Raw genomic sequence first — 142,208 nt, 5'->3', positions numbered from 1 at the left:
GTGTGTATGTGGCTATGTCTCACTAGTGTGTATGTGGCTGTCTCACTTGTGTGTATGTGGCTGTCTCACTTGTGTGTATGTGGCTATGTCTCACTAGTGTGTATGTGGCTATGTCTCACTAGTGTGTATGTGGCTGTCTCACTTGTGTGTATGTGGCTGTGTCTCACTAGTGTGTATGTGGCTGTCTCACTAGTGTGTATGTGGCTATGTCTCACTAGTGTGTATGTGGCTGTCTCACTAGTGTGTATGTGGCTATGTCTCACTTGTGTGTATGTGGCTATGTCTCACTTGTGTGTATGTGGCTATGTCTCACTAGTGTGTATGTGGCTATGTCTCACTTGTGTGTATGTGTCTGTGTCTGGAGGTTATGCAGGGAATGCAACAAACCAGCAGCATAATGTGTCCTGTGTTCACCCATGAAGACAGCTGGCTGTGGGACCCGAGTCCCTCTGACACAGCCTGAGTTAACCGGCCTGTCCCAACTCAGCACTGTCCCAACCCAGGAGACACAGCCTGAGTTAACCGGCCTGTCCCAACTCAGCACTGTCCCAACCCAGGAGACACAGCCTGAGTTAACCGGCCTGTCCCAACTCAGCGCTGTCCCAACCCAGGAGACATGCAGAAGTTGGCCAAGATAAGCCTATTTCACAACATTCCAGCTATTCCAGAAGATGCCAGTGTCTGTGTTGGGTAAGGGGGGTGGCTGGATGTGTGGACACATGGGTATTTAGAACCAATTGGATCTCGAAACTTTAATAGGAAACATGCAGACATGAGGCTTTTGCTAAATAAAATAAAATAATAAAATAAAATACAAAAATGATGTGACTATCTTCATTTCTATTCCACTTTGCCTTCTTATCCATAGCATGAAACAAAATATGAATTTAGGTTGACGACTGGGTTATGAGTAATACTTGTAATACTGGACAGGAGTGGTCAAGTACTAAATTAATTAATTGATGTCTCTAGACAGGACAGACGCATTTTGGCTGAGGACGGGGTGTCTGTCTGTCTGTCTGTCTATCTAGCTAGCGTCTCTCCTCCCTGCAGCTCTAGCTGTTGTTCTGAGCTTCAGTTCTGTGGAACCATAATAAGGATTTTGTCTCAGGTTTGTTTTCTCTCTGCAGTCTCTGGAAGCTCCTGGAGGATCCGCCTGTGGTGGTCTGATGTTTGATGTGTTGGAGACTAACAGAGACTCACACAGACACATACAAACATGCACACACACACACACACACACACACACACACACACACACACACACACACACACACACACACACACACACACACACACACACACACACACACACACACACACAGAGATACACACATACATACAAACATGCACACACACACACACACACACACACACAGACACACACACACACACACACACACACACACACACACACATGCATACATATAAACATGCACGCACACAATCACACACAGGTGTGTTTATGCGCAGGGGCGTACCATCAAATGCATGTACATGCAACATGAGCCTCAGTGTCCCTGCTGTGATGTCTCACATTCACCTGGCCAGAGACCTTCAGAGACCCTGAAACAATCACAGCGATATGAAACACTGCATCAGACCTCAAGCTAGCTGTGTGATATGAAACACTGCATCAGATCTCAGGCTAGCTGTGTGATATGAAACACTGCATCAGATCTCAGGCTAGCTGTGTGATATGAAACACTGTATCAGATCTCAGGCTAGCTGTGTGATATGAAACACTGCATCAGATCTCAGGCTAGCTGTGTGATATGAAACACTGCATCAGATCTCAGGCTAGCTGTGTGATATGAAACACTGCATCAGATCTCAGGCTAGCTGTGTGATATGAAACACTGCATCAGATCTCAGGCTAGCTGTGTGATATGAAACACTGTATCAGATCTCAGGCTAGCTGTGTGATATGAAACACTGCATCAGATCTCAGGCTAACTGTGTGATATGAAACACTGCATCAGATCTCAGGCTAGCTGTGTGATATGAAACACTGCATCAGATCTCAGGCTAGCTGTGTGATATGAAACACTGCATCAGATCTCAGGCTAGCTGTGTGATATGAAACACTGCATCAGACCTCAGGCTGCCAGCTGTGTGATATGAAACACTGCATCAGATCTCAGGCTAGCTGTGTGATATGAAACACTGCATCAGACCTCAAGCTAGCTGTGTGATATGAAACACTGCATCAGATCTCAAGCTAGCTGTGTGATATGAAACACTGTATCAGATCTCAGGCTAGCTGTGTGATATGAAACACTGTATCAGATCTCAAGCTAGCTGTGTGATATGAAACACTGTATCAGATCTCAGGCTAGCTGTGTGATATGAAACACTGTATCAGATCTCAAGCTAGCTGTGTGATATGAAACACTGCATCAGATCTCAGGCTGCCAGCTGTGTGATATGAAACACTGCATCAGATCTCAGGCTGCCAGCTGTGTGATATGAAACACTGCATCAGATCTCAAGCTAGCTGTGTGATATGAAACACTGCATCAGACCTCAGGCTGCCAGCTGTGTGATATGAAACACTGCATCAGATCTCAAGCTAGCTGTGTGATATGAAACACTGCATCAGATCTCAGGCTAGCTGTGTGATATGAAACACTGCATCAGATCTCAGGCTAGCTGTGTGATATGAAACACTGCATCAGATCTCAGGCTAGCTGTGTGATATGAAACACTGCATCAGATCTCAGGCTAGCTGTGTGATATGAAACACTGCATCAGATCTCAGGCTAGTTGTGTGATATGAAACACTGCATCAGATCTCAGGCTAGTTGTGTGATATGAAACACTGTATCAGATCTCAGGCTAGTTGTGTGATATGAAACACTGCATCAGATCTCAGGCTAGCTGTGTGATATGAAACACTGCATCAGACCTCAGGCTGCCAGCTGTGTGATATGAAACACTGCATCAGATCTCAGGCTAGCTGTGTGATATGAAACACTGCATCAGACCTCAAGCTAGCTGTGTGATATGAAACACTGCATCAGATCTCAAGCTAGCTGTGTGATATGAAACACTGTATCAGATCTCAGGCTAGCTGTGTGATATGAAACACTGCATCAGATCTCAAGCTAGCTGTGTGATATGAAACACTGCATCAGATCTCAGGCTAGCTGTGTGATATGAAACACTGCATCAGATCTCAGGCTAGCTGTGTGATATGAAACACTGTATCAGATCTCAGGCTAGTTGTGTGATATGAAACACTGTATCAGATCTCAGGCTAGTTGTGTGATATGAAACACTGCATCAGATCTCAGGCTAGCTGTGTGATATGAAACACTGCATCAGATCTCAGGCTAGCTGTGTGATATGAAACACTGCATCAGATCTCAGGCTAGTTGTGTGATATGAAACACTGTATCAGATCTCAGGCTAGCTGTGTGATATGAAACACTGCATCAGACCTCAGGCTGCCAGCTGTGTGATATGAAACACTGCATCAGATCTCAAGCTAGCTGTGTGATATGAAACACTGCATCAGATCTCAAGCTAGCTGTGTGATATGAAACACTGCATCAGATCTCAAGCTAGCTGTGTGATATGAAACACTGCATCAGATCTCAGGCTAGCTGTGTGATATGAAACACTGCATCAGATCTCAAGCTAGCTGTGTGATATGAAACACTGCATCAGACCTCAGGCTGCCAGCTGTGTGATATGAAACACTGCATCAGATCTCAGGCTAGCTGTGTGATATGAAACACTGCATCAGATCTCAAGCTAGCTGTGTGATATGAAACACTGCATCAGATCTCAGGCTAGCTGTGTGATATGAAACACTGTATCAGATCTCAGGCTAGTTGTGTGATATGAAACACTGTATCAGATCTCAGGCTAGTTGTGTGATATGAAACACTGTATCAGATCTCAGGCTAGCTGTGTGATATGAAACACTGCATCAGATCTCAGGCTAGCTGTGTGATATGAAACACTGCATCAGATCTCAGGCTGCCAGCTGTGTGATATGAAACACTACATCAGATCTCAGACTAGCTGTGTGATATGAAACACTACATCAGATCTCAGGCTAGCTGTGTGATATGAAACACTGCATCAGATCTCAGGCTAGCTGTGTGATATGAAACACTGCATCAGATCTCAGGCTAGCTGTGTGATATGAAACACTGCATCAGATCTCAGGCTAGCTGTGTGATATGAAACACTGCATCAGATCTCAGGCTAGCTGTGTGATATGAAACACTGCATCAGATCTCAGGCTAGCTGTGTGATATGAAACACTGCATCAGATCTCAGGCTAGCTGTGTGATATGAAACACTGCATCAGATCTCAGGCTAGCTGTGTGATATGAAACACTGCATCAGATCTCAGGCTAGCTGTGTGATATGAAACACTGCATCAGATCTCAGGCTAGCTGTGTGATATGAAACACTGCATCAGATCTCAGGCTAGCTGTGTGATATGAAACACTGCATCAGATCTCAGGCTAGCTGTGTGATATGAAACACTGCATCAGATCTCAGGCCAGCTGTGTGATATGAAACACTGCATCAGATCTCAGGCTGCAGCTGTGTGATATGAAACACTGCATCAGATCTCAGGCTAGCTGTGTGATATGAAACACTACATCAGATCTCAGGCTAGCTGTGTGATATGAAACACTGCATCAGATCTCAGGCTAGCTGTGTGATATGAAACACTGCATCAGATCTCAGGCTAGCTGTGTGATATGAAACACTGCATCAGATCTCAGGCTAGCTGTGTGATATGAAACACTGTATCAGATCTCAGGCTAGCTGTGTGATATGAAACACTGCATCAGATCTCAGGCTAGCTGTGTGATATGAAACACTGCATCAGATCTCAGGCTAGCTGTGTGATATGAAACACTGCATCAGATCTCAGGCTAGCTGTGTGATATGAAACACTGCATCAGATCTCAGGCTAGCTGTGTGATATGAAACACTGCATCAGACCTCAGGCTGCCAGCTGTGTGATATGAAACACTGCATCAGATCTCAGGCTAGCTGTGTGATATGAAACACTGCATCAGACCTCAAGCTAGCTGTGTGATATGAAACACTGCATCAGATCTCAAGCTAGCTGTGTGATATGAAACACTGTATCAGATCTCAAGCTAGCTGTGTGATATGAAACACTGCATCAGATCTCAGGCTGCCAGCTGTGTGATATGAAACACTGCATCAGATCTCAGGCTGCCAGCTGTGTGATATGAAACACTGCATCAGATCTCAAGCTAGCTGTGTGATATGAAACACTGCATCAGACCTCAGGCTGCCAGCTGTGTGATATGAAACACTGCATCAGATCTCAAGCTAGCTGTGTGATATGAAACACTGCATCAGATCTCAAGCTAGCTGTGTGATATGAAACACTGCATCAGATCTCAGGCTAGCTGTGTGATATGAAACACTGCATCAGATCTCAGGCTAGCTGTGTGATATGAAACACTGCATCAGATCTCAGGCTAGCTGTGTGATATGAAACACTGCATCAGACCTCAAGCTAGCTGTGTGATATGAAACACTGCATCAGATCTCAAGCTAGCTGTGTGATATGAAACACTGTATCAGATCTCAGGCTAGCTGTGTGATATGAAACACTGTATCAGATCTCAAGCTAGCTGTGTGATATGAAACACTGCATCAGATCTCAAGCTAGCTGTGTGATATGAAACACTGCATCAGATCTCAAGCTAGCTGTGTGATATGAAACACTGCATCAGACCTCAGGCTGCCAGCTGTGTGATATGAAACACTGCATCAGATCTCAGGCTAGCTGTGTGATATGAAACACTGCATCAGATCTCAAGCTAGCTGTGTGATATGAAACACTGCATCAGATCTCAGGCTAGCTGTGTGATATGAAACACTGCATCAGATCTCAGGCTAGCTGTGTGATATGAAACACTGTATCAGATCTCAGGCTAGTTGTGTGATATGAAACACTGCATCAGATCTCAGGCTAGCTGTGTGATATGAAACACTGCATCAGATCTCAGGCTAGCTGTGTGATATGAAACACTGCATCAGATCTCAGGCTAGTTGTGTGATATGAAACACTGTATCAGATCTCAGGCTAGCTGTGTGATATGAAACACTGCATCAGACCTCAGGCTGCCAGCTGTGTGATATGAAACACTGCATCAGATCTCAAGCTAGCTGTGTGATATGAAACACTGCATCAGATCTCAAGCTAGCTGTGTGATATGAAACACTGCATCAGATCTCAAGCTAGCTGTGTGATATGAAACACTGCATCAGATCTCAGGCTAGCTGTGTGATATGAAACACTGCATCAGATCTCAAGCTAGCTGTGTGATATGAAACACTGCATCAGACCTCAGGCTGCCAGCTGTGTGATATGAAACACTGCATCAGATCTCAGGCTAGCTGTGTGATATGAAACACTACATCAGATCTCAGGCTAGCTGTGTGATATGAAACACTGCATCAGATCTCAGGCTAGCTGTGTGATATGAAACACTGCATCAGATCTCAGGCTAGCTGTGTGATATGAAACACTGCATCAGATCTCAGGCTGCCAGCTGTGTGATATGAAACACTGCATCAGATCTCAAGCTAGCTGTGTGATATGAAACACTGCATCAGATCTCAGGCTAGCTGTGTGATATGAAACACTGCATCAGATCTCAAGCTAGCTGTGTGATATGAAACACTGCATCAGATCTCAGGCTAGCTGTGTGATATGAAACACTGTATCAGATCTCAAGCTAGCTGTGTGATATGAAACACTGCATCAGACCTCAAGCTAGCTGTGTGATATGAAACACTGCATCAGATCTCAGGCTAGCTGTGTGATATGAAACACTGTATCAGATCTCAAGCTAGCTGTGTGATATGAAACACTGCATCAGATCTCAGGCTAGCTGTGTGATATGAAACACTGCATCAGATCTCAGGCTAGCTGTGTGATATGAAACACTGCATCAGATCTCAAGCTAGCTGTGTGATATGAAACACTGCATCAGATCTCAGGCTGCAGCTGTGTGATATGAAACACTGCATCAGATCTCAGGCTGCAGCTGTGTGATATGAAACACTGCATCAGATCTCAGGCTGCAGCTGTGTGATATGATGTGAATTCCATCATGTCTGCCCGCCTCTCACATGCAGGACTGAGGTGAAGCTCTAGGAACCTGCGGCCGTCATAATATTATCTTCCTCCACATACGAGGGGAGAGAGAAAATGCAGGATAATAGCAGGAGAATTCAGAACAGCTTGAGACAGCTGAACGGTCGATACTAGCATTGCTTCCATTGATGTCTCTTTGAGTCAATCATTGCTCTGGCAATGTACATTACACATGCAATATAATTTAATCATGCCCAAACCTTTTGAACTGAATTTAAGTGAGTGAGACACAGACAGACAGACAGACAGACACACAAGGCCTAAATATCAGCTGCAACTGTAGGGAAATTACCTCATGAAGAAGCACATACGGTTCACAAAGGAATGGACCGCAGTGAAAACACTTTAATGCCTAAGGGCACTCTCTGAATTGAGCTCAACCTAATAACAATTAACCAAATAATGAATAATTAACCTAATAAAAGGCGTGGTTAAGTCCATCATTAACTCACGGGGCGGCTTTAGCTCAGGAGGTAGAGCGGGTCGGCCAATGACGCAAGGGTTGGCGGTTCGATCCCCGCTCCCTCCCAGCTGCTGTCGTTGTGTCCTTGGGCAAGACACTTAACCCTCCTTGCTCCCGATGGTGTGTAGGCACCCTGCGTGGCAGCCTGCCGCCATTGGTGTATGAATGGGTGAATGTAGACTACCTACTGATTGTAAAGCGCTTTGGATAAAAGCGCTATATAAATGCATATACGTGAGTGTGGTTTACGGAACCATTTGCTATAATATATGGGCAGCAAGGCCAACTGGGTTTGCTTGAGTATATGTTTGTGTGTGAAAGAGAGAAGATATAGTTCAGTCACAAAGTCCTCGTCAGAACAGACGTCCAAAAAGAAAATAAACAACATTTTCCAAAGGCCAGGAATCTGTGTAAATGATGTTGCACAGTATGGGGGTGACACCGAGGACTGATGGTCACAGTGCGTGTGCGTGTGGGACTCTCCCTAGGCCAGACCCTGTGCGCTCCTCTCCATGTTGACTTAAGTTATATGTGTCCTGTCCTACATCTGGCCGAGCAGGTCGAGAGGTGAGAGGGATGCTGGTACACGGCCTGGCGGAGCGGAAATGATCGGTCTCCATTTTGGTTTACGATACATATTCCTACCTTTATTTTCTCAGGATTTCTTATTTCTTTACTTGGCACTTCTCTATCATTCACTCACATGCATTCTGGTGACACAGGAATATATCTAATGCAGTGGTACCCAACCTTGACCTACTCAGGAGCCACATTGACCCCCAAAAAAACTTTGCAAGAGCCACAATAAAGAAAAGGCCCTTTCCTCTCTTTATTTTTATTTATTTATTAATTTTAAGGACTTACAAGAGCCACAACTACCCATAAAGGAGCTGCATGTGGCTCTAGAGCCTTGGGTTGAGTAACACTACATTTTAGTGTATGGATATGGTGAATTTGACCCTCACAATTGGCTGCTTGTAATGTTGGAAATGTAGAGATTTAGGCTGATTTCTGCACTCATTGCTCATTGTCCTGTGTAATTGCATCAACTAAATGGTTAAAATTTAAATACACACTTTCAGCTTCTATTTATGATTCTATTACGTCCTCTGGTGGACAAAAATAGAATGACTAAAGGCAGGCAGATTGTGGGATATTCACTGTAGTCCAGCAACTATTGTTATTAAATCATGATAATCTGATTGAATGTATTTACATAGTGTAGTGTACAGTAGATGCACCATTGTCATAAATGTCAAGGCTGGCTGTATAGGTTAAACTTGCAAGGCAGCTGTACACAGAAGCATTCTGCAGTAAGGGAAAGTTTCTGGTTCAAACTGTATAGGCCTACTGATGGTTCATATGGCTCATAAAAGCCAAATAATCTTGAGCCCTGTTCGAAACCGTTCCATATTACAGAAATAGTGGACTATAGCGTGTCAGTGTCCGAATTCTGGGGTCCTTGAGGGAGTTCCAGGGGGTCCTCAGCAAAAAGAGTAATTTATTTTCGCTAGAATTCCAACCAAATAACACAATGACAAGCTATGAATATTTTGGTCGTGGGTTTCACACACTTTCTGTAATAAAACATCTCAAAGTGTGACGACCCTCTCACTCTCCTGGCTCTGTCTTGCAGGAGCCTTGATTTGATCATCCACCATATAATAAACACTGGTTCTCAACATGGGGTTCATGGACCCCGCTATGTCAGTCCAAATTGTGTATCTTGAACCTATCACAGATTAGCACGTTCACCCTCTGGACTTCAGCTATGAGACGTTTGTTCATGTTCACAGATAGCCTCACCTTTCTAAATCCATAGGAATAATGTGGGGACTTCTGATTTGGGGGGTTTCCGCCAGTAATGTAGCCATCACTCTTTATTCTGAATGACGCACACCCAGAGCACGACCTGCAGACCCTGTCAGCCAAGGGAGTGTCACCGCAGAGAGGGGAATTTCCAGAAAAGGAACTTGGGTCCAGTAATAGAACAGATCAGGGAAGTGAAGAGTTTCCTTTCCTTTCTTAGAATCACATAGGAAAGAGCTACAAGGTACATTTATAGAGCAACTACTCAGAGTGGGTGAGTGACCTCATGACCTAACAGTTTGCTAAGGTCAAAATCAGTTTGCAAAAAAGTACGGTCAGTTGAGTGAAAACCTTACATCTCCAAAATGTCAACTATACGAGGGATCAGCCGAGCAGCATTTTGGTAAACAAACCGCATCACTGGGTGGAAACAGCAATGGAACCATATGGAGCCTGAGTTTGAGCGTCTGACTCTAGCCGGCTGACTGTGTTTATAATTTAAAAACTGCGATAGTTCACACGTTAACACAACATGCATAATATTATACATCAAACTCTTGAGCTAATTCTGCTCACTCAGAATGTCAAAATATAAGCGATGTGATGTATACTTTTTGAGATATTAACGTTTGTTTGACACAACTCATACTAGCTAACTGCCACGGGGTTAAGCATTTTTGGGTGGCAGTGATGTCATGCTGATTCGTCCTATTCTGCAAACTATGGATTTTGGAGGTTGTCCAACCGCGGTTGAATTGAATCACCAAAAATAAAAATAAACTCACCAAAATTGGAGTTACAAGGTTTTCACATGAAAATGCAATATGCAACTTTGGACAACCTAATAAAATCAGACATTTGTTGAGGGATTATGACACTGTATGGAGAAACCTGACACTTCTCCTAGCTTGACCCATTGAGCCAACATTGCAGCCACAGCTTCTCACCTCATTTCTTCAGTCTAGACTGGAGGCCTACAGCACAGTACAGGCCGTGTGTAATACAGACATCCTCATGGGCATTCTAGTTGGCGAACACTCCCGCTGCGTATTGGGAAGGATTTGGGGCACAAAGACCACATAGACAGAAGTTTTGATACAAAGTAGCTAAGTTATGTGGCAAGTAGTAGCTATAGCTGGAACTGTTACCAATCATATAGTCTGGCTGTTTGCGTTATTCGGACACACCTTCCAGTTTTAATTTGTGGCCAGATGTAATATGGTAGTCAACAGTTTACTTCCTTAGTTTTTCAGTAGTTTCCATTAATTTAGAACATGTTTGTAGTACCCATTTGTGTACAGTAAGGACATGAAATTGCCTTTCCATAGTGGATCTAGAACCATTTAGTCTAAGAGGATTCTTTACTTAACTGAAAAAATAAAAAAAATAAACCAGTTTTAGTTTTCAAAGCAGATATTAATTTTTTGTCTTCTGAAAGGCAAGATTTGCCATGTCAGCTCATATATGCTGCGTCTTGATGAAGTGACCTTTCAAGATGGCCATTTAAGATGATACAGCGAGGCTGAGTTTCAGTAGCACCACTACAAAATAAGATCAAAAAATCTTTTATTTAATTACATCCAATGACTTAAGTAAGCTCAAGTAGACATCAGGACTTGGTATGCCTCTCTGACAGGCATGACGTTTGAATGAAACAAATAATGCCAATAGGACGAAAAAAAAAAAAAAAAAGGCGATTCCGGTAGTTACAGAAAATTTAGGCCGAAACTTTCAATTTACGACAGTCTACAGTTTTTGAACACACACTGGGGCATTTATCAGCATATTCAACATTCACACAAAATAAGTACAGAAAATGAGAAAAAATAAGATTTATGAAAATCAAAAAATGGATTACTTACAGGCATTGATAAACAGGGTGTGATGTGTTTCTCTGCTGTGCACTGAAGATTCACTGCCCACTTTGTCTTAAAAAGGAAAATGTCAAAGGGACACTAAAACCATAAGCTTCTGTGAGCAAATTACAAGCAGCAGAAAAAGGTTCACTGCTCCACTGAACATGACAAGCTCATTTCAGAGTGGAAGCTTTCCTAAATGTTTTGGACAGAAATTGGGGTAAAGCAGGGGGGGGCTGGTGTGGCTTTAGGTCCATGATCCCGGGTTTCTACAAAACATTTCCAATTGACAGAACACAAAACTCTGACATGACTTTTCCACAGGTCCAACTTGTCAGAGGCAGGACAGTCGTGTTGAACAAACGAGGCATTTAGATACCTGATAAATACCAAGGATGAGATCACTACAAAACAAAAATGGGGGGGGGGGGGGGGGGGGGGGATCCATTAAAAATGGATTAGAATCATGTCCAAAAGAAAACAAAGGGATTCCTATTTAAAAATCAGATCTCTGGTATGGCCTCCTGGAAGAGTCCCGGCGCCTGTCATCAGACAGACAGAACAGTTAAACAGACAGGCGGACGTCAGTAGCGACGACCGAAGGCTCCGCTCAGGCCGCTGCCCTGCATCAGCTGGTTCTGTCGGTTCAGAGCTCCAGAGAGAGACTGGGACGTTCCTGTGTTCGCGAAGCCTCGGCTGCTGAATGATGATGATCTGTACAGTGGTAATAAGTACAGCTTCAATTGCAAAGTATGAGTTTGCAGCTACAGTTGAAGATTTCACATCAGACCGTAAACAGTACAGAGGCCAAATAATGTTAACGATAAAAGGAGCTGTCCATCAGCACCACACAGAAATCAGAAACTAAAAGTGAGGGGCTCTCTGCAATATGCTAATTAAATAATAATTGATTACAAATTAAATAACTATCATTTACATAATTAAAAAATCTACAAAGATGGTAATGTTTTGCAAATGATTTGGCGGCCCATATTATTGGCTTGTTTGCTGTAGTTCACAACATTATGTTCTCATTCCAAACAAACCCCACTGCGCGGCGCTGTAAAGAGGACCAACATCAATTTCAGGCATCTTAGTGCAGTCATGTGGTGGTGCCACCTGACTTTGAACAGCACTGCTCTCGTCTGGCTAAATGAACCAAACGAGCAAACGCTCCAGAGTTCAACTGAACTGCTCCAAACACACTTGTTGTGAACGTGCCCTTAGTGTTGCAGTAGCTGTATTCCACCACACCTGTGAAACCAGCCTAACATCCTCCATCACTCACCTTGCCATTCCTCCACGTGCCATGTTGCTCTGGCCTGCTGGGATAGCACCGTCTCTACCTGGAATAGACGAGCAAGACATCAGACGCAGACCAAGACCACTGGATTCATATCTCTACAAGACTTGACATACACAGGCAGTGCAGATTTTAATTTTTTGCAAATATTTACACAGGCATATCGCCATTTTCCTGACAGCCTACTGTCATCTACATCATTTGTACAATTTGACACTTTCCATGCCTGTAGACGGCACCATTGTACCATGTACATTCACCATGTACTGTGACTCAAAATAGATATAGTTTCAACAGAGCAGTCTCAGTAGCAGCAACAATACAGTTTAATTTAACACAGAATAGAGCAGAACTATTCCTACTTTGCCACGTTCTGTCTCCATCCGTCTTCCGTCCATCAAAGTCCCTACAAGACGACAGAGACAAAAAGAATGACTCCTCTGACCTCTGGCCAAGTGTATTTCAGATCAGCTGTAACTGTGGCCAGTGGAAGCCCATTGGCCAGGGACTGACCTGGGGTTAATGCGCTTGTCGTAGCCTCCGCTAAACGAGTCTCGGCCGTGTCTCTCTGACCTGTCTGAGAAGTGCTGCAGGGAGAGACACACAAGCAGCCAGGGTTAAAGAGAGATCATGACAGTAAACAGACTGTAGCCCTCAGAGCAGTTGCTACACATTTTCCACTTCAACAAATCTGCACTTTTTCCAAACTAAAGATTTCCTCCATTTCTTCTCTATGTACACCACCACCACCACCACAAGACAATTACAACTGTTAGATAAAATGTGAAAATGACTACATTTAAAAGGCTAAGCTAAGAAATGATCATTATGACTACCGTAAATTCCGGACTATAAGCCGCGGCTTTTTTCCCGTTTTTTGGCCCTGCGGCTTATATAACGGTGCGGCTTATCTATGGATTTTTTCAGAAAAAAAAAAAAAAATACAAATAAAATCTCTCTTTTTTAGCACTCTTTCTAACTATAAATCCACTTCTGTTTTAATTTCCTCTCTTGCCCTCTTTTCACCACACCGCGGACACTGTGTGCACTGTAAAAATAAACAAAGGTGGTGTTGTGTTATGTTGTTTTGTTGAAATGTTACGGTAATACGGTAAATGGGAGCTTCCTCAAACAGCCATCTCTTTCCCGACAATCCCCTCTGTGCGTGACCCCTTACATATGGTAATTACGGTAAGCAAACGGCCACTCGGCCAACAACTCCCTCCCCCGACTACCAGGAGAAAATCACAAACTTCGGCGAATTCACACAAAGGAAGATCAAGGAATATTCACAACAAGACGAGCAGTAGAAGCAACACTCTCTCACTTACCATGGGGAAGGTACGCAGAAATTCACACGACGCAGCTTTCAAGTTGAAAGCAGTCAATCTCGCATTAAAAGAGGGAAACAGAGCAGCAGCGCGTAACCTGGGCATCGACGAGTCAATGGTGAGGCGTTGGAAGGTGCAGCAGGAGGAACTGTCTCAGTGCAAGAAGACCAAAAAGTCCTTCAGAGGTCATAAAAGCAGATGGCCCGAACTTGAAGATTCCCTTGAAGATTGGGTGTTGACCCAGAGAGCAGACGGCCGAGGCGTTTCCACGGTGCAGATCCGACTGAAGGCCAAAACAGTCGCCACCGAAATGAAAATTGAACATTTCATAGGTGGCCCATCTTGGTGCTTCCGATTCATGAGACGAAAGGGACTGTCCGTCCGGGCGAGAACTACTGAACAACTCCCTCCCGACTACCAGGAGAAAATCACAAACTTCGGCGAATTCACACAAAGGAAGATCACGGAATATTATAGGAGTGTGAAAACATCCACAATCACCAACGGGTTCCAAAACGCTGGACTGCTGCGGGATGAAGAGGATGACGCCGCCACAGCTGGCGCTGAGGGCCGTCAGAGGCTTCAGAGGCTGTTCGATGCCGACAGTGACGAAGAGGAGTTCGTTGGTTTTGAGTGACAATGAAGGAGAGAGGAGAGTGGTTGACGAAGCCACCCTGAACCTGTTCGTTTCCGACACTGAAGATGAGGACTTTGGTGGTTTCAGTACGCAGGAAGAAGAGGAAGACGAGGATTAGTGACTTGACTTCTCTGGTTACAGCCGTTTGCTGCACATATAGCCTATTGTTGTGTGATTTTGTCTGGGGATTAGTGACCTGACTTTTGTTTTGTTTTGTTGAAATGTTAATAAATGGGAGCTTCCCCAAACAGCCATCTCTTTCCCGACATTCCTCTCTGTGCACGAACCCTTACATATGGTAATTAAACATCAAAACACCCGCGGCTTATAGTCCGGTGCGGCTTATATATGTAAAAAACAGTCAATTTTGGTGCTGCGGCTTATATACCGGTGCGCCTTATAGTCCGGAATTTACGGTATGTACAAATTAAAAAACCGTTAGCACCACACCCTGCACAATAATCATCACTGGTCAAATGATGTCACACTTCTTACTTTTCTATTCGTTAACACTCTACAGTAGGACAAAAGTCAAGGCCTCTTACTTGATTGTCTCTGTCTCCAGCTAGGCCACGGGAGTTGTCTCGTCTGTCCGCGTCTTGGTAACGGCTACGGTCCCCCGCGTCTTGGAAGCGATCCTGGCGATTCAAGTCTGAGCGGCTGTACCGGTCGTCCATGGCCATGCGCTTATCAGACCAGTCGTCTTTCCTGAACAACGGCAAGCAAAACATCCAAACGGAGACATCCAGAGGTCAGGTCATCCTTTCAGCACTTGCATATCCAATTGATAGAATCATACAGAATATTTTTTACTTCTTATCTGGGTCACATTTATCACTTGTAATGCTGGTGCTGTAGGCATTTATGCTTATTCTAGTGTTGTACTAGATGCTGCACTACATGACAGGATCAGCTAAATGGCAATAATGTAAATGTATATTATGATGATGTGGTTGGTCTTTTCGAGTACTACATCAGGGCAATTATTTGCTGACCCAGTACGCAGCAGGGATCATTGCGGTGGACTATCTTAAATTGGGTTCCCAGTTTAGTCATTTTGAACCCCAGCGGCAGGGCTGAACGATCACGATGATGTAAAGAGCTGTTGAGCTGGTTGCGGCTTGCAGCTAAAGCTAACGTTACCAAGCCTACATGTATTTACCTGCCGTCCATGCTGTCGTAAGGCCTCTTGATGGGACGGCGATCCTGTTCGAAACGCAGCTGCTCCTGCTGCCGCCGCAGCTCCTCGCGCTCCCGGAGGATCCGTTCCTGCTCGCGCCGACGCTCAAACTCGATCCGGAGCCTCTCCCGCTCCAGGAACTGACGCTCCATGCGGTCCTCCTCTAGCCGCTGCTTCTCAGCCTGGGAATTTATTCATATGAAGTGAAATGCAAGGATAGGGTCAGGAAGAGTGAAACAAATACATCTCTATACTCACTATATACACAATCACTGTTTTTCCAACTTTCCCAGAGTCAGAAACAAATAAATGCCTTCAGACAGACCCTTTTCTATGTATTTGGTGCAGTCTGAAGTATGTCAAAAAGCAATTTCAGGCTATATTTGCTCAATTGTTGAGTGTCTGGGATCAAATAATCATGATCCCATAGGCATCCGGGAATTGAGCGAAACTAAGCAAGTAAACTAAAAGGGGGGGGGCTTTTCCAAGCTTAGTGTGAGGGGAGGCCCACAGTCTCAGCCTTTGAAAACCCCTGGCTTCAGTGAAATGCAAGGATAGGGGTCAGGAAATATACTCACTATATACTCATTTTGGAAATAGCTTATGAACTGATCACAATCCATATTATCCATAACTAGAACGACCGCACCGCAGATATACATATACCTCCGCCAACAAGTGAGCAGTCGACATCCATGTCTGGCCAGACTTTGACGTTTGCGCAAAATGTGAGATATGGCGTTACGGAGCTTGAAAATGGCATTTGTGAGGTCACAGTGACCTTGAACTTTGACCACCAAAATGTAATCAGTTCATCCTGGAGTCCAACTGGACGTTTGAGGCCAATTTAATTAAATTCCGTCAAGGTGTTCCAGAGATATAGCATTAACGAGCAAGAAATGAGCGGTCGTGAGGTCAGTGATCTTGAACTTTGACCACCAAAATCTAATCAGTTCATCCTTGAGTCAAAGTGTACGTTTGAGGCGAATTCGAAGTAATTCCGTCAATGCGTTCCTAAGATATCGCGTTAACGAACATCGGACGGATGGACGTACAACCCGAAACCATAACCCAAACCCCAAACCATAAAATGCCTCCGGCCTGGCTATTGCCGGCGGAGGCATACAAATTGATATGAAATGTATGTGAAATGTACATGAAAAACATATGGCACAATATGCTTTAACTAACTCGAGCAAAAAGGATTGTACGGTACCTCCAGCCAGCTCCTGTTCCGGACCAAGCTCTTCTGCTCCTCCGCATCCCGGAACTGACGGATGCGTTCACGTTCACGATCTGGACGTCCGTCACGCTCTGGGCGGGAGTGTGGACGGTCCCCCCGGTCGCTGAGAGAAGATCATGATAAATCTATTCAGTCATATAAAAATAACTATAATGGTACTTTTCTTTAAGCGACAAAACGCTGGGATATATGTTTAAAAAAGTAGGTTATATCCTACAGAAATATGTAATTGAAATAAAGAAAAGTAACAAGATTTAAACTCAGGCACAGAGTGGTTTGAGAGTGGTTTTTCAAGCTCCCTCTTCCACTCCTTACCCAGTGTACCTACCTGCGTCTCTCCACCTCTCTGATCTCCCTCTCCCGCTGCCTCTGCCTCTCTCTCTCCCTCTGCTCCTTGATCTGGTCAAATGACAGGATGTCTTTCTTCTCCTTACTGGCTGACTTGCGTTCCTGACTCTTGGTGCTCTAGATAAAGGAAGAGGAAGAAAAGAAAACGTTAAGAGATGGACATGGAAGAGATAATGCCATTATGGGCTGCAGACTATTCCAGACCTGCCAACCTTGGAGAGAAATAGTTTGAGTACCACACATTGGCGCTGCGGCGTCACACCACATCATATGGCGCGGTACTGCAGCGTCCGCGCGCACGTGTGTGTGTATACGGTATATATATATATATATACATATATATATATATATATACATACACATATACATATTTATACTGTACATATATATTTTTTCTTTTGACAATGTCAATGCTTATTTTAATCAGCCACTTTCCCTCTTTTGCATGAATTCAGGTTTCTTAAATGCCTTGTGGTTGAATTCAAGGGATCCTCTTTCACTTGACCAAGCTGATCCTGCCCTGCTTTTGAGCACTGACCTAAATAATATGGACAGAGCTATCCCATTGATCTTGGTCTCCCATTTGGAGTTGAAACGTTGGCCGTCACCATCTTGATTTTTCGTCAGCAGAGTGGGAGGGAATGGGTTGAGTCCTTGTGAGATGGGAGCTTCCCAGAGCCGCAGCTCCGCCTGCTCTTGGTCCGTGATCAGCAAGCTACGCGATGACTGGACAGGCGATCTGTCAATCACCCCCTTTTCCATCATCTATTTTAACTCCAAACGGGTGAGTTATATAAAAAATTACCCCCCCCCCCTACAGTTGTTATGAAAAAGTGAAATTAGCTATATAGACCAAAACCCTGTTTTGCCCCTCAAAAAGAAGATGTGTGAGAGGCTGTAGCATGACTAGGGGTGAATGTTTCACTTACTCGTTCCTTGCTTTTGGCTTTCAGGCTGATGACGGGCTCTCCCTTGGACTTGTCCATCACTACAGTCCTCTCATTACGGCCTGTAGAAACAGCAACAGTACACTCTAGAACACTAGTCAAGGTTTTAGAGGGGCCACTACTATCCAGTGTTAACCCCATACACACAAGCAGGGAATAGTCTTTCTCTCACCTTTGCCATCTTTTCCGTCACCCTCAGACTTCTCATCCTTGCCATCGGCCCTGCAGAATTTATAACAGCGTATTGATGTCTGAGCACTATGTTCAAGCATTAACCCCCAACGGTTCTGTCTCGCTTATTTTCCTGCTGTTTAGTGAATGGCTTCTTATCCTAAACTTGACACAAAAACTTTGGAAACTTGTGTTTGGATGATCTATGATGTATCTCTGCTGTTACTGTATCTCCTCAGTATTGTATCTTATCTTATAATGAGATAAGATACAATACTGATGATACAGTAACAGCTAGGGATGGGACCGTTCCAATATCGGTATTGAGTGCCTACGCACCTATTTCACATCCCGCCATTTTGTGGCGAACATGCAGGAAGTAACAAGATATAAAAACTAAAGCCCATGCACTGACATAAATTGTATATACAATTTATTTCAGTGTGTGGGCTTTAGTTTTCCTGCATTTTCGACACAAAATAGCTGCTTGAGGTTGGATGTGAAATAGGCGTATACCGACGTAATTCACGGATGGGATAAGAATAGTGTAAGGTGAAGCGGATAAAAGTGCCTGCCAAATGGCATACGTTATCATACGTGAGGCTGTGTATTTATTTTCTAATATGTTTCTAAGCCTGCAGGTAGGTCTTACTTGGCGTCTGTGGATTGTCTCCTGTCGTCAGACTTCTTAGAGTCATTCTTCTCAGCTGGCTTCTTCCCCGCAGGCTCGTTTTTGGCCTACAACATCGAAGCTTTGGATTAGCGATGCATTCATGAGCGCAAAACGAACAGAACCAAGTTCACGTTGATCAGTTCTACAAAATGGCTAAAACAACGGAAATCCACCCACCCGCTCCACAGAGATCATCCTGCCGTGCAGTTCAGTTCGATGAAGGTGGCTGATGCACTTGGTGGCCTCGTCTGTGGCAGACATGGTGACAAAGCCGTAGCAGCGAGCGCCGGGGCTCTTGGCGTTCGTCACAACCTTCGCTCCAACAACCTGAGGAGGTGAAGAGGTGAGCAGGGAAGAGAACAAAAGCTCACGTATTATATTATTTCTAGGCCCATTTACAAACTCAAACCTCATCTGTCTTCCAGTGAAGGACACTTCGCCACAGGCTAAACTTGGAAAGAAGGTGAGCAAGAGCCAATGTAGGATCAAAACACCGTCTGTTTTCATTGAACTATGAATCCATGGAATAAGTGTGTAGGTTCTACAATCTTTCTTTGATACAGCATTTGCTGCTAGCATCTAAGTTCCACCCCTTCAACAATCACAGACTAACCGGGTCTTCAGATCAAAGCCCATTTATTATTATTTCTGGGATCATTTAGAAACTCAAAACTCATCTGTCTTGCAGTGAAGGACACTTGGCCACAGACTAACCTTGCCATATTTGCTGAAGAGGGTCTTCAGATCAGTCGCTCTGGTCGTGGAAGAAAGACCGCTGACCCACAGATTCCTGCCACCGCTCGCTGCTGCAGCACCACCTCCAGCGGCGGCTGCACACACACACACACACAAACTACAGAGTGAGCAATCATCCGTTGACTTCCAGGGAAGAGACTGAGGAGGAAATCATTCCATACACTCACCCTTTTCATCTTTTGACTCGGTCTTGTCATCTTTTTCCTCAGAACTAGAGACAAAGAAAACAAACCATAAACATACAACGGTGAGGATCCCTGGGATCTCTACTCAAACAGTTTATACTTACGTGTTTTATGGTATAGTTTGTGTTTTATGGTATAGTACAAAACTGACAAGTGAGCAACCTTTCACGTACCATAGTGCAGTGATTTAACAGTGAATGGATGGAACTATGCCCCAAGACAATCCCAAGACACTACTCATTAATGGGTAATAAAGTGGGAGACGTGAGTGTCAGAAATGACAAATGAAAACTTCAGACAAATGCAGACCTCTTTTTTTTTTTTTACCTCCAAAAGTGTATCCAAATTTTGCTAGCACAAAAGGAGCCAATGCAACAGAGATAGCCATTTTGGTTTCTAGTAGACAGAAAAAAACAAACCTCTTTTTCTGATCATCGCCCTCTACAGGAGAGGACTCTTTCACTGCCGAGGATGAATCTGCATCAGCTTTCTCTTCTGTCTTCTCATCCTCCTCACCCTTCTTAGAGCCCATTTCTGAATCAACAGTTTCGCCCGCGGCGCCCTGTTCGCTTACACTAACAGCCTGAGCGCTTTTGCTTTCAGTGTCAACTGTCTCTTCCGGAACGTTCTGCGTGTCCCCGACCTCTTTCGTGTCGGTCGCCGTAACGTCCTTGTCGCTCTCCACATTTCCAGAGGCGGCCGCGTCGGACTTGGCACCAATGTCGGACACATTGTCTTCCCCTCCGGCGGTGGCAGCTTGCTCTTCTTCGGGGGTCGTCTCCTGGCTCTGGTGGCGATCTTCGTTAAGTGGCTCAGATAAACAAGACCCGGCTACTTTGTCATTTTCTACGGATTTAACAGGAATAGAATGGCACAGTTTAATCACTTCTGCAACACAGCAATGGTTAACGAGGAACTGGCAAGGCCTGGATTAGGAAGGTCATGACCCCTGGCCTGTGCTCTTACGGCTAGGTATGAAAAGGATGAAGCACACCCTAACGAGAGACTGGAAGGGAACCCAAAGGCGGAGAGACAACCAAGCAACTAGAGGGACTAAGACCATGGCTCATTTCTCAAGTTGAACCACTTGACTCAGTTCACCTGATCCAAAAGCAGACAAAGAGTGCCGAAGAGAGCCACAAGATCAGCAGAGCAGCAGCGAGGCTTGGTGAAGTCGTTCTTCTTTCAACCTTTGACTTGCTCAGTGTCCATGAATGACTTGTTCAGTGTCCTTTCGTTTGACGATCAGAGTTTTGACTTGTTCAGTGTCCTTTCGCGTTGCCCAGAGTTTCAGTTCGAGTTCTGTTTCAAATCCAGTGGATATATAATCATAGTCTTTCATAGTCTTTACAAAAGGGTGGTGTCAGCTGATGAGCCTTGATGGGTCTTCTTTGTCTTGGTCTTCCTGTGGCAACCTAGAAACACTGCAATCACCTGCAACAGCTCAAACCTCCCTGACCTTGACATAATTGCTGCCAGTGTGCATCCAATCGTTAACCACTGCCATCGTAATAGCCATTTTAATAACAGCACAACAATATAGTTTGATGCACTGAGCAACAAAACATGTAATACTTAATTTAACAAGTATGGTTAACCAAATTTCAACACAAAGCCAGCAATTCCCTTTGGGCTTCCAGTCTCGCTTCCTGGTTTAAATTAAACTAATGGACTGCATTCCAAGCTCAACACTGCGTTCATGTGAACGTCTTAACCCCTTTTCAAAAGTACCTTTGTTTTCATTAGGGTCGTCCGCATCTGGATCCTCTTCTTGAGCCTAAAACACAAAGAGGATGTCATTACGTATTTGGCAGTTACATAGGTTTTTATTGCAGCAGTACATACATCAAGAAAAGAAAAAGACATTTGTGAGGGACGATACCTTGTTGGGTGACGGGGGAGTGGCGCCCTGGGCTCAAAGGTTTGTGCTTGTTTAAATAAAGACTACAATAATTTGATTATGTTGCTTATTTGCCAGTTGTATGTATTAAGTGACATACCAGCAAAATATTTAACAAAAACTCCCAAGTCCACAACAGGCCAAATATCGTCAGGAAAAATATTGTATGAAAACAGAGTTATCTTCTTAAAGTCTACCGATATATTGGTGCCTCCCTCCCTATCAGCAACCCCTCTGCCATCCTGTCTCTCACCTCTTCAACTTTGGATTCATCCTTCGACTCCTTTGTCTCCTTGTCCTGTTGCTCATCTATCACTGCCTCTGCCTCTTCTTCATTGCCTTCCTCATCATCCAAATTCAGCATTTCATCCTCGTCATCATCTGGTATTCCATTGTCATTCTCTGCTTCATCCAGAACATTCATTTCAAGGATGTCCATGTCCTGCATGGTGTCTTGATCTTCTTCCTGATGGAGAGACAGAGGACTTTGTAATAGTGTGTGTGTGTGTGTGTGTGTGTGTATGTATCATCATATATAAAAGGGAGTAAGTGGGCTCCGTTTGTTTCTGTGCAAATTTTTGTCCCCCATTGAGATATTTGTGATGATTTTTGTCATTAAAATGATGTCACGATGTCTATGACATGCGAAGTTGAGCAATTGTGCACTGAGTGATGTCACTCGAGCATTCCATGAGCAATTGTGATTGTCATGCCATCAGTGAGTGATGTCATCAGTGATGCAAAGTTGAGCAATTGTGCGCTGAACATGCCAATAGAGCAGGCGAGGCCACGCAGCAGCCGAGCTGCGGGCGAGACCGTGTAGCGGCCGAGATGCCTAGTGTGTGTGTGTATATACCGGTATATAATCTTAAAATATCTCACCTGTTCATCACGAGAATCCTCCTCCACAGTGTTGTCATCTGCCTCATCATTGTCTTGCTTTACATCTGTTGGGACGAGACAAAAAATACATTTGAGTAATTTGACCAACGGACATAATGTGGTGGCCTGCAAAAACCCTTTTTTTACATTTCCACAAAGTTCAAACTCTCCCCTACATACAACTTTTTAATGACTGAGATGGCTCTTTCTGATCAAAGTTTTTGAGTCATTGAATGTGCCATGTGAGGAAAATGGCTTTAAACATTCTGCAGGATTGAAGCATTCCATTCTCTCAGGTGGCACCTACTGGCGAATTGTCATGCAATTCAGACAAGCGCATAGTCACAGCGCCACCTACTGGCAACACAAAAAATGGTTTATCTCAAGAACCGTTCGTCCGATCTTTTTCAAACTTGGCGTGTGCGCTGCTGGGGACCCGAGAAAGTGCAGTTGAATTTCATGCAATTCAACCAATTGGGGGGACCGGTGCAAGCAGGGGGAGGATTGGGGGGGAACTGGGAGAGCATGATGTGGGACTGTGCAGACGGGGCGGGAGGGGAACGGGCACTGCAATAGTTCTGCCTACATCTACAGTAGTATGTCAATATGTAGGGAAAAATTACTGCAGTTCTGAAACAATAATATTAAAAAGTTATTTTAATTGTATGAATGACACAAAACGGTACATTTTAAGTTATTTGTAATATAAAATAAGGTACTTGTGGCAACAGGTACACAGCATGAAAAACAATATTACAATAGTAGGCCTGTAAAGAAGGCCTGCAGTGTACATTGACTTAACACTGGTTGGTTGACACAGCCCCCCTCTATTAGTTCATTAACCAGTATGTATACAAGCACTCTCAGATAACCAATCAGCATTGTAGATTGATAACTCCTCCCTCCCTAGGCTCACTGACCGCTCTGGAGAGTTCCAAGCACATGTTGGGTTTTATCATGTGGCCGTTTTGGATTCATGTCTATCAATGAATCTGTAAATCAGGGATGGGCAAGCTCCCCCCCCAAAAAATAAATAAAAAGCGTGTCATATACCTGCCAACACCAGATTTTCGCAGGAGTATCCCTACTGTATTTTTAACCCTTTCTCCCGCTGTGCTCCTTGGTAATTTTTCCCATTAATCTCCTGGTTTTATAGTGATACAAATCAAATTGATGTAACTGGCTTACTTCTAAAGCTAGTTTCTGGTATCAGCTGAAACTAGAAGACCTAACGCATCCATTGGTACCAACCATGTTAAGCTAAGTTAAGTTAAATTTTGACGAGGGAAAAAATGGCATGGCCATTTTCACAAGGGCCCCTTGACCTCTCGCCTCATGATATCTGAATGAAAATGGATTCTATGGATAGCCACGAGACTCCTCTTTACACACAAGTGAGAGATGAATGCATGCTTATTTGAAACATGTCATGGAACGGGAGGGCAGAGTAGAAATGCATTACAAACATGAATATTAGTTGTTGCACTTACTGTGTCTGTCTTAATTAACTTTTGTACCATACAGAATGATGGTTTTTTTGTTTCAATAGACTACTTGCACAACTCCACTACTTCCTGAAATGAGTAGGGCATCTTGGTTTCCTGTCCTACACTATTGGATGAACTGATTAATGTCAGGTGTGCCTGATCACTGTTGTTGTGACTCTAACAGTCAGGCACACCTGACATTAATCAGTTCATCCAATAGTGTAGGACAGGAAACCAAGATGCCCTACTCATTTCAGGAAGTAGTGGAGTTGTGCAAGTAGTCTATTGCACTGAAATATTGGTACATCACTCAGGAATGTGAACATGTTTCTTTTTTCCTGTTCATTAAATGAATGGAAACATTCAGAAACAAAGAGTCAGAAACAAATAAATGCCTTCAGACATTTTTGGTGTAGTCTGAAGTATGCCAAACACCAAATATCAGGCTATCTTGGCTCAATTGTTGAGTGTCTATGGGGTTAAATAACAATCATGACCCCATAGGCATCATCCAGGAATTGACACCGTTGGGGACTTTTTTCGAAGCTCTGTCTCGGGGGAGGCCCACAGTCTCAGACTTTGAAAACTCCTGCTGTAAGGCATTGGCAGGGAGCTTTTTCTTCAATCTGTGGACCCTTGCTTCTACTCCAACAGCCTTGTAATGCTTTATCAATGCATTCAGTTTATCCTGCACAATACAGTGAAGGTATTTAAACACATCCCTGCAGATCCTATACCCATGGTAGTAGTAATCTGTGCGCTGGGCCTTTCGCTGTGTTTGGTCCTTCTGTTTGGATCGAGAGGTGCATGCTGACAAGTGCATTCCACAGGAAAGTTTGGACAGGATTGCAATGTCCAGCTCTTCGCGTGAAAGATTAAAGTATTGCAGGCGGACATCAAGAAGCTCATCTTGGGGAAATCTGGTATGACAGGGTTTTCCGCCATTAAGTTTACAACTACAGGTGCAATCAGCAGCGGGGTTGCCCACATCTCCATGATCAGCAGGGAAAATCTGATCAGCCAGATCTTCAATAGTAGGATGTGACTCTGCCAAAATAAAAACAATGTTTATCAAAATAAAGATTGAAATTTAATCCTGTGTCTGTCAGCTTTCTGTGTTTAAATCACAAAATCTGGACAACCCGGGTTGAGCCTATACTTTTTTTTAGTATCACCTCTGTCGAGGTTCCAGGGCTGTGGAGCCGGTACCATACGGTGACGTGAAAACACTGCAGACGACTGATTGGTCAGAGAGAATGGTGTTTACTGTGTCTCTGGATACCAGTTTAGTGGCGCTTACCTTCTCTTGTGTGTGTAACGTTATTTCCCAAACTCTCCTGTTGTTTCCAGCAGCCTTTTGTCTTGCTGCCTTCAGCCTCTGGTGAAATAAAATTGACCTCCTTGCTCTGCCTTAACAAGACTGTTGTTTTCAATTGTTTTGAGAGAGAAAAAAGACCGCTAGGCTGGACCCCCCGGCATTTCCTGGCAACTGGCCGGACAGGGCTTCACTTCTCCCTGTAGCGTACCCCCAGTCCTCCACTATACTGAGCGGTAGGGATGGGTATTGTTTGGATTTGATCAATACCAATACTACCCCCAGAGGTTTTCAAAGTGGGAGGCGGGCCTCCAAGGAATTTCAGGGGAGGCTCAGTGAATGGAAGTGAAAACATAGGACATTAGTTATCAAAAGGAGATCGAATAGCGTGTGTGATTTGGTTAAAGAGATAGTTCAGAGATAAACTAATACTGTATTGGGGAATTTTACTTTCAGTCAGAAACAAATACATGCCTTCAGACAGACTGTTTTACAGTCTGAAGCTATCTTGTCTCAATTGTTGAGATCAATTGGGATCAAATAATCATGATCCCATAGACATCCAGGAGCAAAACTATAGTATCAAGCAAGTAAACTGGGGAGGGGGGCTTAGTCTTAAGGGGAGGCCCACAGCCTCAGACTTTGAAAACCCCTGCTACAGTCAATACTGAAAACGAACGTGAAATACTGTAACTGTAGCCTATGCAGAAACCAGGTGTCGGTTCTCTATCTGTTGCTGCTTACCTTTGACAGCCCGTTTAGGCGCCGGTTTCTTTGGGGTTGGCTCCAGATCAACAACAATCTCATCCGGATTTCCTCCCTCTTCCTCGATCGCCTGCTCGTGGAGAGTAGAGCAGAGCCACAAACACATTCAATAAATAACGTTACGCCAATGCCATAGTCAAAGTAAAGGCATTCAAATGCATGCATTAGGCTTGATTAGCTTAGACCGGGCTTAGCTAGGCCTTCAGCTAGCTAACGTTAGCTAGCACTAACAGCACGCAGCTCCGCTCAATCGCCATCACTGACATAACGTTAGTACATTCAGTAACCTAACGGGTTTCTGCAATATGACACTATTTCGCAAAGGAGCGTTAGCTAGGGTTATATTTATATGTTGTTTCACATTCATACTAGTTAGAAAGACCTTTTTCAGACGTTCAGACAGCACGTTCTTGATGCCCGTGGTATCCAGGTTTCGTTTCTTCAGTTCGGCCTTCAGATCGATGACTCTCAGCTCAGATAGCTTGCGAACCGCAGTGCCCTCCGGAACCTCGACTTCTGCTGAAGAGTCAGCCATGGTTAATATTTCTTCACCGTGGGAAAACTCCCTGTGTAACGTTACTCGATTAATTAATGCAGCAATGAAACAAGTAGCTACAAGCTCGATAACTCCTGCAAAATGGCGATGGAGTGTTGGCTGCAGGATGCGTGCGCACTGCTGCGCAGTATAGCAGGAAGTAAAGCAGGTGTAATCAACAACATCAACGAGGGTCCTGGCTAGCACTGGCATACATCCATGACTGGAACGCCTAAATTGAACCATCATTACTATTGATTATACCTGCTTTACTACCTGCTTACCACCTCAAAACGGAGTGTGTGAGAACTTTTTTCCATCTTTATTGACAGTATATTGCATAGATACAGGGGGGAAATGCAGAACAATCACAAAAAAATAAATATGTCATCAACGCTAATACAGACAATTAACGCTACATCAGAGCCAGGGGGAAATTTCTCTTAAAAAAACATCTATTTTACAATTCAGATCAGTGTTGTTGCATTGAACCAGGCTTCTGTTTCGGGCTGTAGTGCGTCTTCCACGCCAGCGGGGAGCAGTACAGGTAATCATGAATAGACAACATCGCAGAGGAGGTCGGAAGCAAAAGAACTATTATGAATGTCAAACCATCGCATGGTATCCTCTATGATCCAATCCAACCAGATTGTACCCTGTTTTTGTACGTAGCCTAAAGATGTCAGGCTACAGTTTGTTTAGGACTATCACGTTAACAAAATGCACCGCATCGGCGGTCTGCAGGAACAACATCTTATGCAGAATCCCGGCATGTGGATACGCGAAGAAAGTTGGTGAGTAAAAAAGGATCATCTCTGTCTGACAGTTTTCGTGTTTCCGTTCAAAAATAAAGTCGTCCAATGTTCCTCTCCCTGTCCAAATTGTATTTGTCCTAGTGATGAAACATTATCTGTAAGGTAACAAGGCCTAGCTAGCTGATATTGCCACGTTTGGGTCATTTCTTGTTGAACAGAAATGCAGCCTAATAGGCTACTCCACCACCTGAGATTAATAATTCAGCAGTGGATGTGCATGTGTCTGGCAACACAGAAATAAAGGGATTCTCATCACTTCGCCCAGAACCTGTGTGGAGTGAAATAATTTTTCCTGGTCATGTTATTTTATCATCTTATAATTAACACAACCCCTCACAGCTCTTTGAGACCCCAAATTGTCAAAGTCTGCATTCAGTTATTATCACATTATGTTATAATTTGTAATAATTAAGAAGACAATCAGAAGCTTGCTTTGTTCTTTTGTTTTTCAGTCAATCATTAAATTAGACATGGCATTAATGTTATATAGCCTACAGTGTTACGTTCCTTCCTCTCACCCCAGCGGTCAAAGGGAAAGGTAAAGGCATGGTGAAAGAGGAGCTGAAGGGTCCAGAAGTGTGTACAGACCCAGAGAGACTCACAGCTTATGCTGTAGGAGTCAACATCTTCAAGCAAGGAGAAGACCCCAAACTGAAGCCTGCTGAGGAATATCCAGAGTGGTAAGGACACAAACCCTTATTTCTGTCACTTTGCTCCAGTTTCCGTTTGTCCTCGAGTCAATACTAAAGGAAACCATCACAATGCTAATTACAACTATCTATATCTGAATACAGCACAAACCACACATTGTAATATGTATTAATAGGCCTTTATTCTAATTACGATCATATAAGAGGTAGAGAGATAGCCTACCAATTTATCCACTGCCAGAAGCCTCAACAAACCTGAATGCAATGAGCCACAATACATGCTTTGTTTTGAACATCACAGAGATGATGGATGATCTAACAGTAAAAGTGTATCAGAGAGGGTGGAGAGAGGAGAGAGCATTTCTTCTTTACTTTCACCACCCAGATTTTTCTCAGACAGTCGAAGAATTCAAACCGACAAGCGGATCTCACACCCTGCTCCTCTAACCTCTGATCCCTCTTTGGGTTTTGTTTCTCACCCAGGCTTTTCCAGCTGAATTTGGGACCACCTCCGAAGCTGCACGAGCTGGAGTCGGACACCTTCGAATACTGGAAGCGTTTGAGGAAGGAAGACATTTGGCGTTTCAACAAATTACATAAAGGGAAGAAGATGTAGGCCTATTGGACTGATGATAAATTATATAAAACTCAAGACTCACAACTCCTGATCAAGACACTGTTAGGCCATCTACTTCACAACTTGTCATTTATCCCATTTATTTTGGAAAATCAAACATATTGGTACCTGCATCGGACATCTGGTAACAGTAGTAGCCTAGATGAAAGTGGAAAGAAGGCTGGTTTCTGTTACTGATCAGGCTTTGCCTTTTTGAGTAGGCCTATGTGACTCCAACCATTTCTTTGCTGGGTATGGGTATAGGAAAAGATTACTAGAACAATTTGATTTTCTGTTCATTATTTGTGAAGAAAAATGACATGCCATTTTGATGCTTTAAAAAATTACAATAACGTTACATGTTTTGTTTTCTTATTATAAATGTGAATAAATATCCTCCAAACCAGGGGTTTTCAAAGTGGGTGGCGGGCCTCCCCAGGGGGAGCTCCAAGCAGTTTCGGGGGAGGGAAGTGAAAAATATTACACTGGCTATCAAAAGGAGATGACATGATGTAATAGCCTAAATGTGTGCGATTTAAGAGATTCAATAGTTTTGTGGAATTTCACCGTTTTTGCCACTTTCCCAGATTCAGAAACTAATAAATGCTTCCAGACAGACCTTTTATTTTATCTATTTGGAGTAGTCTGTACTGAAGTATGTCAAACAGCAATATCAGGGGCAGGGCGCCTTTTTCCAAGCGTTGTCTGAGGGGAGGCCCACAGTCTCACACTTTGAAAACCCCTGCTCCAAACCATTGATGCTCCAAACTGACTCTGACAGTTCGTCATCACGCGGTTTTGGAGGGAACTTCAGCAGCTTTACAACAGGTAGGAACTAGGAAGGGCAGCGCTTCATGCAAATGATCAACCCTCCCGGGGATGGCAGAAATGAAGAACCGAAATCAAAAGCAAATCATCCGGAGGAAAGAGTGCCAGACAGGTGCTGGTGGAGTTTGAAATCAGAATTATCAAACGGAAGTTTATGAGAGTTGTTTTCCTCTACAACTGGAGTATAATCATCGCGTGTATAGCCTATTATCGCAGCCCACTTCAAAGCAGGTAAGTTATGTAGTGATACGTTATTACAGAAATGTAGCCCGTCTATTCGTCTCTTTTTTTTTTATCAGGTTACTGCTTCACCGCAGTCTCAGATGGCGGAAGCGGCAAATCGCAGCGCAGTTAGATTATAGCGACAGACGATGTCTGCTTTGATTTCAACGCATTCATTTTGGCTTCACTGTTGCAGAATATTATTTCCCCAATCAAGTTATTGCTTTTAAAACGACAGGCACCGTGCATTTTCCTAAGATAAACTCCTCCAACTACTGTACCAATGTCATTTGTCCCGGCAGTTTTCTCACGTACCAGTCGCGGTTGTTGTGAACAAGTGCAACTGTGCAAGTTTCAACAATGTGTACACTGTTGTATGTCATCGCTGTCTGTCATAGGCGTGACTGGCACCCAGGGGACCCACCGGGCCGGCCAGGGGTAATCGTGAACCCACTCTGCAGATGTGATGATGAACGTTGAGCAGTTTAATGTTTCTTTGAATTGTGTTAGTTTGTGATCACGCCAACCGGTAGTAGCGACAGAGGAGATGGGTGACTGGAACGTGAGCGTCGGGACTCTGAGTGAAGCAGCTCTGGGCAGACTGGCAGAGATGCTGGACAACACCTGTGGATGGAGACAGCTGGCCAGTGTAGCGAACGAGCAGCCTCGATTCCGCTGCAGGTGAGAAACGGCAGAGAAATGTATGGGTAACACACGTCAAGGTACATTCACCATTAACTAGATGCTTATTTAGCATGCATAGTATCATATTGGCTGTATAAGTCATTAAAACACTTATTAATGCCCTATTCTGCATGGCCATATTTTACAAGTAGCCAGCTACTAGGCCAATAACTATAGAAGTTACCCTAATAACCTCCTAATTAGCTAACTGCTTATTGGTAGTAAGTAGCCTATGGAAGTTGTTGCAGCCTACATGAAGAATTATGACCATAATGACTCTGGGGAAATGGCATACTACTAATAACATGATCATGATTTAGATGACTGTTCAGTTGTATGGGGAACTAATTCACTAGTAGTTTGACACTTATTAACCCAGAGGTTCCCTGTTGTGAAGTTGCGTCCTCTTCACACTTAGTAAATTCATTATAGCATATAGCTAGCCTAAATGCACAATGCATGCAATAAGCAACTAATGGTGAATATGTGTAACTTAATGTAAAATCTTACACAACTTTTGTCGCTTTTTGCATAGGCATAACACTCCCTTGAGCTTTTAATTTACACCCTGTAGCCTATTCGAATGGATTTTTAGATGTATGACATGTAGGCTATGTGAATTGAGAAACAGTATATCTTACAGTAATCCCGGGATGTGGCAATATTTCAGGTGGTTTTGTTACTTGGGTGTGTGAAGTAATAACAGTCACCTGAATCATGATCATGTTAGTAGGCTATCCATTTCCCCCATGTTAGTATGCACTTCCCCCCTTGTACAAGCCATTCAGATTGAATTCCTGTCCTGCAGTGAGAGTGAGCTGACCAGCTGCTCGATGCAGGTGCTGACTTCCACAGGCAGCCCGGCTCGCTTCCTCCTGGCCCGGCTGGCTGACCGCTCCTGTTCCCTGGCCTTCCTGCTCCACTGCCTGAAGAGGATGGACCACCAGGATGCTGTGCAGTTCCTCACTGCCACAGGTAATATGCATGCAGAGATGCTCATAACAGTCATTTTTTGCAAGTCCAAGTCAAGTCTCAAGTCTTTGGTCACAAGTCCAAGTCAAGTCTCTGAGCTAGAGTCCAAGTCAAGTCTCAACTCATTGGTCACGACGAGTCCAAGTCATGTCTTAACTTAAGTTTCTTATAGATGAGTCTGCTGGATGTCATCCAGTCTGCTTTGAACACTGAATAGCTAAAACCAAGGAAATCAAAGCATGTACTGTCTTATCCTCACTACTCTATCTATTAGAATATAGTATCAGCATGCCAATAGAGCAGGCGAGGCCACGCAGCAGCCAAGCTGCGGGCGAGGCCAGTTGAGCAATTGTGCGCTGAGTAATGTCACTTGAGCATTCCATCATGTGATCAGTGATGGTCACTCGAGCAATTGTGTGTCATCATCAGTGGTGCGAAGTTGAGCAATTGTGCGCTGCTCCTGCCAGTAGAGCAGGCGAGGCCGAGCTGCAGGTGAGGCCATATGCGAGCCTGCAGAGCGGGCGTGCCTAGGAGATTTCTGGTTTTGTATAAATACCAAATTTTCTTAGCTGGGCTGGCATTATTCCCTTATTTGGAAACATTGGGAACAAACATTTCCTCCAGCTAAACTATCTTACATTCAAAGTCGAAAAAAGATTGAGCTTTTTGAGGAATCGAAAGTTTGTGCCTGCAAAGTCCTGGCTGGCATTCCTGCGATATCTGATCAGAAATAGAAAGACCTGTGCTGTGAATAACCATTTCATGTCTGTGCATGTATGAATGTGAATCAATATTTCTGCGGGGTGTGTGTGTGTGTGTGTGTGTGTGTGTGTGTGTGTGTGTGTGTGTGTGTGTGTGTGTGTGCGCGTGCGTGTGTGTGCGTGGACTGGCAGTGACAGAGCAGATCCGGATCACAATGCAGCCCCAGTCCGTGCAGGCCTCAGAGGGCGGCAGGGTGGTGTTGACCTGTAGGGCCTCCGGTCTTGCTGGACTCAGCTACCAGTGGTTCAGAGGCAAAGAGGAGGTCAGTCCATCATCACACACTATCATCTCTCATAAAAATATATAATAGTTCTAAGGTCAACTACTAGGTTATTAATTATCATAGAATTGTGATGATTCTAATTGTATTACTGGACATGAATGGGCAATTAGTTGATTCGTTAATTACAGTCTTTGATATGCACAAAGGCTGCAAGGATAATATTTGGTCATTTTTGTTTCATCTTTGTGGAAAAAAAAAAGTTCAATGCACAGGCAGAAGTGGGAGGTTTTGGGGGTCTGCATGAGCTGCTGACAGAAGCTTTATCTGAGGAGTGAACAGCGGCTTTCATTCTCTGCTGGTTTGTCTCTTTGATGACGGCCCCTAGATTCCTGACCCAGCTTGGCTCTGCTGCGGCTAGCAGGTGTTGCAGCTCAGCAGCGTCTTTGGCAGCAGGAAACACGGCTCGCATTGTTCCTCTCAGCCTGCCCTGCAGCCAGGCAGAGCAGACTAGTCTGGATTAATCTGAACTCTGGATTAGTCTGGACTCTGGATTAATCTGGACTCTGGATTAATCTGGACTCTGGATTAGTCAGGACCAGGGGTCGGCAACCTTTTTTTGATATGAAGTGCCATTTTCAGATTTGCTTGTCAATCAGTGTAGGGAGTTTTTTAGCTGGAGGACCTGACATTGTCTGTCTTCGCACTGTCATTTTCATCTGCTCTCCGCTGCTTTGGAATGTATGCAGTGCATGGAACGCAAGGAGGCTAACCAATCTAAGGCAAAGTAGCATGGGTCACTACCGTAAATATCCTAAATAACACTCTGCGCAACTGCAAATGGCTGTGAAATAGGTAATTTGGCAGGGCATTTCGACATCTACAAAAACCTCATTTGCACACTTATTGCTACTGTGTGCTGCTGTGCCACCGGTTAACCCTTCGTGTGCCAGAGGTGGCACCTGTGCCCTAGGTTGCTAATGACCCGTCTGGACTCTGCCTATAGGTTCATCCTTTATTATGGCTGCAGGCTTCATGGGATCTTTAATCAGGATTAGAGTTTAGATCGGGCCCAAAAAAACGAGCGCGACCCGACCCGAGCCCATTCTGTCTGAGCCCGAACCCGGAACTTTCTTAGGAAGTTGGCTGTTTATCCAAACTATAACCCTGTTGTCTGTTCAGTCTTATGACTACATAAGGTTTTAAGGCTACAATGTTATAATATTCTGATTATCACACCAAATATTACCCAATTATATATACATATCTGACCACGAGCCCGACCCGGGCCAGAGGAATAGAAGGGAAATTCCGACCCAGCCCTGGCCAGCAGGCCCGGTTGGGCTCGGTTTCAAAGAAGTCACTTATGCTACAGGCATAGCCTGTGACATCACGTTGAAGGCTGGGTTTACCCAGGCTAGGACCTCTAGACTAGAGGAAGGATTTATCCTCATGGTCCATGTTGTCCGTCATTTTGAAGGAGGGCAGCTTGGTACTCAGACTCTCCTTAGTCTCGCCTGGATGTCATTTGGATTGTTGGGATTCTGGACTGGGACGCAAGTCCAGATGATGATTTGTCCTCTTGATGACACTTGTCAAATGTCTGTTGGGGGAAACATTTGTCTGAATGTTTTACTGCAATACTTCCTCAGCATCGCGTTTTCTCTTACCAATAACTCATTTAGTGAAGACTATTATTTCTTTGAAAAAAAGAGGAGCTGGCGTGCTCTGTCGTATGTGTGTCTGTTTGTATCTGAGGTGCTCTTGGTAAGGGGAACATATGAATAATATAGTGCCAGAGGCCACTTACCGTAAATTCCGGACTATAAGCCGCACCTTTTTTCCCGTTTTTTGGCCTTTTTTGGCCCCTGCGGCTTATATAACGGTGCGGCTTATCTATGGATTAAAAAAAAAAAAAAAAAAAAAACTCTCTTTTTTAGCACTCTTTCTAACTATAAATCCACTTCTGTTTTAATTTCCTCTCTTGCCCTCTTTTCACCACACTGTATGACACTGTGTGCACTGTAAAAAACAACACAGGTGGTGTTGTGTTATGTTGTTTTGTTGAAATGTTAATAAATGGGAGCTTCCTCAAACAGCCATCTCTTTCCCGACAATCCCCTCTGTGCATGAACCCTTACATATGGTAATTAAACATTAAAACACAAAAAAAAAAAAAAAAAAAAAAAAAAAAAACATTAAAACACCCGCGGCTTATAGTCCGGTGCGGCTTATATAAGAAAAAAATAGTCAACTTTGCAGGTGCGGCTTATACACCGGTGCGGCTTATAGTCCGGAATTTACGGTACTTGTACAGTGTGGTGATCTCAAGCGCGTCCAAGGCGACACTCGTTGAGGGAGATAAAAGGAAGGAAAAGTAGAAAAGTAGGAAAGAAGTGTGGTTGCCTATGCGTTTCGGCTCTATGGCCTTCGTCAGGGCAAAATACTATTTTATAATAGTAATATAATAATATTATTTCTTTACTTAGAGATATCCCATACTTAAACCAAGATTATTTCGACATTTTAAAAGACGGTTTTGAGAATTTACCCAAGAAGGGTGTGAAATGCAAGCCTCAATAAAAAATAATGAAAAATGGACAGGAGTACTTTTTTCAGCTATTTATTTTCTTGGCCATCAACCCAAATCATCTATACTGTACACAGAAATTCATATGATGGTCATGATGCATACAATGTACAGGGCATGATTTGTTTATTGTTTGTTGTAGATTTGGGGTGGGACTGGGAGCACACCAGAGCTGGTTCTCTGTCCTTTGGCCCCAGTCCACCAGGGACACTACATCTGTAGAGTCAACCTTGGAGACAACTGCATCTTCTCTGACTGGGCTAAAGTTCACATCCTCCACTCTGCAGGCTCTAGTCCAGGTACTCTCCTCTCCTCTCCTCTCCTCTCCTCTCCTCTCCTCTCCTCTCCTCTCCTCTCCTCTCCTCTCCTCTCCTCTCCTCTCCTCTCCTCTCCTCTCCTCTCCTCTCCTCTCCTCTCCTCTCCTCTCCTCTCCTCTCCTCTCCTCTCCTCTCCGCTCTTGTACTTGATCTCCTCCCCTGCCATGTGTTGTCTTGGTGAACCTTGTGGTGTCAGGCTGCAGCAGCAGTCTGTTTCCAGGGGCAGTGAGCGGCCTGGTGATGGTCCGTCAGCCTCAGTCCCAGACGCTCTCTGAGGGAGACACTCTGTTTCTGGAGTGCCACGCTGAGGCCAACCCTCCTGCCCAGTACCAGTGGCTCCACAGCATGAAGCCCATGCCACAGCACAATACGCATTCACTCAGGGTCAGTGCATCCACAGAGTCTGCTGTCAACTAAATGCTTACCCACAGTGCATCATAATAATCATCATTTTTATAGCACTTTTCAAAACATAGTTACAAAGCATTTGGATAAAAAAAAAAAACTATAAAACAAGGAATAGTAATAGCAAAATAAACGTTTGGGCATAGTTTTGGCACAAATGCAAAGTATTTTTCTTGAGGAAGAGAGGTTAGATAGAGGCTGATAAAAATGCATATACAGCCCTGACTTGTTCTATTTATCAAAACAGCCTATGGAAATACTCTTTGCTCACAGGTGTCTGTTATTATCTAAATCAAGATACAGCTTACAACCAACATTTGTATTTGGCCTCTATATCAATGTGCTGATATTCTGTATTTTGTTTGACCATGTGGGTCTTGTAGATCCCTTGTGTGACCACAGAACACAGAGGGCAGTACAGCTGCAAGGTGTACAACTTGTACCACGAGATATGGAGTGACACAGTCCAGGTCACCATTGGTAAGGCCAAACACCATTATTACTATCTTTCTATTTGATTATATTCAGAATGTAAATCTGTAAATGTTAGAAATCAGAAGGCAAGTAGAAAAAGAGAGAAGAATGCTGAACTACACATTATATAAGAGGTATTTATAAACATAAAGCACAGATATGTGTGACTCTTTATACTGTAGGATCACGGTTGCATAATTTGATCCGCTACTTGTTACATGTGTGATCATCAGAGCAGGTTTATGACCCTGTTTCATAATGACTTCCTGCTTTGTGTTTGTGCGTGCGTGTGTTTTGCAGGCCCCAGTTCCATCAGCGATGCCTCCTGGGTAGCTGTTGATCGAGGTCCAGGTATTCTGCATATTCTAGTTCCTCTATCTTCTTCCTCATTCCATCGCACCACACCTTGATTCCTGTGTTTGTATCATATCATTATCAGTGTAACGATGGAAATTCATGTACTTTGTGTTGTTACAGCGGCACAACCTGGTCCTCCCAGGGATAAAACCAGGGCTCAACCTAGTCCTGCCAGGGATAAAACCAGTTACTATGGTGAGTTTACTTATTGCAGCGAGTCACAATATACTGTATATCTAAAGATCAAAGGATAAAAAAAGTAACTAGATAGATAGATAATATTCAAAATGGCGATGCATAAATGATCTCCCTCACCACAGCCACAGACAAAGTTGCTCTCCTGATCGGCAACATGAACTACCGCTACCACACTCCGCTCTGTGCGCCCATGGCTGACGTGCACGAGTTGACCAACCTCCTGAGGCAGCTGGACTTCAAGGTGGTCTCCCTGCTCGACCTCAACTGGCAGGAGATGCACAGCGCCGTCACCGAGTTCCTGTTGCTGCTGGACAAGGGAGTCTACGGTTGGTCTCTTGTCCATTTGGAGAATATTGAATGTTCAAACTCACTCCTAGTATGTGGTCTTATTGTGTTTTTCTGGTCTTATTGTTGTGTTTTTGTCAAAATATATATATTTTTTAAACTATTTTAGTTGTTTTTACGTTGTGACTTTTCTCTGTGAAAAGCGCTCATAAATAAACTCTACTTTATTTTTTACGACGATTTGACAGTCTGTAAAGTGTTCGTCTATCTCTACTGATTGATGCAATAAAGTGTAGAAAATATCACTTGAATCTGTTAAGTTCAGGCTAAGTTGACAATCTGAATGCACCCGTTAATTTACTGCCTTTGTCTTTCCTCTTCTCTGTGCTTCCTCATGCAGGCTTGCTGTACTTTGCTGGTCACGGCTATGAGAACTACGGCAACAGTTTCATGGTTCCCATCGACGCCCCGGCCTCCTATACCTCAGATCACTGCCTGTGTGTGCAGAACGTTCTGCACAGGATGCAGGAGAGAGAGACTGGACTCAACATCTTCCTGCTGGACATGTGTCGCAAAAGGTGTGAATGTTTTGTATTGTGCCGAGTTTGATGTGCACTATGTTTTCTGTACTGGCCTTTTGAATTTCCATCAGGATATAATGAACAGGATTATTAGTATCTTATCATGCCATGTGTTGTGTTGTAGCATACATAATGGTAAATGGTAAATGGCCTGCATTTATATAGCGCTTTTATCCAAAGCGCTTTACAATCAGTAGGTGCATTCACCCTTTCATACACCAATGGTGGCTGGCTGGTGGGGTTCAGTGTCTTGCCCAAGGACACTTCGACATGCAGAGTGGAGGAGGCGGGAATCAAACCACCGACCTCTTTTATCCAAAGCGATTAGTGGAAGACCCGCTCTACCTCCTGAGCTACAGCCGACCCAAGATACATAATGTATCTTGTATCGCACAGCTTGACTGGCAAAATGTTAATTGTTCATCCAGGAACATCACATATCCAGACTGACAGACATAATGTACAAAAGAGTTGATAGGTCGGTGAAAACGTGTTCTGTTGATTGTGTGTAATTGTTGGAAAACTCAAACCGCTGCACAGAGAATATATTCACATATTTTCATTAGGATTTTGTGTTCTGAGCATCATCCCATTCTTCTGTATAACCTCCATGTCCTAAGGAGTTTTGGTTAAACAGGGTTCTACTGTATTCTGTTTTGTAACTTTATACACTACTACTGCAGTGCCCGTTCGCCCCGTTGCTGCACTGAGGAGTCATATGTGACAATAAATGACCTGTTGAATGGAGATCCTGGACTATGAGTCATTGTGGAATCCTTGACATTATTAAAGAAGTAAACAACAAAATCCTCCATGTAACTTGAGCTCCTTTCAATATGTCAAACACAGCCGTGAGTAACGTTAGGTCAGTCGCACTCAGTTCAGGGCGCCTGCAGAGGGCGTGCGTGCCTTTGTCTCGCTTAGCCAGTCACAGCCCTGAAGCCTCGCCCCGCTGTGATGTGACGGTGTTTGTAGGAAAGAGCCCCCATGCATACAAACAGAGCTGAGCGCCAGCTCACTGTTCTCTTATTTAGTCAAAGTTTATTTAAATAGAGAGCCAAAGTGAACGTCACTTCCTGCTTCAGCACTGTACCGGAGATTTTCATCCGCCATTTCTTTTCCCATAGTCATTTAGTAAAATGCTGATAAAAAATAGTTTTACTTGGTAAAACCAAACGGTTCAGCTATATTTAGAATCGGGAGAGACCATAGAACATTTCACTCTCGAAGCAAAACTAAAAAAAACAACACAGAAAAAATATTTTCTTTAAATCCACAATTTCCACAACGTTTTGGTACGAGTGAAATGTTATGCGGTCTCTCCTGTTTCTAAATATATCTGAACCGTTTGGTTTGAACAAGTAAAACTATTTTTATAAGCATTTTACGAAATGTCTATGGGAAAATAAATGGCGGATGAAAATCTCTGGTACAGTGCTGAAGCAGGAAGTGACGTTCACTTTGGCTCTCTATTGAACATGCATGTCCATGCATGTCCAAATTGCACCCAATCTGACACTGCACTTCCTCGGGTCCCCAGCAACACACCGGCGTACTACAGTAGTGTGAAGTCGATCAGATGGACGGTTCTCGAGATTTGCCAAGGAAACACATAGACACAGACATACAGAGATTCCTAGAATTAGGAGAGATGTTTATCCCCTTATTACCAGCTGAACGTAATTTAGCCCAGGGATGAAATCAACTTTCAATTTGTGTGTACTTAGTATGATGAAAATGGGAAAAGTGAAGACTTTTATTAGCTTATATTTGACTGTACACTCACTGACTGTACACATACATGTGCTTGAAACTGTTCTCTTCTTTTAGAAACCTAAATGATGGTGTCATTCTACAACCGGGACCACTGAAGGTGACAGCAAACATTGTGTTTGGATATGCCACGTAAGTTACTCATCTACTAAAACATTGCTTTTCTGACTATAATGGAGCCAATTATGGTGTCTGCCCTATAGTGGATACCTGGTCATGTTTAGATGTGGTCAGTAGGTGTCTCTCACGTCTCACTGGTCATGTTTAGATGTGGTCAGTAGGTGTCTCTCACGTCTCACTGGTCATGTTTAGATGTGGTCAGTAGGTGTCTCTCACGTCTCACTGCTCATGTTTAGATGTGGTCAGAAGGTGTCTCTCACGTCTCACTGCTCATGTTTAGATGTGGTCAGAAGGTGTCTCTCATGTCTCACTGGTCATGTTTAGATGTGTGGATGCAGAAGCATACGAAGTGAAGACTGAGAGAGACGGCCTGTCCAATGGCATCTTTATAAACTTCCTCAAACAGCGAGTCTGTGAAGATGAGAAGATCACGGTCATGCTGGACAGGGTGGCTGAAGGTATGTGGAGCACAACTGTACAGTATGAAGGAAATTCTAAACAAATAAGCAAACAAACAAACAAACAAACAAACAGTTGTACAGTATGAAAGCTCCAATTACAGTAGGACTACACCAGACCATCTACCATCTGGGAAAGCAGTTGGCTTTATGCTCAGAAATGGGTAAAAACATCAAAATGTATCAATGTTACAAGTTACAATATGACATTTTAGAGGGCTTTTATTTTGAAATGCTCTGTCATTCTGAACTGAAATTATTCTGTGGAAGCGCAGGGTTTCCTTCTAATATGAATCTGCAATTAGCGAGAAAAAAACAGCGTTTGGATTTTATATTACATTTTAGAGGGCTTTAATTTTGAAATGCTACATCAGAATGTCATGAAACCACCTGAGAGCCACTGTGTGTGAGGTGGTCCTCTGTCATTCTGAAGTGAAATATTATTGTGTGGAAGCTGAGAGTTTCCTTTTACCTGCCAAGTGAATGTGCAGATGAATAGTGGTTTGCTGTCCTCAGACATGGGTCGCTGTGCGATCACACGGGGCAGACAGGCTCTGGAGCTGCGCAGTAATCTGTCTGAGCGACGCGCGCTGACTGACAAGATCCACAACTCTGACTGTGCTGCAGCTTCTTCAGCCCGCAACCTCCAGTGGACCATTGCCCACGGTACTCTCTGGAGACAAAGATGAATATCAACTGTTCAATATCAACTGTGTAATAATAAGTAACAAGTTACTCTCCACAGACAGTCATATTTTAAAGTAACTTGTTACTTTCAAATTAAAGTAACTTGTAATATGTAGTATATTACATTTTGAAAATAATTTTGCCCAACACTGTTCATAGTCCTACCTAAGAGCCGGAACCTGCAGTTCGACTGTGGAGTGAAGGTGCAGCTGGGCTTCGCTGCAGAGTTTTCAAACATCATGATCATCTACAGTCGGATTCTGGAGAAACCCAGGGAGGTCGTTTCCTGCTGTGCTCAGCTAATGGACTTCTCTGAGGTTCGTTGTTTGAGTCTTTCAAACCTAAAATGAAACACAGGTGAAATCTCTTAGTCCACATGACACACGAGGAGGTTGCCAGCACAACTTTGTAGCACCCTTCTCCAAAACAACTGAAGTCATGGCTGGGGACCTGTTCTTCTGCACTAAAGATTTGCACTAAATTATGGGGTAAATATAGGCATTTCTGCAACTCTGAAGAACCGGTCCCCACTGACTTCAGTTGTTTTGAAGAAGGCTATGGAGTTGTGCTGGAAACCTCCCTGTGTGTTATATGGACAAACTTCACCTGTGTTCCAACTGGCATGAGGGCAAGTAGATGACAGAATTTTCATTTTTGGGTGAACTATTCCTTTAATGCTCTGAATGCCTGAGCCTGGTGAAAAACGAAAGCCCTTTGTGTGTGTTTGTGTGTGTTACTATGGCAGGATCTGGATGTTGACCTGAAGAAGAGCAATCAGGAGACCCTGGTTGAAGCAGGGAGTTTACTGTTGATCAAGGAAAATCTCCCATCCCCAGAAGTCCCCAGCCTGTACACACGGCTCCGCAGCCTGCAGAGACTCAAGGTCAGGCTCCTGTCATGCATTGTCTTCTGCATGGCTGGTTTAACCCTTTGTACGGTTTTAGTTTACAATTCCTGATCAAACCGGTAACATTTTCACTATTTTTCCTGGCTATAAAAACACGTTTTGCTCTGTCCTGCCTTTACAGAAGGAGCTGGCATTCACTGTGTGTCTTCACTACCGCTATTCCAGCATGGATGAGGACGTCCAGGAAAGGCAAATAGTAACAGTTGGCAAACCGCTGGTCTCCAAACTCAACCTGCATGAACCCCGAATGCCCCGCTCCTCCTCTGCCTCCTCCTCCTTCGACCTCCACTCCTTCAGCCTCCTGGAGTCCTCTGCAGAGGCCTTTGGGCCGGACTTACCTGCTTCTGAAACGTCTTCTATTGGTTCAGCCTCAACTACCTGGTCATATTATTCACAAACTGCCAAAGAGTCTGCCGCCGCTGGCTCTCCACATTCATCCAGGAGAACCAATGTGCCAGAGGAGACTGACAGTCTTGAATTTGACTGTGAGGCTCCTCAGCCTCTCACTGCCAGCAAAAGCTTGACCCACAGCCAAGGAAAGGAAACAGACTACAAGTTCAGTAACATGTGCAATTTCCATTCTTGTTAAGGGGGACTCACTGTATGATTTAGTCAGTTACACACTTCGGTGCTAAATCAGCAAAAGAAGAACAAAAAAAGTCAGAAGGAAGAAAAAATAAAAATGCTTGTGAATTTGCCAATTCATTATAATTGACTCCACACACAGATTGCAGTTTTTGGTCTATTTTGCTGTTGTGTTCTCTTATTATCTATGCATCAATCTGGGTGCCCACTCCCAGATTGTTTATGCATTAACTTTTTGTGTTGCTCACTTGTAAAGATTTTCTATAGGAAATGAATAGAGACCATCTTCAATGCATTACAAAAAAAACTAGAACGACCGCAACGCGGACTTATGCCTCCGTCATTAGTTCATTCTTGAGTCCAAATGGCCATTTGAGGCAAATTGGAAGAAATTCCGTCAAGGCGCTCCTGTGAAGTTGCGTTACAGAGCTTGGAAATTGGGTGTGTGAGGTCACAGTGACCTTGAACTTTGACCACCACAATGTAATCAGTTCATCCTTGAGTCCAAGTCGATGTTTGAGGCAAATTTGATGAAACTCCGTCAAGGCATTTCTGAGGTATCGTGTTAACAAGCTGGAAAATGGCGTTTGAGAGGTCACAGTGACCTTGACCTTTGACCACCAAAATCTAATCAGTTCATCCTCGAGTCCAAGTCGATGTTTGAGGCAGATTTGATGAAATTCCGTCAAGGCATTCGTGAGGTATCGTGTTACAAGCTAGAAAATGGCGTTTGAGAGGTCACAGTGACCTTGACCTTTGACCATCAAATTCGAATCAGTTCATCCTTGAGTCCAAGTCGATGTTTGAGACAAGTTTGATTAAATTCCATCAAGGCATTCCTGAGATATCGCGTTAACAAGCTTGAAAATGGCATTCGAGAGGTCACAGTGACCTTGACCTTTGACCACCAAAATCTAATCAGATCATCCTTGAGTCTAAGTGGATGTTTAAGGCAAATTTGATGAAATTCCGTCAAGGCGTTCCTCAGATATCGCATTAACGAACCTCGTACGGACGGACAGCCCGGATCCATAATGCCTCCGGCCTGGCTATCGCCGGCGGAGGCATAATAAGTACTTTGCAGTAGAAGTTTGACAGGTGTGAATTTTATACTTTGTAGACCTTAACCTAACCTTAACCTGTTTTGATGCATGTGTATGTTATTGTACACATCTCAAAAAGACACCACTGATCCTGTCATTGTATCCCTGTTTGTTTTTACTATGGTTTTGTCACGTATAAAATGTATGTTGGCTATATTTATTTCCAATATGTTATATATATGTCGGGTAATGTTATATTATAAGTAAATTATTACATGTTGCCTGTTTGGTATGTTATCATTAGTGACAGTATTCCCCGCCTCCATGGGTGAAAGTAGACCGGTGTCTCCCAGCGAGCATTTTTCGGTTGAAAATACGTTTAAAAAACGTTTAGGGTCAACGTTGAAAAAACGTGCAAGGAAGGTTTGAAAGTGAAAGTTTTTTCACCCACTATTTGCAGACGTTTACTGAACGTTCAGATTTAGACCATATTTCACCAGGATCTTAAATAAAAAATTCAGCAGCGCACACCATGTTCAAGCCACTGCGCTCTACACCCTGCGACTCCCAATCTGTTTAGAAAACTGAATTCGGAAATAAATAAATAAAACTGACTTCATATGGCCCTAGTACAGTAGTATATTGTGGATGGGTGGTCTACGGAAGTAGTCCCTCCGTACCGTAACAGCAGTATCACCCATGGTGCCCAAACACAACACACAGCAGCAGAGGTTACAAGCATCATGTACTGTATTGTCCTGTTTAATAGTAACATCACAGCTCACATTCAGTCCCAACCATGCACTCCCTGTTAAACAATACACACCTACACATCTTCCTCATAATCAAGACAGACAAACAGCATTCAACAGCAGTCAGAGAGAGGAACATTAGTATTACATATCATATTACACAATGGACCAAATCCATGCTTCAAAGAGCCTGCAAATTAGGGAATTGTCCACATGGAATGGCAGGTACAGTACAGCTGAGTGAAGCCATGTCCATATTAGAGAGAGAAAGTGAATGGTAGGACTGTTGAGCTGACGTGGCGGCACAGCCCTTGTTGTCATGGCTGGGTTGGTGTTTCTTCGTTCCAAAGGAAAAAGTGGCGTGTGCGGCTCCCATTTCCCTTTGCTATTGTGAGAGCAGTTCAGGTTGAGTCCCGTCCCACACTGTGTTGTGCTGCAGCTCAAAGGTGAAGGAGTGAGACTGTTGTCCATTGCAGCTGTTGTGATAAGGCACGGGAACATTCACAATGTGTGTGTGTGTGTTTGTTATGTCCTTGTTGTTTCAAACATGTCTTGAGTCTGTTCAGTACAATAAACACACAAGTATCATACAAAAGTACGCCCACCCCCCAAAAAGTCCCTCCTGTCCCGCCCAACCCCCAATTCCATAAAGATTACAGGTCAAACCAACCAATGAGTTTGTACACTGTCAACTTACAGTACAGAATCAAGGCACTCATTAACATTTCCATGAGCACTGCTGCTGCTTTGACTTGCTCATTAGGAGAACTAAGGAATGGAAAGGTGCAAATAATACTGCAATATTTCCTTGAATAAAAAAACAACAAAAATAAACAGATGAAAGGTCCATCATGAGGCCACTGAAAACACAGCCCACGTCCAATTTGATTTCATCAACAGTAACCACAATATATTAATAATGATAGAAAAAGTGCTTGGCAACATTGTCCAGTTGTGTTCGCTGTCGTATAGGACGACAAGAGTTGAGACACATTTTCAGCTTCTTGATTAGTTCCCATGACAACAGCAACTGTAACAGCCTCCGTTTTGTCTCTCCCCTGTTGTGCTTTGTTGGCCCACCCTGGTTACTGCACATGTCACCACCGTTCTCTCATGTCCACTCACTTCTACAGGTTATGTTTCTCTACTGTGGTTCTCTATCCTCTCCTGGCTCACTACAAACCATCTACTTGTCTTGTCATCTAGGACAGCAACGTGTGCCATTTATCTTGTGGTTCCTTCTCTACTGGGAGATTGTTGCCCATCATCCAATTCATTTGCTCTCTTTTCTGCCCTGGTCAGACCTCATCGTCCATATAAGGTATGTCTGTGTCAGAAAAACGTCTCCGGCCATTTGTAGGCAAGGTTTGCGTCTGGGGTTGCTGGTGCTGAGGTGAAGATGCAACCATAGAGAGGGAGGAGGAGGAGGCGGCAGCAGAGGGGGGGCAGGAGGAAAAAGGTAACAGCAGTTTGCAGTCTGGGTCGTCAATGTACAGGGACTGGGTGCTGTCTTTACGGCGGCCGGGCTGCTCTCGTCTCCTGATCAGGTTTTTAAATGGCCGACTTGCAGGAGGGGTGAGGGCGTGCGCACGGCCTCTGCGGGAGAACGCAACAAAGGAGTGCCTTCCTCACCCTGGCCACGAATCGCTGGAACTTTGTCTTGCCCGCCTTGACGTCGATCACCGTCAGCTTGCAGTCGCAGCCACCACAGAGCTGGGGGAGGGAGGGAGATGTGAGAATAACTAAGACATCGCATTCTTCACCGGACATTAACATGAATGCTGGGTGACGACAACTACAGACATGAAAATAAACTTTCCAACTCAAGTTTATGTCAACTAAACAGAAAGCTTGGACAGTAACATAGAAACATGTCAGGTGTCAAAATAATATAGAGACACAATCCAGATACAAGCCAGGTTGCTACAGTACCAGATGTAAACAGGGGCTGAAGCTTTTAGTCCACAGACAGAGCCACGCTTACCGGTACATAGGGATGTTAATGATTCATCTTAATCAATCGCCGTTAAGCATTTGATCGATCCAAACATATATTACATATATTAACCGATTAATCGACAATGCTATGTGCCATTTTTATTTTTTTTGCTGAAATGATTTAACAGCACAAGGGAGAAATTAAACTTTCACCGCTTATACAGATTTAGAAGAAAGCCAAGCAAGTAGGCAAAAAGTCCAGTGTGGGGGAATTACACCCAAAAGGCAACAGTATTCATTGTAAACATTGCAATACAATGTTGAAATACAGCACGTCTACAAGCACAATGACAGCTAAGGCCGTGTGTCCATATAGCTTCTTTTCCTAAGCCCCAGCATCTTTTTTCAGTTGTTTCCAATGAGGAGAGAGCGTATGCGGGCGCATACGGATGTCTAGAGAAAGTGCGCTGCAACCAGCATCTATTTTCAGAGCGCTCCGACTGTTGTGTGCGCCGGCTCCCAGCGCTTCCAGGGGAAAATATTGTAACTTTTCAGGAAGACTTTTCACAACAGAGACAGAAAGGCTCAATTGTGCAAGCAGATTGGCTAGTCACTTAATATTTCTGGTGAGTGTTGTGCTTTTATCACAGAACGTGTGTTGCTAGCTTGTTAGCTGTTAGCTATCAAGCTCGCTTCCTAACGTGAGTTTCAATCTGCTTGATTGCATATTGTGCGCTGGGATCAGCGCTCCCCAGCGCACTTCCAGGGTTTAACTGTCAGAAAAAGAAGCTATATGGACACACGGCCTAATGCAAGTAGTTTGGTTGGTTGATTAACTTGTTGAGTAGGTTTACATGTATAAAAACCCGCGTTCTGTATTTTCTATGTTGTATGTCAAAAGCTGTTTTATGTAATGATTAATTGATCGTTAACATGACCAATTAATCGATTAAGGAAATTGATTACAATTTGCATCCCTACCCGTACATGTGACTCAGGCAATTCCAGTCCAGTATGAAAATATCGTATACATAAGCTGTTTTGGTGTGTGTGTCTTGTGTGCGTTCTCACCTTGTCACTGTCCAGTGTGTTCTGTGAGGTGCATGAGGCCAGAGAAACGGTGTCTGTCTGGCTGCTGCCTTCACTCTGGCTGTCCAGCTCCTCTCCATCCCTACAGGATTAGCACACACACACACACACACACACACACACGGTCACTGAGAGAGAGGGCGTGTCTGTGTGTGTGTGTGTGTGTGTGTGTGTGTGCTTTTTACCTCTACGCAGGATGAAAATAATGAAAATCTAGACATGCAGTGTATAACCATGAGAAAATATGAGTACAAAAACACTTGTGAGTTTGCAGCACAAGTAGAGGATGTTCAGTTGTGCATTTAAAAAAGAATTTCCTCCTCAGATATGTTCTAATCTAATATATTCACAGCTACAGACAATATGTGCACTGAATGTGTTTCCAGTACCTTCGTCCCTTGTGCTTGGCATGGGTGGCCTTGGGAATGTGGATGGGCTCCTTCAGTGCCCCCTGCAGGTGAATGGTGCACTCCTGAATCATCTCCCTGATGTCCATCTGAAGAAACTGTGAGGGCAGACATCAAACGTCAAAAAGCAACCGCTGGCTTCACAGTCAACAGGTCAAATACAATAAGAAGATACAGGCAGGGAAAAATAAAACTCACACAATCAAGGCTGTTTGGAATTTAAAAGAAAGAAAGAAAGAACGCTGGAGGAGTAAACTGAGTAAATCACCTTGGTGACGGAGGAGGTGGAAGAGAAGGACAGCTCGTTGGCCTCTTGCTCGAGCAGCTCTTGCTCGAGCAGCTCAAACTCGAGCAGCTCAAAATCGAGCAGCTCCACGTTCTCGGTGTGTCGCTCGTGCTCCCAGCGCAGCAGGTCCTCCTGGAGCAACAACTCAAAGGAATCCTCTGAATTCAGTCTTCTTTGCTCTCTGGTGGGGTGCTTCTCAGCCTTGAGAGAGTTGCTGCGGGTCATGACCTGGGCCTGGGGTTGTGCCAGGCGGGACTTGGCTGTGACATTGGCGATTTCCGATCTGAACATACAGAGACATACATACAATACAGAGTGAATAATATGCACATTACAAGTACGGCCTTGCAATATTTTTGATGAGGGATTCTTGTTTCTTTACTTGAAGTATGGTACATTGTGCTTTGGCTCTTGGGTGCTGACTGGAGTTGGTAGAGCCGGTGTGGGAGAGGGGCGAGGCGGGGAGCGGTGGGGGGAGGGAGAGGGGCGAGGCAAGGAGCGGTGCGGGGATTTGGGGGGAGAGAGTCCGCTCTGCTCAGCTTGAGGCTCGAGGTTGAACACAGGAGCAGGAGCTGAGGGAAGATTGAAGCTGGACCTGTGGAAATCAGAATGGGATTTAGATTTTTCACTGGGCCTGAGTCGAACGTAACTTTAATGTGCAGACAGATATAGCCTGCAGTGCAGACAGTGTTTGAGTCAGAGATATAGTGACTTGCATACAACAATGTGTCAAGCAATGTAAAAACATAAACTGGGTTCAGTACAACATGAAATTCAAGCACTTTATCCAAGCACCCCCCCCTCCCCACCAAGTAATTAATTTCCAAATAAAAGGGGGCATCAACTTTGCATTATATAAGTCTACTTGAAGGAAGGGGAAAAGAGACAGACCTTGGTGTGAGGAAAGCGTCTGCTGAGCGAGGAGTGAGAGGCTGAAGTCTGAAGGAGGACAAGCCGACAGGAGCCTGGAACACAAAGCCCTGAGGGGCGAAGGAGGCTGGAGATTCAGATGAATCCACAGGAGGGAGGCAGATGGCCGGAGCTGGGTACATGACCATCAGAGCAACTTGGACTTTGTCGTCAGCAGTCACTGTAGAAAAGAGGGACACAGACAGAAAAGGTTATAGAGAAAAAGAAACAGAAATGCATCAAATCAAGGCAGTAAAGATGCTATTTCATGTTATCTCACTGTCCTGTAATGCATGTTACCTGTAGAGGCTTTGGTCCTGGTGGTCCCATTAAGTGCTGCCAATGGCTGGACAAGAGCAATCCGCCTGCGGCTTGACCTCTCCACAGCAGGCTGGACACGCCTACTGGTTGATCTCTCCACAGCAGGCTGGACATGCCTACTGGTTGATCTCTCCACAGCAGGTTGGCCTGTAAGAAATGGGAGGTCAGAACTAAACCAAAACAGACAAGGTTGCAGCACTTGTGTGTTTTATCTCAAATAAACAGGCAAAAATTATCTTAATCCTAATAGGCTTTACATGGTTCGGCGTCAAAGCCAGCGCAAATCACGCAAACTGCGTGAGTATAATATAATGTAGATGGGGAGATAGCAGGAGAGTCATTGAAATCCTAGTAAAATCACACAATTTTACTCATTTTGCTGGGGACTCCCCTGCAGCCCTTTCAAGCTGACATTCGAGTATACAGGAGGACTAGCTGCCGCTGGCAAGGCTCCAGGTCGAGGCTGGTGCACAAGTATATCACAGCCTTAAAGCCTTTTTTGTCCTAGTAATTCAATTACAATTTACCTTTTTTCACAGGAGGCAGAGGGGCAAAGCTGAAGGTGTTGGTTGGATGGTACAACCCTGTCTTGAAAACGTTTTTCTTCTCTCTCTTTTCCTTCTCTTTCATCAGTGCCTTGCGCTCTTTCCAGCTCTCGAGCTTTTTCATCTTCTCATTACTTACAGCTGTCTCTGTGGAGAAGTGGAAGAAGTGTGAGATATGGTAAGAGTTCACTTCGCCCTCCCCCCATTTTCTCCCCAATTGTACTTGGCCAATTTGCCCCGGTCGCTGCTCCACCCTCTGCCGATCTGGGGAGAACTGGCGTAGACTAGCACCATGCTTCCTCCGACACAGTTGCCAGCTGCTTCTTTTCACCTGACAGCGGGGAGCTTCACCGGCAGGACGTAGCATGCGATTCCCACCAGTTCCCTTCCGCCCCGAACAGGCACCCCGAACGACCAGAGGAGGCGTTAGTCCAGCGACCAGGATAATACCCTAAATCCAGCTTCCCACCCGCAGACACATCCAATTGTGCCTGTATGGCCGGAGGTAACACAGGGGGCGCGAACCTGCGACCCTTGTCTTGGTAAGCAGGGAATCTACCGCTACACTACCCGGATGCTGGTAAGAGCTAACTAGATGGTTGGGTAGCTTGATGATATGAGATATGATTTTGATCCCTGCAACAGCCAATGCATCCTGACAAAACCTCCTGGAGAGACCCTGGACCCCTAACTGCTAATTCATTGTTTGTCTCTCTGAATCAGAGCATGTGCTACATTTAAATTGGAGAGCAAATCCTTTTGAGTGAATCATGGTAGTAGGGATGTGCGATATGGCCCTAAAATAATTCCGGATATTTGTGTATTTCTGTGATAACGATATTCTTGATGATATGATAAAATACTGAGAAATATGTTATTATTCATTTCAAGAACATTGCAGAGCATTTGGGTAGTGTAAAGGTAAAAGCACTCGCCTACCACCGCAGAGAGCCGGGTTCAATTACCGGCAGCGGCACTTCCTGATTGGTCAGAGACGTTCTTACAGTCACAATTGGCCGTGTTTGCGGGTGGGGTATGTGACCTGGTCGCTGCACTAGTGCCTCCTCTGGTCGGGGCGCCAGTTCTGAGGAGGTGGAGGGAAACTGGGGGGAATAGCATGATCCTGATCCGACCTCCAGCGTGCTACATCCTGCCGGTGAAACTCCTTACTGTCAGGTGACAAGAAGCAGCTGGTGACGACTGCACATGTATCGGAGTGGAGGAAGCATGTGCTAGTCTATGGCTCTCCCCATATCAGCAGAGGGGGTGGAGCATCGACCAGGACAGCAGGGGGACTTGGCCAAGTACATGGCAAGTAAATGGCAAGTAAATGGCAAGAAAACAAGAGAAAAACCAACATACAATTGCAATAAAAGTGTTATAGTTTTAGCATAAACGTACAGTGCACTACTGAAGGCACTCTTCTTTTTGGAATTAACTCCTGATGTGAAACAACAGGTGAGTGTATTGATGTCACAGGTAATGTTAATCCTTACGTTTAGCTGTTGCCTTGTCCTGCCTTGTCATGGAGGCGTCCAGGCTGGAGGTCTCAAGCTCAGGCAACCTGTCCAGCTGCCTGCGGGTTTGCAACAGGCGGTCCCTGTTCTCCCTCTGGGTCTGAGTCTGTCTGCGGGACATCTTCACCCTCAGCATAGATACGCTGTTGTCCCGCTGGCGCAGGTGGGCAAAGCGAGCTTCCATCACAGAGTGGTCTGGTCTGGTCAGGCGAGCAGAAGAAATATCCAATATCAAAGAAATATCACTACTTATTACATTGATGTATGATGTACACTGTGGAGAATGTAACATTAGCTTTATCACTAACTTACATATGGCAACTGTTAATTAAACAATGGAGAAATGTGCAAAAGTTGAAGTGTCACTGTTTTAAAATGTGGGAATTTAGTTAAAAAAACATACAGCTTGTTTGTGAGTTCCTGGCTCCATAGGGTAATAGGGTATAAAGGTTGAACAACTATAAAACATAACTGCGATTTCTCGTTTACACTTGAATGGCGTCCCTTAGCTTAAAGTATGAAGGAGTATTTTAGAGTGTTTCACCATACAATACACAGTATTGGGGAAGCTACCAACTACTTCACCATGGAAAGTAGTTGAAACTACAGCAAAGCTACCCTGGAAGAAATGTACGGTAGTTTAGGAAACTACAAGCTACACAGAAAAAGTAGTTCAAACTACTTTGTAAAAAAAAAGCATTAAATTGATATATCAAATTAAATGTAATAACCTACAAAAAAGCACAATGCCAGCAAAAATATGCCTCTCAATTGAGTTTATTGCCATAGTTGACACCCAATACATTCAATGCTACTATATTTTGTTGTTGTAATCAAATCTGGTTCTTCTGGGTTTTGTTTTATCAGACAAATGAACAGTAAAGACTTGACTAGGATCAGGGTAAGAATCTCAGGGCAAGCCAACCAGAGGCAACATACAGGCTGTGTGTCTTGCACAGAACTACAGCAACGACAGTCCTTTCATTGTATTGCCCAACATTGTAGTTTGAGTAGTTAAACTACACAAAAATGACCAAAAAGTAGTTTAACTACTTGACTCACTACGCAAATATGAATGTAGATGAACTACCAGCAAGCTACTGCAAAATGTGGTTCAACTACTAGTTCAACGACATGTAGGCTAGTTGAAAGTGAAAGGACGTTTAACGTGCGGACATGTTCTCTCACTTCTCAACGACATGTAGCGTTAGTTCACTACTCCCCAAAACTGTGTTTACAACTAACGGCATTTGCACACGGAATTACAGCCAGCATGCTGGTTCACGAGTCACAACTCTATCTTGCTCATTTCACTAAAGAACTTGACTAAAAACCAGCAATCAACTGCCAATTTTGTCCAATGACAGGTAGCCTAAGACTAGGCCCTACGTTAGCTGGTTTAACGCTAACACTAAGCCTGGCGATTAAGTAATGGGACATTGTGGGCTAATCATTGAATTTCTTACTGTAAGTGATCAAAAAGGCAGTATGGTTATACCGGACAGGTATTGTAAATATCTGCCATCTGGTAAGCCTTGCATGTGCTACAACACTGTATTGTTAGTACTGCTAGAAGGGCTAACGTTAAGTTACATCGTTAACCAGGTGTTTAGTGCGGCTGGTAAGCTATCGTCCGTTTCTCGTCACAAAACGGCATTTTCCACGCCAAAAAAGATGCTGACAAACACATAGCCGACACATGTCCCCCTAGAGAGCTGTACTGTGACAATAAAACATTGACTTACTTGTAAGAATTCGAGAATTCGAGTTGGTAACCGTAGCTTCTCCGAATTGCAGCTGATCCGTTCAAGAGTAGTGTTGGACTGACTGCGTCAAGCTTCTCGCTCTAAACTTTAACTCACGGTTAGCCAATCAGAGGTCGAATCAAATTCAAACACACGGAAGCCGCGAAAATCCAGCTACCTTACAGAGTTGCCAGATCCTGGGCGGGTTTTCCGCCCAATTAGGCTGGTTTGGGGTGGTGGTTTTTGAACAGTGTCTTTTCCCATGTCCCACATATCAGTATTGAAATGATGTCCCAGATTTTGATTGACTCTAGTTTTCAAAAGCCAAACCACTGAGATAGATAGATAGAGAGAGAGAGAGGGGGGGGGGGGGGGGGGGGGGGGGGGGGGGGGCAGCTGACTGTCTTCTGAAGACTGTCTGTCCATACAGTATAGTTCTATAATTGATGTTCAAAAGTTTAGACAGACAGTACTACTATGTGTATGTACTGTATGTATATATATAGCCTATATTTTTTTGTAGACTGTTTGTGGTCTCTTGTGTTTGTGTTATGTAATTGTGTTTAAAAACGAATACAAAATCTGATCAATAAATAAATAAAAATTAATCATTATTTCCCTCTAGAGTCTAGCTGATGCTTTGAAAGCCATGCTATTCACAGGGGGCACTGCCTTCCAAACGTCTCTTTCCTTCCACGCTCTTTGTTAAAGGTAGCCTATCTGGAACAGCTGATGTTTACACGTGTTTACATTGTGTGTACAACTTGCAGCGAAGAAGACAGAGCGCCACCGTCTGACCTGGCATTGTAAATGTAAACAGTAACACAGTAATTTACACAGATTTATGAAAACTTAAATATCTATTTATGTAGGCTATGTTGTAATTTTGAAGTAACAAGGTAAGTATTCATAAAGTATTAATTTGCGAAAACGGACGTTGAGTTGAATTGTTTGTTTGTATTCAAAACTTTAATAGCAAAACACAAACCTTTATAGGAAAATAGACTATCAACATTTTTAATGGGAGTGAAATACTATCTTCTGTAAAGTACAAAATCTGAGTGATTGATAAAATACTGCAGTATAAATGTATGATATGACATATTCCACAAGTATAAGGATGATTCAGTACAAAGTACAAAGAATAAAATAAAACTACACATACATGCAGTCCTAGAATTAAAGTGCATAGGTTTGCATACATGTGTGTGCATACAAAAGACATTCTGTTCATTTTTCTCTAAGGTGAATTGGCCTATCTTCCCCCATCATTTGTCTGGCAAAGAGCATAGAATGCTGCATCTCCCCTTTATATGTCAGTGACAAAGTAATAATTCAGTGCTTGCTTTCCAAGCAGATGTAAACATCATAACTTTCAATGAAGCTACAAACACCAGCATGTCTCTGCACTCAGTGCATCTTATGAAAAAACCCTTGGTTAATATCTTTTCAAGTCTGTTCATTTGTGCCACTCACTCCTCCTTCAGCCTCCTCGCTGTGGTCAGTAAAGCCAGAGGTAGATGAAAGAGGCCGAACAAGTCTGGGCACCTTTCACCCCGCTTTTTGTCATGGGGCGAGCGTAAACCACGGAACCAGAATGAACACCGGAAGGCAGTGCGCCAAAAAACGTCAAATTGTCAAGTTAACGTAAAAGTTGACGAGCTAGAAACGCTGCTTTTCCTGTCTAGGGCGGGCTCTAGGCCGGAACCAGGTAGGGTGACAAAATCAATTGTGAACGGAAGCCAGGCTCTTTCTCGCCGAGAAGAGCCTGGTGACGCGAGGTAGGCTGAACTGAGGACGAAACAGGTCTCTGCTCCAGCGATCCAGTAAACTGTGAAGATAACAACAGTTATGGGACACCGCAAAATTAAGAAAAGCTAAGAAGAAGAAGAGAGAGAGAAAAAAAAGCCTACCTACAATGTCCAAAATTAACTTCTTTCTCAACTGCCAAGGGCCGCTACACTAAAGAACATTACATGCCAGAAATGATTTGTACTGGCCAAATATTTATATAGTTTATGTGGAGGAAATTATATTACAGTAATTTATTATACTATGCTAATATGCTATGTCTTTAATATCTGTATACTCTTGAACTATTATGTGACGTCATCAAGCCTCCAGCGACGGAGATCGCAATCGCATCCATTTCTGACTACAAGAAGAACTAGCATAGTAGCTAGCTACGCCCCGGTAGCTACTTGTGTCATTGCGGTTGCGGCATTAGCTAATTAATCGAGTTCGTTACACAGCGATTTTTCTACGCTGAAGAAATATATTAGTTAACAAAACCATGGCTGACTCTTCAGCAGAAGTCGAGGTTCCGGAGGGCACTGCGGTTCGCAAGCTATCTGAGCTGAGAGTCATCGATCTGAAGGCCGAACTGAAGAAACGAAACCTGGATACCACGGGCATCAAGAACGTCCTGTCTGAGCGCCTGAAAAAGGTCTTGCTAACTAGTATGAATGTGAAACATAGAAATATAACCCTAGCTCATTCTGCTTTTCTACATCGTGCGATTATATTGCAGAAACCAGGTTTCTGAATATATACAAACGGTATGTCAGTGTTATCGATTGAGCTAACGTTACGAGGCCCAATGCCCATTGAGCTGCGTGCTGTTAGCGCCAGTGGTTAGCTAACGTTAGCTAGCTGAAGGCCTTCATTCAAGCACGGTGTTGTGACCATGGATGTAGGGTTGTGTCGAGTTATGCATCAGCTCATCAAGCCTGCATGAATGTCAATGCCTTTCACGTTACTTTGACTATGTATTGCACTGGCGTAAAGTTATTTATTGAATATGTATTTGTGGCTCTGATCTATTTCATGAGCAGGCGATTGAGGAAGAGGGAGGAAATCCGGATGAGCTTGTTATTGATCTGGAGCCAACCCCAAAGAAACCTGCGCCTAAACGGACTGCCAAAGGTAAACAACAGTGAGGATCGAGGTTTCTGCATTACTTAGTTGTCAGACACTTAATCATATTAATCAAATCAAGTGTATTTTATCAACAGATGTAAAGCAAGACAGTGATGAGCCAGAGGACAACACTGTGGGGGAGGATTCACGTGATGGACAGGTGAGAAGATTACTAGCAGAATACACATCCCTGTATGACCAGTGGAGAAGATTACTAGCAGAATACACATCCCTGTATGACCAGTGGAGGCTGCACAATCACTGGCCACGGCCTCGCTCACAGTTGACATGCAGCCTCTCCTTTCTCTCCCAAGAGGGTTTTCATAGTCCACTTCCCTCAGCTGTGCTCCTCCACTCAGGTGTCTGCCATCAGTAGCTAACGAATGGAGCTCTCCATGGTGCTGAACCCATGTTCACTAATTTTAGCCACTAATTAGCCATTTTTGCACACTTAATCAGCCCTAATGACCTAATTTAAAAATTTGGCTCCGTTAGGCAGATTCCTGTGCGGGTCTGATTTTCAAGACCCGGCCCCGCGACTTACAACATATGACCAATCAGTACGGCAACCCGCCCCGCAGACATGAGACCCGCACCCCGACCCGGAACCGCATATGTATAATAACTGTTAATCTGCAGTGCAAACATTTTGTAGTGACCCTAACGAAACTGCATAGCAGTCTTTCTGGCCGAGACTCGTCAACTGATGTCAAGTTAATTAGCTTTTAGCAGCTGCTAGCTGACTAACCAGCTGGTTAGCTCTGCTATCAGACACTACAGACAGTTGTACAGCAAGCAAAGTGACTTACCAGCTATTTCCAATATTTCCGGTATAATCTATATTTATGATTTATGATCGCTGTTGCAGTAACGTAAATCCACTTTTACAACGTCCAACCTCTCTACTTTCATGGTATCCATGTTGTTGCCTGTTGCTAGTATGAAAACAGCCAGTGTGTGTGGTTGTAGTGGAGGCTAACGTTAGCCTACTACAGTATCTGTCCGACTCGTATTGTCTCCAATCCATCACCTTGACCTGTCCCCGCAGCTGAGTTTTGTTTTGTGCAGTCCATAGCATCACACAATGCACGGTATGCATAATTGAAATTATGCCGGTTATGTAAACAAAGCGGAAAACATGCGTCAGAAACGTTTCCTCTCTTCCCTCGGCTCTGCCTGCCTCAGACCAGCTGCCAGACACACCCCCTGCCTCATGCTCCAGATTACTGTAAAATACTGAGAATTCAGTCTTAAGTGCAGCAGAAAAACATACATGGCTCCTACATTGTTCTACCCACCCGCATTTAGTTCATTTTTACCCGTCCCCCGACCCGGTAATTTACAGAAGTGTATTTTTGACCCGCAACCCGTGCTTTTTTGCGGGTACCGGGCGGGGCCCCGCGGAACCCCGACCCAGTGCAGGACTGTGCCCACAGGGGTGCTCTTTAGACTTCCTGAGAGATTCAGCACGATCGCACATAAAATGGCATAGCTGTGGCCGAAAATAATTCTGCTCACTCAGACAGACAGAGACTTCACAACCTTATGATAGATGCTTGTTCAGATTTATTTATTTATTTATTTATTTATTTATTTATTTATTTATTTATTTATTTATTTATTTATTTATTGCCCTCTCCATCAGGAAGAGGATCAAGACAACATGCAGGACATGGACATCCTTGAAATGAATGTTCTGGATGAGGCAGAGAATGACAATGGTGAGGAAGATGAGGATGAAATGCTGAAATTGGATGATGAGGAAGACAATGAAGAAGAGGAAGAGGCAGTGATAGATGAGGAACAGGACAATGAGACAAAGGAGTCGAAGGATGAATCCAAAGTTGAAGAGGTGAGACACAGGATGGCAGAGGGGTTGTTGATTGGGAGAGACTCTCCCCTAAAAGTCTGATATACTGGTGCCTCCCTCTGAAGGAGGGAGTCAGTACACTTTTGGTGTCGGCCAGTATTGGCTTTAAGAAGATGACTCCGTATTCGTCCAATAAGTTTACTGATTATATTTGGCCTATTGTGGAATTGGAGTTTTTTCTAAATGTTTTGCTAATGTGTCACTTAATACAACTGTCAAGAAAGCAACATATTTTGATGAATATTTCCTTTGGAATGTTATTGACTTGTTTCAACAGATGGATGAGTCTGAGTTGGTAGATAAAGATGAAGACCTGACATGCCAATCACCCAAAAAGGTATTGTCCATCACAAATGTATTTTTATAAATGTAGAGCAGCTAATGGTGCAATAAAAAAAACCTATGTAACTGCCAAATACGTAATGGCATCATCTTTGTGTTTTAGGCTCAAGAAGAGGATCCAGATGCGGACGACCCTAATGAAAACAAAGGTACTGTTGAAAAGGGGTTAGACGTTCACATGAACGCAGTGTTGAGCTTGGAATGCAGTCCATTAGTTTAATTTAAACCAGGAAGTGAGACTGGAAGCCCAAAGGGAATTGCTGGCTTTGTGTTGAAATTTGGTTAACCATAATTGTTAAATTAAGTATTACATGTTTTGTTGCTCAGTGCATCAAACTATATTGTTGTGCTGTTATTAAAATGGCTATTACGATGGCAGTGGTTAACGATTGGATGCACACTGGCAGCAATTATGTCAAGGTCAGGGAGGTTTGAGCTGTTGCAGGTGATTGCAGTGTTTCTAGGTTGCCACAGGAAGACCAAGACAAAGAAGACCCATCAAGGCTCATCAGCTGACACCACCCTTTTGTAAAGACTATGAAAGACTATGATATATATCCACTGGATTTGAAACAGAACTTGAACTGAAACTCTGGTCAACGCGAAAGGACACTGAACAAGTCATTAATGGACACTGAGCAAGTCAAAGGTGGAAAGAAGAATGACTTCACCAAGCCTCACTGCTGCTCTGCTGATCTTGTGGCTCTCTTCAGCACTCTTTGTCTGCTTTGGATCAGGTGAACTGAGTCAAGTGGTTCAACTTGAGAAATGAGCCATCTTAGTCCCTCTAGTTGCTTGGTTGTCTCTCAGCCTTTGGGTTCTCTTCCAGTCTCTCGTTAGGGTGTGCTTCATCCTTTTCATACCTAGATGTAAGAGCACAGGCCAGGGGTCATGACCTTCCTAATCCAGGCCTTGCCAGTTCCTCGTTAACCATTGCTGTGTTGCAGAAGTGATTAAACTGTGCCATTCTATTCCTGTTAAATCCGTAGAAAATGACAAAGTAGCCGGGTCTTGTTTATCTGAGCCACTTAACGAAGATCGCCACCAGAGCCAGGAGACGGCCCCCGAAGAAGAGCAAGCTGCCACCGCCGGAGGGGACATTGGTGCCAAGTCCGACGCGGCCGCCTCTGGAAATATCGAGAGCGACAAGGATGCTATGGAGAGCGCCACCAAAGAGGTCGGGGACACGCAGAACGTTCCGGAAGAGACAGTTGACACTGAAAGCAAAAGCGCTCAGGCTGTTAGTGTAAGCGAACAGGGCGCCGCGGGCGAAACTGTTGATTCAGAAATGGGCTCTAAGAAGGAGGATGAGAAGACAGAAGAGAAAGCTGATGCGGATTCATCCTCGGCAGTGAAAGAGTCCTCTCCTGTAGAGGGCGATGATCAGAAAAAGAGGTTTGTTTTTTCTGTCTACTAGAAACCAAAATGGCTATCTCTGTTGCATTGGCTCATTTGTGCTAGCAAAATTTGGATGCTCTTTTGGAGGTAAAAAGAAAAAAAAGGGGGGGGGTCTGTGCATTTGTCTGAAGATTTCATTTGTCATTTCTGACACTCACCTCTCCCACTTTATTACCCATTGATGAGTAGTGTCTTGGGATTGTCTTGGGGCATAGTTCCATCCATTCACTGTTAAATCACTGCACTATGGTACGTGAAGGGTTGATCACTTGTCAGTTTTGTACTATACCATAAAACACGTACGGTAAGTATAAACATCTGTTTGAGTAGAGGTCCCAGGAATCCTCACCGTTGTATGTTTATGGTTTGTTTTCTTTGTCTCTAGTTCTGAGGAAAAAGATGACAAGACCGAGTCAAAAGATGAAAAGGGTGAGTGTATGGAATGATTTCCTCCTCAGTCTCTTCCTTGCAAGTCAACGGATGATTGCTCACTCTGTGTGTGTGTGTGTGTGTGTGTGTGTGTGTGTGTGTGTGTGTGTGTGTGTGTGTGCGTGCGTGCAGCCGCTGGAGGTGGTGCTGCAACAGCAAGCAGTAGCAGGAATCTGTGGGTCAGCGGTCTTTCTTCCACGACCAGAGCGACTGATCTGAAGACCCTCTTCAGCAAATATGGCAAGGTTAGTCTGTGGCCAAGTGTCCTTCACTGCAAGACAGATGAGTTTTGAGTTTCTAAATGATCCCAGAAATAATAATAAATGGGCTTTTGTTCCCTTCCCTGCACCCCTCTTCCTCCTTGTCCCTCTTGTCTGCCCTCCTTCTCCTCCTCCCTTCAGGTTGTTGGAGCGAAGGTTGTGACAAACGCCAAGAGCCCCGGCGCTCGCTGCTACGGCTTTGTCACCATGTCTTCCACAGAAGAGGCCACCAAGTGCATCAGCCACCTTCATCGAACAGAACTGCACAGCAGGATGATCTCTGTGGAGCGGGTGGGTGGATTTCAGTTGTTTTAGTCAGTTAAATTGCATGACCTGATCATCATGAACTTTGTTCTATTGATTTTGCTCTCACAAGTTAATCACTAATCCAAAGCTTCAATGTTGTAGGCCAAAAATGAGCCTGCAGGGAAGAAGCCAGCTGAGAAGAATGACTCTAAGAAGTCTGACGAGAGGAGACAATCCACAGACTCAAAGTAAGACCGCCTGCAGGCTTAGAACAGGGATGCAAACTAGTCACCTGCAGGCTTACATTACAGGGATGCAAACTAGTCGGGTCACCTTTTTTATCCCCAAATATGACCCTTAAGTGAAGGATTTTTTGAGTGGCTTTATGTCTGCCCTGGTAACTGTCACCTTTTTTACTAGTCATGAGTTTGCATCCCTGTTAGAAACATATTTGAAAATAAATACATATGATCACAACGTATGCCATTTGGCAGGCACTTTTATCTGATGCACCTTAGGGCTGTGAACCTTCACTGGCCTCATGATTCGTAATCACGATGCATCTCGATACAGCTTAAAGTATCGCATGCAGCTCCAAGTATCAGATCCTCCATTTTTATATTATTACTGCACACGGCTACCTTTTCATCAATTAATACAAGCAGTCAGATAAATATCAACTCCCTTTTTTATTAGTGCTTTAAAATCTGAATGTGAACATACATTTGAAACATAAACGATGGATCTGTCTTCGATTCCATGTCTGCATCGCGATGCATCTTAAAAACGATCAATTTTGACACCCCTAATGCACCTTACACTACCATTGGTGCATACTGTATATTTTCAGAATGGCTTGCCCCAGTGGTAAATTAATCAAACCCTTGACCTATACTTTGAGCTATATAGGATAAGCTATCACTAAACAGCAGGAAAATAAGCGAGACAGAACCGTTGGGGTTTAATGCTTGAACATAGTGCTCAGACATCAATATGCTGTTATAAACTCTGCAGGGCCGATGGCAAGGATGAGAAGTCTGAGGGTGACGGAAAAGACGGCAAAGGTGAGAGAAAGACTATTCCCTGCTTGTGTGTATGGGGTTAACACTGGATAGTAGTGGCCCCTCTAAAACCTTGACTAGTGTTCTAGAGTGTACTGTTGCTGTTTCTACAGGCCGTAATGAGAGGACTGTAGTGATGGACAAGTCCAAGGGAGAGCCCGTCATCAGCCTGAAAGCCAAAAGCAAGGAACGAGTAAGTGAAACATTCACCCCTAGTCATGCTACAGCCTCTCACACATCTTCAGTTTGTGGTCCTCTACGTGTTTATCAGTGTTTTCCACAAGCACATTGAGGAACCAGCCAAAGAGAAATATGGGGCCAAATATGGGTGCAGTATGCACCCTCATGAACAAACTCTATTTTGGTGTTTTCATGCATTTTGACCGACACCTTGTGGTGTTTAGATGATAAGAAGTGACTAAAGTCATGTACCGTAAATTCCGGACTATAAGCCGCGGCTTTTTTCCCGTTTTTTGGCCCCTGCGGCTTATATAACGGTGCGTCTTATCTATGGATTTTTTCAGAAAAAAAAAATAAATAAATAAAAAATCTCTCTTTTTTAGCACTCTTTCTAACTATAAATCCACTTCTGTTTTAATTTCCTCTCTTGCCCTCTTTTCACCACACCGCGGACACTGTGTGCACTGTAAAAATAAACAACGGTGGTGTTGTGTTATGTTGTTTTGTTGAAATGTTGTAATACGGTAAATGGGAGCTTCCTCAAACAGCCATCTCTTCCCGACAATCCCCTCTGTGCGTGACCACTTACATATGGTAATTACGGTAAGCAAACGGCCACTCGGGCAACAACTCCCTCCCCCGACTACCAGGAGAAAATCACAAACTTCGGCGAATTCACACAAAGGAAGATCAAGGAATATTCACAACAAGACGAGCAGTAGAAGCAACACTCTCACTTACCATGGGGAAGGTACGCAGAAATTCACACGAGGCAGCTTTCAAGTTGAAAGCAGTCAATCTCGCATTAAAAGAGAGCAGCCGCCGATCAAACAGAGCAGCCGCGCGTAACCTGGGCAAAAGGGACTGTCCGTCCGGGGGAGAACTACTGAACAACTCCCTCCCGACTATCAGGAGAAAATCACAAACTTCGGCGAATTCACACAAAGGAAGATCACGGAATATTATAGGAGTGTGAAAACATCCACAATTACCAACGGGTTCCAAAACGCTGGACTGCTGCGGGATGAAGAGGATGACGCCACGGGGACTGCCCCCTAGTCCGATACCTCACGAGTCCGATACCTCACGAGTCCGACACCTCATGGTTTTGGGTTAGGGTCTGGGGGAGGTTAGGTTTAGGCGTGGGGGTGGGAGAGGTTAGGTTTTGGGTTAGGGTCTGGGGGATGTTAGGTTTAGGCGTGGGGGTGGGAGAGGTTAGGTTTTGGGTTAGGGTCTGGGGGAAGTTAGCCTCTTTTTTCGGACTCGTGAGGTGTCGGACTCGTGAGGTATCGGACTCGTGCCATGGCACCTGAAGGAGAGAGGAGAGTGGTTGACGAAGCCACCCTGAACCTGTTCGTTTCCGACACTGAAGATGAGGACTTTGGTGGTTTCAGTACGCAGGAAGAAGAGGAAGACGAGGATTAGTGACTTGACTTCTCTGGTTACAGGTTTGCTGCACATATACGGTAGCCTATTGTTGTGTGATTTTGTCTGGGGATTAGTGACCTGACTTTTGTTTTGTTTTGTTGAAATGTTAATAAATGGGAGCTTCCCCAAACAGCGATCTCTTTCCCGACATTCCTCTCTGTGCACGAACCCTTTCATATGGTAATTAAACATCAAAACACCCGCGGCTTATAGTCCGGTGCGGCTTATAGAAGAAAAAAATAGTCAATTTTGGTCCCGCGGCTTATACACCGGTGCGTCTTATAGTCCGGAATTTACGGTACTGTTTTTCACTGTTTTTAATATGTACTGTATTCTATGTGGGTCTTGTAGGCCCTTGTGGGCTGGGCCACCACCACCTGTGCATGGCACCTTAATCAATCATATCGTTTCAACTCTCCCTTCCAAGTCTTCTTCGTGGGTCTGCAGATACCAAAATAGTCTGCAGCCCATAATGGCATTATCTCTTCCTTGTCCATCTATTTTTAACATTTTCTTTTCTTCCTCTCATTTATCTAGAGCACCAAGAGTCAGGACCGCAAGTCAGCCAGTAAGGAGAAGACAGAGAAGACAGAGAAGAAAGACATCCTGTCATTTGACCAGATCAAGGAGCGGCAGAGGGAGGAGCAGAGAGAGAGGAAGAGGCTGCGGGAGAGGGAGGCCAGAGAGGCGGAGAGACGCAGGTACACTGGGTGGTAAGGAGTGGAAGAGGGGGCTTGAAAAACCACTCTCAAACCACTCTATGCCTGAGTTTAAATCTTATTTTCTTTATTTTGGTTATATTTCAGCAATTTATGACTTAAAGAAAAATACCGTTATAGTTAATTTTTATATGACTGAATAGATTTATCGTTATCTTGTCTCAGCGAGCAGGGGGTGGACCGCTCACGCACCCGCTCCGACCGTGAAGGACGTCCAGATCGTGAACGTGAACGCATCCGTCAGTTCCGGGAGCTTGAGGTACAGTCCTTTTTGCTCTAGCTAGTTCAAGCACATTATGGGCTAGAATTAGTTATAAGTCGCCGTATGACCTTTGCTCTTAGAATAGTTCTGTTTTTGAGGATATACATTTTTCCCCAATTATGCATTATTAATGAGATCAGTTCATAAGCCATTTCCAAATGGACTATATAGTGAGTGTATATAGATGTATTTAACTTAATCTAATCTTCCTGGCCCTATCCTTTCATTTCACTTTATATGAAGAAAAGAAAAGTGTCTCGGCCCCGAGCGCTCCCAGGGATCAATAGCTAACATTAATGTTAGCTACTCGTTAGGATGCTGCGGCCCACTTTGAAATCTGACAATCTTCCGGGGCCCACCCAACTCTTTAATCACAACTCTGATCAACACACGAGACTTGAGATGATGCATTTCCCTATATGTTTTTTATATTATATAGCATGTGAACTTGGGCATAAGGGAAATTAATAATCCATCCACATACAAAAACATTTAGGTAAAATACCCAAAAGCAGATTGCCAACACTTTCTCCCCCACTTACTCATCAATTTGCATGCATAACACATTTGTTGAGACAACATGTGATGAGCAACAACAGAATAAATTAATCCATACGCTATTAGGCTGTGAAAAACCCTACCTTATCTGTAAAGGGGAGACTTGTGGTACCCATTGTACCTATTTTCATTCAGATAAATAGAACTGAGAGGTCAGAGAACCCCTTTGAAATGGTTTTCCCTCGACGTTCAGAGCATTATTTACCCCCCTTCCCGACAAGCTAGCATAGTAGGCTTGGTACCAATGGATGCCTTAGGTCCTCTAGTTTCGTCTGATAACAGGATCTCCACTGTAGCTTTAAAAATGACCCTGCTACAGCCATTTGATTACCCGTGAAAATCGGGAGTGTTTGCAGACCACTCGCGGCCCACCTGCAGTACCTCCACGGCCCACAGTTTGGGAATCACTGGTCTAGGGCTTCCAGTGAACGCTGAGCATGTTGAAATAGGCTGTCAATGCTGCAAAATAAACCAAGCTCACCTGGTTCAGCTTGGAGGCTCAGCTCTGTCGACACTGCAGCTTGTCTGGCCAGCTTTGGTTCAGCAGTCCTCCTTTGTGATGAACACTCTTCTCGCTCATTTATGGACAGACACTACACGAAAACAAGACGCCTAGAAACCGATCCACTGCAACAAACCAAATGACATGCCGTTGCATCTTGGCCTTGGCTTGTAGTCAGAGAGGGGAAGAGCAGACTCTGATGGCGCAGTCTCTATAAGGACTCCAGCGTCACGTCTATGCACCTAAGCTTTGCCTACTTTTGATTGACAGCCACAGTTACCAACCATTACCCATCATTGAGTGCTGTGACCGTGACAAAAAGACAAATCTTTTCTTCAAATTCCCGGTCATGTGGCGAATTCCCCAGGCTGAGAAGCAGCGGCTAGAGGAGGAGCGCATGGAGCGTCAGTTCCTGGAGCGGGAGAGGCTCCGGATCGAGTTTGAGCGTCGGCGCGAGCAGGAAAGGATCCTCCGGGAGCGCGAGGAGCTGCGGCGGCAGCAGGAGCAGCTGCGTTTCGAACAGGATCGCCGTCCCATCAAGAGGCCTTACGACAGCATGGACGGCAGGTAAATAGGCAACACGCATGTTGTGTGCATTATGAGACTGAATACCTTTTTTGTAAACATGTGCATATTTCATCCTTTGCCAAATAAATTAGCCTGGTATCCAGCCCATATGAATCCTTCATAAAGGTCTGGACGCAAGCTTATCTACCACTGATTCGGTGACATGTTTTTTTTTTATAGGCCCAGCTGATTGGTTGCTGTTAGTTGTCAGTCAATCATCAAACTCTTCAACCAATCGCATTAGCAAAGCAGGATGACTTTGCCGATTGTGCGTTAAAGAACTTGCATTGATATATCTCAGTGATAAGAACCGAAGACTAAAGCTGGAAACATGCTACAACGTCAGCCTTGACTTGGTGCATTGCCGACGGCAGCTAGACCTACTGTATATACTCGAACGTCAGCTTGACGAGGGCGTTGCAGGGGAGTCCCCAGCAAAATGAGTAAATTGTGTGATTTCACTATGATTTCAATGACTAGAACTTCGGAGATCACAAGGAGACACTATAGTCATGCATATACTGTACTTGGTGATAGATTTCACTCTCTCCTGTTATCTCCCCATCTACATTATACAGTATTATACTTGTGCTGTTCACGTCAGCTGTGGCGAGTCGCATTTTCAGGGGAGCTGCACTGGCAGGCTCACCAGGCGGCGTAGTCCATAAGTGCAGTCACAACAGCCCCCAAAAAACACAGAAAAAAGTCATGTGCCACCATGGCACATCGGCCCCAGAGTCTCCACCCTAGAAATAGAGCGCACTTTCTAGTCATCGATCATAATGTACATTTACATTATTGCCATTTAAGCTGATACTGTCATGTAGTGCAGCATCTAGTACAACACTAGAATAAGCATGAATGCCTACAGCACCAGCATTACAAGTGATAAGCGTGACCCAGATAAGAAGTAAAAATGTTCTGTATGATTCTATCAATTGGATATGCAAGTGCTTAAAGGATGAACTGACCTCTGGATGTCTCTGTTTGGATGTTTTGCCGTTGTTCAGGAAAGATGACTGGTCTGATAAGCGCATGTCCATGGACGACCGGTACAGCCGCTCAGACTTCAATCGCCAGGATCGCTTCCAAGACTTCGGGGACCGTAGCCGTTACCAAGACGTGATGATGGACAGACGAGACAACTCCCGTGGCCTAGCTGGAGACAGAGACAATCAGGTAAGAGGCATCTTCAACCACACACACAGTGGTGCTGGACAACCACTCTTAAGGCATTGCCAGTTATTATATTTGCACATTGCAGAGCTTTTTTTTTTAAGACGTAATGACGGTATTGAAACTGATAGCGTTGCTATTTTCAAATCCCCTGACAGTGTTTCCCCTAGAAAATGTTTCAGGCCTGGAGGGATTTCGAAACGTACCTCGACCGCAACAGTGGGGGGCCCTTGCTGGCGACGCTAAACTTAGCAAACCTGTTCGCGTCTATGTTCACAATGGCATCCCAAGTATCATCATACTATTATGGGATGCGATGCGAACAGTTGTATTATGGGATGTGCGTTTCGCAGGCAACGACACGTTGACATGTTTTGGAACAGCGCTGCACGCTGGCACAATGCTCCTAAAAGCAAAATGCTTATTGTTTTGAATGATTTGGCATCTTCTATTACTGTCAACACCAGTATTGCTGTATTGTAATAATATGCCATAAAAGTTTATTGAAATTTTGGGGAGAGCAGAAAAAAAAACTAAAAAAAAAAAATTCAATTTTTTTTCTGGCCTGGCAGGCCTGTAGAATGGTAGGGGAAACACTGCCTGATATACGGTATTATCATATTTACCCCCAACCCTAGTTTAGACAGACATGGATGTAGACTACAACTTGACTTGTTTGGCGGAGTCATACAACCGTGAGGTGGTTATTTCTAGTTGTGTATATAGTCATAAACATAAATTCTTAGCTTAGATTTTTAAATGGAGTTATTACCTTCAATTTCACATTTGATCTATCAGTTGTAATTGTGTTGTGGTGGTGGTGTACATAGAGAACAAATGGAGAATATCCTTAGTTTGGAAAAAGTGCAGATTTGTTGAAGTGGAAAATGTGTAGCAACTGCACTGAGGGCTACAGTCTGTTTACTGTCATGATCTCTCTTTAACCCTGGCTGCTTGTGTGTCTCTCCCTGCAGCACTTCTCAGACAGGTCAGAGAGACACGGCCGAGACTCGTTTAGCGGAGGCTACGACAAGCGCATTAACCCCAGGTCAGTCCCTGGCCAATGGGCTTCCACTGGCCTCAGTTACAGCTGATCTGAAATACACTTGGCCACAGGTCAGAGGAGTCATTCTTTTTGTCTCTGTCGTCTTGTAGGGACTTTGATGGACGGAAGACTGATGGAGACAGAACGTGGCAAAGTAGGAATAGTTCTGCTCTATTCTGTGTTAAATTAAACTGTAGTGTTGCTGCTACTGTGACTGCTCTGTTGAAACTATATCTATTTTGAGTCACAGTACATGGTGCATGTACTGTACATGGTACAATGGTGCCATCTACAGGCATGGAAAGTGTCAAATTGTACAAATGATGTAGATGACAGTTAACTGTCAGGAAAATGGCGATATGCCTGTGTAAATATTTGCAAAAATTCAAATCTGCACTGCCTGTGTATGTCAAGTCTTGTCAAGTCTTGTAGAGATATGAATCCAGTGGTCTTGGTCTGCGTCTGATGTCTTGCTCGTCTATTCCAGGTAGAGACGGTGCTATCCCAGCAGGCCAGAGCCACATGGCACGTGGAGGAATGGCAAGGTGAGTGATGGAGGATGTTAGGCTGGTTTCACAGGTGTGGAATACAGCTACTGCAACACTAAGGGCACGTTCACAACAAGTGTGTTTGGAGCAGTTCAGTTGAACTCTGGAGCGTTTGGTTCATTTAGCCAGGTGAGAGCAGTGCCGTTCAAAGTCAGGTGACACCACATAACTGCACTAAGATGCCTGAATTTGCAGTTGGTCCTTTTCACAGCACAGCACAGTTGGGTTTGTTTGGAATGAGAACTACAGCAAACAACCCAATAACATGTGCTTTTATGGACAAGGAGATGGACGTTTTTTCTTGCTTGAAAAGCCTAGCTAGCATAACAAAATGAGATGAGCGCAAACACAGGCTTAACTTGCTCATTCATTTATTTCTTTGTGTTCTTAACTGGTATGGAGACCAGACATGGTGAATTACATCTGAAAGCATAGACAAGTTTGTTACGCTTAGGTTAAGAAAGAAAGAAAAAACAAACTGTTGGTGTGATCGTGCCCCCCTCAAGCAAAATCTTCAACTGTAGCTGCAAACTCATACTTTGCAATTGAAGCTGTACTTATTACCACTGTACAGATCATCATTCAGCAGCCGAGGCTTCGCGAACACAGGAACGTCCCAGTCTCTCTCTGGAGCTCTGAACCGACAGAACCAGCTGATGCAGGGCAGCGGCCTGAGCGGAGCCTTCGGTCGTCGCTACTGATGTCCGCCTGTCTGTTTAACTGTTCTGTCTGTCTGATGACATGTGCCGGGACTCTTCCAGGAGGCCATACCAGAGATCTGATTTTTAAATAGGAATCCCTTTGTTTTCTTTTGGACACGATTCCAATCCATTTTTCAGACCCACCCCCCATTCTTGTGTAGTGATCTCATCCTTGGTATTAATCACACAGTCAGTACCTGCCTCGTTTGTACAACATGACTGCCTCTGTTGTGTAGAACAAGTTGGCCGGGCCCTGTAGAGAAGTCACGTCAGTTTTGTGTTCTTTCAATTGGGGATGATGGACCTAACCACACCAGCCCCCCTGCTTTACCCCAATTTCTGTCCAAAACATTTAGCAGACCTTTTCCTTTTTTAAGATAGTGGGCAGCAAATTTTCACTGCACAGCAGTGGCATTTTAAAATGGAAACACATTTTTAAAATGCCACACATCACGTCCTGTTTATCAGTGCCTGTATCCCCCCCCCCCCCCCCATATAAATCTTACATTTTTCTAATTTTCTGTACTTGTTTTGTGTGTGATGAATACCATGGTAATTAATGCTCCAGGAGATTGTCTGTTTTCAAAAACTGTTGACTAAGCTCTGTGGTAAATCGAAAATTTAATGTATTGGGTTTTAGCCTGAATATTCTGTAACTATCAAAAGAGTTTTTGTGCATAAAATCATTTTCTTTTTTGTCCTATTGCCACTGTTATTTGTTTCATTCAAATATGCTCACCAGAGAGGCATGCCAAGTTCTGATGTCTAATAGAGCTTAGTTAAAGTCATTGGGTGTAATTAAACGATACATGTTTTTGATATCTCTTGCAGTGGTGCTACTGAAAAAGGCTTGCTGACTCATCTTAAATGGCCAAAGCAAATTTTGAGGGGTCACTTTCAAGACACGATCAAGACGCAGCATACAGTATGAGCTGACATGGCACATTTTGATGCGGGGGGTGGGGTGGGGGTGCGGGTTCATTACTGCTTTGATTTGAAACCTAACAAAACAGAATTAATTCAGTATTTGTTTCTTTGGTCATTGTTGTGATATCAGATTCAGTAGTCCTCGTACTAAATGGGTTTAGTGTTTACTGTTGGACATCCAAAGCAAATTGTCCTTATACACAACTGGGTACTACAAACATATATTTAAGGAAAACTGGGAGAACCAAGGATGTAAAAGTAAAATGACTACCAAATTGCTTTGGGACAAATTAAAACTGGAAGGTGAAGCTGAATAATGGAAACATTTAGACTATATTGCAGTTGTAGTTTGATAGGTGCTTAATTGTCTTCTTTCAAAAGGATAAAGAACATGTATCTATGCATTATTTAAGGTGAATTTATGAAAGTTTGTAGACAACCTTTTTTAACTGCGGTTTTGATGCATGTATGTGTATTTTACACATCTCAAAAACACACTGATCATTGGTCACCAATGCTGCTTCGATTCTCGACATTTTATACACGTATAAATGTTTGCTGGCTATATTTATGTTATCCGACCATCTGTTACACTCTTGTACAGTAGGTGGCAGTATGCACCTAAACGTTTGCGATTGCTTTCCGCCATTTAATCGAAAGAAGAAGAACACCTCCGCTAGCTCAAAGGCTAGCTAGTGGATGGATGGATCCAGAAGAGGGCGGTAATGCAACATTGAGGATGCCAACTGCCATAAAACACCAAAAAGAAGAAGACCTCAGCTGGCTCGAAGATGTCGGAGTACGCCACGGTCCAGAAGAGTTCCCTGAAACTGAAAGGTTTGGGATCAATTTCAGCCGGAAAAAAGTAAGTTTCGTTGCTTTGGGTGGTATGTTTAGAACAACATCAATCAATAAAAACTCATCTTGTCAGGCATTCGTGAGTCGCCGACTGACGGGAGCGTCCGTGTGTCCAGCTAAGCTAATGTTAGCCTGTTTGCTAATCAAACAACAGTTTTAAGATCTCAGAGTTCAGCCAGGTTTGCTAATGTGTCATTGTAATTTAGTAAGTCGTAAACACTTGAGGCCCTCAAAAGAAGAACTGCTTACCTAACGCTAGTGTTATCTGTTGTGTAATACATGATTGTGGGGCTGGGCGATAGCTAAGGCGATAGCTTGATGTTTGTCGTTTTACGGTGCAGCTATGTCAGGATATGAAGATGTTTTGGTGTACTGTAGTATAAAGTAATTCTGGATCGATGATGACAAGCAAGCCCTACTTGAAAGCTCCTGAGTGAGCGAGGTGTGTCGGGAGTATTTTATTAAAAAGATTTCACGATTGCTGGTCACTGGTGACGTCACGGTCCCTCAAGTGACGTCATGGTGACGTCACAATTGCGCGAGTGGCGTATGTTGCTCAAGTGACATCACTGATGACTGGAAATCAGCTCAAGCCAGAGAAACCCCAAAGAAAACTTTGCCCAAAGCGGAAAAAGTGGCTGATTTCTAGTCTGTTTGATTGCCGGTGTGAGTTGGCGTGCATGAACCATGTCATGATATACTTGATGTTGAGAAACACTTGCGTGTTTGGATACTGGTTCCGGCCATATCGACCAGCCCTACCTACCTATATGACGACGAGTGATTGAATATGAGGGGGTACATGCATATTTCTGTGTACAATTATGTTATAATATATTCATGAATAATATATTTATGAATAATGAACTTCTATGCCTGTAGATAAGTAACGTTATTGTTGATATGGCAAGGGGGGGAGGGTAGGGTGTCTTGTTAGCCTTGGTGCGAGACTCAGCCTTCATTCTGCATTCTGGGACTCGGCGTTGCTTGCTACCCCTGAGGCAACTGCAGGCTTGGCTAAAATGGCCGTAAGCTACATACCCGTTAGCAATCACAATAAAACTGTACCAACCTCCTCCTGCACAAGGTTGTTATCAAAAGTTTGGGACCATGAGTATTCAAAAATATTGCCTAGTTTCCAATATCGAGCTCTTATTCACATGCCAGAGCATGCGCTGGGAAGCAGAAGAACAACATTGGCCATTTTGATTGGGAAAAAGCAGAAATTATATGCACTGCTGCAATTTACTGGGGATGGGTGGATGGCTGGCCTGGCATGACGCCAACTGAGTAATAAATGTGTATTGCATTGTCTGTTCCAGAAAGAAAAAGGATAAAGAGAGGAAGAAGCATTTGGAGCAGCAAGCCATGACCAGTCAAAATGAGGAGGAGGAGAAGACCAATGAATATGTTGATAAAAGAACACCCGCTCAGATGGCTTTTGACAAGATGGCAGAGAAGAGGGTAAGTTGCTTTTGATCAGCTGGCAGATGGAAGAAAATAAACCATTCAATGTTTACTTGTTTACTCACCAATTTGGCTCTCTTCTAGCCCCGCTATGACTCTTGCGGGTATGACGTCATTGTCTCCCCTACAAGAGTCTCATACCCTTATGCTTCGTTCACACAGACAACCTACGCCTTGCCTTGCCTCAACCCACGCCTACGCCGAGCTGGGCGTGAACCTGTTACACGCTTTTGCGATCACACCGCACGCCTTTTGCATGCCGAACCTGGAGCCGAGTCACAAGCGCCTCTCCTCTCTCCCGACTGTATTTTTTCACGTGTTGTCCAGAATTGTCATGGGTAGCCTCTAGGTAAAATAAATCTGATATATTTAATGTTCTATTGATGCTGGATATGTATAACCAGGTCTGACTATAGTCGGACATTTTAGAGAGGTGATCTTGCAAGAATATGTGCTGGCACAACAACATTGTCCATCTTGCTTCTTCGGTCGCTATTCTCTCTCATGAAGATTTGTTTGCCGACGGGGAGAAAGCCCCACGTGATAGCCACCCGTCAATCTCTCTGTCTCTCTGCTCAACATGTTGTAGTAACTCCATTTTATTTTGAAATTCAGTTGACTTTGCTATTTCCGACGGATATTGTGCGTTTTTCTTTCATGGCTTGACAGAAGAAGTCTGCCTGCACGCGCCTTGTCGGCTTCAAAATAGAACTCACGCCTATTCGATAAAATCGGCAAGGCACAGGCAAGGCGTGGGTACACGCAGGGTTCACGCTCAGGCGCACGGTGTACACAGCCTCGTTGACTAAAACGGACGCCTATTAAAAAGCGTGGGTAAAGGCAAGGCATAGGCAAGGCTTGGGTCGTCGGTGTGAACCCAGCCTTACATAGACTTGCCTGCGACTCTCGCTCCCAAGCTGTCTAAATCAGCGATACGCACGTATTTACAAGTGTCACAGAAACATTTCAAAGCCACCTACCGTAAATTCCGTTTTTTGGCCTTTTTTGCCCCCTGCGGCTTATATAACGGTGCGTCTTATCTATGGATTTTTTCCAAAAAAAAAAAAAAATCTCTCTTTTTTAGCACTCTTTCTAACTATAAATCCACTTCTGTTTTAATTTCCTCTCTTGCCCTCTTTTAACAACATAACATAACATAACATAACACAACACAGGTAAGCAGAAAGAAAAAGACGAAGCAATCACGCCATGAATGAGGAAATGACTCACCTGCTGGAGGCTGGAGATACACCGCTTGGGCTAAACTTTTACTCCGTGAAACACTATCGATTAAGTCCGACATCGCTCAGAGGTTTTGAGCAGCTTGAAAACAAGTTTGAAAACGTGCAGAAGTCCATCCACTCACTCACTAAAGAAACTAAGGCAACCGTGAACAGAGTTTATAATGCGGAAAAGCGCATCCGCGCACTGGAGGACAAAAACAACACAGTGAGTCCGAAAATGGATAAAATGCAAGGACCTCTCCGCGTTGGTGCAACAGAAACGCGCAACATACAACAGCATCATCGAGTCAATGGATATCGCTTTGGCGTACTGTACCCAGCGAGACTCGTCATAACCATTGATGGACAGCGGCGGAACAAGAGCTCAAAGTGAAACTGCCGAATATCTTTTGAGTTGGACTGGTCAATAGTACTGTGAGTAACTAAAATAAAAAAATAAAAAACGGAATTCTCTCTTCTTTAGCACTCTTTCTAACTATAAATCCACTTCTGTTTTAATTTCCTCTCTTGCCCTCTTTTCACCACACCGCGGACACTGTGTGCACTGTAAAAAAAACAAAAAATACCACAATGTGTGATTTTGTCTGGGGATTAGTGACCTGACTTTTGTTTTGTTGAAATGTTAATAAATGGGAGCTTCCCCAAACAGCCATCTCTTTCCCGACAATCCCCTCTGTGCACGAAGCCTTACATATGGTAATTAAACATCAAAACACCCGCGGCTTATAGACCGGTGCGGCTTATAGAAGAAAAAAATAGTCACCTTTGAAGGTGCGGCTTATAGACCGGTGCGTCTTATAGTCCGGAATTTACGGTACTTGAGAAGAAGGGTTCATTGCTTCTCGACGGCGGGGTTAGAAAGCTTGATGCTGCTCATGCTTCTTTTCATCCGAAGTCTGTGCTGGTGATATTATTTTTTGCCGAGCTTTCGACCAAGAGTGGCGCTGTTGAGCGCTGTGACGGCTGGGAGCTCTAACCCGGAAAAAATAATATCACCAGCACAGACTTTGGATGAAAAGAGGCATTTATGCTGATTTAGACCGCTTGGGAGCGAGAGTCATAGGCACAAGTCTATGTAAGGATACGGGACTCTTGTAGGGTAGACAATGACGTCATACCCGGAAGAGTCATAGCGGGGCTAGCTAGCTAAGCTCGCTTCCAAATAATCCAGACACGTAACTACATCCATTCCTGAAATTAAATAGCACAGAACATTAATGGGTTGTAAAAGTGTCATTTAACAAGAACAGAAATAATCCCAATGTCATCAAGATGCCCACTCGCTCACTCTGGACATTATGCTGTAGTTTTCAAAACCACGCTCTGTGAGCGACACAGACATAGTACTAGGGGCTTGGCTGGTTAAGATCCATATGTGCGGCCGTGCGCTCACAACGGACAATTGTGTAACATATACCTCATCCGAGTAACGTCTGGATATCTTCAGGAGTTCACTGCATGGCTGAAAAGGGCTGTAGGGAGGTTTACTGTATATGTGGATGCTCACCCTAAATGGTTCCAGGGACCATTTAACTTAACCATTTAACCATTAACTGAATATAACTGATGTAACCAAGTAAATTTTTTGTCAATCACAGTTGGTGTTGCAGCAATTTGATTTATGTGAACATTAGCATGTGATTGATTGCTGACAGGTGGCATTTACCATGTGATTGATTGCTGACAGGTGATGTTGCCTAAACGTTGTTGGGTGTTGCAGTGTGTTTGCTTGGTTACTCACCACATCATTTTAAATCGGTGTGAAGTGTGAACAAACTTGAGCAGCAGTGTTCAAAGACTGACAGTGTTAATGTTTCTTATTTAAGTTTTCTTCTCACACTTCATTTTCTTTCTCAACAGCAAATGGAGAGGATTTTGAACAAAGCATCAAAGACACACAAACACAGAGTTGAGGTGAGTCATATCCAACCTTGTACAATTCAAACTTGTAAAACAGAAAGGACATTCATTCAAGTGAAATTTCTGGATGACCAAAAGTACATCAACATGTTTTTATTTTAACGCCCCAAAAGAAGTGATGTTTTGAGCGTCAAGCTCTTCGTCAGACTGCTGACAGGAAGTTAACCATTGTTCCAGGTATTAGTTGGTTTCCCAAGTTTTGCTAGGTAAACAGTTATGGCTTGTGAAAAACTTTAGATTTTAACTGCTAAACTTGCACCAAAAATGTGTGAATGCTTTTTATTTTATATTGTTGGCAAGTGACCATGGTATAAGCAGGATAATAAACTCCTAGGTGTGTGTGACATGATTTTAATGCACTTCGCAGAGGCAACCACAACTGGTTCTTCACCTTCACGTCGTGCATTAAAATTGTGTAACACACAATTGCAAATTCCAATTTACACAATGTATTTATCTTAAGTTTCCCAGAATGATCCCCCCCCCCCACTGAAAGTCCAGTACTAAATCAACAGACTTGCTTTCAAAAGTAAGTAAATACTGGCTCTTTGTTATTTTAACATAAAATATCCCTGCATTGCAGCTATGTAGGCCAACATTAACATCATTGCAACATGAAATGCAAACTTCATTGGCTTTACTCCAGGGCATCAACACAAACTGCAACTTAACTCATGCAGCCTACTGAACGTGGCCACAAATCTTTGCTATAAACCCAGATAGTGCTGCACGGGTAAACCCGAAACCTACAGGTAAACCAACAGGTTGGGTCAATTGAAGATAATAGAACAGACGGGCGGGTTCGGATGTTGACGTGTCGGATCGGGCGGTCGCAGGTTAAAAACAAAACTTGACCCTCGCATCAATGTTTTAGTTCCTGCTCTGTGCCACTGCCCATCTGAACTTGCACTGGGAGATTGCTGCTGCCGGAGCAAAAGAAAAGTTTGGTACTACCAGAAGAAGTTGGTCAAATTGATCCAAATCGATCTCTAATGCACCGATGTGAGCGTCACGTCATGTTTGTCATTAAGGCGATTGTTGCAATTCAGACCAGCAGAGTAGCAGCAGCAGATTCTGAAAGTGAAAGTTGAAATTCCACAATTTGCTCCACAAGCTACTGCTGTGTTAGTAGCATAGACTGTATTTGTTAGTAGGCTAATGCTTACCCCCAGGCTCTTCTAAATTTTGTGTCAACACTACAGTTGTAAGAGCCCTCTCATGGACCATGCTTTTTACGTTAGACAATCTGTGTTGGGCATTAAACTCACCTTATTTCTGCACTTTGAAGTCACAGATCGGGTCGGGTGGGGCAAACTACCGGTAATTACCGTAAATTCCGGACTATAAGCCGCGGCTTTTTCCCCGTTTTTTGGCCTTTTTTGGCCCCTGCGGCTTATATAACGGTGCGGCTTATCTATGGATTTTTTCCAAAAAAAAAAAAAAATCTCTCTTTTTTAGCACTCTTTCTAACTATAAATCCACTTGTTTTAATTTCCTCTCTTGCCCTCTTTTAACAACATAACATAACATAACACAACACAGGTAAGCAGAAAGAAAAAGACGAAGCAATCACGCCATGAATGAGGAAATGACTCACCTGCTGGAGGCTGGAGATACACGGCTTGGGCTAAACTTTTACTCCGTGAAACACTATCGATTAAGTCCGACATCGCTCAGAGGTTTTGAGCAGCTTGAAAACAAGTTTGAAAACGTGCAGAAGTCCATCCACTCACTAAAGAAACTAAGGCAACCGTGAACAGAGTTTATAATGCGGAAAAGCGCATCAGCGCACTGGAGGACAAAAACAACACAGTGAGTCCGAAAGTGGATAAAATGCAAAAACATCGAAACGCTGCACACGCAGGTTGATGACTTAATCAGCAGGAGTAAAAGAAATAACATTCGCCTGATCAATGTAAAAGAGGGAGCTGAGATTGGTGACATGGACGCTTTCGTGGCAAAATCCTGTGTTACATCCTGGACCTGAAGGAAGGCGAGAAACCACCAGAGGTGGACAGGGCACACCGGGCGCCTCGGCCACGTCCAGACCCCGGCCTGCCACCGAGGGCCATCTTCATCTGCCTACTCCGCTGGCCCGACCGTCAACTCATCCTCCAGGCTGCGGGGAAGAAGCCCCTCACCTGGGAGGGTACGCGCTTTTTCGTCCGGCAGGACCTCTCCGCGTTGGTGCAACAGAAACGCGCAACATACAACAGCATCATCGAGTCAATGGATATCGCTTTGGCGTACTGTACCCAGCGAGACTCGTCATAACCATTGATGGACAGCGGCGGAACAAGAGCTCAAAGTGAAACTGCCGAATATCTTTTGAGTTGGACTGGTCAATAGTACTGTGAGTAACTAAAATAAAAAAATAAAAAACGGAATTCTCTCTTCTTTAGCACTCTTTCTAACTATAAATCCACTTCTGTTTTAATTTCCTCTCTTGCCCTCTTTTCACCACACCGCGGACACTGTGTGCACTGTAAAAAAAACAAAAAATACCATTAAAACACCCGCGGCTTATAGTCCGGTGCGGCTTATATAAGAAAAAAATAGTCAACTTTGAAGGTGCGGCTTATAGACCGGTGCGCCTTATAGTCCGGAATTTACGGTATATCGGAAGTCTAGTTGCGGAAAAAAAGTGAGCTGCTGTTCTTTTTTTAAGACAAAAGTTTGACGAGAATCACAGAGTTGCCTGGAAACAGAGTCCAGACGCATGCGCACTGGCATCATTTTGTCTTGTACATACATTCTGCAATGCATTTAGACAGACCACCACTGCTCACTTTTTTTCAGCAACTAGGCTTCGATATAATTAGTTTGCCCCACCCGACCCTACCTGTGACTTAAAAGTGCAGAAATAAGGTGAGTTTAATGCCCAACACAGATTGTGTAACGAAAAAAGCATGATCCATGAGAGGGCTCTTACTACCGTGAAGTCCTGAGACGAACATAGAAAGAGCCTGAGGGCAAGGCTAATGCATCTCCCCAACTGTGGGTGGAATATATTTCACCCCTACCAGATGTGTTGCAAAACTCCCTGTGCAATCTAATACACCATTGAGGTCATTTCAGCTTCATTAGCAGAGGAATTGCAGTGATTAACAGTATGTATTCTATCATTTTGTTTGTCTCCAGGATTTCAATCGCCACCTGGACAAGCTGACAGAGCATTATGATATTCCCAAGGTCAGCTGGACCAAATGAAAAGGAGCAGCGGGTGTTCGTTTTTGTCTTAGTTTTTTTTATTCGCCACGTACCACATTTCTTGAAATGTATGTTTTTTTCTTTGCAATAGATGGCTGTTCAAATTCTTTTTTTTCTTTCTCGTGTGTACATTATTTATAGATTTTATTAAATGGATACCTTTTACTTGTCTTACAACTTTTGTCGTGCATACATCAATGTAATTCGCCCACAGAACTATAACCTATATCGCATAGATGTGTGAGTGAGTGAAAGCAATGTATTATAGAACTTGTCAGAAACTATAGTATTTTTTTTTTTCACTTGATACACATATTTTCCATTAACTTCATCCATCCATGCAGCAATCCCATGGGTCAAGGCATTGCCACACGTCTGATAACAAATGTATTTACACATTGAGAATTATAATTGGTTAGACTGGCAGATTGACTACAAGCCAAGCAAATAGCAGCGGAGGAAAGGCGGGACTTCCGCTCTGGTAATTGTAACTAGCGGAAGTTCATATTGAGCCGCTTGCCTCCTCAGTGAAGCTCTCCGCAACACTGCGAGATTTTTATTTCTGTTGTGCGGCAGGAGCTCATGTAGCCTTCAAAATAAAAGTCCACAGTTCAATAATCAGTCATTCGGTCATCAGAGGTGAATAAAATAAGTAATCAACTCGTAAAATGACAGAACAAAGAAAGCTGATCATTGTGGATAATAACCAGCCATAGTATAAAAAACAAATACATAATTATATAAATTAGTTTTCCTAGACGATTTAGTTAAAAGCCAGAGGAAAGCAATAAAGGATGTTTTGTGAAAATATTTCTACAATGTGTGAATGTAGTAGTTTTGGCCTTAGATAGGTAGCCTACTTATACTTAAAGCACATGCTAAACGAATTAGTATTTTTTTGTCTACACTATGCTGAGACCAAGACAGTAGTGACAGTGAGCTCTGTATGAAGGCTCTGCACAGTTTTATTTATTGTTGGAACCTCATTGAAGTCCTGTATCCTGTGAGCGCTGTGGATATGAATAATTAGATCTTTCATAATGTAGCCCCACACTATCTTGCAAATAAAATAGATCTAGTTATAATACATACATAGGTCACACACACACACACACACACACACACACACACACACACACACACACACACATGTACGGTACAATGGTACATGTACAGCCATCCATCAGAATCAATACAGAGACACTGGGTCCTGGGTCACTTTTTTGGATATTGTTTATTTGGAATTCTCTGCTGCCAGACTTAATGGGGCCACTGAGTCCACACTGAACAGTTGGCATGTGATACCTGGCTCATTGAAGGACTTTTTGAGTTTTTTCTTACCCCCCCCCCCCCCTTCTTAGAATCCTGTGGGGAGGGGGGTATTCTTGTTTGCATGAATGCATATGTTTATGATTGTGTTGATGTGTTTCTTTGTATTGTTATTCTTTTTATAATTTCAATTAAAAACATTTGATAACAATAAGATTGTGTTCTCCTATGGTATCGCTGTAAATATCCATGTACAATTCCTATAGAATATGATAGTTTATCATTTAACTGATATTTGTAAGGGCTCTCTTTTGACAGAAAAATAATGTAAATGTATTTGTTCATTTATAAAAACAGAAAAGTATTTTATTCTGAAGTCGGACAACAACTCTTACCGGAAGAGTCTTGTGTTTGCGGCCGCATTCACGCCACTTGTCTCATCTCGCGGTAACGTAACGTTAGTGGACTGTTAGCTTGCTAGCTAACCCTCATCGTTTCCAGGTTTCGTGTCGACCTGAAAACGGCAAACGAAGAGAGACACGGGAAAAGCCACGCAATTAAATAACCTTTTAAAAAAGCAAACAAAGGCTGCAGAGAGAAACGGGACAATGCCACACAACTTCCAGCCCGGAGACCTGGTCTTCGCTAAAATGAAGGGGTACCCCCACTGGCCAGCCAGGGTAAGCAAGCAACTGGAGGGGCGAAGGGGGTGGGCGGGCGACTGGCATGGGACACAGGAGAAGCTCCTCTCTCGGTACCCTTGGCTATCTGTACCTGACACATTGATCCATCTCACAGCTACATAACACTATGTTTGTGCAGGGCTAACCGATAGCACTTTGCGGTAGGCTCAAACTGTATAACCATTATGATTTGCATGAGATGATGTTGGCCTAATAATCTGCATAAACGTAACGTTACAGCAGCGTAGCTAACGTTGTTACTTTGGAAATGACGTCTGGTTGTCCAGACCCAGAGCTTATTTTTCATCCGCAATACTAATTCATTGTGCCCCCCCCTAAAATGGTAGAATCCCTGTTAAATGTCAATACATGTTGTGTTATTGGGTTGTAATGTCCATGCACTGTAAATCACATGATGGTATACGCTAGAAATAACTCAATAACTACATGACACCATGTTTTCTGAGTCCCACCTCATACTAATGAAATATAATATAATAAATAAAGGCTTTTTAATTATAATAATGGAGACGAGTGCCTTGGATTTCTTAGAGGGCCCACTGTCTACTTTCCTATTTCATATGGACAAGAACCCCATCTCCAATGAGCACCTCTCCTGTTTGACAACATTTTCCTGAAGCCAAGCAGCGTTCTTTTTCCCTCTTTCTACATTTCTCATACTAATAATAACCCCAGGCCTTCAGAAAGCCTAGGTGTGATCTAGCCCTAAGAAGGGCTAGGTGTGATCATATGTTCTTCTTGCCTGTCTTCTTGATTTTCACATGGCTGTCTGTCCACAGATTGAAGATGTGGCTGATGGGGCAGTGAAACCACCGCCTAATAAAATACCAATTTTCTTCTTTGGGACACATGAAACGTGAGTACAGTTAGTAGTACTGCATGGCATCTTTAAAAATTGACATAGAACTGTTAATTGTTTACAGAGAAATGTTTAACCTTAGATGATGGCAATAGCTTGTCATCATCAATCAATTTAACCAACTGAAATGTCACAAGCTCACTGTCATAACCTGTAATTGTTTTAATGTGTAAATTTAGACCTTGACTCCTGTGAGAGATGTAATAATCATACATGTACCTTGTTATAATTATATCTTCAATTATACTGCATCTTTGTTACCATGATATTCTCTTGTCTGTTGTTTTGTATTTTCTTGCCATGTCATTGTTTGTCCGGCTCCTTTATGACAGTATAGTAAGTTGTGTCAGATTTATTATGCAGTATGTTTTTGAGAAACATGCATCACACACACACACACACACACACCATCTGTTTGGCAAGATGGCAAATGCATTATACTGATACATTCACTAGGTGGCACAGTCTACTGTTCTCTCGCTCTTCCTGGATACAGTGTAAGATCTCATTAGAGTAAATGTAAACAAACCTCTTGCCTTTCTTAATTAGCTAGCCAGGTTATTTACATTCAGGAAAACAGTTTATTGGTTGCTTTCATAGTGAATTACGTTAATTTGTCCATGTTTTCTTTTCTCTCTGTGTTTCACAGTGCATTCCTCGCACCAAAGGACCTTTTTGCCTATGACAAGTATAGCGAGCGTTTCGGGAAGCCCAACAAGAGGAAGGGATTCAACGAAGGCTTATGGGAGATCCAGAACAATCCGCACGCCTCCTACAGTGCCCCACCTGTAGTAAGTACATTTTTTAAATCAGCGATCCTAGGGAAATATGCACAATTGTAAATTGAAACAGAATCTGATAGATTCCTGTGCTATTGATTTAGCAGTTACTCTCCCTTCAGGTGTCATACTGTATTATCCACAGATTCTTCACCTGCCTGTTGCTCTTTTGTCGTTCATCATCCTCATTTCTATAATTGATCATTTGGTAGAAATCTGGTGATGTCTGTGCGGTAGTCTGAGTCATGTCCGTTGTTGTAGAACTTATTAGCAAAACTGTACATCAACTTGTGAATTTCTTCCTATTGAAATGTTGCAATTGCAAGTGTGAGACACTGTGTGTGTGTGTGTGTGTGTGTTGGGGGGGTTACACATTTTGTGTTTGTGTGTGTGTGGTGGGGGGGAGTTACACATTTTGTGTGTGTGTGTGTGGGGGGGGGGTTACACATTTTGTTGTCGACTACAATACTTGGTGACAGATGTGCCAGGGACCTACGGTTTTAAGATATCAATGTTTTAATGAGAAACTTCATACGTACTCATCGCTCCTTATCCTGATTCATCTGCAGCCAGCCAGCTCGTCTGACAGCGAGGGCAATAACGCCGGCGGAGGGAGCGAGGGGGAGGAGGAGGAGGAGGAGGAGGAGAAGCAAGAAGCTGTGGTGCCTCAGAAAGCTGACTCGGCAAGCGAGGTCGATTCTGATTCCGGAAGTGAAGACAGAGGAAAGGGAGGAGCAGTGAAGCGGAAGCCGCCCCCTGCTAAGGTAACCGTGTAGTCTTTTAATTTCAGACAGTGTTTAACAGCCATCCACTGACAAGGATATCTCTTAAGATCACTTTATGTTTTGTGACTGAATACTTTGCTAAACAGAAAATCTGAAATATAATTTAGCAGTAATACACAAGAGGGAATTCTTTAGCATAATTATGGGTACAACAGGGCACAAAATAGCACAAAATATACACACAATAAGCACAAAATATAGCTGAGTACCATCAACAAAACTGAAGTTCACATAATAGTAATAATAACCCATAATTGCTTGATAGAGATTTTTTTTAAGTAAATAAGAATGAAAAACTGGAAATGGCAAGAAAAAACACTAGCTTAGCTCGTGTGATGATGACAGTAGTTGGCATAGAAACCAAAAAAGCATCAAGAGCTGTACTTAATGGGAATGATCAACATGGCTGGACTAATTAGATTGCTGACTGAAACAACCTGTTGTATAATGAATCCTACTCCATTTTATACAGATTGCATGCAAAATAACTATGTTGGTGCAGTTGACAAAGTGTAATTTAATCTAATCCCATTTTAGCGGGCCCCTCCCCCCAAAAAGGCCCGGGCCTCATCCAGTGACAGAGATGGAGAGGAGAGCGGATCCCCATCTGAACCAGAACCCTCCCCTTCAGAGTCTGAGTCTGGCAAGAACAGTGACCAGGTACACACACACACACACACACACACACACACACACACACACACACACACACACACACACACACACACACACACACACACACACACACACACACAACACACACACACACAGGCACGATGGGGGCTTTGAAACTAAGCAGACCACAAATTAATATCATCTTGTGTGTTGTTTTTGGTTGTTGCCTCCCCCAATAGGACTTCACACCAGAGAAGAAATCTGCTGGAAAGGGTGCGAAGAAAGCAGTTGGCAGGGGGAAGAAGAAGGTGAATGATTAGGGTCAATCATCTCCAAGGGGGTTGGATTTGGCACTATTGTGCAGAAAAAGTTTTGGGGTACTTTTTGTAATAGCAGTTTTCCTTTCTTCCCTTCTTTGTTCCCTGCTGCCGGTGGTGGTGGTGCCGCTGCAGAAGGCTTCGTCTGGCTCCGACTCAGAATCGGGGTCTCAGTCCGAGAAGAAAGCAGCCGACAGCGATTCCGAGGACGAGAAGCCACGGCCAGCTGTGTCCGGCTCCGAATCCCAGTCTGGCTCAAAGTCCGACTCCGAGTCAGACCCTCCGCCGCGGAAGGGCCCTCAGGGGCGCAAGAAAGGTGAGTGTTCACTCTTATTAAAAGGAGCTATATCCAGAATCCTGTAGGTGTAGTTTGGTTCACGGAAAAATAGTTGTATGGCCTGCTTTTTGCTTCAGTAACTCCAGCAGTGGCCTGTTTTACTCTGCCCCTGTGTCCCGTCCTTTCCCATCCGCAGAGAAACCCCCGCCAAAGCCCCGGGGACGGAAACCCAAACCGGCCCCGGCAAAACGAGCACCTTCATCATCCTCTGACAGCGACAGGTCAGCCTGCTCCGAAGTCTTCTGTTCCTTTTCTGCCCGTGCAGCACTGTTGATATATTATGAATGCCCAGTGCCCAGGCTCTGCTGTGAATAGCAGCATAATGGCGGCCCTGTTTTTCTCCACAGCGACAGCGAGCCCGACCGCATCAGCGAGTGGAAGAAACGAGACGAGGAGCGGAGGCGAGAGCTCGAGGAGCGGCGGAAAAGGGAGGAGGCGGAGGAGCTCCGGCGGCTGCGTGAGCGAGAGAAGAAGGAGGACGAGGAGAAGAAGGAGGAGAAGAAGAAGGGTAAAAAAGGGAGCGACCACGACAGTAGCTCAGATGACGGTGTGGACCATCACCCGCTGAAGAAGTCCAAGAAGCCCCCTCCGGCCCCCATCCCTGCGCCCTCTGACTCCGATTCTGCAGCTGAGGTACAGTCACTAGCTGGAGAAACACACGGCATGGAGGAGCATGAATGCTTCTGTTTTTAACCGTCATAAATATACTTTCCATTTTGCGTTGTTCAAACGACTAGGATTGCGCGTCAGAGAGAACATATTACAATTGTATTAATTTCCGGCCCTCTGAGCTTCATCAGCAATCATTTCCTATGATCACTGTGTTTCGGCCCATATTCAGATGTCCATTTGTCTATTGGCTGTGATTTATTGACTGTTGTGTTGACTGTTTAGTGAGCAGCTACTCCTCTGAAGCCCAGTTACCACCATAGTCTCAATAGTCTGCCTCAATCACTAGATTGTATATACTGTGTTATTGATATTTGGTATTCTTTGAAGATGTGTAAGAATAGAAACATTACCTGTATCATGTCTTAAATGCAAACCTGTTAGATGCGACATTGATCTAATATAGCTACCGTAAATGAACTTCCTGCCTTTCACGAAGCGCAGAAAGCAAGAAACGCAATCCCATTCCTTTGAATCGATGTTCTGTGTAAAGATGATGCACCGACGACTAGTCAAGAGGGCAGTGGCTTAACTACAATTTTGGGTCGTTCTATTTTTGCTTTTGCCGTCATGCAGGCGAAAAGATCTGCCAAGCGGCCAGACAAGCAGAAGAAGACGAGAGGGAAGAAAGAGAAAGAAGGAAAAGACCGAAAGGAGAGAGAGCTGAAGGAGAAGAAGCCCCAGCGGTCAGAGGAGAAGTCCAGGACCAGGTGAGCGCACCACCACCATGGGGAACCAAAGACTACAGTATATGAACCTCATTAGGTTAACTCATAAAAAATGAATGCACACAGATCACTGAGCTCCCTCTTCCTCAGGTCAAAGCCTGAAAAACCCAGACGCAAACCAGAGAGGCCTCCAGAGAAGAAAGTGGAGAAGAAAAAGGGTCAGTATCCTCATACAATCACTAGTTCTCACAAACACCGAACAGTGTCATTTGAAACATAGTAGCAATCATAGCCCGGTGGAAATCAATTTGCAAGTAGAGAGATTCACCAAAAGCAGAGATTGATGGTGTTCAATCTTGTTTTAATGAGAGGGGATGTAAATATGTATTGAATGTTATTTGGTGTGTCCCCATGCAGAGCCATCACCAGAGGAAAAGCTACAGAAACTCCACACAGATATCAAGTTTGCACTCAAAGTGGACAACCCAGTAAGTGACGTCTCTGACATTAACAGTGACATCTTCATGTTATTTAGGGGGGGAAAAGTTCCACTCCTTCCACTGTCTTTACGCAAGCATCTTTGACCAAGAATTGTGTGTTTTCTAGGACATAGAGCGGTGTCTACAGGCCCTAGCAGAGCTGGAGGCTGTGCCCGGCGTCACCAGCCACATCCTGCATAAGAATGCTGATGTTATTGCCACACTAAAAAAGGTGCATTTTCTTCTCTCCACACTGACCGTATTAAAATAGATGTATAATGTGTGATGACACCAAAAGTGTGAAACCCTGTCGTGCATCCAAGGCATGATATTTGACTTCAAGCAATGGCCTAGGTCTGGTGCATTAACTTTACTTTTTGTATGCAATACTTTTGTTCTAATTTTCAATTGTCTTCTCCATTCTTAATTCCTCCCCCTGTCTAGATTCGGCGGTACAAAGCCAGCAATGCAGTCATGGAAAAGGCCAGTGATGTCTACAACAAGTTAAAACTCCGCTTTGTGAGCAAGGGAGAGATAGTCACTAAGGGAGAGGTGGTCACTAAGGGAGAGGTGAACACTAAACCTAAACCAGACGAGAAGGAACCACAAGATAATGGGAAGGAAACACAAAACACAGGTAAAGACTAGATATGTTTACTGTGGCCCGCCCCTGCCCATCAGTTAGTAGAATACATTTAATGAAAATGAAGTTAGTATCTGAAGAATATCAATGTGGATTTTATTTTTCCAGACTCCACTCCTGTGAACGGGGAATCGGAAGAGAAAAAAGAGGACATGGAGGTAGAGGAGAAGCCAAATTCGCCTGCTCAGGGGGAGAAGCCAAAGTCGCCTGTTCAGGGGGAGAATGACGAGCACACGGCTTCAAGCCCAAGCAGGTGAACATCTATAGTTTACTCGCTGTACATTCAGGTGTCATGGTATGTGTAACTGATGGGATTTGAAAGCGGCTGTCTCATGTGGGAACTAAAAAAACACACCCACCTGTCAGTGAAAAGGGAATCATCATTGGCAAAGGGCCATATTTAGGCTCGAGCAGAACGTCTGTGCCCTGTATTCTACACATTCACTCAATCCTCAAGTGGCAATATGCCCCATTTAATACATGTTGTGACTGTGTGCTCTCTCTTTTTCCACAATAGACCTAGCCCCGACAGCCCTGCTGAACAACAGACACACACGTACGATGAAGCAGACCACGGCATCTCTGCAGAGACAGAACCACCTGCCATAGAAAGCTGAAAAAACCTCCAAGAACTACTACAGTGGACCAAGTGCTAAAAGACGGTGGTCTCCTTTGTTTAACATCATTCGGTCCTCCTGGCCCAACGCCCCCCCTCCTGCCCCCCAGCAGTTTCCTACCTGTTAAGCCAATGTTGATGTTTTGGACATTTTGTAGCTACTGTAATGATCTCAAACCAGAAGGCCCCTGTGCTTAAACACTTTGGTCCATTGTTTATCCCAGCGAAAAAGGAAAGCTCACTAGTCTAATAGTTTGTGACACTGCGCGAACCCCCTTGTTTTCTGAAATGTGTTTTTTTCCTTTTATACGACACTCAGCCCGTCCCGGATCCTCACCCCCATACCCCCAGCTCCAGGCTACCGTGTTTTTCTCCCACATGAACTCTTAACGTGGGTCTTTCATACTGTATGTATATTGAGTGATTCCATTTTCAGCACTTCTAACAGGACTTTAGGTGGCGCTACATTGAGATGAAACTTTAATGTTCCCTGTGGGGGAAATGGGTGGAAATGGAGCCTTGCTGTGAATGTTTCGCTTTGAAGATTTTGTGCAGCCGTACATCCGTTGGCTTTACGTTGTTTTATTTGATAAAGCCTACAGAACATCACAAAGGCCTACTGTCTGTGTGTTTGGGACAGTGGGAGTGGTGCAGTACTATTTGTGTGAGTCTTTCATGTTCAATGTTTGGTTTTTAATCATCTGGTCTTGCTTCCTGTTAATCCAGTATGAAATGTTAAGCCATCAAATTCAGTCACTTAAAATGTTTTCCAACTGAGGTCCACCTACTTTTTTATAACCTTGTTTTCAGATATTTGCGTCTATATTTTTGTCTTAACTAATGAATGCTGTGGAGTTAAACGCCCTGCAATCTTGTTTTCCCATAGTGTCTGCTTTCAGTAACTTGCATATTAAATTGGATAACTGTACAGATTGATATGGCGCCTTGCAAAGTTGTGCAAAAGCTATTCAGATCCCATGTAGGTGCAGCCTATTTTGACATACAGGTCACACGCATACAGCAGAAGTGTTTTTAGTGCTATGTAAATTGGTAAAACATTTCTATGGCAAAACAATTCTATACTTTAGTTGAGACTTAAATAAAAATCTCAGCATGATTTTGGTCCCAACTTATTTCTTGGTGTGTAAAACTTCCTTGTGATAAAGGGAGTGTGGTCAAAAGACAGCCAGTGGTATCACCAGACCAGAAAGCTTTTGAGTACCAAAAAAAAAGTAGGCTACCTAGACACTATTATAATTATTGCATATCCATCGGCTTATTATGGACTTGTAAATACATGGAGCCTATATAGCTAAACTGCCTGCAAATTTTATTCGACAGTATTGCATGGGCTATTGCAGCAACTGCGTTTTATAGGGATACATTTATTTTTTTATTTTTATTATTATAAATAAAGTGGAAGACTATTGGCCTTTAATTTCATTGATTCCCATATGAGAATCTCGCATGATAACACTCAAGTCAGCTGACTTTAGACGCCATTTTGTCAGCCATTTCCTACACTGATCCATTGCCAGAGTCTTTTGCACAGCACAGGACGCCCTGGCCTCGCCTTCATCTGCCCGGCCGGGATTGGTAAACAGCAGCGGGTCCTGCAAAGACGGTACCCGGGTGGATGAGAGACAGTCCAGCGGGTCGGTCAGCACCCACAAGACCTCTGCCAGGCGCTCGGTCCCCCAGGACAGAAGCGATACAAGTCACAGCCAGACATGGCTCTGAAGATTGTCAAAGGGAGCATCGATCGGATGTTCGATAAAAACCTCCAAGATTTAGTACGTGGCATTAGGAATCACAAGGAGGATGAGGTAAAAACGATCAACTAACTGGTGTTCTCACCTGGAACATTTTCACTGTCACATTCATCTATGTTTCGCACGTCAACACACTGCTATTGCTGTATTCGCTACCACCGTTGACTAACGTTAGCTAGCCCAGCGTTAACAACAGCTAAACGCTGGGTAAATTAACGTACTAGGTTAGACTGGCCAGCTAACGTTAACGTTAGCTCAGTAATTCTGCTCGTTAGCTATTTGGAATAAGATAACGTTAAAGTCTAGGCGTTTTCAATGGCTTGTGCAGCCAGCTGGATAGCCACAGAAAGTGAGAGATGGATGCTTTTGTTAGTCTGTATTAACATAGCCGACAATTAAGGTGACGTTACACACCGTTAGTCTGTGTGAGTGACAGCCTACACTTGACAGCATCAGCAAGTTAGAGGAAGCTAGCTATGCTAGATTATCACAGTTCACTAGGCGATTACTCATCCGGATAAAGGGGATCTGACTAAAATGCACTGCTAACGCCACTAGCCTGGATGACTACCTAATGTTAGGCAACTATTTAGCTAGCTCGTAGTGATTAACCACATTCTGTGGACCAAAAAAACGGGTCTGGCCAAAGGCATTGAGTGTTGGTCACTCATTTTCAGGGGAGTCTTGAATCGAGTGAAAGTTGTAGTTTATTGAGTTGATAAAGGTCAGTTACTGCATGGATGATGTGATGCTCTCCCTCACAGAGATTATTACACGGTGTGAAGAGGCCGCAGTTACTTAAACCTGTAACAGATCCGCTTCACTTCCTTCCTTCCATGACCATAATTAAGCAAACATCACAATCATCATCATCGACATGCTATCAAAATGGCAATCGATTGAGTAAGCCCATAATTTAATTTGTGATTTATAAAACGGTGAGAATACTCAGAGGAGAGAAAACGAGCCAGTCAACAGCTCAGTTTGCTCATCTCAACAGTGATTGAAGGTGATGTCATCTCTATCAGAGATGGCAAAGCTCATCTCAGAATTAGAGCTGACTGGGGGTGGGATGGGCCATTAGAGGGCACTGTTTGGGGAAGTAAAAGCACAGGTATGCTTCCAATTCACTAGTCGACCAACTCTCACTTTGTGCTTATTATTTTTTAGGTTTGTGTTGTTGACCGTGTTTTATGCTATAATGATGCTCTTCCATCTAAAGTAGGATGGGGAGGCAGGATTCCTGAGTTATATAGGCACACAGTGTGTCGACACCTGTCACAAGTCTGCAAGTCAGGTGTGGAATTCAGAGTTACAGTGTCTGGCCTGAGGGCTTTATAGATGTTGATCTTTTTTCAACATGGCAGATTTGTCCTGTGTTTGCCATCTCATCATCAGGGAACGCGTTCATAGGCATGGGGTTGTTGCATTTACTCTCACAAGCACCCCGATCAGCTGTATGCACAGTTGCACACTGCACCGCTTTTGTGTCATCCGTGTTTTGTCCCTTCATGATTTTGGAGAATGGAAAATGACCGCCCGGTTTAGCCGTTTCATCTGAGCCGTCCATGCTTGATCTCTTGATTCAGTGTATGGAGGACTCAGCTGTTCTCTATAGGTAACCCAACCTGGCCTACCTAGATAAGGTGTTGGTTGCCCAGCCAACAGCGGGCAGTTTGATGAAATATTAATACGGTGTGTGTGCGCGCGTCTGTGTGTTTACTTTTTCCTGTCCGGCCCACAGGTCCGCATACACTCTCTCTATTTGTTTTTCATGTGTGTGCCGAGTCCTTGGGCACAGCTCATTCATTCACTCACTCCCTCCCACGTCTTTGGAACAGCAGCCATATATGCAGCATGTATAAAAAGAGGATGTTCTCAGACAGTGTAGGCCTAATTTACATGAGATCCTAGATTGGCTCGTCATGTTAAATGAAAATGCCCTAGCACTAGTTGGCCTTGACTCCCCTTTCTTCCCCTTCTGTGCTTGGAAGGCCACAGACTTTGAATCCGTCCTTTGCTTCGCCCGTATAACTCCAGCTCAAACCGCTGTGCTGGCAGAAAGAACATGTGTCTTGGCCCTCTGACAACTATGTCAGTGATTTCAATGGGATCTGAATTAGTCATGGAAGGAGAGTGTGATGGGAAAGCGCTGTGTGTGTGTGTCTGCTGATACTGTGTCTTCCCATGCTTGCCCTCCAGACCCGCCGGTCTCCTTTCCCCCAGAATGCAATGCTACCCCCCCCCACCCCACCCCACGGTGCTGTCTTATGACTGCAGACACATGACCAGCATGCACTCGACACAGCCGTGTGTGTGTGTGTGTGTGTGTGTGTGTGTGTGTGTGTGTGTGTGTGTGTGTGTGTGTGTGTGTGTGTGTGTGTGTGTGGCCGTGCACACATGGCCATTCTCCAAGGGGGCTCCTCTCAATGTTTGGCTGATTTCTCAATCTAAAGGTCTAACTGAGCTCATCCTCCACACTTGATTTAGTGCCATATGTTTTCTCACTCACTATTGCAGGAAAATGTTAAGGCCAATGAGTAACCTTCTCTATAGATAGACCTTATTCGCTAACCCCGGACAGCGCCATATTGTTGACATACCGTCCTGCAGCTGACAACTATAGTAACGGCCTTATTATCGTTTCTGTTCCATTACAAAATAGCGATAGTGATGACAGCAATAAAAACCCCAGAGTTGTTTGTATGCTGCCGTTAATGCCTGTAATAATAAACAAAAGAAAAAACAAGGTGAACAGACTTTGCTGTGAGGAGCTGTCAGAAAGTTTCACCTGTCTCAACTAACTATCCACACACCTCTCCTGTGCTGCTGACGTATCCTCAGTCTCGCTCCTTCACGTCTGTGGACGGTAGAGATAGAAACAAACCACGGGGACTTTATTGCTGTCATTACTACAGCCATGCCTAACGCAGGTCACCATCCGAACACAATTGGAACAATACAGGTAACGCTAACGGTGGCTAGCTTCCTATAAACGCTGCTCCACATAGGTTGTCACTTAAGAGCTGCAGCGCTATGTTGAGAACATGGCGGCGGTGGGCATGCCCGTAAGTGAGTGACGTCACGATTCATTTAGACCTAGTTCATCTACCCGACTCTTTCCAGCCTCCTGCCGGACATATTAATTTATTGCAATGCTCTAGGCCATAGTGCACTGCACGGCAGAACTCCAATTCAGGTAATTTGCCGTGCATTTGAAGTGGATACAGTTATGAAAGAGTTGTGAAATTACCTCTCCCTGTTTACATACGTAATGCAACCGGTATTTTTTATGTGTAATTGTATAATGATACAGTGAAATCATTTGGTCATGATCTTGTTTGATATTGTTTTGCTCTACAAGCATGGCCAGTATTTGGTGTGAGGCCTGTATGAACTAGTTTATTGAGTTAGTCTTTTCCAACGGGGGACGGATGACAACAATATCATAGATAAATGCTACCATTTCACACACATCATCAGCATGACCACCAGGCACCAGCCACGGCCACATCCGAACGTTCATCTGCCACTTCAGAGCGGAATAGAGCCTCCTGTCAAACTGTCCGGTGTCGTGGACAAACCTTGCCAGCAGCCAAAGATTTCACAGCATCCGTCAGGTGGCCGCTAGCAATCTCCCACCCTGGATATGGCTTGGCCTCATGTGACCTGCTGTCTGTTGTCTCCTCTGTCTGCCCCCAGGCCAAGTACATCTCCACCTGCATCGACGAGATCAAACAGGAACTCAAGCAGGACAACATCGCTGTCAAGGCCAATGCAGTGTGCAAGCTCACCTACGTAAGATCTCTCAGCACCCTCCACTGATTCACTGGCTCTCTCTCTGTCCATCTCTTCCACCCACAGCATACTGTAGACACTGATGCACATAACGTTTACTACACAATAGATCTATCCTCTGCCTATCTCTCTCTGTATAAGCAAAGCACATCTGTGTCCCTGTGTGTATACACACACTAGGAGCAGACTGATTAATCAGCCTACCAGTCACTTCTGAAATCTACTGCATAACCTAATGTGTTTTTATATTTCATTAAAAAATCTAAAGCATGTTACTTGGCTAAGATAACCATCTTATATTAGATGTATTTGTTATATTCGATTTTCAATGTGCATGAATGGATAATGGAATTATAGGCTACTTGTTTTTTTTTACCCAAATAGTCTCATTCATTATTATATATAAATCGTATTTTATCGAATGCAAAAGAATAATACAAAATAAAATAATCTGCATTATCTATCGGCCATTGGCCACCCTGCTCTCTAAATATCGGCATCGGCCATTGAAAAACCCATATCGGTCGACCCCTAATACACACACAGGCCCCAAGCTGGGTGCTTGGGGCCACAGCTAACTTGTTATTGATGCAAACCAGTCTGTCTTTATGCCTGTTGGCATTATAAAGTTATGTATTCTTATCACTTTACAGTCTGTTGACAGTCAAATGTGTTAAAAACGGATGATAAGATGATACACAAACTATTTAAAAATTATGTTGTTTGGATGGGAACCTAAAGTGGTATATACTTGGCTTATGTTGTTCTTCCCTACTTTGCTGTGCTTGCACTCTGTGTAAAGTCCTATCTCTGTTAAAAGAAAGCAACAATTTCTATTTATAGAAAGCACAATTTCTATTTATAGCCAAGGCCTATATTTAGATTTAGATGTCCTGTCGCGATTGGCATCTGTGCTCATTTTGAAAGCTTTCAGCTTCAATGCCTTTAGTCTCTGTCTGGGGCCCACAGAGACTGCTCCAGCGTTATTCACCGTGCCCGTTTCTCTCTCTCTGGTCTGCTTACAGCTCCAGATGCTGGGCTACGATGTCAGCTGGGCCGCTTTCAACATCGTTGAAGTCATGAGCTCCTCCAAGTTCACATACAAGGTGAGACTGGAATATAACGAGAAGTCTTCCAAATACGCAGCCTATTCGGAACTGATTGTGGCGATGTGGGTGCAAATAATAGGTTCAGGTTAGTGTAACTGACTGATCAGTGTTGAGAGTGGTGGTGGGGGGGGGGGGGGGATTCTGGGAAATCAGAAGAACTTATTGTTGAGAAGAACCTATTGTCTTGGGAAGGAAACATCTGTGATGGGAGGTGGTGTCCAACCCTAATGACATACCAGCTCTCACCAACCACCCTTTTCTCTAACATCTAAGCTAGGTTCGGACGCAGATACGCATCCAAAATTAGTACAAGCGATTGTCACAGCAGATCCTGTGTCTAGATAAATGTCTACGAAATGAATACAGGTTGATACATTTGTGTAATAATAGCACTGTACAGTCATATGTGTTATGTTGTTACACAATTAAAATGCCATGTAATATCTAAATGTCTGGTGTCTGTTCTTCCTGCAGAGGATCGGCTACTTGGCTGCCTCGCAGTGCTTTCACGAGAGCACCGATGTCATCATGCTGACAACCAATCAGATCCGTAAGGTCAGTGATGCTCCTCTTCCGTGCACTATGTGCCAGTTTGTCTCTGAAGATGATCTCCTCTGCCCCAACCCCTTCTCTCTCTCTCTCTCTCTCTCTCTCATTCTCTCTCTCTCTCACTCATTTTCTTCTCTCTCTCTTTCATTCGTCTCTCCCAGGATCTCAGCAGTCCCAACCAGTATGACACAGGTGTTGCCCTCACTGGCCTCTCCTGTTTTGTGACCCCTGACTTGGCTCGGGACCTGGCCAATGATATCATGACTCTGGTGAGTCCTTGAGAATATGTCAAGAGGTCTACCACCAACAACTTCTCCTTGTTTATTTTCTCTGGCCCTTCCCCCATTGCTTTTCCTCATTAGTCTTTCTTGAGCTAAAAGCTTGCCAGTTTTATAGAATATCTGAACACAACGCTCAACTGTCTTTACCCCTATTTCCACTGTAGATGTCGCACACTAAACCCTACATCAGAAAGAAAGCGGTGTTGATCATGTACAAGGTGTTTCTGAAGTACCCAGAGTCCCTGCGCCCTGCTTTCCCCCGGCTCAAGGAGAAACTGGAGGATCCAGACCCAGGTATGGAGAAAGACACCGCATCCAGTTAGGGCTGCCGCGGTTATCGCGTTACCACGGTTACGCATTCACGTCACGGCACAGTGGGGCACACCCCACCGCAAAGTCAAGCTGATCACCGCTTCACCACACGTAAACGAGCAGAGGCGTAGATAATTCATTAGAATTGTAACAGTGCTAAGAGAAGGGCCTAGCAAATGCGCACAATAGCCTATTAAGGGCAACAAAGAAGCGCAAATGGCTGTCCTCCAGTGGAGCTGGAAGTGTTGATGGCACAGAGACAACACTAACGAGCTGCAGAGAAGATATGTTTTACCCGCACGTCAAACAAACATCACTGTGGGATGAAGGTGAATGCAGTCATGCACCAAACATGATTTAGGAGAGGTCAAAAGTGCTGGTATGATATATGATGTGATATGAGGTAAATCAAAATGCTTACTGGGAGCCTTAACTCCACTGGAGATGCGAGTGCAGGAGCCTGGCTGAGACTCAGGTGCCAGATGTGGCGGAGGTGGAGATGGAGATGGCTCAAAGTAGGCCAAGTGTCAGCAAATGCAGAAAATAACGAATCTGTCCTCCTTGCCAATAATGGCGTGCCTGTCGAATGTCGACCAATAAAATACTCATGCTGCAGTAATAATCATAAGTCATATTAATGATAACAATGGACTAAAGATAGACTAGATGCTAGAAAGAATAGACTCGTAGAGGAATAAATGCATTCAAAACATTAATTTAAGGACCAATTATTTTACATCAGATTATTTTTTTAAATATTTTTCTAATGGCGGTTACTGTGACAGTTTGGATGGCTTCACTAATTTGTGCGAGGAGGGTGGAAATCTATCGTGTGCAGCAGCTCTGCATCCAGTCTGCTCATGTTGGAAGCTGGTGCCCCACATGTTACTGTAGTGAAAAACTACAGTAACAGTTCTGCCAGGGCTCTCAGCTGTATCTCTTGGTTTGGGCCAGACGTGCTCGTTCCGTAGCGAGGAAGCTAACCAGTAGAGTCTGTTCCACAGCGAGGAAGCTAACCCGTAGAGTCTGTTCCACAGCGAGGAAGCTAACCCGTAGAGTCTGTTCCACAGCGAGGAAGCTAACCCGTAGAGTCTGTTCCACAGCGAGGAAGCTAACCCGTAGAGTCTGTTCCACAGCGAGGAAGCTAACCCGTAAAGTCTGTTCCACAGCGAGGAAGCTAACCCGTAGAGTCTGTTCCACAGCGAGGAAGCTAACCCGTAGAGTCTGTTCCACAGCGTGGAAGCTAACCCGTAGAGTCTGTTCCACAGCGAGGAAGCTAACCCGTAGAGTCTGTTCCACAGCGTGGAAGCTAACCCGTAGAGTCTGTTCCACAGCGAGGAAGCTAACCCGTAGAGTCTGTTCCACAGCGTGGAAGCTAACCCGTAGAGTCTGTTCCACAGCGTGGAAGCTAACCCGTAGAGTCTGTTCCACAGCGTGGAAGCTAACCCGTAGAGTCTGCCGGTGCCCATGGGGACAGACATTCTCTGTCACCTGAACCCTATGCATTATTCAGCAGCTAACCATATGAGAATAACAAAGGCTCATTTGTGATCCTGCCAGGGCTGTCTGGCCATATTCAGCATCCCACAGGACTGTTTCTGCTGCGCCGACAAAAACACCTCGCAGGACATTTACCTGTGTTTATGGCATATTGCTTGGGCCGTACTGTACCTCTGCTGTGTCACTTATGTCAGTGAGCCTGTATTCACTGGTCGGAGAGACGGTGTAAGCTAGCCTGGTAAACCAGCCGGTCACGTGAACTCACATTTCATTTAGTTCTACAACTAAATTAATTGTGTAAGCCTTTATCTGATAAAAGCTAGTTTCGGGTATTGTCTATGTCTACTATGTATTTAGTACTGTAAATATTTCATATATTTTGTTTACATCATACACTGTTGTGTTCTGCTGTTATTTTGCACAGCCTCATAATTCTGTTCACTTTTTTCATACTTTAATTCATACATTTCTAATAAACACACTAGTTTTGAAATTGTCAGTTGTCTTCCTGTTTTTTTCTAGATATTTAAATTAATATAAATATCTCAGTAAATGGTATTTTTACATTGGCATTATATAAGTTGAATGCATTGCCTGTATCATGATGCGGATCTGCGCCACCGGTTTCCTGTCTGATGTATTTTGTCCTGGTTAGGCGTCCAGTCGGCAGCAGTGAACGTCATCTGTGAGCTCGCCCGGAGGAACCCCAAGAACTACCTGTCTCTGGCCCCGCTCTTCTTCAAGCTCATGACCTCATCCACCAATAACTGGGTCCTCATTAAGATCATCAAGCTGGTGAGTGAACAGGAAGAGGTGTGTGTGTGTGTGTGTGTGTGTGTGTGTGTGTGTGTGTGTGTGTGTGTGTGTGTGTGTGTGTGTGTGTGTGTGTGTGTGTGTGTGTGTGTGTGTGTGTGTGTGCGCGCGCGCGCGTGTGTGTGCGAGACACACACATAACTCCTGGAATGCATTGTACATCATAAATTGATTACATATTCTGTATATAACAGTGTAATGTATAGTATCCAATGGGGTTTTCCCTCTTTCTTTCTTGATCGATTGGTATGTGCTACATGATGCCTGATCAAATCTTTATTTATTTCATTTGAAAAAAAAACACTTTAGGTCCAAAAGAAAACCAAAGTAGGCCACTGGAGCACACGGATCCTTTTTGAAAAACTTTATTGAAAAACTAACGTTTCGACGCCATGCGTCTTCATCATGAAGACGCATGGCGTCGAAACGTTAGTTTTTCAATAAAGTTTTTCAAAAAGGATCCGTGTGCTCCAGTGGCCTACTTTGGTTTTCTTTTGGACCTAAAGTGTTTTTTTTTCAAGTTTATACTTGCCCATTCTCTGAGAGCACCGGACCAGCCTGTTGGGCTGTCTCGGGTGGAAGCGTGCCTAACCTCATCCTTGCAAGCTTTATTTATTTCAATTCTGCTGCTACACTCCATTTACCAGCCAGTTACATGTAGCTCAGAGGCAAACATTGATGGGGACATCTCTGGTTTGTATGTGTCATGGTAACTCTGTTTTACAGTTTGGCGCGCTCACACCACTGGAGCCCCGGTTGGGGAAGAAGCTGATCGAACCTCTGACAAACCTCATCCACAGGTGAGATGTTCCACAGAAAACCCCCTGTAGGTTTAATCTCTACCACGGATGCTAAAGGTAGTCTGCTTTTATATACAGTATATGTCAATAAATAACGGTCTCTATCTCCCCTCTCCTCAACTTGTCCTCCTCTCTCACAGTACCTCTGCCATGTCCCTGCTGTATGAGTGTGTCAACACTGTGATTGCAGGTCAGTACTACTATTCTGTGGGCAGGGCAGTTGCCCTCTTTAGCTCTGTGTGTACAGCATGGCACACATACCGCAAGGGTTAGGGGTTCAACTCCCACTGGCAAACCTACTTAAAATAGTACTGTAAGGCTGTTGAGATAAAAGTGTCCTCAGAATAGTATATGCATATTTAAGGCATATATTATTACTTTGCCTCCACACTCGGGTGTATAAGCACAGCCTCACCCTCTCCTTCATTCAGGATATACAGTAGCACATTGGTACTGGCTCACTTACGAAAGCATCAGCGTTTCCTATTTCCACTCGTGCAAAATGCAAAACTCAGCATTTTGTCAGCAGCACGGCTATAGAATAAACTTAAAAAGCAGCCTCAACCCAATCCAACTTGAGATCTGGCCTTAAATGATCCTGGGGATTTGAGGTCGACATGTGCGTTGCGTCACCATGTGCACTTTACATGTTGGACACGGATTTTGATTAAATGCACATCTTGGTCGGATCTGTTCTCACATTCACATTCACATTCAGATCTAATCATTATTATTACTTTTCTCCCACATTGCAGTGTTGATTTCCTTGTCCTCTGGGATGCCCAACCACAGTGCTAGTATTCAGGTAAGGCTCTGAGGTCCACTCCTCTTTACTGTGGTCAGATGTGGATTCTAACCCTTTCCACTCTCCAGTTTGACTCACAGTGCATGTTCTCATCATTCTCTGACCTAACACCTTTCCAATAGAGATACACCGACTGGTCAGACTCATGAAACTCTCCTTTCTTCTCCATTCCTTGTGACAATAATGTGTCTTATCTTGTGTCAATAATGCATGAAATGCCTCCCCCTCCCCTTCAAAAATAGGATCCACCCCCCCCCCCACACACACACACACTTTTGTTGTCCTCATGCATGTTACGGTATATGGAGTGTGCCGACATGACAAGACTGAAACTGGCGTGGTAAAGGTTTACCGTGATGATAACGTCTTCTCCCTCTCCTCTACTCTTGTCTTCTTCCCCCCCCCCAGCTCTGTGTGCAGAAACTGCGAATCCTGATAGAAGACTCGGACCAGAACTGTGAGCCCTCTGTCAATGCCTGCAGTGTGTCATTCTCTCATTGTCTGCGTGTTTCCCGAGTAGCGAACAGTCCACCCATTTCAGCCGGCGACAGACCCACCCCCCCTCCTGTCTCTGGATAACTCGAAAATGACCTTGTCGCTCTCAATTTGGAGGCCTGTTTTGGAATACCACTGCACTCAAGTCACATAGTTGCCATTGTTTCTGCTACCATCAAGTGCAGAGCTTGGTGTTCTAGATGCATTACATACTCCTCAGTGCATGGGCCCAGGTTGGTTTGTTCATGCTGTGCTGTTGGAGCTGAGGTTGATGCATCCTGCCATTTGAGTTATCTGGACGTCCCGTGCTCGTTGTGGTGTGTGTAGAGTAGAAGTAGCATTCGAGCCCCTCCTGTGGTGTGACTAGAGCAGATTGTGGACCTGGGTTCTATGTTTTGTTTTCCTTTGAGCGCTCTCTCTCGGTGGCTCGTAAGATCACGCTTCAAGTTAACCATTTGCAAATGTAACATCTCCGAATGCATCTCAAGCCTGTGAAAGACCAGGTTTTCCCCGGTTCCCACATAGGCGTTGATGGTAATGTCACCAGGACGGTGGGTTCTGTGTGGGAATAGTCTCCACTTTTACACAGAGATCCCACAGTGAGTCCCACCACGCGTGCAGCGTTGCCTTTTACACAGACATGCTTTTACACGGCGCGAGGAGGCATTCTGGCATGACGTTCTATCGTTGCCATGGAGATGTGAACTCGCGCCGATCAGAGGGGATATTCTCACCTACGACTTACAGAGGGATTTTATCAGACGCACGCAGAAAAAGCCTGCCTGCTGGATTGTGGATTGTTTTGAGGAGAGACTGACAGAGAGGGAGTCCTCAGATCATGACTCACCACAGATGCAGACACACGCTAAAATAAACGTGTGTAGGCACGCAGCATTCCTCCTGGTGTCTCTGTTACAGTCATGGATCATATAGGCTACTTTTTACTTTCACTTATGCCTTTCCCCTTTTTATTGCTGTGACGGCCGTAACGTCAAATGTATTATAATATGCCTATATGGAGTTATGGATTTGTTGGGATATAGGCTATTTAGTAGGCTATAAATGCACAGGAATACTATGACGTTAGTTGTTTTTTGGAAGGGAACGTGCACAGACGAGACTGCAGTAAACTGCGATTCCCCCCCTTCGATCCGCCTCCCCCCGGGTTACCCTTTTAAACACATGTTGATTGGGGGCTGATACTGCCGGAACGAAAGGCGCAACACAATGACTCACCATTCTGTCCCTGTGACTTTTAAACAGGAAGGGAGGCGTAATGATGCCCCCACATCGGGAAGGCCGCCTGGTCACTGAGGCTGTGTCCCTGCCTGGTCACTGAGGCTGTGTCACTGCCTGGTCACTGAGGCTGTGTCCCTGCCTGGTCACTGAGGCTGTGCCACTGCCTGGTCACTGATGCTGTGTCCCTGCCTGGTCACTGAGGCTGTGTCCCTGCCTGGTCACTGAGGATGTGTCCCTGGTCACTGAGGCTGTGTCCCTGCCTGGTCAGGCTGTGTCCCTGCCTGGTCACTGAGGCTGTGTCCCTGCCTAGTCACTGAGGCTGTGTCACTGCCTGGTCACTGAGGCTGTGTCCCTGCCTGGTCACTGAGGCTGTGTCCCTGCCTGGTCACTGATGCTGTGTCCCTGCCTGGTCACTGATGCTGTGTCCCTGCCTGGTCACTGAGGCTGTGTCCCTGCCTGGTCACTGAGGCTGTGTCCCTGCCTGGTCACTGAGGCTGTGTCCCTACCTGGTCACTGAGGCTGTGTCCCCGCCTGGTCACTGAGGCCGTGTCCCCGCCTGGTCACTGAGGCCGTGTCCCTGCCTGGTCACTGAGGCTGTGGTCCTGCCTGGTCACTGAGGCTGTGTCCCTGCCTGGTCACTGATGCTGTGTCCCTGCCTGGTCACTGATGCTGTGTCCCTGCCTGGTCACTGAGGCTGTGTCCCTGCCTGGTCACTGAGGCTGTGTCCCTGCCTGGTCACTGAGGCTGTGTCCCTACCTGGTCACTGAGGCTGTGTCCCCGCCTGGTCACTGAGGCCGTGTCCCCGCCTGGTCACTGAGGCTGTGGTCCTGCCTGGTCACTGAGGCTGTGGTCCTGCCTGGTCACTGAGGCTGTGTCCCTGCCTGGTCACTGAGGCTGTGTCCCTGCCTGGTCACTGAGGCTGTGTCCCTGGTCACTGAGCTTGTCTCCCTGGTCAAGTGTGTGTTGTATTTGCTGCAGTGACCGACCTCGCCTCAACCCAAGGTCACGACCATACACACACTCACGTATATCGATCCAGGAAGCTAAGAGGCATCTGTCTCTGCCAGACTAGATAATCGAAAGGTTGATATGATTCAGCAGATTTGGTCCTTTGGGTAAGCGAGCAGGAAAAGCTTTCAAGGATAGAAGTGGGTGGTGAAGAAAAACAAAACTTCCATGTCCGCGTGTGTGTGTTGTCCCTTGTGTATGTGTTTGTGTGTTCTTTCCATCGTTCTGTTTGTTTCGTTCCTTTCCTTTGTGTTATTTACTTTGTAGTGTAATTGATGTGTTAAATGTGATCAGAATATCAAATTGTTAGATTAAGTTAGAACAGATAGGGCTTTTAGAGTGACAATACTGTCAGTAAGGATGTGTAGTTTAAGAGGGGCTTTTAGAGAGGTCAGAGGGCAAAAGAAGCTTGTTGTCCTGCAAAAACCTTGCATCTCCAAAGGTTCAGGTCAGGAGTTTAGGAAAAGCTCCTTTGACCTGTTTCTCCATTTAGAATTTTTGACATTCACACTGAATTGTCAATAGATTGGCTTCATCTTCGCGGATATGATATGTTTTCTATACATCAGATACTGTTATTTACAGTGGAATGAAAATGAGATGAGAGGTTTCTGCACGAGACTGAGCTCATGATGCAGATAGATGGGAGTTAAGTGGGAATAAGTATATAAAACAAACGTAGTAGTGCAGAGAATAATGTAAGATGTTGTCAGATGTAAGCAAACATACCACGACATGAGACAAGAGTGCATCTGTGTGTGTGTCATTGCCCAAGACACTAAGGCCATGTTGTGTTCTAGTGAAGTACCTGGGCCTGCTGGCCATGTCCAAGATCCTGAAGACCCATCCCAAGTCAGTGCAGTCCCACAAGGACCTCATCCTCCAGTGTTTGGATGACAAGGATGAGTCCATCCGCCTGAGGGCCCTGGACCTGCTCTACGGCATGGTACGCCGAGACTTTTACAACGCTACTGTTATTTGCTGCCTAATGTTCAATGTTCTGGCACAAACTACCTTGTGCTTGCTGCCCCCCAGGTATCCAAAAAGAACCTAATGGAGATTGTGAAGAAGCTGATGCTGCATGTGGACAAAGCAGAAGGGACCACCTACAGAGACGAACTGCTGACCAAGATCATCGACATCTGTAGCCAGAGCAACTACCAGTACATCACCAACTTTGAATGGTCAGTCCCTCCGCCACTTACTCCACACCAACATTGCCTTAACATTGTTGTCGGTTATTTCGATGCAATTATCTCTGTTTTGTTTGCAGAGTATTTTATTGAAGTATTGATTCGGGTTCATTTGTTCTATCGGGTGTTAATCTTCCACGATGTGTAACCGTACACCCCGGTATCCGCTTTGCAGGTACATCAGTATCCTGGTGGAGCTGACGCGGTTGGAAGGCACACGGCACGGCCACCTCATCGCCTCTCAGATGCTGGATGTGGCCATCCGGGTCAAGGCCATCCGGGCCTTCGCTGTGGCCCAGATGGCCACTCTGCTGGACAACGCCCACCTGCTGAGCGGCAACACGCAGCGCAACGGCATCTGCGAAGTGCTGTACGCCGCAGCCTGGATCTGCGGCGAGTTCTCCGAGTACGTGGATTTCTTCCCCATTGGAATGCACACACATTCATTCACAGATATGTGCAACTAAGCAGTGAGCGCTCTCTCTCACGCATGCACCGTCTGAGGGGGAAAGATTGACTGACCTATAGTATAAAAAAAACACGGTCAAATTTCAGTGCATTATGACAGTAATGAGATATATCCCCAAGGCTATCAGCCCCCGGGTTGTCCATAACAATGAATCGCTATGAAGATGATTGACAGCTTGGCCCAAATATCCCGTTTCCCACCTCTGTGTCATCCTCCTGTTTTATATCCTCCCTCTCCCCTCCTTAGACACCTGGAGAACCCCATGCAGACGCTGGAGGCCATGCTGCGGCCCAAGGTGGCCACCCTGCCGGGCCACATCCAGGCGGTGTACGTGCAGAACGCAGCCAAGCTGTTTGCCACTGTGCTGAGGAGCCAGCAGGGCAACACGGACGGCACGGCCGCGCAGCAGGAAAGCAGCCAGCTGATGATCGACAGGTTGCCGCTCTTTGTCCAGAGCGCCAACCTGGAGGTGCAGGAGAGGGTAAGACAGACCCCTTGCAATCATTTAGCACATGATGCATAGAGTTTATGCTCCATATTTCAAGATGATTCAACACCCAGTCATGTCAAATCATGTACCGGTAATCATTTAATATAGCTTGACTGCAATGTCTAACAGCCCAGACGCACTGGAAACGGATCAGACGACGTGGAGCGACGTGACGCGACGCGTAGGCAGTTTCATTTCGGCGTCTTTGTTAACAATTTAGACCGATCACACTGGCCGCGACGCCACCCATCTCGCGTCCTGTGGCGAGAAGCTTACGCATCTGATCTCAATTTTGACACGAGCCGTGAGCGGCCAGGCATGAAGTCAGTGCAAGTTGTGACCGGTGCGGAGCAAAACGGAGCGCTTCTGGTGCGAACGGCCAGGCTCCTGCTCGACGCCTCAATGACGCACTGTGTCGGATATGTTTCCACTGTGTTTGGCTTGTAAGAGTGCGATCACATCTACTGTTGGTTTGCTTTCGTCCGACTGCAAACAGCAGTGGAAAAGTGACCTTTTGTTGCATTTTTGTGTATTTGGTTTGTGGTTCACACTTCACACTGCCCAATTACAAGTTTGTAAACCAAAATAGCATCGACCCACAAGTTGCAAGTTTATTGGACAGTGTTTTGGTAACCTGCCAGCCTGTGAGTGTGAGATGAGAGGTTCTGGTCAGCGGGATGACTTCAGCTAAACATGGTTATCACAATAATTGACCTTGTCTGGTGCTCCGTTAAGAACACATCAAGAAATAGCTGAATATGAGCATCAGTTCAGACAGTTGCTTGTCCTCAATTAATTTTCTCATGCAAAGATTTTTAAGCATGAGTAAATGCTAGCTAGCTAACTGGATGTAAACATTTGTCATTTTATAAAACCACTTTTTTGGCATAGTTTCTTGTAGTTGGCAAACGTGTTGTTAATTTTGTTATTATTTCATAGCATTAGTTGATTGTACGCAGTGCGGTAAAAAACACCGGCCTTACCCGTAAGGATTTGGTGCCCCAGAGTTTGAATAAACCACTCCAAACATGCTTGGTGTGAACTGACCTTAAAAGGCTTTGGATTCAATCAGTACCATGGACTTCTCCAAGGTGGTTCTCTACTAAGCAGTGCTCATAGTGTGTCAGTAATGTACTGTGAAACTGTGTTTTGGCAGTAGATCTCTGCACCAGATCAGTCCCTCCAGGAAATTGTGATTTTGCACTCGCCATAATTTATGCAAATTCAACCCATCTCTGCGATATTTGCTGGATCTTGCAATTTTTCAAAATTCCCGCAATTTCTCTGCAAAAACTGCTAAACAGATTCCTTAACTTTATTTCTGCCAGTTCCCCCCAATTTTACCGCAAAGAAATCACATAAAACTTAGCAAATTACATTGCAATATCTGAGAAAAGTTGCCATTAGGTAGTAAAAAAAAAACACAGGGAGGGACTGGCTAATGCAATATCCTGTACATTTATTCCAGCCTTTACCCCGGCCCGGACTAGCACAGTCTACCTGATTAGATTACACTACATGCAAATCTGATCAGGACTGCTGCTAACCAACATGTCTGCTTCCCGTCCCATCTCGTCCCCAGGCATCATGCATACTGCAGCTGGTCAAGTACATCCAGAAGCTGCAGCAGAAGGACGTGGAAGTGGCTGAGGAGGTCAATGCCCTGTTCGCCGGAGAACTCAACCCGGTAGCCCCCAAGGCGCAGAAGAAAGTGCCTGTCCCCGAGGGGTGAGTTAGCTCACTGCTCCTAAGTAGTAAGGAGCTTAGGAAGGGACAGTAACTGATATGACTAAGTAGTATCACAGTAAAAAAATATAATTGGTCATAGTTTTATGCACGGTGGTGGCCAGCAGGCAGAAGATGAAGGGCCTGAAATGGCCCTGGTAGTGACCGGGGATTTTAACAAAGCAAACCTGAAAGTAAGAATGCCAACGCTGCACCAGCATGTTCACTTCCCCACTCGAGTCAATAACACACTGGATAAATGTTATACAAATATCCGCCACAGCTACAAGGCCGTACCCCGTTCACCCTTTGGCAAATCAGATCACGCCTCCATTCTGCTGTTGCCCAGGTATCAACACAAACTGAAAAAACAGCCCCCAGCATTCCGAACCGCCCACTGCTGGTCAGACCAATCAGACGACATCCTGAGGGACTGTTTTGACCAAGTAGCATGGGAGGAGTTCAGAGTGGCAGGAGACCTGGGTGCGTACGCAGAGACGGTGTCATGCTTCATTAAGAAGTGTACCGAGGACATAGTCCCGACAAAGAAAGTCAAAATAATGCCCAACCAGAAACCCTGGATCAACAGCGAGGTCAAGGCAGCCCTGCACGCCAGGACCACCGCCTACAGTTCTGGCACACCAGATCAATACAAGCAGGCACAATATGCCCTCCGGACCGCTATTAAAAAAGCACAGAGAGACTACGGAAGGCAGCTGGAGTCAAAACTGGACACAAACAACCCCAGACACCTGTGGAAAGGCCTCCATGCTGCTACAGACTTCAAAGAGGTGAAACGACAGAACCCCAGCACGTCACCCACCCTACCGGATGAACTCAACGCGTTCTACGCTAGATTCGACCCCTCTGCCAGAGCGCCTCCCATCCACCCCCCTCCCACCCCTCTCCCACTCTCCCCCCCCATCACCTCCCTCCCTCCCCTCACCCCCCCCCTCCTCCCCTCCCCCCCCTGCCACCCCTCCCCCCTCACCATCCCCCCCCCCTCTCCGTCCACCCTTCCTCCCCCCCCCCGACCACCATCCCTCCTCCCCCCCCCGACCACCACCCTCCCCCCCCCCCACCAGCTCCCCTCCCCACCCCTCAGCACCCCTTCCCATTCACACCCAACCACCAACCCCCCCCACCCCCCACCCCCACAGATCCAGACCACCCTCTCACCATCACTGAGGATGAAGTGTGCCGGTCGTTCCTGCATATCAACCCACGCAAGGCGGCCGGCCCGGATGGCATCCCCGGGCGGGTCCTCAAGGCCTGCGCTCACCAGCTGGCACCCGTATACACAGACATCTTCAACCAGTCCCTCTCCCTCCGACGAGTCCCCCCCTGCTTCAAAGCAGCAACAATCATCCCCATCCCCAAACAACAAAAAGTGACCAGCCTCAACGACTGGCGCCCAATAGCCCTCACGCCAATAGCCAGCAAGTGCTTTGAGAAGCTGGTCATATCAAAGATCCGCCCCACACTCCCCCCGGACCACGACCCGCTGCAATTTGCATACCGCCCCAACAGGAGCACAGCGGATGCAGTAGCACACGTGCTCCACACCGCCCTGTCCCACCTGGAGGGGAAGGACACCTATGTAAGAATGCTGTTCGTGGACTACAGCTCAGCATTCAACACCATAGTACCCTCCAGGCTGGTAAGCAAACTCAGGGATCTGGGACTAAACACGGCAATGTGCGACTGGATCCTGGATTTCCTGACAGACCGCCGCCAGGTGGTGAGGGTGGGCAACCTCACCTCCTCCCCACTGACCATTAGCATAGGAGCGCCCCAGGGGTGCGTCTCCAGCCCCTTCTGGTACGACCTCTACACCCACGACTGCGTGGCGACTCAAACTTCAAACACAATTGTGAAGTTTGCAGACGACACAGCGGTCGTGGGGCTGATCTCGGGGGGCGACGAGACAGCCTACAGAGAGGAGGTGGGGGTACTGGAACAATGGTGCCAGGACAACCACCTCTCCCTGAACGTCTTCAAGACCAAGGAGATCATTGTAGACTACAGGAGAGGGGGGGGCGCACCCCCCCCAATCACCATCAACGGCACAGTGGTGGAAAGGGTGGACAGCTTCAAGTACCTGGGAGTCAACATCCACCAGGACCTGACCTGGGCCGGCCACACCGCCACTGTTGTCAAAAAGGCCCAACAGCGACTACACGGACTCAGGCGCCTGAAGAAATTCGGGCTGAGGAAAGAAATCCTCGGGGACTTCTACAGAGGCACCATTGAAAGCCTGCTGACAGGCGGCTTCACCGCCTGGTACGGGAACTGTACCACCATGGACCGCAGAGCGCTACGGAGGGTGAGGCGCGCGGCCCAGCACGTAACAGGAGGTGAACTGCCAGAACTGCACGAACTGTACAACCAGCGGTGCCTCAGGAGGTCCCTGAAGATCATCAAAGACACAAACCATCCCCACAACAGCCTGTTCTCCCTGCTACCCTCAGGGAGGAGATACAGGGTTCCAAAAACACGCACAAATCGCTTGAGGAACAGTTTCTTCCCGCAGGCCACGAGACTCCTAAATATGCACAAATAGTGCAGTAGTCGTACCGTACCGTACTGCAGCTGCTACTATTACGGATGCCTAACGTTTAATTGTAAATTTAAGTGTATGTTTAATAAGGTGCCTAACGTTTAATTGTAAATTTAAGTGTATGTTTAATAAGGTACATGCTATTTGCACATGTATGTATAAAACGTCGAATTTGGAATGTCTGAACACGTCTAACGTATGCACATGACATGTGCACCTATGTGCAATGAATATGCCACTGTCGTATAAGCCACCGACTTGTCTTATTGCTTATAGATGCCTATTTCTTATTGCCTTATTGCTGTCTTATTGCCTATTGATGCCTATTTCTTATTGCCTATTACTTATTGCTTGTTGCCTATTTGTACTATGTCGTAAACGGAGTCCACTGCACAAGAATTTCACACGTGGTACTTGTACCATGGAGTGACAATAAAAATCTTGAATCTTGAATCTTGAATCTTGAGATGGCAAAGTCAGGATACTCACTCATGGAGGTTTAGTGAGGGGGGCGGGGCTAGGGAAGATGGACCATAGTTAGGGATATGAAGGTTGAAGAGGGAGGATTTGAGGGGTGGGTACTGTAGGGGGAGTGGCTAGGGGGATGTGGGTGGTGGGAGCGTGGGATTTGAGGGGTGGGTAGGGGGAGTGGCTAGGGGGATGTGGGTGGTGGGAGTGTGCATGGTGCCATAACGCTGTGCCATGGCCTTAAAGGTATTTGCGCTCGTTATTACTGTGTGACCGCCACAATAACTGCAAGTTTGTTGGGAGACTTAATAACAAATGTAAAAAGTAATTATTTTACCTAAATATTTTACAGCTGTTTCACAGTCAGCACATTAAAACATGTTTAAAAAAAGAGAAACATTTTGTGATTGATGTGATAAATTAGCTGTTATAAGTATAACTAAAGTAAGCATATCACAGAACTTTTTTTTAAAGGTTTTTATCTTATGAGCAATTATGATGATAATATCATATAAGGAGATCATTTTGGCCAAGATAATTGTGCTATGAAATTTTCATATCAACACATGTCCTCCTGGGGCCAGTTGCACCAACTGGTCTTACACTGGTCTTAAGCTAAGTTGGTCGTAACTTTACGACCTAACAGCTACGCCGGTTGCACCAAGACGGCTTAAGCCTTATTTTCACTACGACCAGGAGGAGGCGTAGAGCCTGCCTAACAGAGATCTCCGCGGAGACCTTTTTTACCGTCATCGTCGTAACACCGCCAGTTCGCCGTCTTTGAAAGCACGACGTTAGATTATAACTAACTAGTTGTGTGGCTTAGCCTTCCAAAATGTTGCCGTAAATTTTTTAGGATGTAATACATAGAATTGGGAACGTTACATTCAATTTCATTCAGACTGTCTTTCTGGCTCAATCGCCGCCATCTTTCCCCCGGAGCGAGGGAGGATGAGAGGAGGGAGGGTGTTTTACAGTAGTGGCTGAGAGAGCGTAGTGGCACAGTGCTCCAAGCAGGTCGCGAGGCACATTTTTTGCAACATCATCCAATCAGGGTGCATTCCCTGGCAATTCACATGGACGCGCATTGCTACGACCAGCATAGTTAAGACCAGACGTAAGCCGTGTTGGTGCAACAGGCGTAAATCCATGGTCTTAACTAAGACCGACGTAGGAGTTACGACCAGGCATAGTTAAGACCAGTTGGTGCAACCGGCCCCTGGACATTAGCAATCCAAATGGAGCTTCAGGAGCAACAGGCAGGGAAAATTATGTTAATTTCAATAATTGCTCCATGATAACCTTTCAGTGGTTGAGATGTGGAGGCGGATGTGATGATAGCATGTTTGTCATTTGGGAGCGTGTGGTCCGACAGTTGGATAGGCACTGGGTTTTAAGCTCTAACCAGCCATTTGATCCTTGGAATGCATTGACTGGTGTAGCAATATGTGGAGCATCCACTTACAGAGGACCACCTTGGAGAAACCCACGATACAAACTATACTGTTTAATGTCATAGCACATAAAATAGCCTGTTAGACTTTACAGTCAATCAAGCAACATTACTTGCATGGTTTGACGCGAGTGCACAACCATGTCACATAAAATCCAAGGTACTTGTCTTTTTATCGTAAAGTTCTGACTGGGTCAGGAACAATAGTGTTGGTAATGTTGAAGTAAAAATAAATCAGGTGCTCTTCAAGGATAGGACAAGTTGTCAAGTAAGAATACAAAAACAATGACTGTCCAGCTTACTTATGATACTGAAAGTCCATGGTATTGGATGGCAGTCGAAAAAGCAGAGGCACTCTGATTGCGAGTTAAATCCTTTATTATATCAAATGAACTTAAATAGACCACATTCTACACATGACAGAAGAACAACAAACAGGTGCAAAACAAATACTATGACAACCTCACACATATACTGGCAAGTTGCAACAACAACTCTCTCATAGGAGGGCCCTGAGAATAATGTTTATCTACACTAATACTGTCATCATCAGATTCTCCCTTGGTTGTCATTTGTCATTTGTGTGAGGTTTTCTAGAATGCCGTCTCTTTAAGTGGGCAGTATTAACATGCCATGTGACCTATGTCACATGACCACTTGAAGAGTTTCAAATTGGAACACCTGTCCTTGGGATGCATTTTCGACTGCCATCCAATACCATGGTCTTCCATTATAAGTAAGCTGGACAGTCATTGTTTTCTATTCTTACTCTACCTAAATCTGTTCATTGCAGTCTACCAGCAAGAGTAGCTAGAAGCACTGGCACACTTGTGCATGTCTGCTTGGGAGCCCTGATCAGTGAGGAGTAACTGAGTTAACACTGGTACACTTATGCATGTCTGCTTGGGAGCCCCGATCAGTGAGTTAACTGAGTTAACACTGGATACACTCGTGCATGTCTGCTTGGGAGCCCTGATCATTGAGTTAACTGAGTTAACACTGGTACACTCATGCATGTCTGCTTGGGAGCCCCGATCAGTGAGTTAACTGAGTTAACACTGGATACACTCATACATGTCTGTGTTTCCCCTAGAAAAATGTTCAGGCCTGGAGGGATTTTGAAATGTACCCCGACCACAACGGTGTGGGCCCTCGCTGGCGACGCTAAACTTTTAGCTAACCTGTTCGCATCTATGTTCGCAATGGCATCCCAAGTATCATCATACTATTATGGGATGCGATGCGAACAGTTTATTATGGGATGTGCGTTAACCAGGCAACGACACACGTTGACACGTTTTGGAACAGCGCTGCACGCTGGTGCAATGCTCCTAAAAGCAAAATGCTTATTGTTTTGAATGATTTGGCATCTTCTATTACTGTCAACACTGTCAACACCAGTAGTAATAGTATGCCATAAAGGTTTATTGAGATTCTGGGGAGAGCGGGGGGGGGGGGGGGGGGTGGGGGGGCTTTCTTGCAATTCTTTTTCTGGCCTGGTGGGGGCGCCATTGGCCTGGCGGGCCCGCCAGGCCTATAGAATGGTAGGGGGAACACTGTGTCTGTTTGGGAGCCCTGATCAGTGAGTTAACAGAGTTTGTGTTTGTGCAGTCTGGACTTGGATGCCTGGATCAACGAGGCTCCGTCTGAGAGTGAGTCTGAGGATGAGAAACCCAAGGCTATTTTTACCAAGGAGGAGGTCAAACACTCCCGCCGCCACACAGAGGTGGATGAGAAGGAGCTGGCAAGGGTACGTTGGTTGACAAGAGTAGCACCGATTAACAAAAGGAGTGATATATGTATGAATAGTTTACATTGACAGTATAGAAAGAGTGAATTTATTTATTTATTTTTTAACTTGGGTGTTTCTGTTTGATCAAATGGAAATGCTTGAGGAAACGCAATTAATGAATATAATATAATATAATTAATTTTGAATATAATAATTATGCGATCATTTCACTTTCATGCCACTTGTAATTGGAAAGGCTGCTGATATAAGAAGATGCAAAAATGATTCAATATGATTGTCATTTGCAGCCCTGATCTCCAAAACATGAGCTTCTCAGTCGTAATAAGAGTAAATCACTTTCCCCATGTCGATCCCCTCTCATGCTAGATGTGACTTGTGCTTTGCCCTCACTAATTGATTGATGTCGTGGCCCTGTCCCTGTTTTCTTCCCACTTCCCACCAGAGGAGAGAAGTCAGAAAGCAGGAGCAAGCCAACAACCCATTCTTCCTCAAGGCCTCCCCATCCTCTCAGAAGGTAGGATCGCCAACACAATTATGCTATATCTCATTCTGTGTGCATAAATGTCATTGTTTAAAGGAGAATTTCGTTTTTTTTCAACCTGGACCCTATTTTCCACACTGTATGTGTCTAAGGGACTCATCGTGACATATTTTTTTCAAATTGGTCGAGTACTCACCGAGATAGCCTTGTTTACAGCTCGAGCAATGTGCTCAAACAACTATCAGTGTATCTACACGTTTGCTAATAAAACTGCTTGTTTTGCCGTCTGCGGGAAGGCTCAAACTGTCAATAGTGTCTGCCTGGCAACATGGAAACGACTCTCCGGACAGAGAAAATGGGTGTGAACAGGCGAGGAAAGAGAGAGAGAGAGAGCGAGAGGAGCAGGGAAGCTTGCACTGTGTCAACAGCGCTGTGCTGTCCTCCTTTCTCTCTCTCTCCTCTCGCCTCTTCATACGCACAGTTTCTCTGTCCCACAGTAAACCCCGGAGAATAATACTCATGTATAGAGTCGTTTCCATGTTGCCAAACACTATTGACAGTTTGAGCCTTCCCGCAGACGGCAAAACAAGCAGTTTTATTAGCGAACGTGTATTGACGATGCGGTGCAGGATTGCCCTGTGTAGTTTACACTGATAGTTGTTTGAGCACATTGCTCGAGCTGTAAACAAGGCTATCTCGGTGAGTACTGGACCAATTTGAAAAAAATATGTCACGATGAGTCCCTTAGACACATACAGTGTGGAAAATAGGGTCCAGGTTGAAAAAAAACGAAATTCTCCTTTAATAGTCCAATCTGTTTAAAACTGGACAGCCCAGAAATAAAACATGATCTTTGTGGGTGATTCTGATGATGTATGAAGTGTAAAAAGTCATATTCTCTCTTCAGTTCTGATGATGTATGACGTGTAAAAAGTCATATTCTCTCTTGTGTGTTTTGTGCAAGTGATGTTCTAAATGAGTGTGTCTTTTGTGTAGGTGTACCAGGACGCCCCCGGAGTGGAGCACATCCCAGTCGTGCAGATTGACCTCAGTGTGCCTCTCAAAGTCCCAGGTGGTTCAGATTGAGCCAACACCACCACAAAACACACTCGTCTCACACTCACAAAACACACAAGGGATGGGGATTGAGACCCGGATCGATCGATAATTTCTCAAAACCCGAAAATCAATAAGGTCTGAGCTTATCGATACTGCTATCGAGACTTAACGGGTCCTATAACCGTTATAGTATAACGTAACATTATGTCTCGAGACGAGAGTCATGTCATTTACCTCAAATCACTGGTGCACAAACATACATCGATTTAAAGTGATTGAATTGCCTCACCAGGCTAGGCACATTTCATTCTGTTCAGAAATCAAACGGTCACAGACTCACAGTTGAGTTAAGCAATAAAAGCAACATCATATCAATCTCATTTCTGTTGAGAATTTATTGTCGTCTGGTCTTTCCACCAAATAATAGAAGAGACTTGACGACTCGGATCACTAAGCAGTCTTGAAAATGGTATCAATAAAAAATTTAACGACCCCCATCCCTACTCGCACTGACAAAACACACTCCTCTCACACGACTCACCTCACACTCACCTCACACTTGCCTCACACTTGCCACTCTTAAAATGATGCCAAAATCAAAACTGATTCATCTACTGCCATCTTGGCAGATATAGCAGTGACAGTAACAATGAAGCAATCTGCAAGGTTCACTCAACTAAATAGCGCACTATTTTCTTTTTATCTTCCTTCCGTGATCTATTCCTCTTCCTTCTCCTCTGCTACTTCGTCTCAATCCCCTTTTTCATGTTTGTCTTTAACAAATATCAAATATGACTTATTGCATATTTGTCTTTTAACCTCTATCAGACTTCCCCTCTGATTCCTCTTCGGCCTCAGGTCTGCCGATGTCTGACCAGTACGTGAAGCTGGAGGAGGAGCGCCGGCAGCAGCAGAGGGCGGACAAGAAGAAGAAGGAGAAGAAGAAGAGGAAAGACAAGCGCAGCGGACGAGGGAGGAAACATGACTCGGGCCCGGAGAGCGAGGAGGACATCACGCCGGCGCAGCACGTGGACATTGTTACCGAGGAGATGCCAGAGGTAGGCTGGAGTGGCCTAGACATCACTATAGAGACACTGCATGAAGGTAGGCTGGAGTGGCCTAGACATCACTATAGAGACACTGCATGAAATAGGCCATGCCCATCACGGGGGGAAGCTCTCCGTTCAGTTCCACACACCAGCGTCATTTTCCTGGAATTAAACATAGCTAAAAGCTGTTGTGTGGTGGGATGCGCAAAAACAACAAATGTTAAAAATCGCCAATTAAAGTTTTTTTGTACTACCGAGTAAAACAATAATTGGCGACAAGAAAAATGTGGATCTAGCTGTCAGTGAAGTAAGTTGGAGTGTTCATGTTCCATATATATGATCTTTATGTGCAACACGCGACCATGCATGCGACATAGGAGAACGCCCGGATTGGGAGAGGATTTTTTGTTTTCTCCCGTTTTGGGCGTGGTTTCTGAATGACGACGCGCTCCGCAGTGTCTCTATGGTTTTATATACGTTGTCAACACTCTCCCCAAAGCCGGAAACGTAGGGAATATGACTCAAAATTATCATATTGTCAGGAGCTGCTCTATAGACAATGAATGGGGCTGATTTGCTGCAGCATGTTTTGGGGAGGGGACATCATGCGATTTGATTCACCTCATAGTAGTCAAATCAATTTGATTTCAATACATCACATAGTATTGGTTTTATGTACATAATACTGAAATTTATATATTTTCTTCTTTATTAGGCGAATTAAATGTAAATCTGTGTAAACAATTTCATAAGTTAACAGTGACATTGTTTTTATTGAGGTTATCTTGCACCTTCTAGTTTTTGGATTCAAAAGGCAGTCAGGATCTTCTGAATCAAAAAAAATAAAATTAGGTGTTGCTGTATTGAGCTCCCCCCCTCCTTATCTTGTCCCCCCAGCCCTTGTTTTGTAGTTGTTATAGCTTGCCCAAATGAGCAATAACATATAGGAATTTCTAAATTGATTGGTGTTTACCTTTAAATCATATAGCTGCTTATATGCTATTTATTTACCCAATATTCCTACTTTTAAGAAACTGAATGACTCTGGACATCTCAGTCAGAATTACCGTAAATTCCGGACTATAAGGCGCACCGGTCTATAAGACGCACCTTCAAAGGTGACTATTTTTTTCTTCTAGAAGCCGTATCGGTCTATAAGCCGCGGGTGTTTTGATGTTTAATTACCATATGTAAGGCTTCGTGCACAGAGGGGATTGTCGGGAAAGAGATGGCTGTTTGGGGAAGCTCCCATTTATTAACATTTCAACAAAACAAAAGTCAGGTCACTAATCCCCAGACAAAATCACACATTGTGAGATGCTTAAAAATCACCATCGGCGGGAGCTGCTGTGCAGCCAAGAACACAAGTGAAATTCGTTCTCTCGTGACCTGTGGTTCTCAACGTGATGGACGATTCACCTTTCTTGTTAACAGTCCTAGTGAGAGGCAGGTCGAACGTCAAAGGCACTTCATCCATATTTATGATCTGCTCCGGTCCGATGGAATATTCCTTGATCTTTCTTTGTGTGAATTCGCCGAAGTTTGTAATTTTCTCCTGGTAGTCGGGAGGGAGTTGCTGACACACAGTCGTCCGCGCCCTGACGGACAGTCCCTTTCGTCTCGGGTTTGTGCATGATCCTTTGCTGCTGCTGCTGTTGTTGTTCCTGTCTCGCTACTGTCTCAGACATGGCTTTCAGGCTCAATCGCCGCCATCGTCGTAACACAGCCAGTTCTCCATCTTTTGAAGCATGATGTTAGATTACAACGAGCTAGTTGTGTGGCTTAGCCTTCCAAAATGTTGCTGTTAGTTTTTTAGAATGTAATACATAGAATTGGGAATGTTACATTCAATTTCATTCAGACTGTCTTTCAAGCTCAATCGCTGCCTTTTTCCCCCCGGAGCGAGGGAGGAGGGAGGGTGTTTTACCGTAGTGGCTGAGAGAGAGTAGTGGCACAGTGCTCCAATCAGGTCGCGAGGCACATTTTTTGCAACATCATCCAATCAGGGTCTCGCTCTCATAATGTCTGTCTTGCTCTCGTTCTGCCTCATACCAACATCCATAGATTTTGGAGGTTCCCGAGTGGCCGTTTGCTGGAACAATCCATAGATAAGACGCACCGTTATTTAAGCCGCAGGGGGCAAAAAAGGCCAAAAAACGGGAAAAAAGCCGCGGCTTATAGTCCGGAATTTACGGTAAATAACAAAATCATTGACTGCTCAATGCTTAAGTTAATCGGTTCCTCAGCTCAGAGACTGGAAGTCTATTATCTCTAAATATTTCTTCACGACATGTTTACATTCTCATTATACATTGAAAACCAGTTAATTGAAACGGTATTTGGATAGATGTTAAATCTGTTTTATTGATGATTCCACTTTCTGCCTGCCTCAGAATGCCTTACCCAGTGACGACGATGACAAAGACCCCAACGACCCTCACAAAGCACTGGACATCGATCTGGACAAGTGAGTCCATGTTCAACCTTAATAATAATAATAATAATTTGGAAGCTGTGGTTGAAACCCAGCCCCTGCATATGTGATTGAGATAATTAACCAATCGTTGAACCTGTTTGGCCTAGGGCTGTAGCTGCCCCAGCCCCCCCCCCCCCCCCCCCCCTGTTTCTTTGTTTGTTTGTTGAAGCTGCTATGAGATGATGTCTGAACCCAGAGTTATATTGATCCCTGATAAGCGTCCTGGCTGCTGTGTGATGTTGTCCTGACCCTCTCCACACTCAGCCCCTCCTTCTCATGGTGCTCTGCTTTCTGCTTCCTCTCTTCTATGCATTCACACACCCATTACTGCCTCTCTGTCTGGGCAGCTTGCTGGCGTCGGCCGGGCGCAGGTGAGTAGCACCCCGGCCACAGGACCTGGGCTCCCACTGTAGATGGATTGGCATGTCTGTCTCTCTCTCTCTTTCTTTCTCAGTCTGTCTCTCTCTCTCTCTCCTCCCACTAACATAGCTGTCCTTTCTTTCCTCATCTGGTGCAGTGCCTGGTTCCTGTTTTTGCCTGCCCTTTCCGTCTCTCTTTTTTTTTTATCTCGATCTTATTTCTCTTTCATATCTCTCACTCAGGAAATTGTAGCCTTTGACCTACTGCAATATCCTGTGTATCTTTACCCTACTGCTTTGTTTGAAACCTCTACCTTAATAATAGCTTGACAATATCAGCAGCAGGCAAAGCTACAGAAACAGTGGTTGGTATACTTACTAGCTGGCTAATATGATTGTCCTTCAACTTCCTGTAACAAGGGCCAGAGAAAAGAGTTCTCCTTTTGACAGATTTGTTTGATTAAAATAATAATAATAATACTAATAATAATAATGGAGAAAGTTGATCTTTAACTGGCCACTGCTGATGTTCTCAAGACCTCATGTTTCACCACCCGCACTCCTGGATGAGTTTCCCAGAAGCATCTTGGCAAACAGAATCTTCTCACCATGCTTTGAGGAAGCTCAGCCCAGGGCTTATGTCCTGTAGCCTTGTTGCTCTCAGTCCCCAGATCCAACTCGGATCCGACTCAGTTGATCGCGTTAGACTTGCTATGCCTCCAAACTCTCACCAGCCCTCCTGTTGAAGTGGGGCATCTTTACCTGCCTTAGGTGGAAATGACGACATAGCAGCAATTCTATGATTTTTAAATCATTTAAGACCAGTTTAATAGGCATGGGTCAAGCCCTTGTTTTAGACTAAGAAATTCCTAATGGTGCAGATCTCCACTGAGAGAAATAGGTTAGACAAGATGGGGGCTTAGACTATTATCTGTGAAGCTGGGCTAAGTGTAAGAGACAAGTATACACTTTAAGGTGTTGACAGACAACTGTAATGCAGTCTTTATAGTGGACTGCCAGCAGGGGGCTACAGTGGACAAGAGTTACTGCTCTGAAGGGCCTGGCTTGGGGGAAAATAAAGCGGACGGCTCTTATCAGTTCAATATGGAGGAATTTAGTGTAGTCTGTAGCTGTCTGGGAATGTCCGGGAATGTCCAACACTCCAAGCTCTGTCTGAGGAATGGCTTACCTCAACGCTTTGAATGAGAGCTGCCTGCTGCACAAGGCAGCGGATGGCCGTATCTTAATACCGCAACCCTCCTCTGACCTTTCCTGACAAGACGAGTAGTCACTGACGAAAGTATTCCAAGGAAACGAAGCTAGTTAAAAGACTGTTTGGACGATGCCAGTGGCTCCATGTTGACCAACGTTACCTCGTGGTTTGGAGCCAAGGTTGATCTGTGCATGTTTGTGTTCCCAGGCCCCTGGCAGACAGTGAGCAGCAGCTCCCGGTCAGGTCACACCGTCCCACAGAGGCCCTGAAAAGCCCCGCAGAAGAAGACGGACACACACAGATCGTCACCCCACCGGAGCCCAAGAAGAAGAGCAGCAAAGAGAAGAAAGAGAAGAAGAAGGACAAAGAGAAGGACAGGAAGGTAAGGGTGAGAGATGCCCTTTTCACCACTAGGGAGGGATATGAGCCATTCTTCCCGCTAACCTTGCTACCCTCAGCCTGTCATTCTAGACTGATGAATGAAACCAGTAAAGGAGATTTATGGCGGGCACATGATGACTCAGCCGTCGCGTTTCCGACCTCGCTGACACGGGGCGGAATTTATTCTTCTGTTTTCGCAGAAGAGCAAAGAGGAGAAGAAGAAGAAGAAACACAAACACGAGGAAGGGGAGGATCTCATGGGTCCGCCGGATGAGCCTGCGGTCCAATCGGAGGAGACCAATGAGGTGGCGGCACCGCCCCCCACCTCCACCAGCGCTGAGGTATGCCATATCAGAAAGGGGGGAGCGAGGCTATATTCCTGCCTAGCAACAGAGTTCACACGTAAGATCTCACTCAGGACTAAAAACACAGCATTTCACCCGGCGCCTTACATCCTGCGTCACACACAGTGTTGTGCCTGAAGCACATTCTTGTCTGTTCGCATTGGGTCGTCTCCTTACTTGGATAAGCCAGCAAAACTGTGACCTAAAAAGTTGTTTATTCACCTAATCTTTGCCTTAACCCCAAGATTAAAACTTCAGGAGACCTCGCGCGTGCGTGCGTGCGTGTGTGAGATCATTGATTTTTAAGAAGATACGTTTTGCTCCTTGTACTGCTGGCACAGCTGGAAATGTAACTACACTTCCCCTGCAGATTTTCATGACTTACAGTACCTGTTGATACATTCTCAAGTTGATCATCGTAATGTTATACTGGAAAATATGTACAATAGAGATGCGCGGGCCGCAGTTATAAACCGCGCTGACCGTGGATATCATCATCATAAAAATAAACATTCTGATTAATAGCGGATGGGTTGCGGGCGGGTGAAATGATGTACCATTAATGAGGAACCTTAATATTGATTATGTTATCTAGTCTATGAACGTATTTTAAGCTTCATTTTTCGTCAGGCACATGTTAGCCGCCTATTGTTAGGTAGCAAGGACCCCCAAAGGACCCAAGGCAGTGGTAAACAAATAGCCACACGTCAACGTCGATTGGATATGCCTCCTTTCTTACTCCTTATATGGTCAATGATGTCACCAGAACGTCAAACAGGATTCTCCGCTGAAGACCGTTGGAAGAGAAGATGCGTATCGTATTATTATTATTTTCCCATACAGGTCAATCCAGTCTTGATCTAAACCTAAAGCTATAGCGTTAGCCTCGTATGCTACATGGGCAAGTGCTGGACTGGATTATAATACAGCATGGAAGTTTATTTGTAGTGGACTGCAGCGATCGCACCGACGGCAGCAGAAACAGTAAGTTCATCTACCCAAATCGCTAATTTATAGCGTTGTGAAATGTCTGGTGCATGGCAGGCACAGATCTATAAATGGTACAAAATAATTTGCACGGATTTATGGCGGGCGGATGGTTCATGCATCCACACGGATTAGGGTGGCATAAAAGCTCATACAATGTACATCTCTAATGTACAACTAAATAGTGCTGAAATTGGCATTTAGATGACACTACCCCTAACGTCAACAACTCCCTGTTGTCTGAACCTAACCAAGCTATTCTAATGTTGGCAGGACTGGATAGTTCAAAATAAAAGTAGCAACCTACATTATTTGTCCAAACCTAACATAACTCACTCTTCATTGTGTAAAGCTCCTGAACGTGCATTCAGGGCATGGACTGAGAGGCGGTCCCGTCCTGCAAAACCACACCCATCCGGGTGAAATACCGTGTTTTTAGGGAGTCCCCGATCTCACTTGACCCAGAATTGTGCTGATAAAAATGTCATTATCAAACAATGCTAAAGAATAGCCTGTTGATTATGATTCAATGAGAAGGCCAAGTTCTTGCTGAGAAGTTGCCAGCAGACACATTGCTGTAATCATTTTCACTTCGCTTCACACTTCCTCTGCTTGTCGCCAGCCTCGCTTTCAATCGGCTCTGGTGACCGAGTCAAGTATCAGTTTCCTCTTAGGCTCTGTGTAGTCTCTCGCCCAATTCTTGATTTATTCATGAAATAGAAACGGCGTAATCCTCTGTATCCATTTTCACGAATAGTAGGAAGTTTGAAAAGTTTGAAACCTGTGTGCCTCTCACCTCCTCGCCCTCCTCTCCCTTCCCTCCCCCTTCTAGGTTTCGGATCTGGATTTCTGGCTCTCAAATGCTCCAGTGCCCTCTAACTCCCAGGTTGAGTCTTCCCCCTCTCTCTCTCTCTCTCTCTTTTCTCCCCCTCTGCTCACCCATGTGCACACTCCTCCTCGGTATCTCCACGTCTCCTCCATTTACCTCACGTGTCGGCTCGCAGCACTTTGGCCATGCATTCACCCTCTATAGAGCTCAAGTCACGTGACTTTTCTTGACGTCATTTTTGCCCCGGAAGTAAGTTCCTCATTCATTTTCTCCATAGACTTTTCGATGAATCCTTATATAGCGAGTTTTAAGGCTGGGACCAAGCCAACCAGTCTTCCAGAGAATCGTGAGTGATAATAAAACATTCGATTTAAGCAAGAACAAAAAATAACCGTCGGGGGGGGGGGGGGAATCAACATTTTTCCCGTTGTTATTTTTTGTTCTTGCTTAAACTGAATGTTTTATGGTCACTCGCGATTCAGTGTTGGCTTGGTTCCAGCCTTAAAACTCGTTATATAAGGATTTATCGAAATGTCTTACGGAGAAATTGAATGCGGAACGGACTTCCGGGGCAAATGACGTCACGAAAAGTCACGTGACTGTTGAGCTCGATTGCCTCTCACTATGGCTCCCTGTTTTCCCTCCCGCTTCCACACTTGTCCCGTTTTTGACACAACTTCCTCTCTTTCACAGGTCACCTAACCCTTCCCTCTCTTCATTCTCCAGCCTTCTTTCTTTTCGTCCGGCATGTATTCTCAAGATTTTAAGTTTTGCTCGCTGGGTGTCGTGTCGGTTGTGAGGTCAACGTAGTTGTTTGTTGTTGTTGTGGTGTAGTTGGTGGTGTTGACAGGCGAACGGAGGGTGCCTGAGACTCCCTGGAATCTGGCCTAGAGTCGCCACTGTGTCACCACATGTCCTCTGACCGCTCCTCCCATCACCACATAAGGGTGTTGTGCTCGTCTTTGTCTGCACTAGACCTCTTTTTGTTTGACAACCGTCCACCTAGACACAGAGATCACCTCAGGCACAATGCAGACATTTTTCTCAAAAGCGGGGTCGGGGGTCATTTTACTCATCGTCGACTCATTTCAGAGTGAAAACTGAAAATGTGGCGCACAAAAAAACCCATTTGTTCTCCGTCTTTTCTTTCTTGATATGAGAAGACCTTTCTCATGGAAAAACATTTTCCAGTGCAATTCTTAAGAAAATCAACTTCTGGATTGATTGAATTGAACAGGAAGTCTGTTCAGTAGGATATTTAAAGAAACTAGATATTTTTGTTAAAGTGTTAGCTAAGCGTTTTTTTTTTTTTTTTTTTTTTTCAGGCAGTAGCTCTTAGATTATGCCTACTGTATATAGACCTGCTGCTACAGCTGCTATAGGGGACATAAATAGAATAAGAATAAACGACAGTATAGCTTGTTCTATGTATGTTCAGGTGTGGTCAGTAGCTGCTTTATGTAGCAGCTTCTCTGCATCTTTGTGCAAAATTACACCCGTAGATATCTGTTCAGGTCTCAGGAAGACCGTCGAGATTTCTGAACTTCCAGCTTTCGACGAACTCCGTATTAATCATGTGAGCTGTCAGCCCCTTAAGCAAATGTGTCTGGAACCTCCTTCAGACACGCCTCAACCTGCCTCTGTTCCCCCACCTGTTTTGTGTGGGTTTGTCACGCCACCATGACAGCACAGAACTAGGCCAGGAGAGCGCGTACTCGCAGCCATGCTGGCTCTACGGTCCCGCCAATCAGCCTCTTTTTTTTTAATGAATGACTGAATGATCTCTCTAACCTCACTTCTACTCACATAGAACTGGCAAACAACCAGTTTATCTGTTGTATACGAAGGCTACTGGCTTCTAAACATCCACGTGTGTGTGTGTGTCTGTGTCTGTCTGTCTGTCTGTCTGTCTGTGTGTGGCGTGTGTCAACAGGAAGTGGCAACCGTAGCAGTAGCAGCCCCCGTCCCCCAGGAAGCGTCTGGCACAGCGCCAGACTCTGAGCCCGACGAGCCCAAAGACACGGAGACGGAGGAGACTGTGAGTCATCTGCTGACGACGCAATAATTAGCAGACGTGACTGTCGCCCTGTGTTGCTATAGGGCTTCTAGTTCACACTGACCTGACAGGATGTGGTCTGTTGGCAGTTGTTGCTCACACTGTTTTATCTGAATGCTTTACCACACAGACCTGCTGGCACTGATGTGGCCTGTTGAGTATTTCTGCTACTAGTCTCATTATTGACTTCAGTCAAGAGAGTACATTTTCATTGTTGCCCAGCCTTATGTTGTGCCTTGTGTAAGTTGCCGCCAACTTCTAATTTCAACCTCACTTCAGATTATTTTTAGCCTTGCTTGAATGAATCCCCCCCCCCCCCCCCTCTCTGTCCCTTGTGGGTTTCTCCACGATAAGAAATCATCCAAGCACAAGAAGAAGAAGCAGAAAAAGGAGAAGGAAGAGAAGGAGAAGAAAAAGAAAAAGAAGCACCACCACCACCACCACCATCACCACCACAGTGACGGAGGGGGGGAGGAGTCTGTGCAGAACGGCACCGTGGAGGAGGAGGAGGAGGAGCCTCTGCCGGTCAGTATTACCCTCAAGGGTGACGTCAATCTTAACCATCACTGTGGCAGGTATGCTCACAAAGAAGAAAAATGGCCCTCACGCAAAACATTCAGTCTGCACTCTGAGGAAAGCTTGAGTTCTGTCCATGTTTATATATATACATATATACATAATATATACACTGTGTGTGTGTGTCAGAGTCCTGCAATGGGTCGGGTACCTGTGGGTTACCCGCAAAAAGCTTGTGTATCGGGTAAAAAATATACTTCTATAAATTCACGGTTATGGGCACGGGTAAAAATGAACTAAACGCCGGCGGAGGCAGTGCTTGAGAACAACGTAGAGCCATGTATGTTTTTGTGTTACGCTCAGACTGAATTCACACTCCCTTACGGTAATTTGGTAAGCAGGGTCGGGGTAATTTTACTCGTCGTCGACTCAAATTTTCAGAGTGAAAACTGAAAATGTGGCGAAAAGATTTGTTCGCCGTCATTTCTTCATATGTAAAGGCCTTTCTCAAACGCACACGCACATTAGCTAAATATTCGGCCATAACTTACAAAATCTTTCACGCTTTCTGTTTGGATACTCCGAAGCTAAACATGGCTGCTCCCGTCTTGCTTGGCACAGCTGACTTCCTGCAAAAACGCAACTCTCTCTCTATAATACTGTCATGGAATATGAACCTGTCAGATAATGTCAGTGGCAAAAACAAGCTTGTTTAGTGCAGTAGGGGCATGCGGCAATGCGTCTGCCAACTGGTCAATACTGCACCAAATTCAAAAGTGTATGCTCATCATAGTTACACATAAAAAAATAAATAGGGTCCAGGTTGAAAAATACTGAAATTCTCCTTTAGGAAAAAGCAGATCACTGACCTCAGAGCCACCAAATGTTTGTTCATAGACAGTATTGTGTCCTTCCTAGCTTGACTGTTGAAACTCATTGACTGGTACAGACCGTCTGGCTTATTGTTATGCATCGGCTAGGCAGGCCAGGCTCCAGTTGCCTTGTTAGCATACTGAATGACAGACCAGGCCTGATCTGACATGAGCTCTTCTCTCCTTTCAGCCCATGTCCAATTACTGCCTCCTGGCTGAGAGCTCCTACATCAAGATGGTGAGTGTTGGGGACTGGGCTGTGTGGAGGGTGGGCCGTCACCCAGGGAAGCCACTGGCTCAGAAAATGACCAAAGCTTTGCATTCTTCCAGTGTAGGAATGTAGCCAGGGGCCAAGGGCAAAAACTCAGAATGCCCCTAAAAAGCATGATCACGGGGCAAAAATTGCCCCCAGGATTTTGATCATTGTATTTTCATTCATTGAATTCAATTTACATTTCCATCTCTAACGCACACTCAGCACCTGCAAGCTGGTTGCCAGAAGAAGACAACGAAGAACACACTCGCACACAAACGGCGCTGCCCCCAACATTTTGTAAAGGGCCCAATTTTTTAGACGGTAGGGGGAAAAGTTGCCCGCAAAATATATTTTTTATTTTCCTACAGTACACTGCATTTTTCTCACATTAGCATTCACCAAAGCCAAACTCTAGCATGGTCCCTCTGGCTAGGTGAATCTTTTCTGGGAACAATCATAGTATTTTATATTGATGTTTAGGCTATTCATTTACATGTGCAGGCTAACTAAACGCTAACAAGGGCAGCAGCAGCAGCAAAGAAAAATAACAAATTGTATGCGGATCTTTCCTTTTTCTCTCCCTCTGTAAAGATGGTGGAGGATGCTGATCAGGTACTGGCTGAGGTGCTGTCAGTGACGGGATGTTATGTTGCAGACTCCTAGATGTGTTGCTCTGTCTTCTTTCTGCTCTTCAGAGAATAGCCTCTAGTCTGAGCTGGACTGTTCAGGGCGTTTCTGGACATTAACGCTGTACCAATTTCTGAGAATGTATTTGTCTCGTGTTGTTCAATCAATGCTAAAACTGGTTTCTTGCTAAAAGTGATGCGTGGCTTGGTGTCGGGTTGATGAAGTGATTTGCCGTGTCTTCTGCATGCATTTTCTGACTCTCTGGGACATTTCTTGACTTTCAAGTTACAGGGAGGGGAGGGAGGTGTAGACAATTTGGACTTAGCTCCGGCTTTAGACAAAGTGGCATTAAAAAATTAAATGTACTTAAAGGCCCAACATGTAAGGACAGTGGCCTCTGCTGCCAGAACTGGTAAATATAAGGCGCTAATAAATCCTACACTTCCGCTATTTTACTATTTCTGCTTGTACTCTCTACTTGGCAAACCTAGCTCCAAATATCCCCGAATGAGTTTATGTTGACTTGTTTTATTTAAACAAGTCGTTAATCAAGTTAACTAGCGATAAACACATTTCACTTCCTATACATCCTTCACAATAAAAGATTCCTGTTAGTTTGTCAGAGGGAAGCTTTTAATATGAAGGTGCTGCCGCAGGAATTGGCGCTACATCCAGGTAACTCCAATGGTCCGGGATGGAGCATCGAAGTTACCTGGTGAAGTCACTATATACAGTACAATCAAAATGAATTAAAAGCTGTTATATTAAGATTAAAAAAAGTTACATATTGGGTCTTTAATGATGAAAAATGTGTTATTTTTCTCCCTCCCTCCAGATGTGTGACATCCAGGGGAACCTGCAGGATGGCAGTCAGGTGGTGGTGTCCGTTATATTTGAGAACAAGTGTGACAGCTTCCTCAAATCCATGGAGTTCAACGTCCTGGACTCCCTCAACTCCAAGCTGCAGAGGCCAGAGGGGGCGGGTCCACACGACGGCCTCACCGTGCCCTTCCATCTTCCTCCCGGTCAGAATTCACCTTATGTAGCCCCGCCCACTTGACCCAGTTGTGTTACGACTTCCTGTTCAAAACGCCATCCGTTTCCAACCTAGTCTGACTCTGGCTCTGAGGGGTCTGCACACACCTTAATTCCCCTCAGCAGTGTTACAACACTGCCACAGTTAATACAATGAACACAATATACCTAGGCACTGTACTGTCAGAGGAAGTGTAAACACAATAGGAAGTAATTGGCTGACCCCTGAATTGGAACATAAGGTGAATAACGTCTCACACTACTACTATTTAAAACTTCATCCAAAGCACTACATATCCACTTTTGGAGGGAATTCTGAAGTTCACCATTCAAAAATATTGTGAAATAATACAGAATCCAGCCTGTGAATGTGTTTAGCATCTAAGGGTCATCAACTAAGGATTTAGTTAGCTACTATGTTTATTTTTTTTCTGGTGTTTTGTTGTGTTTTTTGCTTTTTAGAATGTTTCTATTTCTTAACCTCCCCTAAATACCCAGCTATGCCTAATTTTGAAATTGGAAGCACTCTTGCGACTTGTATCGTGTCTGACCTGAACCTTTCTCCTGGGCTTCAGGAGTGTCGAATGAGGCGCGCTTCGTCTTCATCGTGCAGAGCATCGTGATGCCTCAGAAACTGAAGGGAACCCTCACCTTCATAGTCAAGGTTAGTAGGAACACACACACACACACACACACACACACACACACACACACACTCACTCATCAGTTAGAAAGAGATGAGAATTTCACCCAATGTCACTGACATTTCACTGAAAGAAATATATGAATGCACTAAAAATGTATTTGGTATTACCTGTTAAGGACACGTTCTTGTCAACACAATGGGTGTGTTGGTAAATAGCCACTCCGAGCACCAGAGCGCACACTGGACCGCCACCGTAATTATGGCCGGACAATATGCAGACCGAGTGCCCTTTGTTTAATTTGTATCCTTGCACTTTTCCTTTTTTTTTGGTAACTTTTACTTTACTTTTTACTCCTCATATGTGGAACTGTGTGGTCAGTCTTCGGGGCAGCACGGTGGCATAGTGAGTAAGGAGACTGTCCTTCAACTGGAGGACTCTGGTTCAAGCCCACATGAAATATACTTGGAACATCCGCCCTGCTAAAGTGCCCTTGAGCAACACCAGGGCCCAGGGAGAAGCTCCAGGCTGTGTGCATGCACTGAAAAAGATCAAAAAGAGAATGAAAGTATCCCGTTGGTACTGCATGATTCATCCTTCTTCTGTTTGTTTTGTTGTGCTCCCCCAGAATGAGGACTCCTCCACTCACGAGAAACTGGACTTCAAACTGCACTTTACCTGCACCTCCTACCTGATCACCACTCCTTGTTACAGGTCGGTGGCTCTTTACCTGCACCTCCTACCTGATCACCACTCCTTGTTACAGGTCGGTGGCTCGCCGTACGCCTCTGAAAAGCAGTCACTGCAGCAACAACAACAAAAATCCATCTTCATAACTGATTTCATCTTGTATTGAGTCTTAAAACCTTGGGTTAGGGTTGTTCTATCCATTTCAATTGCAGTTATCTCATAATTGGCTCTTTTTTTTTTTACTTGTGTTGTGACAAAATGACTTGTTAATAGACCTTATTCGATTGACGTCACTCACGTACTGGCACGCCCACCGCCGCCATATTGTCGACACAACGCAGCAGCTCTCAAGTGACAGCCTATGTGGAGCAGCGTTTATAGGAAGCTAGCCGCTGTTAGCGTTACCTGTATCGTTCCAATTGTGTTCGGATGGTGACCTGCGTTAGGCATGACTGTAGTAATGACAGCAATAAAGTTGCCGTGGTTTGTTTCTATCTCTACCGTCCTCAGACGTGAAGGGAGCGAGACTGGGGATACGTCGGCAGCACAGGAGAAGTGTGTGGATAGTTAGTTGAGACAGGTGAAACTTTCTGACAGCTCCTCACAGCAAAGTCTGTTCACCTCGTTCTTTTGTTTATTTATTACAGGCATTAACGGCTGCCGTCGGCAGCATACAAATAACAACTGTGGGGTTTTTATTGGTGTCATTACCATCGCTATTTTGTAATGGAACAGAAACGACAATAAGGCTGTTACTAGTTGTCAGCTGCAGCGCTGTGTGCGCGCAGGACGGTATGTCAACAATATGGTGCCGTCCAGGGTTAGCGAATAAGGTCTATTGACATTATTTTGCAGTGTTGGACCTTGTTTGTCATGTAATCTGCTCTGGTAAAATGTCTGCCAAGCTAATGTGAGGTGAAAAGTGTCACCAACTGAACTTGATTTGATTCCATGTAACAACTTTGAAATGTAGCGCTTTGCCTGTGATGCTGAGTTGTGACTGTGATGGATGGATACTGATTGCTGCTCTTTGCTTTGAATTGACCAGTGATGCGTTTGCAAAGCTGCTGGAGTCGGGCGACCTGAAGGGCAGCTGCGTCAAACTGGAGGGCATCAACATGCCCTTCCACCACCTACTGGCCAGGATCTGCTTTCACCACCACTTCTCTGGTACACACACACACACACACACGCACCATAATTAGGGCTGGGTATTGGTTCAAATTTCAAGATTCGATTCCGATTCACAAGGTTCCGAATCGATTAATCCCGATTCAATTCCGATTCGATTAATTTCAATATCGATTTGGTTAGTGATACTAAAACATGTTTTTTGAGCTGTAACCTGAATTGCATGATTGTCCAGTTACAGGGGTTCCCAACCTTTTTTGCGCCAAGGATGGTAGATACATGGGTGAAAGAAAGTTGCGGACCGGTTGTCAATTGTAATGGTTTTAGTTACACATATATTTTTACTCACCATAAATAACAGCCTTTTCATCTGTCAATAAAGACACTTTCACAATTATGCACAGTGATTTGATTTCAGCCTATATAATTTCTAAAAGTAGATATTAATGATCAAACATTTCCATTTATGTAGCCTACAGTATTTGTTTTTGTTTCATTAGATTTTTTTTTAACCCAGCCCTAACCATAATACTTAAAAAAAATATACTCCTGTCAGGCCAAAAAATATACTCCTGTCAAGCCATACATCTTAGACAATCACAGCAATAACTTGAAAGCTAATTTTGTACTTTTCTGGGGGACAACTTAACTGATAGTGTCTGATTGTGCTTGTATGCAGTAAAAACCCGCCCATGTAGTACTCCAAGCCATTTAAAACAAACACACGTTTTGCAAATGCTATTTGATTCAGGTCTTCCACAAACGCACACATGTACATGGATGTATGTGCACACGAGCACACAGCGTAAACACATGATCAGTATTAATATCTGTCAATGTAGCAAATCATGAATGCAGCTGACCCCCGCGTTCTGTGGTCTTCCTCCATCAGTTGTGGAGAGGATCGACTCCTGTGCCTCCATGTACAGCAGGTCTGTCCAGGGTCACCATGTCTGTCTGCTGGTCAAAACGGTGAGTGAACTCGTGAATGTCCTCCCATGTCGGTAAACCCAACATGTTCAAGTTGTGTCTCAATTGATTGGCTGCCCGTAATGTTTCCTAAAAGATTGAATACTTCTGGATTTTTCCGATTCTAACCTTGACTCTGCCTCTGTCCTTCTTTCTTCTCTCTCTCCTTGACTCTCAGGCTGATCAGACTGTGTCCATCGACGCGAAATGTGACGAGCCGACGCTGCTTGGGAATGTGCTGGACGAGATCAAGCAGACCTTCTCTCAGTGCTGATTGTGTCTGACAGCCCCAGGGTGCCCCCCACCCTTTGACACCCCCCCCCATCCCCTCCCTCGCTGAAACACATAATGATGTTACGAAACACTGCGGCTGGCTCTCCCAGTATCGCCCTATTTATTAGTCCTCAGATTCACAAGATTTCCTTCGTCCTCACCTTCTCTCTCTCTCTCACTGTCCCGCACTTCTCGGTCCCTCTCTCCCTCTCTCACTGTCCCGCACTTCTCGGTCCCTCTCTCCCTCTCTCACTGTCCCGCACTTCTCTGTCCCTCGGCCGTTGCACTCTGAGCTCTGCGGTCGCCGTTTTACACACACACACACACACACACACACACACACACACACACACACACACACACTGTGTACACGGTCACTCTTCTTTACGCACTTTCATTTTGTCGCTTCTTAACTTCCTGGTTTTCAAACCTCTCTCTCCCCAGCCACCGTACTCCATCCCAACTGTTTGGGAATGCTGGTGTTCTGTTCTGTGCTCTTTCCCGTGTCCCTTTCCGCCCTCTGCATTACGGTCTGTAATGGTCATGTAATGTAATCTGACAACTGGACTTTTTGTTGTTGATGGTTGAATTGTGTTTTTACTGTTTTGAAGTTTATTCTGTTTGTTTGGTTTACTTTTTCCCCCCCGTTTGATTGTGTTTTCGTCTGAAGCCCGTCTGCCTTTCTCTCGCCCAGCCCTCCCCCCTCTCCTTTGCGTTCACTAAACGTGGGAGTGCGTGCTGCTCTCCTGTACAGGAGTGTGTGCTGCTCTCCTGTACAGGAGGGAGTGCTGCTCTCCCGGCCGACTGACCTCTTCCTCAGACTGGATCCTAGCTGGGGAAAAATAGGGACTCTAAACTACTCGGCTGCCACTGACCCGGCTCCTGGAGAAGAGCAGGCGATTGCGCTGCGAACAGTTCAACCAAAGCGTTGCGTAAGGCAAAAGTTTAAACCGCTAACAAGATGAGACGCAACGAGGCCCAGAGCCGACCTGCCGCCGTTTGTTTGTGTGGGAGTCTGCTTGTGGTACTGCGGGTGATTTGTACAGTAGATGAACGGTTTTGCTCTGTGCCTCTGACTCACTACGAATGTCTCTGAGACGCGCCTCCCTCCCTCCCTCCCGCCCCGGTGTCTCCGCTGCCTGTTCCAACCGTGCTGAGTTGCAGTTTGGCCTCAAACATATCAATCCTTCCAAGAATTCACGCGCCTGCCCCATCCAGAAAGAGTAGTCGAAGGGTAGTTTAGTTGTATAGAGAGCCAAAGTCACGCCCACTTCCGGTTTAGGCGTACGAACCAAGGGATTTCATCCCATAGACATTTCACAAAATGCTTATAAAAATAGTTTTACTTTGTCAAACCAAGCAATTCAGCAATATTTAGAATCAGGAGACCATAGACCATTTCACCAAAACTTCAAAAACAAATCCCTGATTTCCCCCCCCCCCCCTTTTTTTTTGGTCAAAGTGAAATGTTATATAGTCTCTCCTGATTATAAATATAGCTGAATCACTTGGTTTGACCAAGTAAAACTATTTTTATACACAGTTTACAAAATGTCTGTGGAAAATAAAATGGCGGATGAACTCCCTTGGTTCGTATGCGCGTAACCCAGAAGTGGGCTTGCCTTTGGCTCTCTATAGCACATGTATTACTGTGTTGTGTTTGATTCCACTGAAAGATCATCGTACCGCTAAGCTGCTGCGGTGCTGTCGGCCTGTAGCGACAGAATAATCCTCCCCGTGTTGTTTTGACGCTTTTGCCTCTGTTCTCTCGACTATTTTGACAGCTGAGGACAGACGAGACGCAGTCGTGAAACGATCAGCCGTCTCCTTTTTCTTTAACGAGCTACTCTGCGTATCAAGCTGTAGACGCTGTACCTTTCAAATCGCCTTTTGGGAACGGAAGACTGTAAAGTGGTCTGTGCTTCTGGGTTTCTTTTCAATCAGTATTAGCGGAGGCGGCTTCCACTGTGAGAAAGCAGCTAGCCTGTGAGCAGCAGAGTGGAGATTTGTCCCGCCTGTCTCGTGTCAGGTCATCGAAAGCTTTTGCGCCGGGGCCACTTGAGTCGTTTGCAACTCAGTGATGTTTGGCCCCTCAGAACTGCCTTGCCACTTATTTTGTGCATTGACATATATGATGAACATTAATATCGTTTCTCCCCCCCCCCTTAAAATGGCCTCCTTGTACAACCTGCGAAGAGGTACTTGGCTGTTTTTAGTTTCTGTCATCTGCGTCTCAAGTCACTGCCTGGTCCAGCACGACTTAACTTGGTAGTAGCAAGATCAAAACTGACACGGTAGCGTCTTTTTGTTTGTGTATCCTGGTTAGGCCCCGCCCCTTCACATCTATCTGTAGATAACAATGATGTCTGTGACCTCGAGGTCAGGTCCGCCATTCCACGAGCATCTCCTGTCCAGTAGTAGAGTTTGAGTACAGAGTTGATCAGCTGTCATTCAGGAATGTCAATAGAAAATAAGTATATAAATATATATATTCCCTGTTCCTGAACATGCTTTGACTGATATCAGTGGAACTGAAAAAAATACTCCTCTAATCATACATTGTAGTAATTAACATTTTTTCCTGTGCATAAATGTTTAATTAAAATTTGTATCTTGCATGATTAGGAATGTATGCTTTCCCCCTCCATGTTTCCATGCACACACACAAACAAAAACTCATGTCATTCCTTTTTGTCCTTTCTTTTTATAGCATTTTTGATGGTATTGTATTTTTATCTATTCTAAGTTCAGACAATGATTCTAAAAAAAGCGATATCGTTGAATGTTTTAAATTATTTAACATTGGGGAAGGAAGGGGGTTCTGACACTGAGGATGGGGCTCCCTATAAGTTGAGTAAATCAGGTCAAGTGACGCAGTGTTGTGAGAGGCAACCCACTCTGTCTTAATTCTCTATCGGTTCAATTGTAGTGATTTATCTTACCAAGTTTGGCTTGTGACATTGAAATATACTCCCATATGGCTCTGTTTTCTGAAGGTCCAGCTGTACGATGTAATATAATGTTTTAAAGGGGACAACATGCATAAGACAACATGAGTTGTTTGGTATCTACATTCCCTTTAAAGAAAGAAGTCTACCCAAATTAAAAATAAAGGCTGTAAAAAGCTGCTAGTGTCTTTTTTTGTGTTACAGTGAACCAATAAACTCCCACTATGATGAGAAATATCAGTGTGTTGCATTGTCTGTATTATAGAGGAAAGGGTTTTCCCTTTCCTCTATAATATCAGATCTATCAGAATCATATATATATATATATACTGATACATATATCAGTGTGAATATCAGATATCAGTTCCACTGATATCTGTGTTGAGCATTCAACTAATGAAAATAGTGTTGGTGCAGAAAATGAAATGTATAAGATGCATCCGATTTAAGGTCAGGAAGTTAAACTGGTCAGTAGAGCAAATTTAATTGACTAAGCATCAAGTGCACTGTGCATGCTCGATTCCTAGGCTCGCCCGCCCTGCAACTCACATACGCAGCTCGGCCACTGCACGGCATCGACCGCTGTGCGGGTTCACCTGCTCTTCACTGACAACTTCGCATCACTGATGACATCACAATTGCTCTTATGACATCACAATGCCTATGACATAATCAGTGATATCACATTTGCCCAAGCGACATCACTGATGACATCACTTCCAATTGAGTAACATCACTTCCGGGACAAAGCTGAAATAGAACAGAGATGAAACCGAGAACAAATGAGGCCACTGCAGCTCAACCACTGTGCAGGCTCACCAGCTCTTATGACATCCCTGATTATGTCACAACTTCGCATCTTATGACATCACTGATATCATCAGTGACTTATGACATCACTTATGACATCTTCAGTGATGTCACAATGCCTCCTATATGACATCAGTGGGACAAAAATTGAAACAAACAGAACAAACATTGCCCACATGCTCCCTTTTATAGATAAAGTTGCTTCAATTCCCAGAAAGCCTTGCCTGCCTGCAGAGGACTCAGTCAGGAGACCTCTTATCAAGCAGTCGTTGAGCACTCTTATTGAGTTTCAATTGAGGCGAGATGCTGTAGTAAAGAAAATATATGTTAACACGTCAGTTTGTTTTTTTTATCATTTCACAATGGTTCAGCTCAGCCTCGTTTCCTTAGCCGTCACAGGGGTGAGCATACATACAGCAACACATCGGACATTCAGGCTAGCCAGCTTTAGCAGCTGTAAAGCCACCAAGAATGAAAAGATTTCCTGTTTACATTTCCAAAATAAAAGATTGGGTGGGTGCTTTCATTAAATTGAAATGTTTTGAGTAGGCTAATACAAAGACAGATGAACTACCAAATGTGTGTCCCTTTCACATGTTCGTAGCCATATAGATAGTCAAGAATCTTGACTTAAGATGCCGTCTGGTCTGACTGACATAAACTCAAGGTCAAACACAAAACTTTGCAAAGTAATACAAAATTGGCTAACTTCCGGTCTTACGCTCAGTTACTCTGGCTGACTTTACGCAGCTATCTAATGCTGCCTTCCAGACAACTGGGACGTGGGTGTTTCCCAGTGGAAAAGTCCCACCCCCCACCTTCAAAGCATTCCAGAGCACAAAGGCAAAATGCAACCAAGAAACATGGCGGACCACGACAAACTTTTTTTTGTTTGGCAAATAGCAAGACAGCTTAACAACGAGCAGAGCACCCTCCTTACATATTTAAATGAAAATGAGGAGCAGCAATGACACATAATGTAACAGACTCTATTATACTATTTTATTTAGGCACTTAATACTTTGGACTACATACTCCATGTTGCGGCCATTGTTGTGTGACGTCAGACAACTGGTTCCCAGCCTAGTGGGGGTAGATTTTTTTCTCCCAGTTTTCAAGTGGGAGCTCCCACTTTGAGTGCCGTTCCAGCGCACTTTTCCTAATAGGAGGCCAGAAAATCTGAAGGTCCCAGTTGTCTGGAAGGCAGCATGTCTAATGGGTTATTATGCCGTTGTGTACGTATTTAGAGCTGCGTCAAGCCAAGTAGAGATAGTTAAAATAATACTGAAGTACGACGATTTGCTTTCAAAACAAAAGCATACATTTGCTACTAGTATAGTATTGCAGTGGTGGTAGTAGGTGTGATGGTAAAAATACAAAAATCGCATCAAAATACTGAAATTATTGTTGAATATAGACTGAAATTCTAGGTGTAAAATAGTATAGCCCTATTGTGTCATGATATTAATGGTTTTGGCTGATAAGACATCATCATCTTCATGGTGACGAAGACATCAGTGATGTCATAAATCAAGATTTTCATTGTGACATCAGTGACATAATCAGCGATGTCATAAATCAATTGTGACATCATCAGTGATCAGTGATATCTTTATTATAAAAGGGAGCATGGCCATGTGGGCTGTGTGGGCAATGTTTCTCTCTTTGTTTAAATGTGTGCCACCATAGCTATGCTGTTTTACGTGCAATCGGGCAGAAACTTTCAGGGGGTGTAAAGAGCACCCATGCGGGTGACCTGATGGAGCCAGATTTATTAATTGGTGATTGCCTCATCTCTTATGACACCACTGATGATGTCATAGGCACTGACACACGCGCGCTCCAATAGAGCAGCCGAGGCCACGCAGCAGCGGAGCTGCAGGCCAGCTCGGCGAGCTGCAGGGCAGACGAGCCCGCGTAGCTGGTGAGCCTAGGAATCGAGCGTGCGTAGGGCACGAGATGCCTAGTATATATTAAAATTGCCTCCAGTGGCTTTTTTCCAGTGCAGAGGAGTTAAAACCCCAGTCTTTGGCTCCGGCCTCCTGTTATAGGAAACTAAAAGACTGTGAAATTGACAAGGGCCAGGTCGAGGTCACAGGCGACGAGTTCAACGTTGAATAAAGTACTCTATCTATCTATCTTGAGAGCATTGACGGTCAGCCAGGTGCTTAAATTCACCTGCTACTAGGATGCTGGTCTTGCCAGAACCACCACAGGCAACAAGGTGTTCTGAGCTATCAAGGGGGCCATGATGGATGGAGGCCTGTCTATCCCCCACAGCACCAATCACTTCCATGGATATGATGCAGAGAGCAAGGAGCTCAACGCCAAGGTCCACCGCAAGCACATCATTGGCGTCAATGTGTCAGAGAACATGAGCTACTTGATGGAGGAGGATGAGGAGGCTTACAATAAGCAATTCTCCCGCTTCATCAAGAATGGAGTCACCCCTGATTTGGTTGAGGAAACTTGCCAAGCTCTCTCTGGCCCAGAGGAAAAACCGTGTTGCCCAGAAGAAGGCCTTCTTCCTCCGGGCTCATGAACAGGAGGTTGTTGAAAGTTTTGGCCTTCTCCGTTCGCAATGCAAACATTTTGTTCTAATAAATAATAAATAAATATATTGAAAGAGAAAAAAATTGCCTCCAGGGTCTCTTGCTAGTTTAAACATAAAATTGGTTTGTTTGTGGCGACTCCTTTCTGGATTGTAGTCTATGAATTCAAGAAAAAAAAAAATCGAGAAGGGCTTTTATTGTGAAAGTTGTTCCCGGAAGCCCTACTTTGATTGTGGCTGACTTGACAGTGGTGTATTTGGATGGTCGTTGGTTGATGGTCCACGGGATTGTAATGTTCACAACAGAGGAACGCGCACCAACTCTGACCTAATAAAGTCGAGCCGTGATTTCTACAACCTTTTGTGGAGGGATAACGCGCACGGCCTGAACGGCGTCTTTGAGTTCTTGTTTGCAGCACCGAGCTAGCTTTGTGCTTTGTATAGCTGGGGGTTGCTGATTTATTTATACGAATCGTTGTGGAATATGGCTCAGCATGGACATCATGTAGCCAGTTCCCAAAAAGCACTCATGTTGGAGATGAAAAGTCTTCAAGATGAGCCAGTCGAAGGCTTCAAAATAACTTTAGTGGACGAGTCGGACATGTACAACTGGGAAGTAGCAATATTCGGACCCCCAAATACACACTATGAAGGGGGTTATTTTAAGGTGAGTAGCTAATGTTAGCTAGCAATCTATCTATTGTTCCTTAACGTTAGCTAGCCAAGAGGGTTTGATGTAAGCTACATTTCAGTTTGTTGTAAACTATATCCAGTTAATCTTGGTCCCCACCAACAGCAGGTAATCATGATAATTTGTTCTTTGGTTAACTATTACTGTGATTGAACAGCTTCCCTGGTTTTCTTCCTTTGTTCAACTTTAAATCGACTCAATTCCATAGGAATTATAATAACTTAGTGATGGTAGATATTGGAATTCTTTGGGAACTACTTTTTCCCCCCAAGGCACTAGGTCCTCTTTAATGCGTCAGTTGCTAAACTAGCTACAATCAGCACATGGTTACATTTGACAGAGTTACTTTGTTACCATGAAACAAAAGGTTGTTTCCATAACCGCCCCCAGCGTTATTCTGATTAGCCAAGCTCATCTAAGTCAATCATTTTCTTCTTTGTATTCATCAAGGCTAATGTAGAGCCCGCGGTTGCATGGTCTTGCTGGTTTTGTATCCAAATTTACTCAAAGCATTTAGATCCATGTTGGCCTATTGCTTTTGAAATAAAGTCAAGCCTCATTCGCTTCTCTGTAGCAACTCAACCATGTCATTTTCCTCCATTGACAGTAGAGATACGTTGGTTACACAGATCAGTTGTTCCTGTTTTTAACTTGTTTCAACAGTAGAGAAAGAGGGCAGGCAACCCCCTGCAGGGAGAGAGTCTGGCAAGCGAGACTAGGCAACCCCTAACTGCCTGCACAATCACTTATCTCTTGGTTAAAAACAAAATCTACCCAGTTCTGTAGCTCTTATTTCTCTTAGTTATTTTCCTAACTTCTAATGTAAATTTTGCTTATTCATCATAAGCTCCCAGGAATGTCATTCTTACAGCAGGGTCAGAGTGGCTCTGACCCTTCACCCCTTGCTACTGGTTGCTTGTCATGTTGGTGATCTAGAAAATGAAGCTAACTAAGTTTAAAGAATTAGTGTAGCCGTACTTTTGTTGCCAAAGAACATATCGTTAATTTGACTCTTAACCTCATGCCAGCCTGTGAAAATCAATTTCAGATGTTGCAACACACCGAGGGGGTTGTTGTACACTCGAGTTTCAGGTCATAATACTAGCGTGTTTATTTACACTAGTATCAAGAAGTATATATTTTTTTACTTTGTCAGGCAAAGTCAGAAGACAAATAGACCTTTGGCTTCTCGGCTTCATACTTGGCCTACAAAGTTATTTCCTAGTTGTACGCCAAAGAGTTTAAGATATGAATGAGCTTTTCTCCTGCCTTACAGATGTGGTGTGTTCGTAATATTCCTCTCTTACAGGGAAACGAGCCGTATATAGGTCAGGGTCTTTCTTTAAAGAAGGGTTTGTTTTGTCTGCGAGGTAGCAAACAAAAGTAATGACTTGCTCACACTGAACTCAGTTGAATACTCTCCTTACTAGACTTTTTTCATGTTTTCTCTCATCCTGTGTGTTAGCTTGTTGCAGCGCTTTCCATACAACGGGTTAATCGTGGTGTGAATGAGCGTTGCTGTAGTTTGGTTAGCCAACTGAGCTTATTATAACCTCACTGCTTCAGCTGCTGAGTGCTTTGAGATGCCAGTTCTTGCGAAGCCTGTTGTGTTGGCAGTCATCTAGTATTTTCCTCTGAACACAAGGCTCGGTCCCGCGGCCAGGCTAGCCCCGTCAGAGCGCGGTGTGGGTGCTGCGTACGAGATTCCATTGTTGGGCCAGGAATGCACAGCTTGGCTGTGAAATCCACCGCTTGGTTGTGACTCATTGTTCCCTGCGAGCTCTCCATCCAACCCGTTTGCCATATTGTGACTGAAGAGACCCTCCCTGTTCTGAACAGTTCACCAAACGAGTCCTCTGTTCCTCTGTTGACATGCTACAACTGCCTGCTCATGGAAATGGGGGCTGGTAGTGATGTCACATGCAACCTGGTGTGGAGTCGGGTGTTCTTCACATGTTGGTCATAAAACTGTCACTCCATAATGGAGACACCAGGCTGCATGCACAGATGGAACTGTGACATTATTGGAGTGGTATTCATTCAAACAGCATTCGTTACTGTCTTAGGCCGACAGTACGTTATACCAGTGGTTCTCAAACTTTTTCACGTCAAGGACCCCTAAAGTGATACAAATTAGACCATTTGATAAGATTTTGTCCCAGGGTCCCCCACTTGATAAGATTTTTGCTTTTAGATGTTTACTGGGCATCTCACGCGCTCGATTCCTAGGCTCGCATACGCAGCTTGGCTGCTGCGTGGCCTCGCCTGCTCTATTGATGCGCGCGGGTGTGTGTGTTGCTCACAAAATGTTGCCCTTAAGTTTACTTGCGCACGGGTGTGTGTGTGCCCCTTAAGTTTACATCCATCCATCTTATGACATCACTGATAACATCATCAGTGTCTTATGACGTCACTGATGACATCAGTGACTTATGACGTCACTGATGATGTTATCGTATCAGCGGAAATCGTCATAATTGAGAGGAAACAATGCGGTAAATCTATGATTTATGGGCTTTTCCAAATGTTTTGGAAATGAACAAAGAAAAAGACGTTAGCCTACTTTCTCAAATTCAGCGTTTACACGTGTTTTTGAGTATACATTTGATTCTCATAGAACTTTGTTTTTATATCGACATCGGTAAATATCGGTTATCGGCCATAATATCGGGTATCGTATTGTCCAAAATGTTCATATTGGTGCAGTCCTATTTGACCGCAGATCTTCCCTGTCTGTTTGCTGCTCTTCCACATGTCAGTAGTGTCTCCTTCTTTCTCCTCCATGTGGTTGACCTCAGGATAGTGTTGCCAAATCGAGAAGCACCAGTTTGAAAATCCCTCTCCAGTCATTCTCCTCTCGCACACCCACAGCCATTGTTGGTGGATTTTGGTCTATTCTTCTTTAGACTCGTCCTTTCATTAACACGTCGTCACCAGCAATCCTTTTAGCAGCACTGTCTCAGCTTCTGTCAGCCACCTTCTTTAGTCTTATCAAAAGAAAGTCAAATACTGTCGGGATTTAGGCTATATTATATTTAGGCTATATTATATTATTACGTTTAGTTTATTTCAGATGTTAAAGGCCTCCTCAAAAGATGCAATACACTGAGAGGCTACACATTTTGCTATGGGCCCCCCCACTCGACAGATTGAGGACTTGTCTCATTGTCTGGAGCACTGGATCAAATGCATTAATCCCCATTCAGGATAATAAAGTTGATTTGTATACGCGCTAATGTAATGTTAACTGCTTAATGTAACGACTGTGGAGCGAGATGTCGTTTTCACTTTTCTGTGGACCTACAGGCACAGCCTCAAGGTCCCGGCTAAACCTAAACCCCACTCTGGAACTGTTGGCTGAGCCGTGGCCTCTATTACAAAGCAGAGTCCTTGTTTTCTTTGCTTTCAAAAGGGTCTCCGGGGGCTCTCGGCAGGAATGTTTTCTTCTTCCTGCTGCTTTTGGATGATATCATGCACCAGAACAGCACAAACGTATAGATGATATCATGCACCAGAACAGCACAAACGTATAGACCCACACACTGGATGATATCATGCACCAGAACAGCACAAACGTATAGACACACACACTGGATGATATCATGCACCAGAACAGCACAAACGTATATAGACACACACACTGGATGATATCATGCACCAGAACAGCACAAACGTATAGACACACACACTGGATGATATCATGCACCAGAACAGCACAAACGTATAGATGATATCATGCACCAGAACAGCACAAACGTATAGACACACACACTGGATGATATCATGCACCAGAACAGCACAAACGTATAGACGCACACACTGTATGATATCGTGCACCAGAACAGCACAAACGTATAGACGCACACCCACAACTATGAGGTCATTTTGTTGTCCTGCACGGGGGAGATTTCTGTGGATGACATGAGGCAGAAACTATGCGTGTGGTAACGGCACTGTTGTGACAGAGCCCGGGTCGGACTCGGAGCGAGCGGGTCGCCGTGTTTGCGCTGGGGCCGTGTCAGCAAACTGGGCCATGTCACATGGTCTCATGCAAACACGCACATGTTAGCCAAACCAGGTACTCGCGCCGCTTACTTCAAGTTATGGGATACGAGTCGCTCTGTCTGTTCTGTTAGGCGTGCATACTAAACACTGCAAACGATTTGACAGACGTGCAAGCTAGTCCCATGTCATTATGAGATGAACAGGGTTTTTCAGAATGTCCGAGGTGATACAGAGATCCTTTCATATGGCAGCCAAGTGGTTTTCATGTCTGCTAGCTGAGAAATCACTCTCGGGCGAATGACTTCCTAAATGGCAGGAGGCCGCTGCTTTATAGCAAACATGAAAAAGAGGGGAGGTGCCCTTCAGCTAGCTAGGCCCAGGCCTGTCTGACTCCCTTCAGCTAGCTAGGCCCAGGCCTGTCTGACTCCCTTCAGCTAGCTAGGCCCAGGCCTGTCTGACTCCCTTCAGCTAGCTAGGCCCAGGCCTGTCTGACTCCCTTCAGCTAGCTAGGCCCAGGCCTGTCTGACTCCCTTCAGCTAGCTAGGCCCAGGCCTGTCTGACTCCCTTCAGCTAGCTAGGCCCAGGCCTGTCTGACTCTTCAGCTAGCTAGGCCCAGGCCTGTCTGACTCCCTTCAGCTAGCTAGGCCCAGGCCTGTCTGACTCCCTTCAGCTAGCTAGGCCCAGGCCTGTCTGACTCTTCAGCTAGCTAGGCCCAGGCCTGTCTGACTCCCTTCAGCTAGCTAGGCCCAGGCCTGTCTGACTCCCTTCA

At 44.6% G+C, this 142,208-nt stretch overlaps 8 protein-coding genes across 15 annotated transcripts in view; 7 read left to right on the top strand and 1 right to left on the bottom strand.

The window, feature by feature from the left end:
- Positions 1 to 11,263: 11,263 nt before the first annotated feature.
- LOC310785816 (scaffold attachment factor B2-like) lies at positions 11,264 to 27,059 on the bottom strand. Its single transcript, XM_083646968.1, has 20 exons — positions 26,808 to 27,059; positions 26,405 to 26,495; positions 22,859 to 22,923; positions 22,230 to 22,442; positions 21,808 to 21,853; positions 20,496 to 20,922; positions 20,059 to 20,102; positions 19,850 to 19,965; positions 19,313 to 19,462; positions 19,115 to 19,200; positions 18,464 to 18,513; positions 18,274 to 18,353; positions 17,325 to 17,461; positions 16,970 to 17,099; positions 15,736 to 15,935; positions 15,119 to 15,281; positions 13,119 to 13,192; positions 12,968 to 13,011; positions 12,591 to 12,648; positions 11,264 to 12,016 (listed from the first exon to the last, which is right to left on the bottom strand). The coding sequence occupies exons 1-20, from the start codon at positions 26,958 to 26,960 to the stop codon at positions 11,887 to 11,889; spliced, it is 2,457 nt and encodes an 818-aa protein (XP_083503094.1). The 5' UTR covers positions 26,961 to 27,059; the 3' UTR covers positions 11,264 to 11,886.
- A 512-nt stretch (positions 27,060 to 27,571) lies between these two features.
- Positions 27,572 to 29,370, top strand: mrpl54 (mitochondrial ribosomal protein L54). The gene is made up of 3 exons (XM_083647638.1): positions 27,572 to 27,754; positions 28,299 to 28,455; positions 28,909 to 29,370. Exons 1-3 carry the CDS (start codon positions 27,640 to 27,642, stop codon positions 29,039 to 29,041), a joined length of 405 nt encoding a protein of 134 aa, XP_083503764.1. The 5' UTR covers positions 27,572 to 27,639; the 3' UTR covers positions 29,042 to 29,370.
- Positions 29,371 to 29,845: 475 nt separating this feature from the next.
- On the top strand, positions 29,846 to 43,750 carry malt2 (MALT paracaspase 2). 2 transcript variants are annotated; one of them, XM_083647548.1, is made up of 17 exons: positions 29,846 to 30,100; positions 30,602 to 30,772; positions 31,584 to 31,750; positions 32,641 to 32,771; positions 35,462 to 35,618; positions 35,833 to 36,020; positions 36,425 to 36,521; positions 36,816 to 36,866; positions 36,993 to 37,067; positions 37,193 to 37,396; positions 37,756 to 37,933; positions 39,767 to 39,841; positions 40,154 to 40,287; positions 40,804 to 40,953; positions 41,134 to 41,291; positions 41,720 to 41,857; positions 42,003 to 43,750. In XM_083647548.1, exons 2-17 carry the CDS (start codon positions 30,639 to 30,641, stop codon positions 42,468 to 42,470), a joined length of 2,505 nt encoding a protein of 834 aa, XP_083503674.1. In that variant the 5' UTR covers positions 29,846 to 30,100; positions 30,602 to 30,638; the 3' UTR covers positions 42,471 to 43,750. The 2 variants fall into 2 exon arrangements, with proteins under 2 accessions (XP_083503674.1, XP_083503675.1); XM_083647549.1 differs by lacking the exon at positions 29,846 to 30,100 and having other exon boundaries at positions 30,358 to 30,772.
- Positions 43,751 to 55,194: 11,444 nt separating this feature from the next.
- LOC310787053 (scaffold attachment factor B1-like) lies at positions 55,195 to 69,934 on the top strand. The gene is made up of 21 exons (XM_083648387.1): positions 55,195 to 55,464; positions 55,853 to 55,943; positions 56,033 to 56,097; positions 57,583 to 57,789; positions 58,085 to 58,144; positions 58,253 to 58,298; positions 59,139 to 59,544; positions 59,933 to 59,976; positions 60,109 to 60,221; positions 60,378 to 60,527; positions 60,645 to 60,730; positions 61,497 to 61,546; positions 61,657 to 61,736; positions 63,689 to 63,852; positions 64,036 to 64,129; positions 65,560 to 65,759; positions 66,770 to 66,938; positions 67,910 to 67,983; positions 68,091 to 68,134; positions 68,468 to 68,525; positions 69,103 to 69,934. Exons 1-21 carry the CDS (start codon positions 55,312 to 55,314, stop codon positions 69,227 to 69,229), a joined length of 2,481 nt encoding a protein of 826 aa, XP_083504513.1. The 5' UTR covers positions 55,195 to 55,311; the 3' UTR covers positions 69,230 to 69,934.
- Positions 69,935 to 70,921: 987 nt separating this feature from the next.
- fam32a (family with sequence similarity 32 member A) lies at positions 70,922 to 80,275 on the top strand. The gene is made up of 4 exons (XM_083648215.1): positions 70,922 to 71,021; positions 72,337 to 72,478; positions 75,586 to 75,639; positions 78,787 to 80,275. The coding sequence occupies exons 1-4, from the start codon at positions 70,948 to 70,950 to the stop codon at positions 78,853 to 78,855; spliced, it is 339 nt and encodes a 112-aa protein (XP_083504341.1). The 5' UTR covers positions 70,922 to 70,947; the 3' UTR covers positions 78,856 to 80,275.
- A 331-nt stretch (positions 80,276 to 80,606) lies between these two features.
- hdgfl2 (HDGF like 2) lies at positions 80,607 to 88,682 on the top strand. Of its 2 annotated transcripts, none has more exons than XM_083647010.1 (16): positions 80,607 to 80,804; positions 81,608 to 81,684; positions 82,337 to 82,478; positions 83,036 to 83,230; positions 83,789 to 83,911; positions 84,106 to 84,174; positions 84,322 to 84,499; positions 84,657 to 84,741; positions 84,868 to 85,153; positions 85,766 to 85,899; positions 86,008 to 86,075; positions 86,275 to 86,345; positions 86,464 to 86,568; positions 86,781 to 86,973; positions 87,088 to 87,232; positions 87,497 to 88,682. In XM_083647010.1, exons 1-16 carry the CDS (start codon positions 80,733 to 80,735, stop codon positions 87,594 to 87,596), a joined length of 2,043 nt encoding a protein of 680 aa, XP_083503136.1. In that variant the 5' UTR covers positions 80,607 to 80,732; the 3' UTR covers positions 87,597 to 88,682. The 2 variants fall into 2 exon arrangements, with proteins under 2 accessions (XP_083503136.1, XP_083503135.1); XM_083647009.1 differs by having other exon boundaries at positions 84,319 to 84,499.
- Positions 88,683 to 89,152: 470 nt separating this feature from the next.
- ap3d1 (adaptor related protein complex 3 subunit delta 1) lies at positions 89,153 to 133,585 on the top strand. Of its 6 annotated transcripts, none has more exons than XM_083648055.1 (34): positions 89,153 to 89,421; positions 93,070 to 93,165; positions 94,191 to 94,271; positions 94,749 to 94,829; positions 94,985 to 95,092; positions 95,269 to 95,398; positions 97,572 to 97,711; positions 98,456 to 98,529; positions 98,670 to 98,719; positions 99,285 to 99,334; positions 99,743 to 99,791; positions 102,877 to 103,022; positions 103,112 to 103,260; positions 103,445 to 103,675; positions 103,985 to 104,219; positions 105,811 to 105,956; positions 112,046 to 112,184; positions 112,630 to 112,701; positions 113,665 to 113,740; positions 114,556 to 114,785; positions 117,170 to 117,243; positions 119,032 to 119,206; positions 119,406 to 119,546; positions 121,369 to 121,422; positions 123,299 to 123,403; positions 123,776 to 123,946; positions 125,000 to 125,047; positions 125,657 to 125,677; positions 126,528 to 126,717; positions 127,303 to 127,391; positions 128,000 to 128,085; positions 129,110 to 129,231; positions 130,085 to 130,164; positions 130,340 to 133,585. In XM_083648055.1, the coding sequence occupies exons 1-34, from the start codon at positions 89,326 to 89,328 to the stop codon at positions 130,433 to 130,435; spliced, it is 3,831 nt and encodes a 1,276-aa protein (XP_083504181.1). In that variant the 5' UTR covers positions 89,153 to 89,325; the 3' UTR covers positions 130,436 to 133,585. The 6 variants fall into 6 exon arrangements, with proteins under 6 accessions (XP_083504181.1, XP_083504183.1, XP_083504184.1 ...); XM_083648057.1 differs by having other exon boundaries at positions 113,665 to 113,743; positions 114,586 to 114,785; XM_083648058.1 differs by having other exon boundaries at positions 89,154 to 89,421; positions 114,586 to 114,785.
- A 3,459-nt stretch (positions 133,586 to 137,044) lies between these two features.
- Positions 137,045 to 142,208, top strand: part of LOC310787036 (ubiquitin-conjugating enzyme E2 R1-like) — an 18,250-nt gene continuing 13,086 nt past the window's right edge. Inside the window, exon 1 of the mRNA XM_083648369.1 lies at positions 137,045 to 137,410. Within this exon, the coding sequence (XP_083504495.1) occupies positions 137,228 to 137,410 (183 nt within the window). The 5' untranslated portion in view covers positions 137,045 to 137,227. The remainder of the gene's footprint in view (positions 137,411 to 142,208) is intronic.

Source organism: Poromitra crassiceps (assembly GCF_964638095.1).
Source record: "Poromitra crassiceps genome assembly, chromosome: 12".
NCBI classification, from domain to species: Eukaryota; Metazoa; Chordata; class Actinopteri; order Beryciformes; family Melamphaidae; genus Poromitra; species Poromitra crassiceps.
Note: the sequence above shows the minus strand (reverse complement) of the source record. Positions and strands in the feature narration are given on the sequence as shown.

Bases quoted from the DNA above. Each gene is read 5' to 3' on its own strand.
- LOC310785816 (XM_083646968.1), bottom strand. From the start codon at position 26,960: ATGGCTGACTCTTCAGCAGAAGTCGAGGTTCCGGAGGGCACTGCGGTT. The intron at 15,936-16,969 runs GTACCGTACAAT...ATAAATTCCCAG, and splicing joins GGAACAGGAGCTGGCTGGAG to GCTGAGAAGCAGCGGCTAGA. The intron at 15,282-15,735 runs GTAAATACATGT...GCCGTTGTTCAG, and splicing joins TACGACAGCATGGACGGCAG to GAAAGACGACTGGTCTGATA.
- mrpl54 (XM_083647638.1), top strand. From the start codon at position 27,640: ATGTCAGGCTACAGTTTGTTTAGGACTATCACGTTAACAAAATGCACC. The intron at 27,755-28,298 runs GTGAGTAAAAAA...CTCTCACCCCAG, and splicing joins TGGATACGCGAAGAAAGTTG to CGGTCAAAGGGAAAGGTAAA. The intron at 28,456-28,908 runs GTAAGGACACAA...TTTCTCACCCAG, and splicing joins GCTGAGGAATATCCAGAGTG to GCTTTTCCAGCTGAATTTGG.
- malt2 (XM_083647548.1), top strand. From the start codon at position 30,639: ATGGGTGACTGGAACGTGAGCGTCGGGACTCTGAGTGAAGCAGCTCTG. The intron at 37,397-37,755 runs GTTGGTCTCTTG...TTCCTCATGCAG, and splicing joins GCTGGACAAGGGAGTCTACG to GCTTGCTGTACTTTGCTGGT. The intron at 41,292-41,719 runs GTTCGTTGTTTG...TTACTATGGCAG, and splicing joins AGCTAATGGACTTCTCTGAG to GATCTGGATGTTGACCTGAA.
- LOC310787053 (XM_083648387.1), top strand. From the start codon at position 55,312: ATGGCTGACTCTTCAGCAGAAGTCGAGGTTCCGGAGGGCACTGCGGTT. The intron at 60,731-61,496 runs GTAAGACCGCCT...TAAACTCTGCAG, and splicing joins AGACAATCCACAGACTCAAA to GGCCGATGGCAAGGATGAGA. The intron at 68,135-68,467 runs GTAGGAATAGTT...CGTCTATTCCAG, and splicing joins TGGAGACAGAACGTGGCAAA to GTAGAGACGGTGCTATCCCA.
- fam32a (XM_083648215.1), top strand. From the start codon at position 70,948: ATGTCGGAGTACGCCACGGTCCAGAAGAGTTCCCTGAAACTGAAAGGT. The intron at 71,022-72,336 runs GTAAGTTTCGTT...TGTCTGTTCCAG, and splicing joins TCAATTTCAGCCGGAAAAAA to AAAGAAAAAGGATAAAGAGA. The intron at 72,479-75,585 runs GTAAGTTGCTTT...CTTTCTCAACAG, and splicing joins ACAAGATGGCAGAGAAGAGG to CAAATGGAGAGGATTTTGAA.
- hdgfl2 (XM_083647009.1), top strand. From the start codon at position 80,733: ATGCCACACAACTTCCAGCCCGGAGACCTGGTCTTCGCTAAAATGAAG. The intron at 82,479-83,035 runs GTAAGTACATTT...ATTCATCTGCAG, and splicing joins CCTACAGTGCCCCACCTGTA to CCAGCCAGCTCGTCTGACAG. The intron at 86,346-86,463 runs GTAAGTGACGTC...TGTGTTTTCTAG, and splicing joins CACTCAAAGTGGACAACCCA to GACATAGAGCGGTGTCTACA.
- ap3d1 (XM_083648055.1), top strand. From the start codon at position 89,326: ATGGCTCTGAAGATTGTCAAAGGGAGCATCGATCGGATGTTCGATAAA. The intron at 97,712-98,455 runs GTGAGTGAACAG...TCTGTTTTACAG, and splicing joins TCATTAAGATCATCAAGCTG to TTTGGCGCGCTCACACCACT. The intron at 125,048-125,656 runs GTGAGTGTTGGG...CCCTCTGTAAAG, and splicing joins AGAGCTCCTACATCAAGATG to ATGGTGGAGGATGCTGATCA.